Raw genomic sequence first — 144,179 nt, forward strand, 5'->3', positions numbered from 1 at the left:
AAGTAGCTCAGTTCGTCGCCAACGCAAGGTTACTAGCAGGGGGGGGGGGGGGGGGGGGAGGCACGGCCATCCCTCAGCAGTTCAACTATAGCACTGCGGCACCCATTCGACAAGCACTGGATGTGTTTTTATCTGCAGTGGTGCCTTGTGCGGAGCAATTCGCGCTTTCCAGTTTTTCGATTAATGGATTAATCGCAATGAATTGGATGATGTGGCCGGAGTGAAGAATGGTCATCGGCCGAAACGTCAGTGCAATCCTACTATTTTTCCTACGTGCTTCTATTCTTTGACCTGTTTCACTGCCGTATCATGTGACTCAATGCTTCAGTGATATATATATATATATATATATATATATATATATATATATATATATATATGTGTGTGTGTGTGTGTGTGTGCGTGTGTGTGTGTGTGTGTGTGTGGTGTGAACAAGGCTGCCGTAGTGGGGCCGAAACGTCTTTTTTTTTCCTTTTTAAGCGATTTGTCCGCGCTTGGTATTTTCCGCCATGAATTTTCCCGACCGGACGGGTTTCTGTCGAACCCTGGTTTTCATATATATATACTACGTCGAACCTCTGAATTATCAGTTACACTCCGGCTCCGTCCGCTTTGCGCAATCTATGGCGTACGATCGACGCTGCACACAATTACGTTCCCGAAGCGCCTAACAGAGTGGCGTGTGCGTGTTTCGAGAGTCGTGGCCGCCATTACGGTGCCCCGCGCACGCGTATTTATTTCCCGCGAACAGGAGGAGAAGGCGGCCGGCTGGTAGCGGCTGCACAGGGTTGTATGACCGCTGCTCAAGGACTAACGGCGAGCGGGTTTGGCGGCTGCCGCGCGAAGAACGAAACCAACGAGGCGAGAGAGAGTGAAAGACCGCGGTGGTCACAGAGTAGCGGCAGATGGAGGAGACAAAGTCAAGGCCAAAGCCGTCGCCGCGGCTGCGAGCCTATTGACGCACTCTTCTTCTGCTTCTCCTTCATCCTATAACTTCGCCCTCTTTCTCTCTTCACGTTGGTGCTGCCGCGAAAGCCCGCCAGAAACCGGGGGGGGAGGTCACAATAAAGGAAGAGTGTAGCAACACTTGACGTTACGCAACAGGTGTCGAAATATCTCCGCTCGCATTAGCGCGAAGTTGCGCCGCGGATAGATTGCGGGGAATCAACATGCGGACGTAATATATATATAGCATACTGTATACGAAAGTCTGCTGCCGCTGCGCGTAAATTCCTGTGGGATGGAAGCCACGAGGACGTTCGGACTGGCTCCGGGAACCGTCCTTGAAAGCTCTGGCGCACACGTCGTGGAAAAATAAACACTCCCGTGAAACTCTCATGAATGTTGTGATTTGAAAGTTTCCGGCGGCAAACAGACGCCTGTCTTTTTTTTTTTTATCTTGTACCCCCGTCAACGGCTTCCGCCGTCTACGCTTCCTCCGGAAATAAGTGATCCCTTCCTGTTGAAGTAAGACGTACGTAGTGGCGTTTGCGAAAGTTTCCTTCTGAAACTACGTGGGAACGTCGTTACGCAAACAGTGATACGAACGAATATGCAGGCCAAATGGACTCTCAAGAGCAACTTTGAAATGCTTAGTACTCGTAGTAAAGTATTCTTTCAGAAGCACATTTTCATTTCATTCGTATGTGAAAAGGTTTATTATTACTGAAGAAATGACCGACGGGCGGATGGACGGACGGACCGACAGACAGACAGACGGTTAGATAGGTCTGCCTACAGGAACACCAACATCTCTGTTTTCAGTTTGTGGTCGGACCCGCAGCGTCGGTCTGGCGATTTCATGTGAGGGGTTTCAAAGTTTCGTTTTGTATCTGGACTGCTTTGGAGCAAGAGAAGGTTACCAAAGCGCACTTGGTTAACATTTGGCTCCGTTACAACGCAATGTAGTCATTCTTTGCTCATAAACATTTAACTAGACCAAAGCAGACACCGTCTAAATCACATTACGTCACGACGAATGGGAGCGGGAAATTCAAGGCGACGCCGACCCTCTGCCTTTCACCTCAGCACCTTTTCTGACTTGCGAAGCCGCTGCCTACGGTAAGAGTGCTGGTTATGCTCTTTCAAAAGCGTAATATATTGGCGCGGTTTAAAGTCAACATTGCTCTTTAATGCCCCTTGAATGCACGTCTCGATTCCGGTATGTCTCTGAACGTCGTTCGTTCTGAGCCTGGCAACCTGAGACAACTGAATGGCTTACTTCTAAACAACCCCGGGGATTGCGTTTGGCCTTTTCGCCGGTTTCATGTCTTGGTGAAATAACCCGTTTGGGCGCCGTCGGCAACCGAAGGCCGAGTTTTACTCTTGACACCGGTGACGCATAGGGTTTCCTCCGAACGAACCTTTCTGGCATCTCGGCGCTGGCGTGTCAAGACTTAATCTTAGGCGCTCAAATTAAAAAGCAGTGATGAGTGAGGAGGCGGGAGTGGTTGGGACGTCTGGACTTCGATTGCAGTTCCTTGGCTTAATCATGTACTGGATATCGATGTCACATGGGTGCCTTTCCGAGGTCGCTGCAGCGAAATCGTATAGTGGTCACTGTGTCATCGCGAACCGTGACTAACTCGAAGGATGAATCAGCGGTCTGGCTTAGTCGCTGAAGCTATGCGTAGCGTCAGGGTGTAGGAATTTTCATGGCATTCCGTGTATAGCCGTGATTGCGACGCGCTGTAAACCAATGATACTCATTTATGAATTCACAAATTCTGATTTTTTTTTTTCTTCCAGTGCAGCTTCTCTGGGAACAGGTATAAGAAGGCACTTGTCCCCAAGATCAGCTGTATCGCTTTTCCGGGTGACACAGTTTGTTCGTTTCTTTGTTATTCTTTTCTTTATTATTGCGGACTAAGGTGGTTCGCTTCAAGTATAGAAGCGAATGCAATAACTGTTAAATCGATCTTCCTGAACGACATAGGAACTGTATACCATTTTGAAAGCAGTGAAGTTTATCAGCGAAAGAACAAGAGCAAAACAATAAGTAAGTCGTACTGACTGCAAACCGCGACTTCAAATCAGCATAAATGCAGAAGCAGGTTTCGGAAACGGAGGACTAATATCCTGCATTGCAGAAGCCGTGAAAGATGCATCGGCACACGGGTCATAGTACTGAATTTCAGTGATGGTGCAGCCACATTAACTTAAAGGGAGGCTGATAGACTAGCCAAAATAGCCCTTAACGAAAGATATCGTTTTGCTATTTATGTGTTTAAGTCGGATATGCGGAATGTTATAAGGCAAGCGTCAATCCTTTCTGCGGGGAAGTGTTTCGACAGTGATAAAGCGAAACAAGCATTGTTCTAGGAAATTCACCCGCAAAGATAATTCAGCGTGTCAGAAAATCTGCGCTGGCCATCCATCCATCCATCCATCCATCCATCCATCCACCCATCCGTCCGTCCGTCCGTCCGTCCGTCCGTCCGTCCGTCCGTCCGTCCGTCCGCCCATCCATCCATCCATCCATCCATCCATCCATCCATCCATCCATCCATCCATCCATCCATCCATCCATCCATCCATCCATCCACCCATCCGTCCGTCCGTCCGTCCGTCCGTCCGTCCGTCCGTCCGTCCGTCCGTCCGCCCATCCATCCATCCATCCATCCATCCATCCATCCATCCATCCATCCATCCACCCATGATTGAAAGTAGCATATACAAGTAGCTTTTTGGTACAGGATATGCGCCGCTCGACGTGTCTTGCTTGCCGCTGAAGTAATAAAATTGAGCACGTTTGCCACGTTATTTTTTTTTTTTGCTCGCTCAAAATCCGCCTTGTCTGCCTTACAAGGGTGCGCGGGCTCCACAGCTAGCAACCGAACAATGAAAGATGGAAGCAGTGTATCCTTTACAGCATAATTTATTCCTCTGCCTTTCTGCCGACTACAGTGGTTCGTACGGACAGACCCGTCGAAAAAGAAGAAACAAAACGCGATAACAAGTAATGGATCATCTAGCATCATCGGTGGTGGGCAGAAGGTAGCAACAGCTGGTGACGAAATGACCAGCGCGCTGCGTTGTCCGACCTTCACTCACGTCACAGAGAAGCGAGGAGGAGTGAATGGTTGCGTCGAAAGTGAAGCCGGGCATGCACCTTGGGGCGTCACGGACGCCAAGCGCCCTGTCATTCAAAACACGCGCACTCTCCCGTTGGCCCTGCAGGAGGCGTCCGGTGCGGGGGCGCGTGCTCGTTGGTGGCGCTCTCGCGGTGTGCACGAAGACGCACGCGAAAATACGCGTTCGAACAAACACAATCACAAAGAAGCACATGCAAACACATCAGATAGATACGTTCAATATTGTTTTTATTCGAGGTGGACTTCGTCAATGCATAGTTCAAAGAAACTTATGTAAGTGGACGCAACCTCGCACCTTGCACCAAGTCCGGTAATGCTTTGTGATGAAAGTAATCTCGAGTCGAAGTTGCAGCGCACAAGACACAAACAAACGCACTACTAGCACATGCACACAAGAGCCACTTGCACAAGAACGCACGCACGAACGAACGGACGGACGAACGAACGCTCACAGACACACAGACGCAAACCAAATACACGAAGATGCACAAAAGTAGGCTACTGTAAGTACACGCACACGCGAACAGACGCATGCAGAAAATAAACATACGCGTGCGCTCATGTGCACACACACACACACACACACACACACACACACACGCACACGCACACGCACACGCACACGCACACGCACACACGCACGCAGACACGCATGTAAACAGACGCACACGCAACGACAAATGCACGCGCACAGCGTCACACCCGCGCGCTCGACCCGTACGCAAACACATTACACGCGGCTCCCGCACACGCTTACGGGCACACACACACACTAATGTACACGGACACGTGACAGCGGTGGTGGTGTCGCAACGATTTCCTCGCCATGGCCGGGGTCGGTCACCCTTTATTCTGTCCGCGCGCGCTCGCTTCTTGCGCGCGCCAAGTTCGACTTCTTTATTTGGCGCGTTTTCTCCGACAAGGTCCGCTGAGCACGGGGGGGAGGGGGGGGGGGGGCGAGGAGGGAGGGCGCTCGCTGTTGCGTCAGCGCCCGGATCGCTAGCGGCGCTGTCGTCGCGCTGGAGAGCGCGGCACGTCCTTTATTCTACGGGGCAGGGTGGACAACACCGAGCAGCTGTTGTCGTCAACGTGGCGTTGCTCCCCGGCCGCCAAGACGCTTTGTTTTCGCTTGACCTCGACGGCGATGACGCGTGGCCCATCTGCTCTCGACGGAACGGGGCTACCACCCTTTCCTTCCCCCCAGCGCGAATGACTGAGGAACAGCCCGCACCGTAGCGGCGAGAGGTGGCTTTGTTTCGGGTAGGCCGCGAGGTGCGCGCGGTGCTCCTCCTTACCGCTGAGGTCGTGTTTGTCCACACCTGTTGCAGCGACAAGTTCTTTTGCGAGTTCACGCATGCCAAACACTCGCGGACAACCAGAGCAAGTCATGCGTACCCTATACCGGGGTACCGCATTGCGGTACCCCGGTATAGCAGTGACTCAATTTCTGTTCAAATTAGAACAATGACTCTATTTTTGTTCACGAAACACTATACAGTGTTTCATACGCATTCTTAGTTTTTAAAACAGATCACATGTTGGAAGTTTGCGTTCTTGCTTTGCACCTTTGAGTGACGCAAAGACACCTGTGTGGATTAGAGAGCAAACTGTAGCGGCCGCTCTTTCCAGTTTAGATTGAGAGTTGGAAGTGGGAGTCAGGAAGACATGTAACTCGTATTCGGCAGAAAACCGACTGTCTGTTTGGGATGGCGTCCCCGGGGGGCAAGACAGTGGTAATTCAGTAGGAGAGGCCTTCGTCCTGGAGTGGACAGTAAAATATCACAGTTTCGCTGTAAAGGTCAAGCAGTGAATGCGATTGCAACATATTACACGAAGTGTAAGACTCGTAGCTGTAGGTACAGAATGAAGTAAACGTGAGCTAAGTAAAAGCGAGCTGTTGTGCTAGGAGTCCTGTGTTTAAATCCCGCCATCGGACAATTTATTTTTTTGTTTATTAATTAAACCCAACGTCTTTCTTACCAACTTTACCACCACTTTACCGTATCAGGTACGTTTCAACCTCTTTCCTGAGCCAATCCCTGAGGTAGTTAGTGCACAGTCGCACCAATAAATTTACATCATTTTCATGTTTGAGCTCTCTTATTGGTTCGCACTTTTAATATTTATGATTTAGCAGGGAGCTTTAGCTCAGGTGCTCCTATATAAATACATGTAAAAGGAGAACTCGTTTTTCTCGTCAACCACTGCACCAAATTTGACGAGGTTTTCAGCATTTAAAAGAAAAACTTAGAATCCAGTGACTGTTTGTTTACATCTTTAATTTATGTCGTCAATTTGTCATTAAAATTGGCGAAAATTACAAATTTTTAGAAAACTAAACTACCCTGTTTACAACTCTAACTCAGCAATGAAAAATGGTAACACTGTTATGTGTATTGGATCTAATAGTACATCTGAAGCGGACAAAATTGATATGTTACACATGAATCTCAAAAAAATTAGTAATATGGAAATAAAGCTTTTGCAGAACCCGCGTAAGATATAAAATAACATACCAAATTTGTCCACTTTTATGATCTAGTGGATGCCGTTTACAGAACAGTGATATCTGTTCGCGATGCAGAGCTATTAATGCGTAAGCTTCGTGCTCCCATACTTTTTTTTTTCAAGCTTCCAAGTTTCTGAAAATCTTTTTAACAGTGTTCCGGCTCTAAATCGAAACTGCGCTTCCAACAGGTACTAAAATTTAAATTTCTCTTTCAAATACAACAAATTTCATTAAAATCGGTCCTGGGGTTATCTCAGAAAAGCGTTTTTTTTTTCGTTTTACACGTATTTGAACAGGCCGCGTCGGAGTTGGGCCTGAGCTAAAGCTTCTTCTCAAGAGGAAGGTTTAGATGTTGCATAAGCGGGTATTGCTCAGTGCGGGTAAGCTGTACCTCAGATACCTGAGAAACAGAGCCCTGTAGAGTTGTAACATTGCATGTACCGACACACCCCACGTTTTCCCTCCAAGAAATTTGAAAAGGCGTGAAATGGGCCTTGAGGCGTTTCTTCAGGTAGGCCACATGAGGAGTCCAGCTGGGTTCTCTATCAGTGATCACCCCTAAGAATCTGTGCGTCCTGGCGTGACATAGATATTTCCCATTGATAAATATGGCGTAGGAGGTCACTGGCTTCCGCATAAACGTGACCAGCGCACATTTCTCAGGTGATATCTGGAGAGCTTGTTCGCCAAGATAGGCCGATATTTAAGGCGCGGCTCTCTGAAGCCTCTCGCCAACGTGAGGACGTGTTACACCTGACGTCCGCAGGCAGATGTGATCGGCATACGTTGATATCTGGACCGTACTTGGTATGGGTTCCACGAGAGCGACAAGAACAAGGTTGAATAGTGTGGGGCTCAAGACGCCACCTTGGGGAACACCACGGTGTGTGTAGTGCTGAGAGGTCGAACCGTCATCGGTCTGCACATAAAAAGACCTCATGTTTAAGTAGTCGCGGATCCACCGGTACACTCGGCCACCAAGACAAACGGATTCATGGGCGTCAAGTATATCGCCATGAGCAACATTGCTTTAGGCTCCTTTTACGTCCAGAAACATGGCGACAGATAACCGTTTACATATCTTTTGATGTTGGGCGCAAGTGACCAGATCGATGACATTATTAATGTTGAAAACCGGCCATAGCGTTCGGATAAACCTTGTAGCGTTCCAGGTACCACTCCAATCTGGTAAAGATCATGCGTTCCATCACCTTCCGTATACACTCCATCGACAAAGATGCACAAAACTGTATTCTAAAGAAGCCAAGGGCTTCACATAGAAAGTTTGGCTACGTGACAGTGCCCACAGAAACAGTTCGTGTGTATCGTGTGTACGTGTGTGTTTGTATGTTTTCTTTTTTATTCTCTTTTTTTTTCATTTTTTTATCCTTTTCTCTCTCTCACCTATCGCATACCTTTGCCCCTCCCCCAGTATAGGGCAGCCAACCGGAGATAATCTCCGGTTGACCTCCCTGTCTTTCTTTTGCCTTTCTTTCATTCTCTCTCTTTTGGAGAACTTTCACTGAGCCACAGGCGGTGCGAATACGAGAATTATGAAATTCGTGACGTCACATAGCCTCCCGGCGCCGAGGTGTTGGGGTGAAATAAAAAAAAAAGGAAAGTAGGGCTCAATTTCCTTCTTTTTAGTCGACAACCTCCTGCCGCGAAATTACTCACTTTGAACGAACTTTACGCCGACTGGACTCGAGACCGTTCACCGAGTCAAAGATACTCGGACCGTGGCCACGCCCGTCACTGGCTCGAAAAGCGATTCGTGCACTAGTGCAGTACGTGAAGTGCACGACCTTAGGAGACCGTTTATAGTGTCCTTGTTTATGGTGTCCCTCCCACACGTACTCAGTGCTTACTCTCTCCCTTTCTTCCTCTTTCTATTCCCCTTTCCCCCCCAGTGTAGGGTAGCAAACCGGATGCTGTTCTGGTTGACCTCTCTGCCTTTCCTATCCTTGTTTTCTCTCTCTCTCTCTCTATTGAACGAATTTATGGGCAAAAACTCATTTAATGTTTCTCTTCAGTACCCATTTAACGTGTTGTCCCTTCAACACGGGACACCGTGCAGGAGAGGGGTTCGCTTTGCACATGCGGGGTTCCTTTCAGGGGACACAAAGTGAAACATTGAATCTGTTTACACTGATAAAGTATTTTTCTTTCTAAAATACTATCTTTGTTAATTTCGTGGTAGTAGACTGATTACTTGAAAAAGAAGTCGAAGACAAATAATTTTTTTTTTTACGTATCCCTCCAAAACATTAGCGCTGGTACGTCAGGTCAGCCTTATCAACGTATACTCTTGTATTTGGGTTCGCACCCTCTCTCTGTTCTTTCTCTCTCTCTTCATCTCTATACCCTCTTCTCCCAGTGCAGGGTAGCAAACCGGACGTGCGCCTGGTAATGACCGAAATCAGACGTCCAGCGAGGCCTTTCCTCTCTCCTACTTGTCTGCCTCTCTCTCTTCGTCTTTCGACTGTCGTAGCGGCTCCGGAAAAGTAATTAAAACATACTAATTTCAGTATCTGGCTCATTCAAAATACAGATATAGTCGGTTCTTATAGGTAAAAAAGTTGACTGGGCCCGCGCAGATGCCGTTAGAATAGATGATTTCACGGCGAGCTAGTTCGAGGACTTCAAGGTGGCGTGGCCACCCGCTTTTCGTTGTTCTGTTTTTTTTTTCTGTCTTACGAAACCGCTTGTCACGGTAAGATTGACTTTTTTGTTGTCGTGTCAGGCTAATTTACTGACACAACTCAATTTAACTATCTCTTCAGCGCCCCTTTCTCATGCACTTGAAACACGGTACACGAACTCTTTTTTTTTCTTTGTGTTCTGTCATCGTACGAATGAAGAGAATACGACGAGACATCAAGCGTGGCCTTCGAGATCGCAGTCGCGTGCAACTCAGCTCAGGTGCGATCTCGGAGGCCACGTTTCAAGTAACGACCCAAACGTGGTCAGCCTATGTACACAAAAGCCTCAACACACGAAGTGAGCAGCGTGGCGATCTCAGCTGGTCGCGTGCGGCGCGTTGGGGTGTGTGTGACAGAAGACGCACTGCGCTAAACGACGCATAACGCTATTAATGACCGGGAGGGGGTACACGTGCGATTGTGGCGTAATCGTTGCACGGAGGTGGGAGCGGGCGCGCTAATGCGTTGCTGAGAGGCAACGGTCAGTGACACGGTCAACGTAGAGGCCAAGAAACGGTGAAGGTTCTCGGAAGAAGCGATGACCAGCTCGCCCAGCGGAAGCCCTCCAGAGATGCTGGCTTTAACGTACGAAGCGTTTTGACAGACGGCGTGGTGCAGAGCCCCAGTGTAATTTGGGCTACCTTGGTTCTTTAGCGTAGCTTAGTGCGAGTACAGGACCGCTGTTGCATTCAAGCGCCATCGGAATGAGACAGGTGGTTCAAAAGGTGTCCGTGATACCAGGGAAACGTCATTTTGGCCATTACGATTTTGTCTTTAATGAATGAATGAATGAATCAATCAATCAATCAATCAAGCAGTCAGTCACTCATTCATGAGACGATCAATCAGTCAGTGAGGGACACTACCGAGCAGTCGTTCAGCGAGATAGTGAGAGAATTCATATAGTCAGTCTGTCTATCTGCCTTTGTTTATTTGTTTATTTATTCATTTTTCATTAATTTATTTTCGCACAATAGCTTTTTGTTGATCACCTGTCTGCGCCAGCCGGCCAGCCAAGCCAATCCAAACAAAGCCACATCGGTCTATTGGTCGGTCAGTCAAAGAAGATGGCTTTCTTAAGAGGCATCACATAGCGCAAGTGGAACTCTACATGCGTAAGTGTGCAAGCCACTGAAAGCGGTACTTAGTGTTCTAATATTCTAGTAACCTAGTACACTATAATAGTACTCGCCACCTCGAAGGCTAAATGCGTTGGCCCTGCTACGGATACATTTTCATCCTTCCTTTTTCTTTCCTTTCTTTCCTTTACGTTTTTAAACTGTGATTTCTCCGAGCATGACCAATTTCAAGATTTTGGTATCGTCAATGCTACTAAGCGATAGTGCGCAGAATTAGGGCACATGCTTTGCAGTTAGAATGAATAGCTGATCGCAGAAGAGTACGATTCCGCACCAAAGAAAACAAAAAAAAAAACATTATCTCTCTAATACGAGGACGCTCCGAACAAAAAGGACGATCCTTGACTGTAAAGTAAGCCTTATTAGAGAATACCGTTAGAGTCGCAGAAAAAAAAGTTAAGCAAATGCACGCTATTGAGACCGATAAGATCAACTTGGAAAATAAGGAAAGTGAACGAAGCCGAGGCAATCGTGAAACGCCAGTTGCCCCGAAACTTAGCCTTTATTTAATTAAATTCCAAGCGCGCGGCTTCATTATCTCGTAAAGCAATCGAAGATAGAGCTATTCACGTAAAGTTCAGCTTACTTCACATGCTAGAGGCCTCCGAAGCCTCGCACACGTGCTGATGGCTGTGCTGTACATATATATTTAGATCAAGCACTGTCAAGACTCCAGCGCGCTTCAGAAAAACAAAATTAACGAGAGATAAAAAGCAAAAGTGTACTTCCAGCAAGTACCGTCGACACTCTTATCAAGTGCTCTAGGCTCAAGGCGTCCAAGGCTTCCTCCCCTTCACTCATTTCGAACAAATATTCAGTGGTAGCTACACCAGCCGCGGCCGCTGTAGCGGTACAGCCTATTAATTAATTGCCCTCGTGGTTGCCTCAGGGCAACCGGGAATACAAATATATGCTTAAAGAGGCGCTATGTAGGAATGTTAAGCCTGTCATGGGACCGAAAGGCAGTTTCACATCGAGCAACGGTTGAAAACGTGTGTAACTTTTATTCCTGGCCCTGGAGATTACACTTTTCTTTTTTTCACTTGGGTTGCCAGGCGGCACACTTGTGCGAACACAGTGAAAGGCTATTTAAGTTCTAACCTATTTAGCATAGTAATTAAATAATAGTTGATTTGCTGAGTTATTGCTGACTCATTATGGTAAAACAAGTTAGAGCGCCAAAAGCAACCCCGCATACACGCCAACACCCACACACGCAATCACTTCAAAAAATAACTCGCCCCCCCCCCCCCCTTCGAAGACACACATGCTCCAACCTGCCATTTTATTGATCGAAAGTACACCCAAATTCAAAGGAAGTCACGCATGCGCACTTAACGTGGAAGCCACACATATATCCGAATCCCGCCGACGCATACGTTGTTGGAGCCGTGAATATAAAAACAGAAGAGATTACAGCAGGAAACGGCGCCTGGGGATATCTGGGGGGTCACTTTGTAGTGATCGCGTGTGTGCGGCTGTGTGCGTGCATGGGGGTGTGTGTTTTGCGCTCTTGCTTGTTTTTCCGTAATAATTCGCTAAGCTATACCGAACTGAACATTCAGTCCAGCGCATCAAAAACGCTCCTACATGTTATGCGGTAGATGTCCCGCGCTTAAATTGGAATTTGGAGTTATTAGAATAGCGTAGCGTAGAGAATTTGTTGGGTATCGCATGCAGGTTAAGTGGAGTTGAATAGGAGTTAAAGTGGAGTTAAGGTGGAGTTGAAGTGGATGCGGAGTTGAAGTAGAGCTGGAGTGGAGTTGAAGTGGAGTTGAGGTGATGACGTGGAATTGAAGTGGAGTTGAAGTGGAGACCGGCAAATGCCAAAACGCCACCATTACCGCGATCGCAGCATCGGCAAGGCGAGAAATCGTACAAAAATCGAAGATGAGCTGGCGACGTGGAGGCGCCGCCAGTCTCTCGCCATTTCGTCGTTCCCTCGTCGTTTCGCAAATAATCTCATCCAAGGCTCACAGGGGTTGACGTGTATCACAGCGTTTCGAAACCAGTCGTAAAAAGCTGCGGCCACAGACGGCGTGCAAACAACGCCATCCGCATACAATGCTAGGCGCGTGCCGATCCACATTTATGACAATGATACCGGCGACGACGGGGCGTATTCAAAATAGCACTGCGCGATAGCATTACGCGAAAAAAAAACTCTTATCTATTTTCTCGGTTCTTGTGTGTTACTTCTTTTCCAGATCTCTATTCAGGGCTCGCTGCTGTATCTACTTATTTATGCTCGCTGATAACACTTGACGTGAGCTGACGGTTGGGCACGCTATACACTGTCGTTTGCTCCGTGTGCGTGGTCCGTCTGCTTCTTTTTGTGTTGCCGTCTGCAATTAGTGTGTTGCCGTCTGCAGTTAGTGCGTTGCCGTTTGCGGTTTTCGTTATCGGAAAAATACGGCGCAGCAATGCACATCACGCGATTAAATACGCAGGACTTGTGCGCAATGAAGCCAAGCCCCTCGTAATTGTGCAACTATAGCGCTGCCGTGATTACGAACCGTCGGGTGACGGCGTCCGTGTGGACTGATAAAACGGCCGTCGTTTCGGAAGGCACTCGAGTGTGGAAAATTGCAGCACGGAAAGGCGCATCGCCTTTGCTTGTAATTATCGTGTACTTTTCCTCTTATCTTTTCTTTCTTTTTTATTATTATGGTTATCTTTCTCGTTGAAGGCGTTCAATGCCGCTTGATTATCGTCTGTTGCGCCGCGTCTAAATATAGTGCCAATAGATGCGGCATCTGATCGAATAACTTCACCAACGCCTTTGTTTTTGAACTTTGAACTTACATAGATTGGTGCGAATTCCAATTTCCTAATTCGAATTCATAGGAAACGTGGAAGTTATCTCTGCATGCGAATACTAAACGAATTCGAATAAAATTTACAGTGTTTAATAAAGGTATAAGTTAAGTTTTACAAACTTTAGAAGGGGAATTAACTTGCCCGGAAATTTCAATTGCTTTTGGAAAACGGGAAGCATTATACATGGCACACTGTAACGTCGAATTACGAAGAGATACCTAAATTTTGTAAGAGGCAATTGTTCTATCTATCTATCTACATGAAATTCTTATATCGGTTACATAAATTCAGGCGGGTAGCGGTATATTTTAGAAAGGTGTGTAATATTTCGTATTGTCCATTTCGCCTAGGATTTCAGTAGTTTCATAAGTAAAAAGAAAAAAAATAAGGTAGGACTATTTGATCTCTCAACGAAACTACTCTATCGCAGAAGCAACGGCCACTGAGTGCACCAGGGGCATGCAGTGAAAGTAGTCACAAAAATATTTGTAAGAATATAATGTCATACGAAATGGGCATCAAATATAAAAAAAAAAATTGCATTTCGACGCATCTCTACAAGAGCCAAAGGTCGAATTTGTTTTATTGAGGAGATCATGCTCATATATTGTTGCAGCGAGAGTACTTAGCCAGCGGGTTGTTGTTTCGTTGCGTAATTCTGTGACCGACACATCTAGGCTGGTAGTGCACATGGGTGTGCCGACCTCATTAAACGTGTGCCGGCCTCTGTTGAGCCGTTCAGCCACATCGCGCGGTAATGTGTAGTTCCCGTGAGATGGAAGCCTTCGGGATTCGTCGAGAAAAACCGCTTCTCCGCTAAACGCTCGTTCTCGTAAGCATCTCGCTATAAAAATTACCTCATTCCCAATATCAAATAACCCTTATGAAAACTCCGATGTTTTGAAATGTCATATGGGTCATGTCGCATATGAACATATGTGTTCTCATGTGTTCCGATGGGTATCCTATGTGTTAATATAGTCCAATGGAACGTGCCCCACCCATGTGATATGTGTGGAACATGCGGTTTTCATATGAGTCTGTTGAATATGAAGCATACAGTATTCTTTTTCGACATATTTGAAGCGTCACAATGCTTTTGTGCTATTATAGGTATACAACAAAGCATCGTGGTGGCTTAATAAGCAACGAAATCAACCTGATTCACTGCCTCTCTGCGAGTGTCAATGATAATTTGCATAGAACGCTGCTGTCCATTCGATGCTGACACGTCTGTATGCCTTTGTTTGTCATTTCTTGAACTTCGAAGGAAATCCTATTGCACGCTTAAAACGGGACGTCTTCCCTGAGTTCACCCAAACGTTATGCTGGGCCGCGACAATAGGGACTTATTACGCAGTTCCCGCCCGTCCTCACGTGTTGTTCCTCTATTCTTTTCAAGCAGTTCATGAAATTATTACGCAGGCATGTTACTAGGCCCTATTTCGAACAGTCTTTCGGAAGTTTCTCAGCTCTGTCTGCGCTTGGTTACGAACAGCGTCGGTTTAAGAAGTCCGGACAACATCTCTGACTTTGTTAATGGGCGCTTCCGTTATTGCATGCATAGTGGTATTTGGAACACACACCCCTTTTGCTGCTTAGTTCCTCGAATGTTAAGTATCTCAAAACAGATTTATTTCTTCTCTCTAGATCGCCCATGCTTCACACAAATAACAATAGTAAGTGAATAAGCGGGGAATAAAGAAAGTCGTCCTATTGAAAAAAAAATAGAAAAAATAAACATAGATACAACGCACATGTATGCAATCTATATGAATCGGTTAGTTGCCTGAAGCTATAATTTAAATCCTATAAAAGCGTTAATCTTCTACGTCGCGTATTGCAGCCCAACGATTTAGCGCCTATCTGGCAACATGGGCAGCGCGCGGAGACCCTAACCGCGTGCCCCCCTCTCCACTCGACCGTGCATTACACCGACTCCGGGATCCGAGCAATATTCCACGCACCACATCGGGGATCGGCTCAGTTTGCCAGTATAAGGCCTCCGCGATCGGTGCACTTTACTCGGTGAGAAACCGACCAAGCAGAAGCGCCAAACCACTGAAATGAAGGCTTAGTGAGATTGGCTGTAATAAAGGACATATGCACTTGAAGACCTACTTTTGATGCAGTGGATGATATTTAGGTGCCGTTTGTTCTTTCACTGCGTAATTTCATAGAGCACAGAGCCGATCGCCGTCACATACGTGGAAGTAGTTAAAGGGAGTGACAAGCAATTTTTATGATACCGTTTTGTTCTCTCTCTCTCTTTTTTTTTTACTACAATGAAAAACTCACCAGTCAGAGTGTCGAATCATGCAGTGGTAACGCGGAAAACGCAGTGGTAATTTTTTTTATCCAAATTTTTCTATCTGCAATTCGAATCTAGTCGTTCGCAGGAAGCACGCCGGAAACTGTGACAGATGAGCGCGATAGCGATTATACGCCGGCATCGGTGCGAGGCAGACTACTAGCTACAAGTGCTGTCATGGCGGTGAGAAAGAGCTATTTCTTCTTGGTGAAGCTGACTTTCCCGCGATTCGCGTTTTCCGAAGCTGTTAAATTATTTCTACAATTACAGCCACGCACTTCCGTGGTTTCCTGTTCAATGTCTGGGGTCATTAACGAGTCGAGGGTGTGTTTTTTTTTATCCAAGTCAAGCTAATTTCTTTAAAGTGAAGGCGACGCTTTTACACGTGATACGCAGTTCACCGTGTTGCTAGTGCTGCCATATTCACGCGTGCGCATTTGATTACGGAACCATGTCCTCTCTGGGAGACCTAAGCGAGCTGGGAGGAATGATTCTAGCTTGTATGCGCGATCAGAATGTCGTGCGCGTACGACAGTAATCGTGTGCGACGCCGCACATTGAGAGATGTGCGCGCCACTCGTTGTTACGAACAATATTTTACTTAGAAATACGCATGTATATAGAATGAAGCGCAAAAGCCTAATAATATACGAACTGCAATTTTAAGGAAATTTGACAGTCACTTTAGCGTATACGCTAAAGAGTATCAAGGGCCGGCTATGTATGCCAGGCTAACCCCGCCTGCTTCAACATCACCACCACCACCACCACCTATCAAGGCGAAAGCCTGCGCGTTCACGAGACATTCGTTACAATACTTTGACATTCTCATTCGAATGCGCCGTTACTTCCTATTACTTGTGTTCTCTTTACTTGCTCCTCTCTTGTTCTCTTTTTCGCTCTCGCAGGCATGGCCACTGATTCTGCGTGGTTAACGGCACGTTAGATCGGTTCGTGGCAAGTCTATGAAGACCATCAAGACACATACGCAGGTTTGCTGAATTATTTTTTATTTTTGTTTTAACGCTTTAATCGATGAGGGTAGCTACACAGACTTGTATACATGGTGCCGTCTACTTTCTTGTAGCGCAGGAAGAATGAGAGGGACACGAAAAGGCAAATTCGACAAACACACATTTCTTTCAACTTTCAACATTTATTTCCACTTCTCGCACGCATACTTTTGTACTCCTCAAGGCGTCATAAGACACCTGTACATTGCTCGGCAAATATGAACAAAATCGGGAAAACCACACGCAGGCACCTTTGTGGCCACACCGATTATTTTTAAATGTGTCCGTTCGACGCAAACAGAGATAATCGAGCTCTTTAACGATAAGCAAATCGATGGCTCACTGGCGTATGCGCTTGAATTTTGCTGCCATAACGCCGGATGGTCGTCGGATTTCCATCTCCTTTTTCAGTCTAATTTCCCCCTTCCCCAGGGCAGAGTAGCCTACCAGGCTCGAGAAGAACTTCAGTGTGGCCTGGTTGGTGCTTGCTGCATATCACATTGACCGCTAATAAAGTACCGCCCTGTCCTCGTTTTGTGTTTTCTTTCCCTGTCCTCGTCTTTGTTAGTATAGCTACCGCGCTCAGCCTGGTTAACCTCCCTGCCTTTCCCTAATGATCTCTCTCTCTCTCTCTCTCGACCCATGAGCCATCTAAGGCTTTCGCCTTAATAAGTACGCTGTACTTAACGACGGAAAGCAATAAAATCCCAATAAAGAAAGCCGTAAGGCAGGGAGATAGGATCTCTCCAATGCTATTCACAGCGTGTTTACAGGAGGTATTCAGAGACCTGCATTGGGAAGCATTGGGCATAAGAGTTAATGGAGAATACCTTAGTAACTTGCGATTCGCTGATGATATTGTCTTGCTTAGTAACTCAGGAGACCAATTGCAATGCATGCTTACTGACCATGGAGTCGCAAAGCAGAAGGGTGGCTCTAAAAATTAATATGCAGATAACTAAAGTAATCTTTAACTGTCTGGGAAGAGAACAGCAGTTTACGATAGGTGTCGAAGCACTGGAAGGGGTAAGGGAATACATCTACTTAGGGCAGGTAGTGACCGCGGATCCGGATTATGAGACTGAAATAATCAGAAGAATAACAATGGGCTGGGGTGCGTCTGGCAGGCAGTCTCAGATCATGAACAGCAGGTTGCCATTATCCCTCAAGAGAAAAGTGTATAACAGCTGTGTCTTACCAGTACTCACGTACGGGGCAGAAACCTGGAGGCTTACGAAAAGGGTTCTACTTAAATTGAGGACGACGCAGCGAGCTATGGAAAGAATAATCATGAGTGTAACGTTAAGGGATAAGAAAAGAGCAGATTGGGCGAGGGAACAAACGCGAGTTGATGACATCTTAGTTGAAATCAAGAAAAAGAAATGGGCATGGGCAAGACATGTAATGAGGAGGGAAGATAACCGATGGTCATTAAGGGTTACGGATTGGATTCCAAAGGAAGGGAAGCGTAGCAGGGTACGAAATGGTACGAATGCAGAGAAGTCGGCCTGAGGTACAATCCTCTAGCCTGCTATACTGTGGCGCTTGGGGATTAGAGGAAAAGAAAGAGGAATAAGATGGGTGACGATGACGAGAAAAGGAGGATATAAAACATATAACAAGCAATTAGGCTTACTCAAAGCACAGGGTCCAGAGACGTACTTCTTAACAAAGTCAAGTAAACTCTGGTCAAGTGAACCCTGGAAAACTAGACTGGCAGCCACGCCGAGGGCCTAAAATAACGTTATTTTTTATAAAACAAGAACAAAACAAAACAGAAAACAAGCTATTATAGTTTGTTTGTTTTTCCACACTATATGGTTTACAATATGGTTAGAACCTGGAAGCAAGTCTAAAGATAGTGTGAAAAATCTATTGAAATAAGAAATGATGATGAGGGAATGTCTATTGCAGAGTTGGGGTTATCATAATGAAAAGAGAAAGAAAGGGCAATCGCCCACGACATGCTGAGGTCGTCAAGTTCGCTTAACCTCTTCAGTCTTCCGTTACTCAGTCGGGTACCCAGCTTTTCATCATTTTCAGAACTACGTCACTAGCGATTAGGTAACGTATTCGTCTCCGGATGTATAATCAGAATTCATGAGGAGTATGGGAGTAGTTTAAGTCCACTATCCCCGTCAGTTCTCTATTTTTTTTTGGGGGGGGGGGGTGGTAATTCCCACCAATCTGGCTTAGGCTGTCCTGTCATGACAGAGGACGAAATGCACCGGTCAAGTGCCTTGCGAACCCTGCAAGTGCACACAAAAATCCAGGATTCAACACCTTCAAAGTTCTTGCGTGCACTAGCTGATTAACTCTGCCGGACTTCATCTGCTCAGCAACAACATCACACCCCGTAGACGCCATCATAAGTTGAGTATAAATCCTTTTCATCATCGCCACCGAGGCGTTTAAGTAGAGTTTAAATGCCCGGTCACGTCTTGTCCTTATGGCCAGCTCAATTCCTTTTATATGTTGTGAATTATTGATTTTGTATTGCATCTTTCTTTTTCCGTTTTTCAACGAGAAGAAAGGGGGTTAACCGAGGGGCCCGATTTTTATTAGTCATATCATAAGAAGCCAAGAAACACTGACACCAAGGGCAATATAGGGGAAATTACTTGTGCTTAATAAATGAAATAAAGAAACAATAAATTAATGGAAATTAAAGTGGATGAAAAAATAACTTGCCGCAGGTGGGGAACCGAACCCACAACCTTCGCATTTCGCCTCTTTTTTTCATCCACTTTAATTTCTATTAGTTTATCGTTTCTTTATTTCATTTATTAAGCACAAGTAATTTCCCCTATGTTGTCCTTGGTGTCAGCGTTTGTTGGCTTCTTGTGATTTTTCCATTTTTGTATCTTGTACTCAGCCCATCCCTGCGGTTGCCCTTCTGGGCTGCCACGTGTTGAATTAAATAAATTAATAAAAAGCTAAATAAATAAATAAATCACACCTTTTTCTGTGTCGACCAATAAAAACGCTTTTTTTTTTTTTTTTTTAGGAGGAGGATCACGCATATCCAGTTACTCTCTCTACTCAATCGGAGATGCTGACCTTATAATCTAACCGAAGTATTCAAACAAAAAAAAAAAGGAGGGGGGGAGGGCAAGGTCACTAGTAGGAAGCACCGAGTTTAAAAGCGATGCGTTCCTGAGCAGTTTTCAGGCATGAGGAGCTCAAAGGGTTAAAAGGTCGCGTTGAGGACTCCAATGCACGGAAAAAGACGCTCTTGACGAAACTGCAACAAGATGTCGAAAAGCCGGACGAAGCCCGATCTCTCTCTCTCTCTCTCTCTCTCTCCAAGAACTCGTGTCGCGATTTGCACCGCGTTCCTGAGCAGTTTTCAGGCATGAGGAGCTCAAAGGGTTAAAAGGTCGCGTTGAGGACCCAAGGCACGGAAGAAGACGCTCTTGACGAAACTGCAACAAAGTGTCGAAAAGCCGGACGAAGCCCGACCTCTCTCTCTCTCTCTCTCTCTCCAAGAACACGTGTCGCGATTTGCGCCGCAGTATCGGACCCCCGACGCCAGACTGGCGGACTCCCCGACGCCCCCCTAGCCCAGTTTTACACTATCGAGCAATCGTCGCTCAACTCTTTGGCGCGTCTGGCTTACTGCGGAACATCTTATCGGTCGAGGAATGTTTCACCGTGAATAGAGTTATCTCTGCCCAGCCAACGGATCGTGCATTTCTCTCGCCGCTTGTTGCTCGCCTTATTCATTTACACACGTCTTGCATGATACTTTCACTGCTACACTTTCGCTGTCGCGCAATCGGGGAACGATACGGGCGTACCCTCGCGTGTGTGCAGGCGGAACGGAGCTGTCCTTGATGAGTCGAGCATCTCTCGAGGCTCCTCCTTATCTTTAGTGCTGATACAACTGCGGATAGGCGCCGTAGAGACGTACCCGTGCCTTTCTTTTTGGTCAGCCGTCCTACGACACCTTCGTCTATAACGCAACGTCCCGTTCATTGTCCTAACTTTCAAGCCTGAAAGCTTGGCAAAAAGGATTAAACGTAAATGAGAGATCTTGTGACTTTAACCATTTAAGGCACTGTGTACACAATTGTGTTCGCCGAGATTGTGCATCAACGGCGAAATCAGTGATGAAAGTAATGGTATTTAAAATGCGTCACATGCATATTGGAACACTTCTAATTGGAATTGTGCTACAAGCTTGAATAAAATCTTTTAGTAGAATGAGTGGGAAGGTAGACGGTAGGGTACTTTTGCTCGACGCGAGTTTGTCGTACGCAGCGGGTTCACGTCTTTCATTGTTTTTCACGATGTGTTGCACGAGGCATAATTTCAAGCGGCTGGATAGGTAGGTGCTTTTGAAGCCTGCTAGACATGAAATAGTTGATGTTCTCTGTCTGATGTTCCTTTAGTGAGTTTTTCTGTGGAGTCCACATTCTGCACACTTGACAAAGCTCCTGAAAGAATTGAAAATTCTGATGATATTCCGCAACTGTACGTCTTCTTATGATCTTGAAGATTTAGGAAATGGGGTTAAAATAAGTTTTAAATCAACAGAAATAATTGGCACCTGGATGGGTTAATCAGAAACGAGTGGTGTTAGTCTGGCAGAGACATGGCACCTCTAGGTGTCGGGTGGACGGCCGACGTGGCGCACACCGCCAGCGCACAAATACACGCAGCAGACTGACACGCACACAAACAGCTACACCAGCGTGGCATCAAAAATGGAGAACGAGCTTTTGTAGAATGAACCACCGGACGTCAACCATGACGCGGCGCAGAAAATTCGAAGAAAAGATAACAAGAACAAATTAGGCCATGTGCCCTGTTCTCCATTTACGTGTTGCACTATGAAGATCCGAGCGCCTATGGATGCCAGTTTGAAAGAAGATTGTCGAAGCACGCGCACTGAGTAGCTTCTACGAACAAGTGCGGGCGCTTACTTCCGTGCTTATATACCGAGAGGCCCTGACTCTAAAGGCTACCTCGACGGTATGATAATAGTTACGATTGATGATTTCTGACGAGTATTTCCTTTGCAACGAGGTGTCCAGAAATAGTCACCTAACTAGCACGTTTTAGCTAATCGGGCATTACTAGATCGATTGCAGTCTAGCCTATTGCCTATCTCTTCTTCATCGTGTAACTTTACTTATGCCTACAACAACCTCGGCAATATGTCTACTTTTTTTTTTCTGCCGAAACTCTCTAAATGTATTCTCGTTTATCTTGACCGCTGACCCATTGAAGGGACACTAACGAGAAAAAGGATTTCACCTGCCCCATTTGTAACTTACTCTCCTACAATACGAAAAACACCACTCTCACCGCGAGAAGACCTTTGGTAAGCCAGAAAAGACGCAAAAAGAAAGACAACTGATTTCGCGGGGCGACGCTGCTTTGAAGCTCCAGGAGCACCTCATCGTGGCGTCATTTATTTTGATGGCCCCTGTTAGGCCCTAGTGATTTCTTTACAGGTAAAAAAATTAACTACATTCTGTCCTAAAGAAACCAGGGACTCAACATGGCAAGTTTCGGGAACTTCTACTGAGGCCCAACGCGGTCCAAACACGAGAAAGACTTCGAAATCCGTGACGTCAAACTAACGTACCTACGTTGTTGCTGTTGTTCCGAAGCAAAATTTTAAGAACTAATTAAAAAAATCGAACCTTGGGCTTCATTTTCCCGTCTAATAATGAACCTATTATCGCGAAATTACCGACAATATCGTTCTCAAACGATACTTTGTCAGTCCGAACCTACTTAGTGTTTTGCTTTAGTGTCCCTTTAACGCTCCCTCCCATAAATCTTGCACCCCAGCGGTTCTAGATTGTGGACGATCCTTGCGGTTCTGGATCGGTAAATATATTGGCATTCCGTGATCGCAATGCGCTGAGTCCTCTCAGGATTCTTTCTCGTGTACAGCCTCTTTCTTTATATTTTTTTTTGCCCTAATGCAGGTCGTCTCGGGCCTCAAAGACAAAGGCGCACTGTCCTTTGCGTTATACGCGTTTTCTTACCAAATTTCTTGCTCGCCGTCTCTGTAAACCTACACCAACTTTTTTTCTTCTTGACTTCTTTGCATCCAGCTTGTCGTGTCTATCTTAGTGTCTTTTTGAAGTCTCCAAGTTCTCTACACACAATTCTAATTATATTGTACTGCTGGGGAGTACGGCACGGCGCAGCCTCCTGATCGAAGACACTGCGCTTTAATCACGCTTCCCGGAGATTCTTACAACCAGGACTTGCTTGAAAAATCAATAGCTTCATTATTGATTTGAAGAAAAGAAACATTAGCGTTTCTGCTGATTACTTTCGTCTGCACATCACCACCGTTGCAACACTAAGCAGTGTCTTCTTTTAGAATAACCAGCGATTAACCAACGAGAAGGCAAGGGAAAGCGAAGACACCAATTAAGGATGATAGCAATGAATGAATGAATGAATGATCGAGCGAATGAGCGAACTAATTGGACAGAAAAAGCCTTTGCTGAGCAAACATTGGGTATTTACGTATTTGTACATACTGGGCACAGGTACAAATATACACAACAATGTACACGTGGGAGCAGTTGATGCCGTAACACAGTTTGATAGTGCAACTCACGCCTAATTCTGAGGTTGTGGATTCGGATCCCACCGGCGGAGAATTGTCTTGTAGTCCATTTTCGTTTGCCTTTAGCTTGTCAATTATGCACTTCAATTGAAAACGAAGTAATTTCCCCTATGCAGTCCTCCGCTTTCACATGGTTGTGCTTAACACAAAATGCGCACCTCGGTTTCCGATCTTCTCGTTCTACTATCGGTTTTGCTCTTGTGAACTTATCGAACACGAGTAGAGCTTCGAGCTCATTTTAATGCTCGCTCATGACATAGGTAAATTCGAAGGGGTTGCCTTGCAGCGTTATAAGGTTATTTAATGGAAACAGAGTGATGTCTTCTAGAGAGTGTGTGTGATGTCGTTATTTCTTTTTTTTCAAATATAAATAGTTATCCTCACACGTGATTTAATGCACACGATTTTTTAGTCCACCACCAGCTTTCTTTGCAGGGATGTCGCACTATACGGAGTCATCATTTTTAAGTTTTACAAAATATTTAAAGATCGCCTGGGGCAGCTAGCATACTTCTTATCCTTGAGCTGGATTATTCGGACAGGTGGACATTACTAGCAAAATAAATCGAAACACATAATCAACTAAATACAAGAAATTGGCTAATTTACTTATTAATTATTTACCTTACGGCACGAATTGCAATTTACGAATTGTAGCGGGTGAGTACAAACAGATCCACTGGAGTGAATTTCCAGGATGACACCCGCTCCTAAGTAGTGTCTTCTTTTAGAATAGCCAGCGATCGATTTAATCTCTGGTTCTGAGCCAAAGGCTTGACTACGAGAAGGCAAGGGAAAGCCAAGATACCAATTAAGGATGATACGCAAATACCTAATGATTCCACAGCAAAGGCGTTTTTTGTCCAATTAGTTCGCCCATTCGCTCGATCATTCATTCATTCATTCATTGCTCAAAGTGTAGGACGAAATGCATGGGCGTTCCAGTTGCTTTTGTGCTTCAATGCGTAAAAGAGCGTTTTGTTAAAGAAGTAAGTGGACCAACAGGGCATTTTTACGGCGAGTTTGATGGCACATATCTCCAAACTGCATGGTGCTCTTCTGGAAAACCATTCCAAGTAGGTATCTACTTGGAATGGTATCTTCTTGGAACGCACCGGCCACAATTAATAGATTGCAGTTTGTGCCGTTAAGTAATCAATTAGGAACATAATTGGTGAGCTTTTGTTAATTATTTGAATATGTATTTTGACTTTTAGTGCAACTATAATGTCCGTCTTTCTGCATAATCCAGTTAAAGGACTAGAATTATGTTACCTGCAGCAAGCAATTTATATAAAACTGCATAAAACTTAGAAAGGAGCACACCGTATGCTCATTGCTGGCAAATAATGAGAACAATTATATGCGGGACGCAGGCACTTAAATCTGCACATTTGCATGTGAAGCGCGTCGGTTTAATAAGTTGAGTGAGTGAGTAAAGACTTTATTGGAAAAAAAGGTGGTGACGGGTGACCTTGTGGTTGGGCCCACAAGGTCACCACGGGCCCAGGGGCTCGTGGCTTCCTAACCATAAGGTTTCAAGAAAAAAAATATTATGATGTCAGTGATCAGCAACGCGATTTGTTTGTAAAAAGTCTGATTCAGAAGCAGCGCGAAATCACAAAAGAAATAATTCGTGCATGATGCGCCTCTAATTTTGCAGAACTCAGTTTGGTTAAGCGCACTTCGGCAACACCAAAATTAGTATCAACGGCTGATGTATAGCTTAAATCCATTTGCAAATCCCGGCAGATGTTTCATCCGTGGCGGAGAAACCGAAGCCCAAGCTCTCCACCAGCCATTATTTACGCAAAAAAAGAAAGGTTGTCGAAACCTGTTAGGCATAGTCATTGGCGACTTTAAAAAACAGTGTGGCCAATTAACTATGAACAACCAGCAATGAACAGTTAGACTACACCAAAGCACACACATCCTGTCAAAATCTTGGCCATCATTCTAAAGTCGGCACGCGTTCTTCGGTATTTTCTAGCTCGCCAAGCCTTATAATTCACGGTGAAAGTGAGTTTTCTCGTACTTTCGAAAAGCAATTTTGCAACACAAACGTAATTACTATTCCTGTTTAGCGCTATTTTAATACCTTAGCAAACTTCGATGGGCCAAACAGTTCATCATCAGCCGGCCGTTTACCGATAATACGCGGCTTCAGGGTCGCATTTTCTAACGATGTATCTCATTTTTCTATTTTTTTCTTCTTTTTCGTCTTAGGCGTGGTGCCCATAGTTAACAAGCCTAACGACAACCATGGCTTACTAGCGTCCGATCTGATGACGAAGGAAGATAAGAATGGAGGGAACAAATGGAATCGTTACAATAATTTCAGTCCGACGTCCGTGTTTTGCAATGTTTCATTTCATTTTGCATTATTCTTCCGTAATCGTGCGTCGCGACAAGTGACCGCGTTCTAACCAATAACGATCGACGACGTCGTCCGGTGTCCGAAGCAATGGCAGGAAACAATGAAAAAAGAATGGTGGGCGACCCTAATCTTTGACTTAGGTGTCTCTTAGAGGCACTCGCACCCCGGTGTTGGTGTTGTTTAGGTTGACTTTATGTGAACGCAACAGACAAACTTAACTCGGAGGCAACTGTTTTTCATTAATTAGCCGGTTAAATGTCATGCCACCTTCTTGTGCGTGACGTCAGTAGGTACGTCATTACTTACGCTTTCTACTGCCGGGTTTCCAGGAATTTCGCCGAAGTCGTGCTCACGTCGCGGGTCTCTAATATCTACGATTCTGTGCTTTGCTGTGCGGTAATCAGTGATTTCTAAGTAATTATGATTATTTCACACACTTCAGTAACTCAGCTTGTGACTAAAGTTGTGCTCCGATATCATATCTATAATGAAACCCATGGATTTTGTACTGTACTATTTTATCGATTTTTTTTCTTATATATGTTGAATTTTGTCCCCGGTCGTCTCAATGATTTCTAATTAATTCTAATTATTCCAGACACTTCAGTAACTGAACTTGTAACTAAACTTTTGCACTGACAGCGCATGTATAGTGAAACCCACGAATTCTGTACTCTACCATTTCTTTCTAGTTTTCTGATTTATATTGAATTTGCTCCCCGGTCGTCTCAGGAGGTGAACCGGAAGTGCTGTGCAATGAACAAGAGTGTCGCTCGATGCTCGGGCCACACACACAAAGACAAAACGATAATGATAAACAAAGTGAATCGTTACAAAATACAACTGCATGGCAACACTTCTAGCTACGAAAAAAAAAAAAAAAATGTCTTCCGCCCTTGCTCGCTCTCGCGGTCGGTTCCAGCTGTGTATCACCTTTCGCGTCGACAACAAAACGAGTGCCAGCTCCCCGACGCAATTACGTAAAGCGCGAGAACCATCAGAGAAATACGCCGACAGTCAGTTCAGAGACCACGGTCGGGGAGCGCGAACCGCTTCCATCCGGAACACGTATACGAGAGGCTGGCGTTTGTTTGACTTCCATTTGCAGCTCACGTGTAAGTACGTGTATAATACACCTACGAGCCTCTCAGTGTATACTCTCACTACTTCCGCCTGTGTACAGTCCTCGCCGGCTAACCCTATACCGCGCCTGCGTGTTTTTATTGATTCCGTTGCATCAGCCGTCGCCTCGCCGGTCCGTAACGCGAGATTCGGGCCAAGGCCGAGCCGATAACAAAGCCAGCGGCAGTCGATTCGGCACCCGCGCACAAAGGCAAAAAAAGAAAAAAAAAGAAAAAAAAAGACTACGCCTATGGCTCGCTTACGCGTAGAGCCGTCTTTGCAGTCCGTATTAGTCTCACGTCCCCAAGCCATCGATCGGAAGCCGGAAAGGCAGCGCGCATTATGTGTCTCGTTAAGTCATTGCGCTTTATTTATTTTTTTCGGTCGCCTTCGCCGCAAATCCCCAGTTGCGCTGCCAAAGTGTTGCACATTGTTGCCTTCTCTAATCACTTCGCAAATGTTTGTCTCCGCTGTTTCTGTCCCTGTTGTGCTTTCCTTTTTTCTTTTTTTTTTGCGCATTTACTCGCCGCGTTTCCAAGTAAACGAGCGTGGCTCCCAGTTTGAGGAGCCAGTCGCCGGTGGTGCGACTCGGTACTTTCACTGTTCTTTCACCTCGGTTGTTGGTTGAGTTGGTTCCGCATTGTCGCGTTCGTTGTTCATTCCACTGCAATGCTGCGGGCGATGCCCTCTCGTCTTTAGCATCCCGCATCTTGTTCCTTTTTTTTTTTTTCTCCTCTCTGCGTCAAAAGAATTGGACGTGGTGTCCATCTTAAGAATTAGCCGCCAGCTCTCCGACTTTCCTGTACTGAGCATTTCGTTTGTTTTTCCGCTTCGCGCTTGCGTGCTTTCGTGTACATAACGATAACGATAAAAGCTAATGTCGCGCAGACTTATTGGACCTTTCAGGCACTTTTTTTTCTTCTCGCGTGCCAAACGAACAATCGGTGGAGTATAGATGATTTTGTGGATTCAGTGCGGCGCGCCGCCATTGAGGACGTTAGCGCAGGCGTCTCCTCCCTGTCCACAGAGGCGAATCAAAATGTGGGCAGAAGGTTTTTTTTTTTTTTTTTCGGATACACGGCAATGGCGAATTCTAACAGCTCACAGTGGCAGGGTCGTTCCTGCTCCTGTTGTTCGGAACGCTTTGTAGTTCTTGGCGCAGACGTTTTGTAGCCGTCTTGCACAGTCGTTTTGAAATTATGAAGTCCTAGCGATGCCGCCTGGCCACATCAGCCGTACGGATGATTCACTGTACGGTAACACTTCAGCGTAAGCAATTCAAGGATCACTGAACGCAAAAAAAAAAAATGAAGAAAGAAAAAGCGCAATGTGCGCATGCTAATATAGACACTAAATATTTAATGATTTCTCTAATTGCGTAGGTTCGTTTATGACGACGACCAATTTCGACTCCTCTCCTTCAAACAGTGTGCCAACGGCAATAGCTCGCTTGCAGCCATGAGTACGCAATCACAGGCGCAACTGGCTGCTAAAGATAGTGTTTGAGCGTTTTCTAATCACATTCTCGTGCGAGCTAGCTGCGGCGTACTTACGTGGAGAGAGAGAGAGAGAAACTTTATTGAAATTGTAAAGATTTGAAGGAGGGGTGGTCGGAGCCTCTCAGTCCAGGGCCCCACTGGCCTCTGCCGCCTGCCTGACCTGGCTAATTAAGGACTTTTGTCCTGCCAGGTCGGAGCTGGCGAGCTGTGCCTCCCACTGCTCCATTGTCCTACTGGTATTTGGCCTATGAGGGTGCTTAGTGCACTCCCAGGTTATGTGTATTAGGGTAGGTATGCCACCGCACCAAGGACAGTTGGCCCTTATAACGAGTGGGATACGTAGCGTTTAGCAACTTGGATAACTTCCTTCGTTTACTGCGCAGTTGGCGTCCCCTTAATTGCCGTGTATCAATTGTTTTACCGTGTTGAGCTTTCGGCTCGTATCTCCCCGTGGGCGGAACCTCACCCCCTTACTTACGAAACACGTTTGTAGCCTGGACTGAATTCTGGCAGCTAGCGTAAGTGAACGCGATAATACGGTTTGACACAACGGGCAATTAGTTGCAGGTTATCTCAATAGCGGACGCCTGATAAAGCCGATTACTGTACTATACAGAACACGCCGCGCGATAACAACAGCAAATAATAATAATAATTATGATAATAATAATAATAATAATAATAATAATAATAATAATAATAATAATAATAATAATAGTAGTAAATTTGCCCTCGTATGGCTCGGTGTGCGAAATGTCAACGAAATGAAAACCCATCGCGGTATAGCATTAATCGTTCTTTGGTTATTGTGGATGACCAATAAAAAGACAGACTCGCCGTCGTGATACAACCTCACTGGGCCTTTTGATAGATACGGACGCACTGGTTATTACACTTGATGATCCCCCTCGTGCTATCATACTTGCTTGTGCGTAGACAATCTAGAGCATAACGTGTGCACGAGCAGGCCAAATGGTGTATAGAGACGCGATCGGCATTATAGCCCTCAGCGATATATGAAGCCGCTATTCGTCACAGCTGGGTTGAAAACGGGTTCCGAATCAAGCGGGAAAAAAAAAAAAACAGTTCGAGAGGACCGTACAGCAGGCCCGCGAGGCGGCGGCGAGGCAACAAACACCTCGACGTCCCCACGTGGGAGACCTAAGAACCCCGTCGGCGAATGCTCTGCACCACTGTCAATAAAGTTGTTACCAACCAACCAGAGAGAGAGAAAAGACCGAATTGCTTGTCGCGGGTAAACAATATACACGGTGTCCTTTTGGAGAATGTACTGTTGTTTTTTTCTTCACGTACGCCAAAATACAATTACACGAGCGTGAGCGTGCATTCGATTTCACTCCCCCTTCCCCGGTGGATTAAGGCCACCGCACCAGGGAGTCGAACCCACGACCTCCTGTTAAGTATAGCCGAGCGCCAGAGGCACAGAGCCGCCGCGGCGAGCACGTGATTGGTAAACGAAACTAGTCTCTGCTTCAAACTAGTCTGCTTGAATTTTGGGCGCTGTCTCTCTGATGCTCTTATCGCAGTACAAATGCTTCCACCCTTAAGGGTGACGTATGGATAACACACTCAATCTTAAGGGCGTAAATTTTTTTTTCTAGTGCGTGACAGCGACACCATAAGCTGCAGCTGAGATGAGAGAAGCCGTAATGGAAATCTGTGTACTAATGCAAAGCAGGTTTTTTTTTGTTCTTATAAAAACAGAATTCGTGACTAATTGTGACTACCTGGTGCGCAGCGAAATGCCTGACCCGAGAGTTGAGTTTTGTCAACTATAGGTAATAAATCTTATTTCGTTCCGTGCCCGTGTCGTCTGTCGCAACTCTCATCATGCTTACTTGCCAGGAGAGGTATCACACCACCGCCTCCACCACACGAAAAACAAGAATAAAAAGAAAAAAAAAGAAAACTATGCTATTTATCCTCATTAGTGACTCGATCTTATTTCTTAAGGATAACGGATGTCATCCGTTGGACAAACCCAACACTCTTAGGGGTGCATAGTTCCTTTTTCTGTTTACAGCGCACTCGCGGTTTTACGAACTACCCGCCGCCGTAGCTTAGTGGCTATGGCGTTGCGCTGCGGAGCTTCGGGGCCCTAGCTCGATCCCGATCATTTCGTTGTAAACGAAATTCAAAAGCACTCGTATGCTTAGATTTAGGCGCACGCTAAAGAAGCCTAGGTGGTAGGTGGTTCTGGCCCATAAAACCCACGAAATATATGGTATTTTTTTTTATTTATTTCGGACAGCCACTGTCTAGCAATCAAAACTAAAGACATCATACGTGCCTGACGTGGTCTCGGGCACTTGTCAACACTCATGTACTACAGAACAATAAATTGTCAAAGGGACATGCATCAGCACAACATGATTTTGCTATGTAAGAGCATGCAGGTGCACACATAGGCAGAAGCGGCGGTTACAAATCTTAAATAATAAGTAGCAGTTAAAATGACATGCATCAACAGCGACATAAACAGCACGTAAATGTGAGCACGAGAACCAGTACCAGCACAAAACATTTGCAAGTTTGCATGCGTAATAGTAAGTACATTTTCACAGTTGTTTGAACACTTGGCTAGTCTTGATACATTGGCTAGGGGAAAAGCAAATGGTCCCTTAATCGGAAACACCGCGATGGCATTCAGTGTCAGCTGTGATCCATAGTGCGATCTAATACGAAAAGTCCCAAAATCTCAAGTTCTAAAGTTGTAAACGTCTTGTTTTAAAGGCTTGTTAACTGCTACAGGGTTAGAACGATTTTTTTAATTAACAGTTAATGCTAGTGTAAGTTACACAAGATCAATTAATGGTCAGTTCCTTGCTGTCTATAAATGCTTCGAATCTCACGTTTCTGCAGCCTATGTGTTATATGGAGGCTACGCTGTGAAGTAGAACACATACAAGGAGGTAATATTGCAGAAGGGACTCTACAAGGGAATAGCGTTGTCCGAACTTGAGCGGTAGGAGCAGGCAGTGTTTATATTTGGACAAGATGCCTGGTGATCTTGAGATGGATGGGCGTATAGGACCGGCACGCGTGCATTAAAGCTAAGATTTTCGCCAAGAACAACTGCAAGAAACGCCTGAGATCAAACGCGCTCTAGAGTGCTGACATGTTCTAGGTCGACGGACGCATGAATTTCTTTTGTTCTTTGCTGGAAAAACAATATACCTTGTTTTACGAACGTTCAGCTGCACTTTGTTTGCATTTATTCATGCAGACAGATGCGCGAGCGAGGCGTTGAATTCTCTTTCTACGTTAGAGCTATTTTTTCCTGCGAAAAATGCTTGCATCATCTGCATATTGAATGGCTTGTTGTGTTAAAAGAATCTTATTGAACTTATATATATATATATATATATATATATATATATATATATATATATATATATATATATATATATATATATATATATATATATATATATATGTATGTATGTATGTATATATGTATATTGTGTCGCCCATTGCCGTGTGATTTCTAAATTATCTGCCCTTCGATTAGAGTCGCTAACCTTATCTTGGCTCCGTAACTTCATTTCACTCCGCCAGCAGTTCACGGTAATCAACAATTTCCAATCCTCCCTTTCTCAGGTAACTTCGGGTGTACCACAGGGGTGCATCCTCGGCCCCCTATTGTTTTTAATCTACATAAACGACTTGCCAGAAAACATTTCTTCCTGCATGCGAATCTTCGCTGGCGATTGCATCATATATCGTCCAGTAACCTGTGCCGACGACCACTTAACGCTGCAAAACGATATTTACCGCATTAACAACTGGTGTAAAAAAATGACTCATGTCGTTGAATACAGAAAAATGCAAAATCTCATTCACACACAAGCAAAAGATTTCCGACTACTGCTACACCATTAAAGATTACCAACTGTCGCAGCCATCATCTTACAAGTACATTGGTATTCATTTCACACCCAGCCTGTCCTGGTCTGATCATATTACCATCATATGCGCAAAAGCTTCAAAATCTTTAGGATATTTACGTCGAAATTTACATAACTGTCCCACTCACGTTCGTCAACTAGCTTATCAGACCTTCGTTGCCCCAGAGCTTGAATTCGCCGCATCTAAGTGGTCCCCCTACCACAATCATTTAATTAACATGCTTGAAGCGGCTCAGAATAGGGCCGCCCGTTTCATTTCACGCAATTATGACAACCATAACAGCATAACACAAATTAAGCTCAATCTTTCACTTGAACCCCTTAGTGCTCGTCGCGACATTGCCCTTTTATGCCTTTTTCACAAATACGCGTACAGCAACAGACCATGCCCCCTTCACCTTGATGCTCCTTCCATTACATCGCGTCGGTTGCATAATCACTTAAGTTTCACGCGATTATATGGGTCAACTCACGCCTTCAACTCATCTGCTCTTCCTCGCGCCGCACGTTTGTGGAATGGTCTTCCAGACAACATTGCATCCGAACCAGACCACGATAGTTTCAGCCAACTGCTGCACTCTTTCTTTTCGCCATAAAAACTTACCACTAGTTCTTACAATTTTATTTTACTTCCTGTGCCATGTCTTGTATTCCACCCATATATTTATTTATTTGTTATTTTTACAGCTTTAAGACCAAAGACATCCGTCATTTTTTGTACCCCTGCACGCGTTTTTCTGTTGTTGTTGTCGTTGTTTTTTCAGTATCCCACTTTGTGCCCGACTGCATTTTCTATATTGATAAATGTTTTTACTGTGCACGTGATTAGTTCCTGCGTTTTTATCATGCCCTACCGTTGTGCGTCTTTGAAACACTGCAAACTATTCCTGCGCCTAGAATCCGCATGTTTGGCTGTCTATCTTTGGTTGTAGTTTCTCTTCTTTTTACTGTTGTCATTGTGATTTGTATGTTTTATAGTTCTTGTGTGCAGTTTTGCCATATGTATAATGCCAGGCAATATTTATTTTTCATGTTATCTTTTTCCTGCCCCACCTTATATTTGCCGTCATACCACATTATCAGCGATTCCTCTCCATGTCTTTGTGTTAAATTGCAAATTTGAGCCGTATGTTTGTACACTCAAGAGTTACTTTACACTTTTATTACCCCCCTTTCTCAATGTCCTGTCAAGGGGCCTGTAAGGTATCTTCAATATATATATATATATATATATATATATATATATATATATATATATATATATATATATATATATATATATATATATATATAATGTGTGTGTGTGTGTGTGTGTGTGTGTGAGAGAGAGAGAGAGAGAAAGATAGAGGGAGAGGGAGAAGAAAGGGGCTTAACCGAGGGGCCGGATTTTTGTTAATCATATCATACGAAACCAACAAACAGACACCAAGAACAGCACACGTGAAATTACTTGTACTGACGGATTGAAACAAAGAAATTATAAATTAATGGGATTGAAAGTGTATGAAAAAACAACTTGCGCAGCAATTCAATTCCATTAATTTAAAATTTCTTTATTTCAATTAGTTAGTACAAGTAATTTCCCGTGTGTTGTCCTTGGTGTCTTTGTTTGTTGGCTTCTTATGATAAGATTATATATATATATATATATATATATATATATATATATATATATATATATATATATATATATATATAGTGCGTGTTACAGATACGCTTCACGAGGCGTTCTTTCGCTCTTCATTCGACTTCGTTAGACACGTGTAGCAGCATCTCCAACGACTTCACCTGCGACAAGAACGCGAGGACAAATTCCTGCCGCTCACTCGTGCATGTTCCTGAGGCCCTCCCCCAACCCACACACACACTTTTATGACGTCTCCATTCACGATCTCAAAGGGGAGAAACGGCCATATGCTGATCGCCTGCTTCCCAAGCCGCGGTGTGGAGCGGCCATAAACATGTCGGTCGCGCCAGTGCCCCTCCCCCCGCCCCCCCTCGGGCGGCCGACCTTGGCTCTGAAAATTATGGCCGCCACCAGCGCCCGCCGTCTCGTGTGAGCGAGAGCTCAGACAAGCGGAAGTCGCAGATCTCGTGTTTGCTGCCGCTGGTAAACTTTATTGAAAGCGTGAAGGGGAGAGGGGGAACTGTGCAAGCTGTGCCGTATGTGTAGCGCCGAGGCGTACGCCGTCTTCAGCCGCTTGCGCGGTCGAGTTGTCCATCTGGAATAGGGCGAGGCCGTTTCCCGCGCTCGACCGAGGGAGATAACCCTTTGGTGGACGTTATATGCGGAGAGGCTCACGGTGGAAGCAAGAAGCGACGCAGTCACGGCTTCTGATTTCGACGTTCTCGCTGTGGCTGAGGACAAGTGCCGTTGGAATGCAGCGCTGGAAGCTGAAGACCTGTGCAGAATTCAAGGTCACACGTGCCTGGATCTTTATTTGGTTATATATATATATATATATATATATATATATATATATATATATATATATATATATATATATATAAATATATATATATTGTGACGCAGCAGTTATCACGACGTTTATTCCGCGTCAAAGATTGGGCGAACCGACCACGCCCACAGCACGGAGCGCACTCGAGAGCCAGCCCCACAAGCGATGATGAAGAAGAACCCCATGTGAACCCCACATGATGACGATCATGTACAGATGACAAAGAATAGGTTATAAATTCCCACAATATATATATATATATATATATATATATATATATATATATATATATATATATATATATATATATATATATATATATATATATATATATATATATATATATTTCACAGACCGCCCACAGTGGGGGAAAGGTAACGGTCTGTGTCGCTCACGCCTCGCCGTGTCATTGACCGCTGCGTATACTCGTTCATGATTGGAAGTACCGACAACGCTGAATGCGATGCACGTGGTGGCGGCGAACAAACTGTAGAACACCTTCCTCTGAAACTAAAGAAAGGCTTGTCCTGCGCACAGCTCTAGACCAGCTAGACGAGAAGACCCCACTCGTTGGACGAAATCTAGCAACCGTTCGCCTCGTGTAACACGTTTGCAGAAGGCCACAAATGCGCTGTAGCAATTTATGAAGGCCATACCGGAATGGGCTACCGTCTGTGGTATATCGAGCAGAGAACTTCGCTACGTCCGGCCGCATCAGTATTGGACTTCCCTCCTTCCCTTAATCTTCCCATCTTCCTTTCTTTCCCAAGTATAGGGTAGCCAACCGGGCTGAGTCCTGATCGACTTCGCTCCCTTTCATTTTTCTTTAACTCATTCTCTCTTAGTGGGCCGCGTTTGACGCAAGGAGCGTGTGATGAAATGTTTTATCGTTTAGATCTGTGCATACTTCACTTTCGCTGTTGGCACTCGCTAATAGGGGCATTAAAAAGCAGACTGACGCACACGTTCTACGCGCCCGATTTTATAGAGCACGATTGCAACTTGAACATTCTCAACGCCATCTGTAGTATAACCCATAACGTGTCGTAATCACTGCGGTGAGCCGACAGACTCTGCAACGGTGATAAGTGATAATAGTTTTAAAGCGATAGCGTTAAGGAGCCCGTGTCGCGGAAAATCCAGCGTCGGTGCCCCGAGTCGGCGTCGGACGTCGTTTCGACAAAAAGTTTTTGGAACCGCCCATACCCAGCCCCGCCGTGTGACGCAACGAATTTACTGAACTAATTGAATTTCTAAAGGTAAAATACGTGGAAAAATCGCAAACTACGTCTCACACACAACCTACAGACACGATAGCTCTCGGATTATAATTCCACCTATAGGAGAAAACAGTTCTGTTACGCGAAAACTCAAAGAAGCCCTTTCACACACGCAAACCGGCCGCGGCGTTCACAGACCGGCCGCGGCGTCCGCCATTTGCACGCGCCGGCGCGATGGGTGTCTCGGGGGCCACGGAGCGGCGCGCCCGGTTCTTTACAATGCCTCCAGCTCGCGCTCGCCTCCGTCGTATGGCGGCTCACGCAAGAGGCCGCGTTTCTACCACAAAGCCCGTGCATAGCGTGCATAGCGTTCGCGGCCAGCAAAACTGTAAACATTACGGTTACATGGGCTCCAGTTGCCGGGAAGCATGCGAAAGGCAGTCAGGGAACCTTGAAATGCTATCGCGTTCCACTCTTAAAGGCGAAGCTTGAGCGTCCTCCAAATTTTTCACACTTGTTCTTTATCCTCTTGTCCGGGATTAACCGTAGCGTTTAGGCGAGCATTTTGGTCCGCGGATGCGGCCTCACGTGACTAAGTGGCGATTTTCATCGCGTCGTCCCTTTCTCTCTCATCATCTTATGATATTCTTTCTTTTTCTTTTTTCCGTTACTCCAGTGTAGAGCAGTCTGCCAGATGCTTGCCCGATTAAAATATCTGCTCGTTCTCCGTTCTCTCTGCACACATATCTGAAAGTTGGGTGCCCGTCATTAAACTTCGCACTGTGGAAGTCAATGGAGACCGCACCTCTACGACTTGGTGTCAACGAGGCTGAACTTTATAACCACATTAATCGGTCATTAGCAACCACGCCCGGAAAGTGACACAGTTATCTGTCTCAGCCTCCTTGTCCGTCTTAATTTTTCGAGAACGCGTATTTGAGAAGAGCACCCAAGACCTAATAACCCTGCATGAATTCGTTGAGAGTTATGTATAAACTCTCACTCATCGGTCATAGCCACACCGGGTATAACTGACTTTCTCAGCCATCAGAGGTCCACCGCAGCTTATTGAAACCTCTGTTCTTTTGCTGCACTTTTTCTTTTTCTTTTTTTCAAACCAACTCGCACACCTATTCCAAGAATCCCAATGTGCGGTTGTGCTCCGCCCCCTTTTCCGAGGCTATAATTCAGGCCGCCTTTGTGAGAACAGCGAGTAAGGTTCCGGTATGTGCCTTCAATTGGCCTAATGACTTTCCACACGTTTTCGCATCCATTTTTCCTGCCTACGTCCATGGATCGTTCTTGTTCAATTCTTTAAACCTCTCCGTTAAAGGCTCCTCTTTAAAAAGAATCTCCATGTATCTCCAATGTACCTCATTTTCTTCAAGCAACCACGAGCCGCATCCTCGGAACTCTTGCATAAGGATGTGCGGGCCTTCTTTTCCATGTTGCCGTTGTGTTGCCATGGGGAATTTCTAACTGCTTCTTTCTTCTTGTCTGAGCTGCCAGTTTTCCAAGCTGCCACTTCCCACTACGTCCCTTTCTTTCTTTTGCATCATAGAGTCTTTCTTCTGTTCACGCGGACCCGACGACCCCCGTTTTCCGCACCGCTTGCTTGGCCACCGGTCTGCAAGACACCTGGAGAATTGTGTCCCACCTGTAGCGGGCAGTGCCTCCACGGCTACGGGTCTTGTCGGGCAACCTGGAACAATAACCACAAGAAAAAAGTGCCTCCTTCATTATCCACCACTAAACCCTATGTGCTCGGCGCCAGATGCACAAAAGTATCACGGAAGGATTAACGCCGCGTGGTACATAAGCCTTCGCGTTGACTTCAGAGTGTGCCAGGCAGTCTATGTTAAATGGACACTAGAGCAAAACACTAAATCAGTCTGCCCGAATAAAGCGCTCTTTGAAAACGCGGGTTCCGGTTAATTTCGAAATAATGGGTTGATAATTAGGAGAGAAAATGAAGGTCAAAGTTTCAGTTTTCGAACTTCGCGCCGCATCTCCTATGCCGGTACGTCACTGTAACGTCACGGATTCCAAAGCTTCTTTTTTTTTTTCGTATTTAGGCCGCGTTGGCTCAACAAAAGTTCTCGAAGCTCGCTATGTTCACTTTTTTCTCACTTGCAACGTAGTGTAGTAAGGAATTACCTAGCCCCTAGAAGACGCTGTTAAAATCCGTGGCGTCCCAGCAAGTTTATGCGAGAACTTCAAGGAGACGTCACCACCCGTCTTCTGTTTACGCACTTTTTTCCGGCTTACCAAGCATCTTATCGCGGTAAGAGCGGTTGTTTCAATATTGTAGAAGTGTAGTTTACAGATACAGCAGAAATCATGTTTCTCTTTAGTTTCCCTTTAACAGGAGCATGGAATTGGATGCTCCATAATCACGTTTCATCTATTTCTCACTCTCTCTCTCTCTATTTGAACGCTATTAATAACAGTGCCCTTATTGAACCAGGGCAGCCTTATACGCCAATGTTTCGTCAAGGGGACTCTTCTTCGTCAGAGGAACGAGACGTCGCCCTGACAAAGACAATTCCCCCAGTGTAAACATCGGCTCCTAGCTTTAGACATTCTTTGTTCTACCCCTATTGAGCGAGTCCTCATTTCCGTACGAACCTCTGCGTTGTTCGTATCCTAATGATTAGTTTGACGGAACCCACAAGGTAGCTTTTGTTTGACTGCGCGCAAATGTCCAGATGGGGTATTGCGTCTCACTTGCATCCCCGGAGGGAGCAGCGATCGCGTACAACCTAGGTTGCCTACAGACGTGCGCGACTCTTCTCTTAAGAGACGGAGTCGCGCACGTATGTAGGCTTCCCACTATGTATAACGCCCCCTCATCCGCCTCCTCCTCTCCTCCCCCCCACTCTCTATCCCGCTCCTGGAATCTTCGGAAGAACGGCGTCAAAATCGCGCGCCGTCTCCTCTCCGTCGAACAGTCGACGAACCTTCTTCGTCGGGCGCCAACCTAAACGTTCATCTTTCATTCAATTAATTCAGCGGCGATTCTTCGTGGTTACTCGCCCTTGGTTCGCCTCCTCACCTCCTTCTGGGCTCCGCCGTATAAAACTCGATGAAGGTGAAGGCGACTTCGCGCTCCCCTTCCTTCCTCTCCATTCCTCCTACGTGGAGAAGCACGAGACGGGGGATGCCTTTAATTACAAGTGCATGCCGACGTCGATCGTTAGGACTACTACCGTCGTCACCGTGGCCGCGGCAAGGCCCCCTCCGCACACGCAGTTATCAGTTCCTCGGAGCGAAATTGGCCAGCTCCCTGCGAGGCTGAAGGAGAGGGGCGTCTGTGCCCGTTGAACTCGAAGGTATGGGACTTGCATGGGGCGCGTAGTGAGTGGTGGGCGAAGTGCGGATAAGCGTGTGCATGCGTCGAAAAAAAGAAAGAAAACTGTATACCCGCCGTGGTTGTTGAGTGGCTTTGGTGTTGGGCTGCTGAGCACGGAGGTCGCGGGATCGAATCCCGGCCACGGCGGCCGCATATCGATGGGGGCGAAATGCGAAGACGCCCGTGTGCTTAGATTTTCGGTGCACGTACGTTAAAGGAAATCCCCAGGTGGAGGAAATTTCCGGAGCCCTCCACTACGGCGTGCCTCATAATCAGAAAGTGGTTTTGGCACGTAAAACCCCATAACTTAATTTTAAGCAAACTGTATCCAAAGCCGGCTTGTGACGCAAACAACGCGCACTGCCCTGAGTAGATAAAATGACGGCAACCTTACCACGTGCTCCAAATGTGAAGAGCTAAAGTTTTTGCAAAGACAGCGAATCCTAGTACGTGACATTCCTTGTATAATGGGCGACGTGTCGCTACCAACGACGAATGCCAGTAAATGTGTGATAATCACTTGTATGTTAACTAATCTACCAGGTAAAGTTGACACTTTCCAAACAAAAACTCGAGTTGGAATTCATCGGAGGATGTTTTTTTTTTTTTCCAAGTCAAGCGATAGCTTCCTGCGGCACTGACCTGCTGAGATGTGCTGCTTCTTTCAACGCTTATTGGTTAGCTCGGTTAGTTAGTGATTTATGAGACGTGTGATTGTTTTGACGCCTGTAAGTGTCGCAGAACACTGGGAGAGTTGCCGTCAGACTCCTCATTCAACTAGACGAGGTGTACGTGCTGTTGTATTGATTTCTCGGCACCTCTTAACCAATCCCGAAGAATTTTGCACGTCAGCACGGCCTATAGCGTGCTCCTCCAGGTGGGAAAGATGGCAAATGAAATTACGCGAGCAGTGCACGGCTCCAGACACATAACTAACGCAAAACGCCGCCACAACACGTTTTTTTTTTTCTGCCATATAAATCACGAGTATAATGCGTACAAATGAATATTCATTTCTTGTGCGCACTACAGCTCGATGGAATGTAGCCTTGGCCCGGAAGTTCTTCCTGACGCTGACATTTTAACATCTTTTCGAACGAAACTACGAAGTGTATCTTTCGTGAGTTGTATTTTGTTCTTGCGATTTTATTTGTACGCTGACTGATAGTTGAGGGTGTACTGTTGCATCTGTGTGATTCCACCCTGTAACATTCTATAAGGACTTACTGTACTGTAAGTAAATCAATTAATTAATTAATTTCAGTATCCCCTTGAAGCCAGTGTCACTTAGTTCGTCGTGCGGGAAGCAGACGCAGCGCTAGTCCGAGGGCGAAGTTACCTGTCCTGGCCCAAGACATGATAGGCTATATACGTTTACAACTGTTACCTCTGGTGATGTCAAAAAGGAGCCCACATCGAAGGCTATCTTCATCCGAATGCAACCACCCACATTACGAATGTTCCTTGCAACTTTGTAAATAATTCGGGATATATTAGCACTTCACCAGAAACACACTGAAGGAACACTAAAAAGGGAAAAACATTATTTCAGCTGCTTTAGTAAATTGTCATTCTACGATGTTGGCCAACCGGACACTTAATATAGTTAACCTCTCTGCCTTTCACCTCCTGTTGTCCTTCCTTCCTGAGATGCCAGCTTACCACCCCTCCACTACCCCCGCCCCCCCCCCCCCCCAAGAAAAAAAAAATAACGCCACTGTTACCGTGAGAAGTCTCCAGCTTGATCAGTTATAAAAAATGCGACACCGAGAAACGGTAGGCGACGCCGCCTTGACGTTCCGGGTAGAGTACACCATGACGTCATGCATTTTCACGCCGCCTGCTTGCGCTTAGTTAATTTTGTATCGGTGAAAGTGGTCTGTATACATTGTGCTATGAAAAAAAAAATCTAAAGACTGAACTTACCCAAGTTTAAAGGACTTCTACTGACGTACGAAAGCCCCTAACGCGAAAAAATAAATAATTTGAAATGTGTGCCGTCACGCTGGCGTGCCGCTGCTGGGATATGGACGAGAAATATGAAAAATGCCACTACGACCTTCGTTTTCTTTCTTAATAGTCAACCAATTTGTGCAAAATAAGGAAAACATAGTTTCTAAAGGCAGTTTTGTTAGTCTTAACTCTCTTTCGTTCTTCTTAAGCGTCCCCTTAAGGAACGAACAAGTAACTACGGATGTTGAATTCACGATTTTTCAAGCTTCAGTTTGCCACGTAGGGCTATCCGTATGATTGTGCAGGTCCATTTAATTAAACTGGCGGATGCACCAAAGTGTCGCGGAGCCCTGAACAGCTTACAGTGTATAAGTATCAGAAAGTGTATGTGCGACGGCATCTGTAGCTTTAACTACGATAGCGTCCTGGGAAATGGTTCGAAAAAAAAAACAAATACGTGCTAGTTGTCGCTTTCAGCATGTGCGACAGTTCGGTATTCATTTATTGATACTGTCAGCCCAACTTTGGGCTATTACAGGGGTGGTAGGTCACGATACAAGCAAAAATATATTTACACGATAAAGAAAAATAAAGTACATTTTGGGGAATGCACTGATAGTAGCACCATGGCAAATACAGCATGTAATACGATACCCAGGTCTACAGTATAACCATTAGGCCAAGTTATGGTATGCGTACACATGGATTTTTGTACAAGCAGAAAATACGGCTGTAGATATTAGTGGCACAAGACAAAATATTGGACAAATGGCGCAGCGGATACCGTTGCGCGTACCTGCACTTCCGAAAGAAATATATTGAACGAAATCACAAAAAAAAATCTTATGAGCAGCATTAATAGTCATATGCACCATAAAGTAAGAAAAACTCTGAACCTCGGTGGGAAATTGGGCGCGAAGCGCTCAGTCAGCTAACTCACTGCGTTGAAATATTCGTGTATTCGTGTATTGTCCAAAAATTGGACGATCGGCCGCTTTCTGTGCAGGTGCTGCTGGAACACCGCCCCCATCGCCCGTCGGCCCATAAAGCGGTGAAGGCGCTTTTGTGTTTCTTAAAGACGACGGGTTTGTGCGACCATCTGTGACTATTATTGCAATTTCTGTAGAACCACGCGCGTCAGCGAACTTGCCGCAATTTCCTTCTTTCCTTCCCTCCTCTCTCTCCCTGTTATCTTTGTTTTCCCCTTTCCCGTTCTTCCGGTGTAGGGTAGCCAACCGGACGTTATTCTGGTTAACCTCCCTGCCTTCTACTTTTCTCTTTCCTCTCCCTCGTGTATATATGGCCTCGAGATCGGGTTATTATAGGTGACACAAGCGTCGCCGCGTTAAATTGTGGACAGGCAGTGAGCGGCTCGGGTTGAAATGTACACAGCGGCGCTTCGTCGTGATCAGTTTTCGGGCCGATTGTTTGGTATAACGAAACGCGCCGGCTGCAGCCAACTGGTGATACATACTGCCCTCCAATGCCACATTCGTGCACGAAACGCGCCGAACGTTCCCCAAGACTCTTTTCATGCTTATAAACAGAGTTCCCAGAAGACTTCCGGTTAAGCCCTCAGGAGCAACGCAAGTTGCAATAGTCTATAAACTTATAGGACCCTCCAGCTGGCACCAGTTTCGTTCGGGAGTTGGAGTGTTTGACAATGAATTGTATTGTAATGTGCAACAAAAAAAAAGCCCGTACATGAGTTCGACGCATGGTGCACGTTCTTTATATGTTAAAACGTCAAGAATATATGCCTACGTTATACTATGCGGCAAACTACTTCTTCTTTCTTGGCTAATTGGACTCTCGAAAATGGCTGACCGGAAGTTCTCTGGGCTCATGAACGCACTGCTGCCACATCGCAGATGAAGAGGAGCGCAAGACGCAGTCACCGTTCTGGTGCGTCCACGGTGCTTCACGCTCGCGTTCGGCTGGCGTTCTATTGGCGCTGCCTTCGGGCAACACAGCGTTCTGCTGTTCTTACAGCGGTTGCAAAAAAAAAAAAGAGAAGAAAATGCCTGTATTCCTGTAGAATAAGTTTAAAGTAGGCAGTTATCGTGACTCTACTTCACCACTTTTAAGCGCGCAAAACGACATTTTTACTTTTTAGGCTTGTAGCGCAGCTCAGAAAGAGCAAAACGAAAGGTGGAAAGGGTAATGAAAAGGAACGGAGAACAGAGTTAGCGCTCACGCTGTTCTCGGTTCCTTTTCATTACCCCCTTCCACCTTTCTTTTTGCTCTTTCTGAGCTGCGCTTCCAAGGCTAAAAAAGTCATGACATACCAACTTGCCCGAACTGCCACGCTTTTGACATTTTCACTTGTTTTTTTTTTTCAATTCTCTATCAAATACAAGTTGGTTACTAAGTTTAGTCACAAAAGATATGCCACTACAGTGACAGAGCAGTGGTATTGTCACCACGTGGCTTATACGCTTATTTTATTTTTTTCGGTAGCATCAAGAACGTGGCATTTTGGCGCAGGGATTTTTTTGCATGAATATACATGCGTGAGTATGATGCGAGTAACTTTCAATTAACTTAAAAGCCAACCTTATTACGTTCCTTTCTCTATTTGTGAAAAATGGTGGTAGCCACATTCCGTCAAGATGACAACACCACGCTAAAGTGCGCATCGTATTAGCCGCAGCAACTCAGTTTTACGACATCCTGGGTTTATAGCGACTGCAACGTTACACATGGCCCTCTGTAATACTCTGTTTCAGCTTGCCTTGTTGTAGCAGATGATCAAAATAGCAAAGCTAAAAAAAAAAATTCACTTTCGAGGTAAAATTATTTCAGCGCAGTGGGGTATCCACATAATAGAAAGGCACCACAGGGACAGCTAGGAACGGTCGCGTAACCACTTAGCACCAGTCACGCAGTTCTACTCGTGAGATCAATTTCATCCTGCGACATCGTATCAACGCAAAAAAAAAAAAAAACTTCTTTCCTCGCGGTTCAGTGATCTCACGACACCTCGTTCATGTTTCGTAGTATCACAAGGATGGTGGTGTGATCAACACATCGCTACAAGCAATCGTTAAAGCGCCGCATTCATGTCTCACAGCGACCACTTCATTTGTTAGGCGTTATGACTGAGTGCCGCAAATGCGCGTAAATATAAAACTGCGTACCATCTCGACGTTTGTAACTCAAAGCTGTTGAAGTTCGGCCGGTCTTTTGAAACGTCCCATTTAAGAATGCTGTCCATTGAGCTACGTGCGGGTGCATTGCGGAGTAGCCGGCCGCAGGGGCAATGTCTAAAATTCCTGGACACGTCGTCCACCACCTACAGCTGCATCAAACTCCGGTCTGGGAAAGCGGACGCAACAACGCTTTTCGAGAGGTTGCGAGGGAGGGGCCGGATTGAGCCCCGAATTCCTCACTCTCACCGCGCCGCTGTTTGTTCCGGGAAGTTTGGCGGCGGCGCGGGACAAGGGGGTACCCACTGTCTGGGTTACGCACCCGCTGGGGTCTCGCCCGATTACGCAACGACTAGCCTAGTAATTCGTTCACTGTGTAATCAGCGGGAGGGAAGGCGAAGAAGGCGGGATGTTTCTGTGCCTGGGGGGGGGGGGGGGGAGGTGCAGTCGAGGGGGCGGCATTCGCGAAGGGTTGGGTCGGCTTCGCTTGCCTACGGGGAATCCCTGCACGGAAAGGCGATTCCGTCACAACCGCCACCGCAGACTCTTTCTCAGCAGTTCCGTGCAGAACTGTGCAAGCTACGGCCACCCCCCTTGATTCTTCATCCACCTTATCGGCACGATGTCAACTGGATGCAGAGAGGTGATGCAGACGTCTCAAACGCTGGAAAGAACGTTCTCCTCTCTGTGTTACTGAAGTACTATAGCGCCAAACAGACGACACAAGAAGAAGAGACACGGACGACTGTTCGTCTGTTTAGCGCTATAGTACTTCAGTAATATGCACCAACTAGCCCAACAAAAAGTTCTGCTGGAAAATCCTCTCTGTGTACCGTTTAGATTGCGCTTGTTACGTAAACGAAGAATAACCCGTCAACCAGCATCACTTACAGTCATTTCCCGCTCAAGCACCCGCGTTTGCAGACCTCGGAGCCGTGGCTCTGCTGCGCGGAACTGGTGAGACAGCGGCGCGAGCCGGATAGTTCTGTGCCAGGGACCCACTGAACCCGTTTTCCCGCTAAGTCTGGCGGGATGCGCAGACACTCAAGCGTACACGCGCGTAGTGGCCGCTCATGCGCGTTCGCACCCCACCCCACCTACCCCGTCTCTCGCGCTTGTTATTATTTCAAGGTCGCCCTCTCGGTTCCCACACGCCCTCGAGCTCCCGACCCGTATATCAACCGTAGCGACAGGCGAAGAAGACGCGTGATAGCGTCTGGTCTGCAGATTAACCCTGCGTTCCCGTTTCTTCGTATAGTAAGTACTAAAGGGAAAGCCTGTACCGAACGCACAAGCCATTTTAGTTCGGCGCCTTTTACGCGGGCTCTTAAGTGTATGGTAAGTTGGTCAGGCCCGGTGTAAGGACCTCGTGTATAATACGACAATTATCGTTTTGCCAGGCACGGTCGGAAAAGTGCTGCCCTTAGAAAAAGGCCTAACCATTACTGACTGTTTCGATAGCTCCTGGCTGTTTTGCGCTCTAGGTGTTGTCGGGACAGAGGAAACTGAACAAGGCATTGGTATTAATAGGGGAAAAACATACCCTGAACGCGTCTTCTATGGGTACTAGGATGGGTTCACATCTTCGTATTGATTGATTGATTGATTGATTCATTGATTGATTGATTGACTGATTGATTGATTGAAAACTTGATTATTCCACCGAGCTTGGGTGCCCCCCTCTTATCTTACACGCAGGTAGGGGGGGGGGGAACGAAGCAGTCCCCGTGCGTTGAGGACGGTGAGTCTTCACAGCCTCAACAGCCAGGTGGATTGCTCGACGCTGGTCGTCTTCAGCCTCGCTCTGGAGTAAGGCCTCCCAGACTTCTTTACTGTCAATCTTTTTCTTGGCCCCTTGGGAGCCAGCACACTCCCATATTACATGGTCTAGCATACCTTTCTCTTTACAAATTTTGCAGAGGACGTCGTTATAGTCCCTCGTCTGTGTTAAGTAGAGACAATGTGGTGATGTATAATTGGTTCCCTGGAGGCGCTGCGAAATGTGAGCGTCCTCCAGAGAGAGAGAGACCGATGCGGAGGCGGAAAGATTCTTCTTTCGGCTTTGTAATCTACGATTTCCTTGTACATATTCTTTCAATACTTGATGCTACGTCTCAGAGACAATAAGCGGAGTGCGCGCATCCCTGCACGCTCTTCGAGGACACATCAGTCATGTACAGACCGAGAACAACGGCGGATCACTTCGGAGGTTGTAGCCACTGACCCAACGCGGTCTCTGATAAATCAAGTCAAGGACTCTAAACCCACAGCACAGCGAAACAAACCTCAACGAGGCCAGTCACCTGCTTTCCGCTTCTGTGTCTTTTCGGGAATACAATAAAACGCCTCCGCTGGTAGTACGGCTGACGCATTTGTCATATGAGAAATTCCACAAGCTGAACCATATTAGTATAATATTTCTGGCCCTTAAAGTATTAGCATGATATTTCAGCATTCCGAACGTTCGAGATGACGTACAACATCGATCAAGGCACGTACAAACAATTTGCTCGTAATTGTTACGCTAAAGGTTGCCAAATATTTCAAAACTTATGTCAGTAAGGGCTTCAGTTTGCTTTCGACGTGGATCGTCGCTTCGTGGAATAGCTTTCCTTCGCAATCCATTGTGCACGTCGCATATCAACAGCGGCTGCCTTGTAAACATTGCCACGCCACTGATACGACCCCATTGCCAAAGTAGCTTCTGACCTTTAATAGGAGGGGCATGCGCTCGAGCGCCTGTCTGTTTATCGTGTGTTTACATCGCGAGCGGTCACAAGAGAGAGCGATATGCGACGGATGACAGATCATGCCTCTTCGAAGTTTCGGCAATAGTCGAACGAGAAAGCGATTTCTTTAGGCACGTAGAGAATCGATTATTTGCCCGTGAAGGTGCCCTTGATAATTAACGGCCCCTACAAAAAGCTTGCTCTCTCACTCGTAGCACGAAGTAGTGGAAGCGATAGCTGTCAGTGCTTCTTTGTGACGACTGGCACAGCGATAACGGTCACATGACAACTCTCGCTGCGACAGTTGTCCCATACAGCAGCAACTGCCACAGCGACAACAACCACCATCCAGTAAAAGTTTGTTACAGCAACTGCCTTAACAGCAACTGTCGCAGTGGTCGCTGTAACTGCGACAACTACCGCACATGTAGACAACTGTCACAGTAACTACGGCCACAATTGCAACTGGTATATAGAGCAACAGTTGAAAAAGAGATAACTGCCACAACAGCAACTGTCACAGCGATCGCTGTCACTACCACAACTGATATACATAGGGCAACTGCCACGACGACAATTGTCACATAGAGTGACACTTGCCACAGCGACAACTGCCTCAAGAGCGAAATCTAGAGCGACAGCTGGTACAGCAATAACTGTCACAACGATGGCCTCAACAGCGAATGTTACAGCGACAGCTGTCATAGTGATAACTGCCACAGCGACAACTTTAACTACAGCGACTATCGCTCACACCGGCAATCGTCACTGCAACAGCTATCACACACAGGGACAACTACCACAGCGGCAACTGCTAGAGCGACAACTTGATCTTCACGTACAGTGCGAACAAAATACACTGGAATGACACGACACGAGGACGAGACCAAGGTCGACGCGACCACGCGTTCCTGTCGTGTCGTCCTTCCTTAGTCTGTAGTCCATTTTGTTTGCGCTATAGGTAACGATGCCATTGTACCAATTCGCTTAACTAGCTTCGGCTTTACAGTGGCAAACAAGGGCTTCGGAACCAGAGGACCAGTGGTCCTCTGTTTCCTTTACCCTAAGGGCCCAGAATAGGGCATTACATAGAGGGGGATAACAATAAGAAATTTCAAAAGGGGGGTTATAAGAAAGAAAATCAAAACACAAAATAAAGAACATAATTGTTTTCAGCATTAAGAAGGTACAGTGCATCTAGTAGTATCATGGCGCAATGATTCTATAATGCCATAATGGAAGAGCCAATTACAACACTATTTAAATAACGCAACCTACACACGACAGGGATCAAAGGTAGGGCGCTCAAGCAGGATAACATGGTAGTTTAGAAAAGATCAGCTGGGATGGCAGGCTTGCTTATTAAGGTAATTTAGTAAAGCCGTTTGGAAAGAAGATAATTCCTTAATGTTGACAATGAATGGCGAAAGGGCGTTCCACTCATTCAATTACAAGACTGGAGGTGAGTGTAAATATCTTTTAGTCCGCGCGAAGGGTGGGTATACCCTTCGCGCTATACCGTATACGAACTGCCGTATACCCTTCGGCAGTTCGTGGTCAATACGGGCGGAGTTGTGGGCTGAAATGCCGAGAGTTCTTTTTATGGATGACACATTGTGATAATGAGAATATGAGGACGAGATGAATCAGGCGGCGTTACTTTGAATTGATTCCAGCATGTCAATTAGGCGAACTTGATGTGGATGCCATATCTTAGAAGCGTACTCCAATGATGGTTTTGCTAACGAATTGTAATCAACGAAAAGTAATTAACGACGAGCACAGCTCATCCTGGTGTTAACAGCGCAAAACGCGGAAGCGACACGAGACGAGAAGAGGACGCCACAATCACCGTACAGCGCTTGTGGTGTCGTCTTCTTGTCTCGTGTTCATTCTGCGTTTTGCGCTGTTAACACCAGGTGCTTCGAGCTTAGCGTCGCAACACCATACTCACTAAGTCACCGCGGTGGGTACAGATTTAAAAGTACAGCGTCGTCACCTGTCTCGCGTTTTAACGTTTCTCTCTCTTACCATGCCTCGCCTCGCAATCAATGTCGCTGGTTCTTTTTTGTTTATCTTGTTTTCTTTTTCTTGTGACATATTAAAAGCGTAATTAGCTCGCATTGTTATTATTAACAGGTAGACTTAATTGCATGTTCATTGTGTCTTTGTGTTCATGTAGCATTTGTACTTGTTGCATTTAGAGTGCGGCATTCAAGTGCCCAAGATCTTCTGTGTGAATATCTTGGTTTTGTTAACATTTCTGCTGTGTGAACTCATGTGTTGCTTGTGAACATTTCGGTTTTGTGAGTATTTATGCCATGTTAACTCTTCTGTTGCGCGAACATTTATTTACATTGCAGTGCTGAGACTTAGTACGTGAATGTTAGTTCATGCGTTTGTCTGTCCACTTTGGTGACTGCTGACAACTTTCCGACGATAACTATCACGTAAGGGGAGTAGCCGGCGCCACACATAGGCACCGACCTCTCCTCAAATGTGTATAATAAAAAAAAACGTAATTCACAAATGCAGCTGAACTTAATCTTTTGTGTCCCTTTAAAGGCATGAAACTGTTACTAGATTCACTTTCATGTCTTCTTTTTATGTTTTTGCTTTGTTGTGTGCGGAAAAAGAAACAATTTTTGATCGAACACAGCTCAAGCAGCCACGGCGTGACTGCTTTGCAGTGCGCCGTTGTTTTCGCTACGAATGAACTTTTAAGCGAAGCCGAATATTCACCAAAGGAAAAAAAAATCGAGAATTGCGATGACGAAGGTGTCGACATGAACGTCTATATTTACGCTGCGCCGAAAAGCTCGTCAGTCTAATACGTATGCGTGCGCTTCAGCGTAGTCTACGCACGAGGGCATAAAAAAAAAACAGAAAGGAAAAACAGATTGAGACAGCGCTGTGTTTCGTGAGGCTCATCTTACGCTGTTTAGTATGTTTCCGCAGCCCCCGTTCCCCATTAAAAGCTGTTTGACGAGACGTCTGTTTCTATAAAAGGACCTCACTGCTTCGCATTTTGCGGTTAACAACGTGTACGGCTTCTCAACTTTATTCACTCGAAGTTCTATTTCATAAAAAAAAAAGTTCATCACGTACGGTTTCGCATAAAAGGCAACAATTAAGCAACTGCAGTGCGTCAGCCTTCTACAATCGCGGTGTCTGCTGAAGACGTATGCTGGGGGAAAGCTGCCCAGAAAACCCGAAGCACGACCGACTACTGACTCGGTACAAAGGGAGATGAACAAGATTACAGCAACATATTACAAGCCGAGGAACCAGTTAAACGACTGATAGGAAGCAGCCGGTGACGGCGGCTTGTTCTCTGGGAATTAATGCGGAGATAACCACTTGGCAGTTTTCCCCTCGACCGTCTGTGGCGTAGTTATTTTATTATTATTATTAGTATCTTTCTTTTTCCTTTCTTCGCTTCTGTCCCAATGGCGTCACTTGTTGCTCTTGCTGTTGTATCACGGGACGTGCTATTCTACGTTCTGATCTTTTCAGCTCTTATTCATCTTGCAGAGCAGCTACGCAATTTCTCTATATAACGACGTTTAGACGAACGCGACAGCTGGGCGCGTCGCGTCGAATTTCTAGCGCGTCGCATTCATGTAAACGGCCGTAATGCACCAGGAATCCAAATCGCATTGATTTGACAGGATCGACACGGGATAAATCGTCTCGCGCGGCGTATGAAAACGCTGTAGCACAGCAATTATGCAATGATGCGTAAAGAACGCGAAACGCTACTGTCGCATTCAGGTAAACAGCAGCTTGGTTCGAAACGCCACCACGGCAGAAGTTTACAATGCGACACAAAGAGACATGCGCATTCGGAAGGCGAGATTCAACTTGCCGCCCAATTCGGCAAGGAAACAAGTATCTACTATAAACGATACGAGCTCAGAACATATCCGTGGACGAAGTTTGCTGGCCATGTGTAAAAATCGCACCAAATTTTTAACTCTGTACGATTTATTCGACTCCCCATTAATAATTTAGCACAGTCTTATGACGTCATGCAGAGTGTGTACATGTACTCACTTGTGTTCTTGCACAGCAGATGTCACAACTTTGATGTCCTTTCGATGTTTATACACGGTGCCGTTCACAAGCTATGCCGAAATGCAAAACCAGATAAGGAAGATGCACAGTGAGAGACGTCGGTAGACAGTGACGTGTGATGCTCGTGGGGGAAAACGTGGTAATGAGAATCGTGCGCACAGAGAGACATGGCTCATATGTAACTACATTCAAGCATTCTATGTATGCACGTGTGGTTTCACACTGGTACACGCCTATTCTGGAGTACTGGCCAAGAACAGGCACATACAAAAAAAAATTACGGGGTTTTACGCGCCCGAACCACGATCTGATTATGAGGCACGCCGTAGTGGAGTACTCCGGATTAATTTTGAGCGCCTGGGGTTGTTTGATGTGCACGCAAATCGAATTACACCGGTCATATTGCACTTCGCCCCCATCGAAATGCAGCCGCCGTGGCCCGGATTTGATCCCGCGACCTTCTGCTTAGCAGCGCAACACCAGAGCCACTAAGTCATTTCACGGCGGGTAACAGGCACATATACAGGGTACTCCCATGTAACTTGTGCCATTTTTTTTTTATTCGGATGCCACGTAGCTGAACATAACCAAGGTAACGCTGTTTGCCGTCGCTTGGAGCAAGCCACACTATTTCTTGCATTTCGCCAAATTACGGAATTCGCTATTATTAATTAAATTTTGAAATGTTATAGTGAGATAATTGTGAATCAGAAAATTGTTGTAGGCCATCGTGAAAATCTTCCGTCGTATCTTTCTTTCTCTTGCTGTATATGTGTTGCATAAAAGTTTTGTCCAAGCATTAAAGAAAGCCGCAAAAGCATGCGAAAGGTGCAGCGCGACAAGTCACGTGGTACCTTTCGTATTTTGAAGGTTTTATTTAATTAACCGAAACACTTAAAAATTTCTCTGGCTTGCTACAAGCGACGGCAAACAACGTTACTTTAGTTCTATTCAGCTACGTCGTACTCGCATATTTTCAAAATTTTTCATGGGTTATGTGGGGCACCCTGTCTATACTGGCACACAACCATACAAACATATATCCGATGACAGAAGAATGGTACAGCCAAAATACCAGAACCTTTATAAATTCAAAGAAGCATCATATGCGCTATTCGACTACAACGTCTGCGTACTTTGGAGATATTATGAGCCGATATGATACGCAGCGGTTTCGTACCGTGATTTAATAGTTGTTGCGCAGGACAGAGCTGGGCTCACTTTACCGGTCAACATTCCGTTCTATGTAAATAGTGCGCGCACACGGAGAAGGCACGCGAAACCGGGTCAAGCAGGCGACGAAAGTTTCGCTTTAATATGTAAGAAAATAAAATGCACATAAGCCGACAATCGCTTCTCGTACGAGCAATACGTCATAAAGTTGGCGTAATCCACATTGGACGACGTACAGCGCCAGACGTTGTAATCGATAGAATATTTCTGGCTTAGTTTTTTTTTTTTGTCACTCTTTAATAAAACGATGTCATGCAGTTCCCGGAAACCGTACGCTGAATTGAGATTTAGGAGATGATGTGACAGCCCGAGTTAGGGAAAACATAACGACGCCCTGCTCTTGATGCAATGCCTTGGCAACCCCGTATTTTTTTTTGGAAAATAAAGGAAAGCGGCATTTAATCATCCTTTAATTATAATAGCTGACACAAATAATAATAACTACTACTACTGCTACTACTACTACTGCTAATAATAATAATAATAATAATAATAATATTCTGGTATGTAACTTCTGGACGTTTTCTAATGGCCCTTTAATGTTCCTTGTATTTTACTGATCGAACAAAATGGGTCTGTATTCACAAAACGGTCTCACGCAATGATTGTGAGCTTGTGAGCCTGTCTAGACGGCGTAAGTGATAAAAAAAAGAAGGAAAGTAGTTACAGCGCTGCGATCAGTGGATGAGAAAGAGCTGTATGGGAAGCGAGTTAGTCACGCAGGCCCCTTTGCCGCGCTTTCGGAGGTGACGGTTTCTTCCATCCCGATCCGCACTTCCTTCCCGGAGTCGGCAATTATAATACGACGACGCTCACCCGTGGTCTCAAGGGTATAAAGCACGGGCAGAGAGCCGAAGCCGGCAGCGGGAGTCAACAACGATGTTTCCTCTTCTGTGTACTGTGTACCTGGACTCTCCCTTTTCGTCTTTCATTTCTTTTTTTCACGGGCTGTTGGAGCTCGTCGCGGCTTGCTGCGTTTCCGCAGGCCGCCCGCCGAAATGTAGGTGGGCCACCGCCGCTCTCCCATAGCGTCGCGCTCGACCATCACCTACCAGCATCCCCCTCTTCCCCCTTCTCCTTTCCAGCCCTGGTGCATGGCACGTCCCAGCAAAGTCGCGCCGCGTTAGATAACATCAGGTTACCTTACTCTCCTGAACCGTGACATTTCTATTAGGAGAGTGTGAGCGCCCGTTCCGCTAAGCGTGTGCGCGCGTGGGTGAGCTATTATTTTCTGTTTTCGTCCGGCCGTGTCTGTACGTGTGTGTATATGCGTGTTCGCTCCCGTGTGTGTGTGAGGGAGGGGGGGGCAGGAGGGGTTAGCAGTAACCAGTGGACCATGGTAGGTTAAGAAGCGGGATGGAACGGGGAGAGGGGGAGAGATTTGATGCTGCGTGGGAGGGCTATTGCAGTCGCAATGGAAGAACCTCATCATCAGCCACGCCGCTGTGAGCACAAACTCTGTTGGTCTTTTTTTCTTTTTTTTTGGCTTGCGATCCGTAATGACTGACTTCGTGTACACGATTACTCGTCTCAATATACCGTGTTTTTTTTTTGCATTTTGTTTTTGTTGTTTAATCTCGTCTAACGGCAGCCAGGGCTCTTACGCCATTTCCGTCAGTTTCTTCTTGTCTCGTTGCTGTCGATGTAAACTTGTTTCGTTCTCTTTTGGAGCTGAAAGTTGGGCCAGTTGGTTCTGCAATAAGTGCACTATAAGAATTTCCAGCGAAAGAACACTAGGGAATGAAGCAGGTGGACAGAAAGACTCTGGCGTTATAATAATTTCCAGCGAAAACGAGGTAGAGAGGAAAGGCAGGCAGGTTAGCCAGAGGCGAGTTCACGGTTTGGTACCGTGCACTGTGGCGGGGGATATAAAGGTTGGAAAAGAGGGCAAAGAGAGCGAGGGAGAGAGAAATAACCTTTTCTTCCAGCGAAAGCAAACTAAAAAAAAAAGCAGGAAGACAGAAAGACGCTTGCAAGCGTCTTTCTGTCCACCTGCTTTCTTCCTTAGTGTTTTTTTTTTTCGCTGTATATTCTTGTATTGCACTTAACACTTCGTCCTCTATCCTCCACTTTATTTTCTTTCACATAAGCACTGCAAATCGGTGCGCTTCACAGCAGCCGCGCTGTCCTACCGGCGCCAGTTTCTAAAAGCGGCCCTTTACTTCAGAGTGGGCGTCTTAATTTTTTTTTTCTGGGGGCATCCTACGAAGCTGTTGAACGGCGTGGAAACGGACTGATAAGCTCGATCTTACTGTTTAGAGGGTTCGCTTAAAGGAACTTGCTGTCGCACTATTGAACACGAGGCCGCGGGTTCGAGTTCCGATCACGACAACCGCACTCCCATCGGAACGGACATCAAGAGGAAACGCCGGTGTGATTTGGGAGTGCGTCAAGGACCGTTACGAAGGCAAGGGCTGTAGTCGACACGGTGGCTGCGTGTCGAGGGTTCTCCTAGGTGTTCCCCACTGTTGATCGAATCTTCAACTTCCTGTTACCAGAGAGTCCTGATTTGATCGTGCTTTAGGCACCTGAAAAGAAAAAAATATATATATGTTTAGTTCATAGATGCATCACAGAGGCCTTGTGGCTCATTGGGTGAGCACCGAAGTCTCTCAACTTGCGGATCATCGATATTTGGAGTTCTTATCTTCGTACTATGATGCAATATATTTGTCGTATATATTGTGACTTGGACCTTCAGCGCTCATCAAGAGTGGTGTTCGTTATAGTGAGTGCTAGTAGTCAGATTTAGATGACAGGTGATGACAGGCTAGAATTTCTTTCCCAACTACTGCATAACAAACTGGCACTCGACTTCTCAATCTATATGTGTTCACTAACGACGAGACCAACTCGTCAGAATCGTTTAAATGCTTTATCCACCCATTTTGCCCGAACTAACGTGTTTAAATTCTATATTTTTTTCGCGCACCATTGATGACTAGAATCGCTTTGCTGTGTGACAATTGTATTCGTACTTTATACTTTGTGTGTTCACGTGTTTTCTTCACTGATTTCTTTCGTTTATTTTTGCCCTCCCAGCATGGACCTCGTATTTCCAATACGTATAAAAGAAGTAAAATGACCAATTAAAGGCGTTCTCAAATGCCGGTGATTGTTTTAGGACGAACTTTGTGGACGACTTTAGCAGGACTAAAGAGTTTCGGTGATATTGAATTGAAATGAATTTAACTTATTCGACAACATACTTTGTGATCAAAACAAGTTAACAAACTGCCAGTTGCAGCTTGAGTGGTACCTGGCCATCTCATGCACAGGGCAGCTCCATAGCTGCTGAGCGAGATCGCACGTTTTACATCATGCTCAAAGACACAAGAACCACGGACCCTTCATTGACCCTTTATTAAGGGAACTGCGCGAATTGCAGGCAACTGATGGCTCTGGTTTTAGACAAAACGAGATGCTTTACTTTTAATAACCTCTTACACCATCATGCACGTCTTAGATTAAAGAGAGAGAGAGATTGTTTCTCTAAAGCAGTCGTTCACAAAATGGTATTCCCTTATTACATTAGTAAGATCTTGAGGGCAGTACTTGAAGTGCACGGGCTTAAGAGACCGTATATAGTGTCCTTGTGTATGGTGTCCCTCCCACACGTACTCAGTGCTTACTCTCTCCCTTTCTTCCTCTTTCTATTCCCTTTTCCCCCACCCCCAGTGTAGGGTAGCAAACCGGATGCTGTTCTGGTTGAACTCCCTGCCTTTTCCTACCCTTGTTTTCACTCTCTCTCTTGATGAGGGCTAGTTGGTTCATGCTTAGAACTGAGGTGAAACAGCGCGAAAAAGACGAGGACACAAGGAAACAAATACCACAGACAAGCGCTGTGTCTGTAGATTTGCAACTGACCGGCGTAACTTGAATACCGAGGCCGAGAAGCTCTGTACAACTCGTACACGCCATGCAAGGTTTCTTCGCTGCGCAAGTCCAGGGTTGGAAGAGCAATTACAACCCAGATAAGTGGGAATAAACCACGCACATGCGGATACACCAGAGTGCCTGCGTCACACATTCGTTTAAGCGTGCACAGAGCTTCTCACAATCGATCCCTGTGCTATCACGTGGCACTTTTCGCTGGTTATGCTTCGTCGCATCGTCGCAGCAATGACACGCCTCGCCGGGTTCAGATGCTTCGCAATACCCGTCCGCCTGTGGATTTTACAAATTAGCCCTCTCTATACGGACAGCCCCACAGACCCCACCGTCACAGCCGCTCCTCGCACCTCACAGAGATGCCTCTGCTGTAGTGAACGTATCGTAGTAACCGTTTAAATGAGTGGGCGAGCGCCTTCTTTTTTTTTTTTTGGGGGGGGGGGGGGGGGGAACTGGGAACGGGATGCCTCGGCTTCACGTTCGATAATGACGACCAGCTTTCTCTTTTTTTCTTGTTTCCACTTAACTCATCCTCATGCGCTCAATTAGCCGTGCATCCCCGAAGTGCAGACGGAAAATGATATGAAGAAAAAATTTGGGTAGAATTTCGCCACTGCTATTTGTCGAACTGCGCGAAAGCATGTGTATAAATTTGAGAACTATATATTTTTACATAGGTACAGTGGCGTCAGATCGAATGCACATACCAGAATACATGTGAAGTGAAGCTTTCGGGATGCGTTTTTTTTATTTTTCAATGCTGTGAAACTGGTCATTTCATGCGTCCTAGTTAGCAGCATAGTGATTACTGGGGCCCAGCATAAGCATGACAGCGGGCCCTTTTACAATCTCCAGGGTCGGCCCACTCTTTCTGACGATTGGTTCGCGTCTCTACACCTGCTCGGACGTACCCTATGGGCAGCCCTGCACAATAACACTTACCAAAGTGGCGCTACCATAACCTCGTACCCGCCGTGGTTGCTCAGTGGCTATGGTGTTGGGCTGCTGAGCACGAAGTCGCGGGATCGAATCCCGGCCACGGCGGCCGCATTTCGGTGGGGGCGAAATGCGGACCGTGTACTTAGATTTAAGTGCACGTTAAAGAACCCCAGGTGGTCGAAATTTCCGGAGTCCTCCACTACGGCGCGCCTCATTATCAGAAAGTGGTTCTGGCACGTAAAATCCAATAATTTTTAATAACCTCGTATATCTCACAAACTTGTCATTTCACGCGCACTGTGGTGCGTTTGCGTACGCTAAACAAACTTCTGTAAGGGCCGATTTTTATGCTCGAGTCGCACGCGCCGCACCGGCCGACTGCCGCACGCGTGCGGTCGTGCGAAAAAAATAAGAACCGCACATCTCGTGCACAAATTTCGGTTTACACTTGGTGCGCTCGTGCAGTGTAAACCGAAATTTGTACACCAGTCTGCCACATGTGCAGATTTTTTTTTTTGCAGGACCGCACGCGTGCGGGAAGGGCCGATTTACGCTCGAGTCGCCCATTGCCGTAAGCCGCACCGCACGCGTGCGGTCGCGCGAAAGATTGCACGTATCAAACACTTGTGCACAAATTTCGGTTTGCAATGTGTAAGGTATACAATGTGTACACAATGTAAACGGTAATTTGTGCACAAGTGCTGGTACGTGCAATTTTTCACGCAACCGCACGCGTGCAGTGCGGCTTGCGGCGATGGGCGGCTCGAGCGTAAATTGGCCCGAAGCGGGCGGTGCGGCGTGCGGCTCGAGCGTAAAAATTGGCCTTTAGATATACCTTTAAAGTGGGTGATGTCCACCTACGATGCCGTAAATGCCCGACCGGTGGTAGGATCGAACCTCTTTCAAGTATACACCAAGCACGATGCTCAATAACCATTGGGCCACGATGGCACGCACGCTTCTCTGGTGCCAGACATCGTCCTTCGAAACGTCTGGCACGTGCGTCACGTGGCCTCTGGTGACAGTTAGCGCTTTCGGGCGCTCTGTTTAGACTTCACAATTTTCGGGATCAGCCGGAATATCCTGTTAGATGCACGCCACATAATCGGGTGAAGTCAGCCTATAATGCTTTTGCATTAACACAGCTCTAATATGTTGATTATGGCTGACCGTGCATGCCTTCGTGTTTTACTTGCCGCGACGTCAGACCTGGAGACGGAGTAACGTATTGTTATATTCTGTAAATTTTGCTCATTCGGTGCAAAATTTGGGCTTCGCATTAATGAGGCCTTCTACAGCATCATTTAAGACAAATTACCACTGTTTGCGACAGATAACGGTCATTTAGTGCAAAATGTGTCGGTTATTTGTAAAAGCGCGATAATGTGCACTTTGTGTAATATTACCTAGTTGAGAGTGCACTGAAGCAACCGGAAGATGGACTGGCAGATTATACATAACAAGTTTTCCATCCGCCCAAATGTGGGCACGTGGAAAGCCCCGAAGTGCGTGTTTACCTACGATGAAATATGTATATGCACCGGTAATGTCTATGTTCCGGTAATATCGCTGAAATGTTGGACTCTCGATGCATGCGCGAAGTGCACAACGTGAAACATTTAATAAAGTACCTAGGCGCTGTGTAAAATTTCGACAGCTACTACTGTCGTTCCAAGGGCTTCAGTTTAGAGGCTTTTGCTCGCATTTCTGCGTGTTCATAAAGCCGTAGAAATAGTCATCACTACACGGTGCGACGGCGTAATTCTTTGTGTCGTCATGCTCCAACGCATTCGAGAAACCCTTCAATCTTTTTCTTTCTTTTTTCTTTCTTCACACTAGTACAGCATCCAAGCTTTGGAGCTGGAAGCCATAGGTTCACACCTTTCGGATGATGTGACGCACTCCGTGCAAACACGATAAGAAAACAATGCCTGTTTTGCTCGATCAGCCGAGCTGCGATGTGATATTTTGGTATATCTGCTCCTTACGAAGAATACTTGAGTGTATGCAAATGTTCTCAATCTGATTCCTTTTGTGCGATGCCTCTGCCGGGACGCTACAAGAAAATGAATAAAAAGTCAACAAGAACGAGCTTTTGTTGGCTTCTGTTATCCGCTCATCACCTACAGATTCCCCATAAGCATTGACGCATGTCGACAGAACTCCCTGCCCCTCTTGTTTGCTCAAGTCAAGATATGAAAAAGAACTATTTATTTTAATATGTATGTAGGTTAGGGGATCCTGGTGACTTTCAAGTGGCGCTGGCTGCTAACTTTCACAAAATAAAAATATTACGCCAATAAAATGCCACGAAAATTTTCAAAACTCACTTAAAGCACACCTTAGCGTGAGCCAGCATTTGGTTTTAGTGAAGTATTCATTTATTATTTTTTATTCATAAAGTGAAGTACTGATTGGCCGCGAAGCCAGCTGCACCAAACCACTTAATGCTTGCAGAGTGCCGTGATAAGTTGGCAAATGGAAGGTCGCTCATAATCGAAGCGTACTTGGCTTCGCTAATCGACTTTCACTTATCTGCGACACAATCGTCAATAAACAAGCGCCTCTTCAATTCAAAAGTAATCAACTTGGCATTAATACAGCACTGGTACAGTTCTCAGACGCGTTCAGTGGTAAAAAACTGTCTGGACAGACAGTCTCAATAAGAAGATAATTGTGAGGCAGGCAGTTACATTCACAAATGTGTTTAGCAGCATTGCTTTCATTCGCAGACTCTTCTCAATTCTTAGACGATTGACACCAAGAAGAAGTTTGTACGATTGCGCCGCTGATGTACTTCACTGAAACAATGGCCGTTCACAAAGGTTACCCACATTGTGGCCAATGTATATCTAGTTAGCTATCTTACTTCTTAGTAATAATGACTGAATGGACCCACTATAAGCATCTAGCTACAGGTCTGAAGAACGTTTCTATCTTAATACATGATCCTATGAAAGGTAATAAACTGAATTCAAGTCCATTTAGTTCAGTTTACCTGAAAAATGCAACCATACAGCCAACTAATTCCTTTGCGTGGTGTTTTGTTTTCATAGCTGAATAAGATTTTGTTACTGTGAGGGGTGAATCTGGTTACTCATTTGCGCGTGAGAAACGTTGGAATATATCGGCAGTCACAGCACATAACAAAGGGAACAGACACGCTTCTTAAAAAGACGCGAACACAAGTGCCCGAAATGTCACATAATAGAGAAAGAGAACCCAGCGTTAAGTTTTCTCAAACGCGATACGGATAACTTAAGGCCAAACATTTTACGCGAGAAGGTATACTGACCCACATCGGTGCTTGAAAATTGAAATGCAATACACTCTCACTTTCAAACGATAACAACGTTGCATTGACTTCTGACCCTACATGGCACACGTCTCCTTTTACCTTGCGTTCTTGGCATTATCAGCTCCGACGTAACGCGTAAGTGCTTTCTTAACTCTCTCGAGCAACGAAACAACTCTCGCCCGCAAGTACAGCGCTTTCCTCAGTAATTAACCGAGCGAGAGCACCGCATCGGCTTTTAACTAAGCTACAATTTGTTTGCATTACTGTATATATCCACTCGCACGTATAACTGTCTCCAGGAACGACGCCGTAACGTATTGTAGCATCGTATCTTGGCAGCCGGCAATAAATACCCTTCCGTTCTGTACGCAGCTTTTACTTCGTTGCGTAAGTACGCTACACGACTCTCTTTAAATCTTATTACCGCGTAGCCATACTCGCTCTCTCTATCTCTCTCGTTCAATCTATCATGCAACAGTCCTACCGCTAGCCTTGAAGCGTTTGCCACGAACTTCGAAGGCCACTGGGTCGTTCACATCACTCCGGCAGTGGTGGGTTCTTATGGCGCAGATGGCAAGGCTGCACAAAAAAAGAAAAATAATAATAATAATAGTAAAAAGAAGAAAGAACGAAACAACAACGATCGAAAACTGTGGCTTCGAGCCAACTCCTTTGCGATCCCGTCCGAGTGTACACGCGAGTGTATGTCGGTTACGCGTTGTCGCCAATCTGTGCTCCTCGGCGTTGTTTATTTATTATTTTTTGAAGCACCCCCCCCCCCCCCCCGCCTCTCCGTCTTCTAGCGACGGGGAATCAATTTCCCCAAAGCAGCCCCAGCTGCAGTATACGTCTATCTTCTTTGTTCTATTCTCTTTGCTTATTCTTTAGCGCTGCAAACAAGCGTGCACGCTCACTTAATCGCGGGTAAGTACATCCGCCTGAAGAACATTGCTACGAGGCCCCGAGAAAGAGGAAGAGATTGTCCGTTTCGGCGACCTTGGTCGGCAGTTTGTAGGTTTTAGACGCAGTAATGTGTTTGATGCCTTAGGTGATTTCGTTCAAGCTACGAAACGCATGCCTCGTTAATTCCTCAGTTATTGTTTTCTTCTTCTTGACTGTCAAGAATGACAGTGCGTAGCTGCGTAATCAATGAACAGATAAAAAGAAAAAAGACTTTGCGTAGCTGCGTAATCAATGAACAGATAAAAACAAAACGACTGAAAGGAACGGGAAGCGTTGTCCGTTCAAATTATAGTTATCTTTTGGAAGCGAGGAATAATCTTCCGAATTTTTCATGGTGTTGCTCGTTGAACGAGCCTTCCGTTTCTTTAAATCTCGTAATTCTTCGCTGATTACTCACTTACTTTCCTTTTCACTCTTGCACTTTTCCTTTATATTTCTGTATTCATTATTGTGCGTGCTTCTTTTTCATTTATTTCTTTTACTACAGCCACCCGATCCTTAGGCCATCACCCACTGTGGGTACGTGCCATGTTTTATGATGATGATGATGATGATGATGATGATGATGATAAGCTTTGTATTTTAAGTCTGGCTCTCTTCTTACGCTGCTTCGTTCGTCTTTTCTTTTTTTTTTGTGCAATAAGGAACATTGGTTTTACTGACTTCCTTTCTCCCCCCTTATGTAATATTCCGAAAGGGCTTCTTAACGGTCAATAACTGAATGCTCTGATGATGATAGTCATCATCATCCGGAGTAAAAGTATCTTGCTACTACCGGACAAGGTTCAAAGCAAGGTGTAAGATCGGGCTAGTTCGTAATACACGATGTGAACGCCGCGACAGCGGGCAATCGACGGAAAGGCACAACGGAATGCAAGCGCTGACTTCCAAGTAAACTTTATCTTCGTGAAACACGCACATACGCGTATACATTGGCTCACATGATCACAATCGCAGTCGTGTTTAGAAAGCGAAAAAAAAGCATCTCTAATCTCTACGTAGATTAAACACAGCGTACCACCTCTTCCGCACTCCAAGGATAAGGCGACAGAAGGTTTTTCTGACACAACTGCCCTTTGGCAATTGTCGGTGCTTCAGTGATCAACCTGGTGCTATCCCTTGCGTGCTTAGCAACTACTGAGGATTTTTTTTCCAACAGTGGAGCGCAGCCACATTAGAGAGCTTTAGTTTAGGGGACGCAAGCGGCTTGCGTACGCAAGAACTAGGGGCGACGGTACTGCGCATGCGCAGAACCGTCTGCGCATGAGCAGTGCCGTCGCCCCTAGTTGCGTACGCAAGCCGTTTGCGTCCCCTAAACTAAAACTCTATATTGGCTACAATGTAAAGCCAGGAATCCCTCTCTCTCTCTCTCTCTCTTTCTGCACTTTTGGAATGTGCTCCAGTGATGTTATCTTAAGGCATCTGTGCGTCTGTCCCACATCATCATCGTCATCATCAGCCTGGCTACGCCCACTGCAGGGCAAAGGCCTCTCCCATATTTCTCCAACTACCCCGGTCATGCACTAATTGTGGCCACGTCGTCCCTGCAAACTCCTTAATCCCATCCACCCACCTAACTTTCTGCCGCCCCCTGTTACGCTTCCCTTCCCTTGGAATCCAGTCCGTAACCCTTAATGACCATCGGTTATCTTCCCTCCTCATTACATGTCCTGCCCATGTCCATTTCTTTTTCTTGATTTCAACTAGGATGTCATTAACTCGCATTTGTTCCCTCAACCGATCTTTTCTTATCCCTTAACGTTACACCCATCATTCTTCTTTCCATAGCTCATTGCGACGTCCTCAATTTAAGTAGAACCCTTTTCGTAAGCCTCCAGGTTTCTGCCCCGTACGTGAGTACTGGTAAGACACAGCTGTCCCACATATATTAGGCTATAGGAGAGGGAGATATCATCCCCCCCCCCCGCGCCGTTATGCAATCTTCAAACCTATTTCAGTGCTTACTATTACACGTGTGCGACTCCTTATTAACATGGCATGTCCTGACACACAAGTGAGACAGTTTATGCGGAGCTGAAAGAGGAACTACAGACACCCCTGCGCGCTGTCCAATATTCTTAAATTGATGCGAGATACGATATTTGTAGGGAATAACTGCCACTTTCTTTCGTGCTATGTCGTGCGCCTTTCCGCGGGTTTTCGCGCACGAGCAACAAAATATGCAAATGACACGACGGTGCAAGTTTTTCTATAAGACGACAGGCTGGCCTCAAACAATTTACACGCTGCGGAATGTAGCAAAATCCAAGTGTCACTGACGCACACGATGTATTTATTTTGTCATAAATAAAGTTCCTGCTTGCGTCAGTGACACTGCGCTTGCCTTACACTCCGCAGAGACGCACTCGTTTGAGGCCAACTTATTGCATCATAGAGATAAACTTGCACTGTCACGGCACTGTAACGACAGAGCCATGCGACGTGTCTGTCGTTCGGATCGTTGCTTAAATTGAGGGGTCTCGCGTGCAAAAACCACGATCTGATTATGAGGCACGCCGCATAGTGGGGGACTCCGGATTCATTTTTGGCCACCTAAAGCTCATTAACGTGCACCTAAATATAAGTACACGAGCTTTTTGCATTCCGGCACCATCGGAACTAAGACGGCCGCCGCGGCCTGGATCGAACCCGCGACCTCCTTCGAACCATTAAAGCAATTGTTAGTTGGCGCTTTCTGTGTGCGTCCTTCGGACGTATGGCTCATTTCGCGCCCGAAAATCATGTTTAATCCTTTCGTGGTGTTTTTTTTTTCTCTGTCTGCGAAATAAACAGGATAGAAGAACGGAACACGAGTCGAAAGAAAGTATTTATCGCTCCTAAGTTTCCTCCCTATTTCTGCACTGCAGCAAGACACATTCCAACAAATTTCAAAGACGTATTTGAATTAATTCAGGGAAGATGGCACATCCACCCAATCGTAGCAATTGCTACAAAGAAAACCCATGCGGGTTCTTCGAAAGAAAAGCCCCGCAGTTGAAAAATTCGTCCTGGTCCGGGACTCGAACTAGGGTCCACCGCTTTTCCGGGGCAGCCGCTCTACCATTTGAATAGAGCCCGCCCAGGACAAGCACAAATTTTTCTCCAACTGCGCGGCTTTTCTTTCGAGCAACCCGTATGGGTTTCCTTTGTAGCAATTGCTACGATTGGGTGGATGTCTCATTTTCTCTTAATTAATTACTTATCTCCACCTTGCGGGTTTCTGCATAAACATTACGTCAGACCTATTTGAAATATAACCATGGATATGTATACCGTGCGTTCTAAGCACGACGGCCGCGAAGCAGCCGTGTAGGCACGATTCATTAATTATCGCTTCCGTTGACTCCGCGAAATCGGAGAACCTATCTTTTGACGATCCATCTTTTTTTTTTTTTTCAATTTCTGCTATTTCGGCTTTTTGTAATTGGCTCGGACGCCGCCGAACTCTCGATGATGTAAGAACACATCTCTCGGCGATGATACAAGGCCATTTAGGAAGCGTTTTCTGTCCTTTCAGTTTAGCGGTGATATCGCCGGTGTCTCTCGCTATAAAAATGGCAGATTATCAAAATATTCATCCAACAAACGTGTAAGAGAGGTACCTGCATTCAGTTTTGTTAAACGTGCGCAAACACAGTATGCTGGGCCGCGGTATCTTTCTGTCATCATCATCATCATCATCATCATCAGCCTGGTTACGCCCACTGCAGGGCAAAGGCCTCTCCTATACTTCTCCAACTACCCCGGTCATGTACTAATTGTGGCCATGCCGTCCCTGCAAACTTCTTAATCTCATCCGCCCACCTAACTTTCTGCCGCCCCCTGCTACGCTTCCCTTCCCTTGGGATCCAGTCCGTAACCCTTAATGACCATCGGTTATCTTCCCTCCTCATTACATGTCCTGCCCATGCCCATTTCTTTTTCTTGATTTCAACTAAGATGTCATTTACTCGCGTTTGTTCCCTCACCCAATCTGCTCTTTTCTTATCCCTTAACGTTACACCTATCATTCTTCTTTCCATAGCTCGTTACGTCGTCCTCACTTTGAGTAGAACCCTTTCTTATCTTTCTGTGTCGAACGATAAATGAGTGAAAGATAGCGAGCAGGAACACAGAGATAACAACAGGGACGCGTGCGTGATGCCTGTGCGCGTGCTTGGAGTCTCTGTGTGTATGTGTTTGCGCCTGCGTGTGTTTGAGTATGTGTCTGCGCGTATTCATGTGTTCGTGTCGTTTGTGCGTTGGCGTTGGTTTGTGTGTGTCTGTGCGTGTGTTCGGCTTGCGCACTTTTATTCGGCGCCAGTTGTAAGTGGATGCGGCAGCTTCACACTACGTCTGCGTGGATACCGCCGGCCACCTTAGACACCACGACAGCAGTGACCTTGAAGGCGCCGCAGGCCTACGCCGCATACCAAACCAAAAACCTATAAATGCTTCAAAGAAGCCGCGCGAAACTCGAAACAAGAAATCATTAAAAATGGCGGTGCACCCATCTCTCTACAATATAACAGCCCCTCCTCCCCCTCTCCCTCTCCCCCCTGCACACACTCCGCTCCCGCAGGCGGCGCGCCTTCTTCTTTCTAGAAATAGAAGGAGCGTTACCAAGTTTTCTTGTTACTCGGTGTTACGCGGGGCCTCTTCCGAGGCACTCCTTCTCTCTGACATTATATAAGAGTCGAACCGCCTGTTGTCTGTCCGACCACAGATGAAACGGCTTTGAAAAGTGAGAGATTGCGGGCTTCCAGTGACGAAGGCACGGGGGACTCTTGCCGACAAAACTTGTTTGAGGGAATCTCTGAAGTATATACGGCGGTTCGGCGAGCACGGGAATCACATCTGTCGCACGTGGCTTTCCCTAATTTTCAAGTCCACTTGGCTTCAGGGGACATTTGTGACTTTTCAAATTGGTCATATTCAGTGATATTTGTTGCGTTACAAGTGCAACGATTCACAATAATTAAAAGTGTAGGCAAAGACCTATTGTCTTCGTCAGTTGAGAAAAAAAAAGGTAAGGTTACTTGACATTTTGAAAAGTAAAGCGCAGTAATTAGCACCACAAAAGCGGCTGAAGCCACAAGCACGAAGATTAGAGAAATCCGCGTAAAGTGGACTTCGCATAAATGTAACCCGCTTAAAATGAAATTCCCGATAAACGAAACAATTTTATCAACTTTGGTCGGCACGCCATAGACGCAATGTTATCAAAATCCGATTCGACGGGAAAGTCCGCCAACCAGCTCAAATTGTGATGGTATGTATGAATAATGAAGAAAACCCAATCCACCGGGCAGTTGCTGTTCAAGTTATTGCAAATAAAAGATGTCAAAGTTTCAACGGTGTCTCGATCATGAGTACTGCGCTGCGCAAGTTGTGATTGAAATAAGTACTGAGTTTTGGACCAAACGGCAATAGATGCAGTTCAAAGACCGCAACGCCATTTTCAACGCGAAGCCTGCGTGGTATCATTGGGAACTCTTTGATGCATGAAATACAACTTTGGCACAAAAGATGTTACAGTATGAAGCTGCGCGCACTGAAGGTCTTTCTTCTTTCTTCACCGTGCACAATAATGTCAAAACACTCGGACACTTTTGGCATCAAACGAGTAAATTTTACGTCCTTCGTTAAATTAAACTTCGACTAAACGGGACACATTTTTCTTCGCCTTTGAACGGATTTTACTGTATTACCCATCGTAGCTATATGTTCGCTAAGTGATCACAGCTCAAGATAAATCCTCGACGGTAATGTTTGTGTAGGTTGGGGGGAAGTGCTTGCTGCAGATAGAGGGTTGCCTTCGTCGACGAGCAAGCCTTCTAAGTCTCTGCATCAAGCGCGCGATTAGGCGGTGAAAGTGATTCCATTTAAAGAAGTCCCTCTCGCTTGCTTGCCTGCTTGTTGAAGCGGCGGCAGTGAGTTCGAAGACCAGCAGGTATCAGACACCGCGCAACGATCTCCGAAACCACAAGCGTGTATTTTAGAAGGTGGGAGACGGGAAGTCTGTTGGGGGCTAGTATACCCTTCTAGGAAAGGTGGTGTAAGCTACGACGCCGGCGGCTCTTCAACTGAAAAAAGAGGCCGCACCCGTTCTCGTGATTGCTATGATTGTTATTCTTTGTTTCGCTTTTTTCTATATATTGCTTTCTTTCTCAGTTCCTTTTATTTTTTTCGTCGTCTGTCTGCAGGGCGGTGTTCTTCTCCTTCACAAAGCCTTCCGCTCTCGCATTCCACCAGACGCTCTTTCTTCCGAAAGGCTTCTGGTTCGTCTGTTCTACGCCGTAGCAGACGACGGCAGCCCGACCATTGTGCTGCTCGCTTAGCCGTCTCCTCGCAGACGATACGGAAGATTGGGAATAAGTAGCAGACGAAAAGAAACAAACAAAAAATAAAAAGAAGAGTATGAGAAACGCTTTTACAAGCACCGCTGAAGACACAGGGACAGCCGCGGAGAAACAGATGCCCAAATATAAGCAAGTGCAAAGCAAGATGAAGCTATTCGGCCGCGGCTGTGCGCAAAGCGGATGTGAATCCACTCGCCAATTCTTCACCGCGGAAGACTTCGTATATGCAACTGCCCATCGAGATCCCAGACCACGTTCGAGAACGAAATATTCACGTGCACCCAGAAAGGAGAAAAACAATTTTACACCCGTCAACCAGCGAAGCTAGATGTGTTCAGTGCAGCGAACAAGAAGTTCAGCAACTCCTGGAGCAGCGATGAAACGGAATCCCTTGAAAACGAGCTCCCGGGTCAGTTCTCAGAGCTGTAGAGAAACGTCCACTGCAGCGAACAAGATCGCAGAGAGGTTTCGGAGGCGCGATGATACGGAATCCCTGTGAAATGAGCTTCGATTGGCCGGATCGACTTCAAAAGTGGTATAAAGCGGCCGCGTGGGTGTCTCTCGTCTTCCTCGGGAGCCGTTCCGCCTAGCGAAACTTTAGAAAGCAAAGCTACCGAAAGAATGGCTTGAACTTGCAGAGAACTGAGGTCTGAGAACGATGCGGTTCTTGTCTGGGGAGTGTTGAGACGGTGGGGAGGTTGTGTCCCAAGGTAGTCACGTATCCGGCCCACTGCGAGCGTCTGGTTCGCGCGCTGCAGGGCGGCTCTAGCTTTTAAAGAAAGCCGAAGCGTGACGCGCCCTCTTTGCGTGCGTATGTGAAACCGCGAAGGGCTAAAGGAGCAAGTAGCTGAGAGCAAGCAAAAGGAGGAGTGCAGGTTTATAATTCTTTCTTTTTTTATATTTCTGTTGTTTTTGTTGTTGTCAGACGCGTCTAGTTGTGGCTCGCCCTCAGGAGAGGTTGCACGGGAGAAGTGTGCTCAATCTCTCGAACTTTTTTTTTCTCGTTTGTTTCTCGACATTTGTTTTCTCACCGTCTGGGGGTTGCATCCAGGTTTTTTTCGGGCCATCGCGTGACCGCATCAACAGGTGCTGAGTGGGAGCAAATGGGCAGGTCAAGGCTCGTTAGCTACGCGATGACTCCAGAGCTGCTGGCTTTGCTTCAGTCGTGTGTTTTAATATTACTTTTCGTCTTTTTTTTTTAGAAACGGTGAAACAAAACTATGAAACCATAGAAACTGAGTCTGATACAACTTTTGTTTTTTCCTCTGTCGCTTCCGTGTAGGTGCCAAAATGCTGCGCAAAGCGTCTTCCTTTACTTTCTTATTTCTTGCGTTAGCACTTCTTTTTACAAGTTCCTAGATATCACGAAAACTAACATAGCACGAAATCATGTCGCAGTTATGCGTGAAGTAAAAGTGGTTTATGTACGACATCTACGGTTCACTTATCAGTCGTCGCTAACACTTATCTCTGCATTGTTTCATCGTTGTTCACGTTCTTTCGCTTCGCAGCCATAAACAGAGTTAACATTTATATTTTCAAAGAGAAAATTACATCTGAGATTACCTAGTGGTACACATGGTTTAATCACATACATATTACTGGCCTTCGCTTCTTAACTTTTAATATTTTGCATTCATTTGCCATCTGGCCTAAAATGTAGATATTTGAAATGTGCGAATATCCATTTTTACATTGACTTTGTTAGAGTCCGTAGCATTGTATTTAATTTCAAGGCAGTTGCGAATGTAATACAAGTTGCCGAATCATGCAGCTTCGTGCATGGACAAAACTTATTGCAACATGCAGTTGAGGCTAGCTTTTTCTTTGTTATTCAAAGAAAAAGACAGCAATGCAGTTCAACATAACGGAAAACTACACCTGCGAAATCCCACAAGCATACCGCTCATAAAAAACCCGCACACAAAACGCAAGAAATACTTCCGAATCCGTGTCGCCATTGTCGCTTCACAATTAAAAAAAAAGGAGGTTATTGCATCGTTTACTCGAGTGATGAACAAATACCTCATGGTATGAAACTGCCGAAATGAAACTGCCGAAATGACCTCGGGGATTAACAGCCAGTATGCATTATATCAATTTACCGGAATGTCTTGCCTAGTAAAAGAGAGCCTGTATTCACAATATGTTATTACGCTAGAAAAAGTTATGGTAACAGAGAAATGCCTGCCAATCGCGACGCTGAATGTAATGTTTTCAAAGACAACCGACTAATGGGAAAGACCACTTACGAGTTGGAAGCTTTCTGAATTCGCTCCCAAGTTCCTGTCCCTCTGACGTCACAAGTTCCTTCGCTCGCCGCGGTGACGTCGGTGGCTATGGAATTTTGTTGCTGACAACGAGGCCGCGGTATCGACACCCGGTCGCATTTTGATTCAGGCGAAACGCCACAAAAAAAAATGCTTGTCTACTTGGGTTTACGTCCACGTTAAAGAATCCCAGATAGTCAACACTAATCTGGTGCTCTCAATTACGCAAGTGTTGCTTTGTGGCGTTATTCGCCTAGACAAAATACTTCTTTTGAAAAATAAGGCGAGTGGAATCGCCACAGTTCCCAGCGTTCAATGTACTAGAAGACATAGCACACTTAATCTGCGATTGCAACATCAGGTAAATTCATTGTATCCTCCCAATGGTAGGAATAAAATACACTTCAGGGTTCACACCTTGAGCTACAGCATGTGCGTGGTCAGTGGACAGGCGCCGCCTTTGCGTTCCGCACTAAGAAGGTGCTCTTGGTTCTCCTGGGAAGCACTGCGTCTCAACGAGATGCTCTAAAATTGCGTGTTGTGGTATGCGTGTGCTTAGTGTCACGTGTTCTCTGTGTTTAATTTAATCACTGAATTTGTCTTTGCATTCACGTACAGTAGTATGACAGGCGTACCGCCTTGCAAACACTCCCCAGTTTTTATTAAAAACACCTCTCTGTAAGCTAAATGAATGAATGAATTAAAAATTTTGCTTTTGGTCGAAGGACACTTGACTCAAAATAAAAGGACATTTCAAAACTTGGGCATCGATGCGGCTACAACCAGTGCTAACTCTACGACATCCTTTGGTTTACTGCGTTGCTAGCACTAAAAACAAGGACGGGGCCAAACCTGCACAGCCGTGCAGGCTTGAATGTAGATTCCATGATTACTCAGCAGAACCTCTCCCTACAATTCGATTTAGTCCTTGATGGCGGCGGTCAAGGACTCAGTCCTTTACCGCCGCTTGCCAATAGTTATACATCTCCGCCTGTTTGAGGTTGGCTTCCGGGCACATTCAAGGGCGAAACGACACCCCACGTCAAAAAAGGACGCTCAACATCAGGTGGCGAGAACGGAAAAGTACCGGACAGATTAACGGTGAAGGTCCGGACGATAAATCAAAGTCCGATGCATGCATTAGAGGAAGGGAAGACGTCCCTCTCTCACACGCACAGGATCGCACGCGCCATGTTGGTGCGTATGAAGGTGCCAATCCCTCCCGCACATCCACAGCGCGGCCACCGCAGCAGCTGCCCATATAAGCATGCTGTTTTTCGGGTGCCCCGCCTTGATACAAGAACAGCACTCCGAAGGCACCGAGCGCTAAATGGAGCTGCGTGACTACCGCAGTCTTCACCCGCTGCTCCGGAGACGAAACACGTCGGAGAAAGTCAGGCTCATCAAGCGAGCAAGGAGTTGGGCCGATGCGGTCACGTGACCGGAAGCACCGTTTCGAGGCAGTGATTAAGGGTTCCGGTTGACCTTCCACGTGGAACGAAGAACGGATGTCTGTGCGTGCGTGTGTCCACCCTCGGAGGCCTCCCCCCTTTCTAGCGCACGCCCAGAAAAAGCTTTAAACGAAGAACCAAGCTCCGCTTATCGGGTGGGGGCGCACATCGGGATATTGCTGACCGCTACGCTTCCTCGGTGTGGCCACCGACGCACGCAAATGGGAGTGCGTGGAGCGGCTAATGATTGAGTTGCACGACCCTTCACCCCCTCGTCCCCTTTTCCTCTCCGCCACCCCAGACCACCTCTTACCTGCAAAACCACCTGTCGCCTGTCGTCATGGCGTCGAAAGAAGTGCGCCCGTGACCGAGCGACTGTATTAAGCTAGCACAGCGTTACGTATATGAAGGATTAGAAAGAGGGATATGCACCTATTTTTGTGTATATTTTTGGATTTATTTTGTACGGAATACTTGTAATTCAAGCATTCTGCAGAGCCGGACTCACTTGGACTACAGTCACAAGAATGCTGCACATTTAGGCTCACTTGGACTCAAACTCACAAGAATTCTGCACAGCCGGGCTCATTTGGACTCAAACTCACAAGAATTCGGCACAGCCGGGCTCACTTTGACTCAAATTCACGAGAATTTTGCTCAGCAAGGCTCGCTTGACTCAAACTCACAAGAATTCTGCACATCTAGGCCCACTTGGACTCAAACTCACAATAATTTTGCTCAGCAAGTCTCGCTTGACTGAAACTCACAAGATTTCTGCTCAGCAAGCCTCACTTGGACTCAAACTCACAAGAATTCTGCACAGCCGGGCTCACTTGACTCAAACTCACAAGAATTTTGCTCCGCAAGGCTCGCTTGACTGAAAATCACAAGAATTCTGCTCAGCAAGGCTCACTTGGATTCAAACTTACAGCAATTCTGCACATCTAGGCTCACTTGGACTCAAACTCACAAGAATTCTGCGCAGCCGGGCTCACTTGGACTCAACCTCACAAGAATTCTGCACAGCCGGGCTCACTTGGGCTCAAACTCACAAGAATTTTGCTCCGCAAGGCTCGCTTGACTGGGAATCACAAAAATTCTGCTCAGCAAGGCTCACTTGGATTCAATCTCACAAGAATTCTGCACATCTAGGCCCACTTGGACTCAAACTCACAAGAATTCTGCGCAGCCGGGCTCACTTGGACTCAACCTCACAAGAATTCTGCACATCTAGGCCCACTTGGACTCAAACTCACAAGCATTCTGCTCAGCCGGGCTCACTTGGATTCAAACTCACAAGAATTCTGCACAGCCGGGCTCACTTGGTCTCAAACTCCCAAGAATTCTGCACATCTAGGCCCACTTGGACTCAAACTCACAAGAATTCTGCACAGCCGGGCTCACTTGGACTCAAACTCACAAGAATTCTGCACAGCCGGGCTCACTTTGACTGAAACTCACAAGAATTCTGCTCAGCAAGGCTCACTTGGATTCAAACTCACAACAATTCTGCACATCTAGGCTCACTTGGACTCAAACTCACAACAATTCTGCACAGCCGGGCTAACTTGGACTCTAGCTCACAAGAATTCTGCACAGCCGGGCTCAATTGGACTCAAACTCACAATAATTTTGCTCCGCAAGGCTCGCTTGACTGAAAATCACAAGAATTCTACTCAGCAAGGCTCACTTGGATTCAAACTCACAAGAATTCTGCACAGCCGGCCTCACTTGGAGTCAAACTCAGAAGAATTTTGCTCAGCAAGGCTCGCTTGACTGAAACTCACAAGATTTCTGCTCAGCAAGGCTCACTTGGACTAAAACTCACAAGAATTCTGCACAGCCGGGCTCACTTGACTCAAACTCACAAGAATTTTGCTCCGCAAGGCTGGCTTGACTGAAAGTCACAAGAATTCTGCTCAGAAGGCTCACTTGGATTCAAACTTACAACAATTCTGCACATCTAGGCTCACTTGGACTCAAACTTACAAGAATTCTGCACAGCCGGGCTCACTTGGACTCTAGCTCACAAGAATTCTGCACAGCCGGGCTCACTTGGACTCTAGTTCACAAGAATTCTGCACAGCCGGGCTCACTTGGACTAAAACTCACAAGAATTTTGCTCTGCAAGGCTCGCTTGACTGGAAATCACAAGAATTCTGCTCAGCAAGGCTCACTTGGATTCAAACTCACAAGAATTCTGCACATCTAGGCCCACTTGGACTCAAACTCACAAGAATTCTGCACAGCCGGGCTCACTTGGACTCAACCGCACAAGAATTCTGCACATCTAGGCCCACTTGGACTCAAACTCACAAGAATTCTGCACAGCCGGGCTCACTTTGACTCAAATTCACGAGAATTTTGCTCAGCAAGGCTCGCTTGACTGAAACTCACAAGAATTCTGCACATCTAGACCCATTTAGACTCAAACTCACAAGAATTCTGCACAGCCGGGCTCACTTGGGCTCAAACTCACAAGAATTCTGCACATCTAGGCCCACTTGGACTCAAACTCACAATAATTTTGCTCAGCAAGGCTCGCTTGACTGAAACTCACAAGATTTCTGCTCAGCAAGGCTCACTTGGACTCAAACTCACAAGAATTCTGCACAGCCGGGCTCACTTGACTCAAACTCACAAGAATTCTGCACAGCCGGGCTCACTTGGACTCAAACTCACAAGAATTCTGCACAGCCGGGCTCACTTTGACTGAAACTCACAAGAATTCTGCTCAGCAAGGCTCACTTGGATTCAAACTCACAACAATTCTGCACATCTAGGCTCACTTGGACTCAAACTCACAAGAATTCTGCACCGCCGGGCTAACTTGGACTCTAGCTCACAAGAATTCTGCACAGCCGGGCTCAATTGGACTCAAACTCACAATAATTTTGCTCCGCAAGGCTCGCTTGACTGAAAATCACAAGAATTCTACTCAGCAAGGCTCACTTGGATTCAAACTCACAAGAATTCTGCACAGCCGGCCTCACTTGGAGTCAAACTCACAAGAATTTTGCTCAGCAAGGCTCGCTTGACTGAAACTCACAAGATTTCTGCTCAGCAAGGCTCACTTGGACTCAAACTCACAAGAATTCTGCACAGCCGGGCTCACTTGACTCAAACTCACAAGAATTTTGCTCCGCAAGGCTCACTTGACTGAAAATCACAAGAATTCTGCTCAGGAAGGCTGACTTGGATTCAAACTCACAAGAATTGTGCACATCTAGGCCCACTTGGACTCAAACTCACAAGAATTCTGCACAGCCGGGCTCACTTGGACTCAACCTCACAAGAATTCTGCACATCTAGGCCCACTTGGACTCAAACTCACAAAAATTCTGCGCATCTAGGCCAACTTGGACTCAAACTCACAAGAATTCTGCACAGCCGGGCTCACTTGGACTCAAACTCACAAGAATCCTGCACATCTAGGCCCACTTGGATTCAAACTCACAAGAATTCTGCACAGCCGGGCTCACTTGGATTCAAACTCACAAGAATTCTGCACATCTAGGCCCACTTGGACTCAAACTCACAAGAATTCTGCACAACCGGGCTCACTTGGACTCAAACTCACAAGAATTCTGCTCAACTGGGCTCACTTGAAATCGAACTCACAAGAATTCTGCACAGCCTGACTCAACTGTGCTAAAGCACACAAGAATTCTACTCAGGCATGCTCACTCTGACTCAAGCCCGCAACAATTCTAATCAGCCGGGCTCACCAAGACTCCCAAGAATTCTACAATACATAGGCTAACTTGGCCTAAAGCTCTCAAGTATTCTGCACAGCCAGGCTCCCTTGTAATAAATTCATAAGAATCCTTCTCAGCCAGGCGCACTGGGACGCAGACTCACAAGAATTCTGCTTAGTCGAGCTCACTTGGACTCAAACTCACAAGAATTCTACAACGCAAGGCTCACTTGGACTGACGCTCACAAGAATTTGGAAAGCCGGGCTCACTTAGACTAAAGCTCTCAAGAATTCTACTCAGCCTGGCTCACTGGGACGCAGACTTACATGAAGTCTGCCCAGCGAGGCTCACTTGGAATAAAGCTCACAAGTATTTTGCTCAGCAAGGCTCAGTAAGTCGTAAACTCACAAGAATTTTGTTCTACCGGGCTCACTTAGACTAACACTCGCAAGAATTCTGCTGTGGCAGGCTCATTTGGCTCACCGGGCTCACTCGCAATCAGACTGCCAAAAATTCTACTCAGTCGGCTTCACTCGGACTGAGATTCATAAGAATGCTACTCAGGTGGTTTGACTGGGACTCAACTCATGGGCTTGCCTGAGCCTGAGTGAGTCGAAAAATGAGTGAATTTCCATACTTATTAGTCCTGGTACCTCAAGGTGTTGGTTATGATGACGTCATGCAAACCTTCTATAGCCCTTGTCAAGCGGCGATAGGCTAAAATAAAAATAATAAATAAACACTAACACTGTGGCACCTGACAGCAGATAAAGTTGTGTCGTTTCGTCTTGTGAATTTTTTTTCGTATTTGACTTCTTGGCACTCTTCCATCTTCTCACTTCTTTGTTTTGTTGCGTGCGTCTGTCTCGGCGAGGGAATGGATCGAGCACCGTCTGCGGCGTTTCCGGTCCATAATGCACCGCTCGTGCTCCGTACTGTACAACGACTCGCTCTCTCTGTGTGCGTGCATATGGCGGCAGGCACAGCCCGCGTGCGTGCGGTACTAAAGTTCAACCGGAGACTGCAACATGGCGTAAACAAACGGCCGGGCCTGCGGCTGACCCTCATGCCAACCGAGGAGCGGCGAATGATGACGTAACGCTTGAAACTTCCCCTACAAAAGTGAACATTGGCGCGCGGGAGTACATAATGAACCCAATATTTGGAGCTAGTGTGTTATTTTTTAATGTGAGGCATTTTTCACTTTTTATTTCGTTTCAGTTATGTTCCAGCTGAAAGCGGCAAATTATTTCAAATATTTTCCACTGACCTAAATAGAACGGTGTTCGACATAACATCGCAAAACCCACGAAACGGCGTTTTACACATGTGGATAGTGAAATAGCCCCTGTTATGCGGAACGTTCCACTTACTTCTAGATATTATCTGGAACATTCTTCCACACGTCGGTACCTGGAACCTAACGTCACCTGAAACATACCTGTAGCTGCAACCATCTTTAATTATGCCATATCGTCCCACGTACTAAGACATGGTTTCAGTCACATGTCTGTGGAAGAAAGTTCCGGTTGATAAGTACAGGTAACTAACACACTGTTCTGGCTATTTTACTGAAACATAGTTTCATGCATTTGTTGGTATGGGAATTTAAAGAGTAAGAAGTTCAAATAAGGTGGGATCGTCATTCCATATATTTGTTGATGTTATGTGAAACTGAAAAACTGTGAAACTACCGTTCCCTTTAAATAAGTGCAAAATGTGTGCAAAAATTTCCTTTTATCGCTGTAATCTAAGTGGAACGAGATTAAGAGTGTGGGCTGGGTCTCTGGCTTTCTTCATGTACCGAGCAGAGTATTGCGGTTTAGTTTCGGCCAGCAAGGTTGCTAGTCAGTGCAATCATAATTATTTGGTTTCGAAAACGTATATACACTTGAAAGATAGGGAAAGAAGGCAAGGAGCAGGCTGGCAGCAGCCATACTAAGGGGCACAACGCCTGCGTACTCTTAGGAAGGAGGCAACAGAAACATAAAAAATTCATTATTATCATCATCATCATCTTCTTCTTCTTCTTCATAATCCTTTATTCCAAAAAAAGGATTTTCCAAAACTGTATGGAAACATCAGAAGACAGGAAAAAAGGAAGCAAAAAAAAGAATGAGAACAAGATGACATATATAAGACTAAAGTGGAGCGTCACACTGTTCCTGGCAGTCAAACAAAAATTGGGTCAGAAAGCTTGTTGCAGAATTCATCCCCTCATGACTATTTATAGGAATGCGATATCCTTCATAGTCTTTTTCGTAGTTTCCATGCAACGAAATGTGACTGTTTAGTAGCCTATTTGCGACGAAAAGTGACTCTTCACAATGTGTCATAAGAACAATTAAGTGAGAAAAGAAATGTGGCAGAATTCATCTGAGATGTCTGTCTCTGAGAATGCATTAGCATTTCGTTTATTTCATAGCGTATACTGTATTCGCGACGGAGTGGGTCTCTTCAGATTGTATAAGAATACTTGATATTGAGAAAAATAAGAAAGGATAAAGGAGTTCGTTGGAGAATTAACTTGTAATGACCATCTGTGAAAATTTGGTAGCATTCGTAATTTATACACGTCAATACTCTTGTACAAATACTTGCTTTTCTAATGAGTCTTCTTTTTGTACTATGGCCTTGTAAGTTACGTAGAATTCTGGTGACTTATCATAGTAATGTTGAAGTTCGAACTCTTGCTTTGAGAGTTTGTTATGTGATCTGTTTTTTCGTTTGGTTTCGTTTTTTCTCTTCTGTAAAAAGTTAGTGAGCCGTTGTGCGCACATTAACTACTGCAAACTCGTTCTTCTACGCAAAAAAAAATAATCACATAAATGCGCTACATTACTTGTTCGTGAGACGAAAACAGTCGGCGTCTACATCTCCTTTTTAGCATGTCAGTAAATAAGTAAAAATAAAGAATAGAATTCACGCATGCGTCGAGTCTGCAGCTGCAGCAGCTGTCATAGAGCACACCCCCTGCCAAGTCACGTGAATAGGCGTCAGCGTCCGCGACTTAACTTTTTTCCAAGCATCCAAACAAATGAGAACGGGCGCAACGCAACGCGTATCGGGCTCTCAAATCTCTGCAATGTCTCTTTTCCCGCTCTCCAGTGCAGGTCCAGACGTGTTTCGACAGGTCGATGCATGGCAAGACCCCGAGAACGAAACAAAACACCGATCGATAAATGCAGGCCGTAAACAAATATACGGGAGGTATCGCTGTTATCTTCCGCAAGACCGTTGCGCAGGCGTGCAAGATGGAAGGTAACTGAACATAAAAGAATGTAAACTGAAAAAAAATCGGGGACACCTGAGTTCACGCGGCGCAAGACAAATTTTCGAAATTGCGAGTCGGGCAGCCGGGCCTGCAATTTTACTGGGGCAGGCGAGGCACACCTTGAAGCGGATGCGGCGCGCGTTTAAAAATGGCCTCCCTCGAACGGCCGAAGGCAAGCTGAGGAGGAGGGGTAGCTTTGACTCTGAGGAAAGAAAAAAACACCTGTCCCCGTTGGGCTCTCGGACAGTTGTGTTTATTTTGTTTCGAGGCGCTGGTATATAGGCGGTGTTCAGTGCGCCAACGCGGGGCCATATAAAAACAGAGGAATGGTTTGGCGGCATAGCAGGGGATGGCTTCCAGCAGACGGCAGTACAGCGGCGGCATGCAGGCAGACGATAGAAACCCCGCGTCGGGCCTGGCGGCCTCGTCTGCTGAAGCGGACGCACGCGTCGTCTGCTGCCACTACTGCGGCAGCTAGCAGACGACGACCGACGCGCGTGGAAGCTGTAGTACCACCTGCCTCCGGTGGCCCCCGTAGCTTTCGGTTTCGTTCTGCGCCATTTTGCTTTCTTCTTTTGCTTTCTTGGACCCGAAACGATGTTAAGCAGGTTGCGAAAGTGTGTTGAGAAGGTGGAGGGGGACGCAAAGAATGGTGGGGGTTGGCTCTTCGCAGGTGCAGTGGGTCCTGGGGGTCAACGGCGAGGGGGGCAGGGGGATTGGGAGGGGAGGGGGGTCTGCTTTATGAAAGGGGGCCGATGCATAAGCGATTCAACTAGTGGAAGCAACGCCACTGTGAACAGAGACCGTTCCAGCTGCCTCCGTCAGGAGACGCGTGCAACTGAAACTGCGTCGTGTGACCGACACGTGCTACCGCTGCTGGAGTCGTGTGTTGTGTTAGCTTTTGTTGCGAGGGAAATATAGGTATGACAAATAAAGAGGGGGAAGCATGTTGAGGTTTGGGGGTTGATTGGGGGGAGGGGGCGCTCTGAAATAGGAGAGGGGGTGCTGGGCCGGGCTTCCCTAGGAGTAGGCATGGGTGTGACGCAGTGGGGCACAAAAACTTAACAATGGGATCTGACACGAGCCAACGACCTCTTGTACGTTGTGCTCCTTCTCTCCAGTGGGAGCGCTTTAATTTCCGTCGTTTTGTTTTGCGTTTCTCTTTTTCGTCCTTTGTTCCTCGCTCCTACTGCACCTTGACCATCCTTCTCAGAAAGCTTGGTTTTGTAATTCTTGTCCTCCTTCTGGGAATGACAACCGTCGCGATTGTTATGGCTGCCGGAGGTTACGTAACGCCTCTTCTTCGTCGTGGTATTCGCTTCATCTGGAAGCTTTCGCTGAATTCGTCACGCCGTATATTCCCAATGCTTCTTCCACAAGAAGCTGCTCAGTAGAGACAGCCATATGAAGAGCTTGAATAAGGCTTCCGTGGATAGCATAGAAATTTGAAAAGATGCTCAGTTTGCGCGAGCCTGTTCATTAGAATGCTACATATTCCGATTTTACAGCGTCTATAGGCGGCGCGATCAGAGACAATTAAATGCGGCCGTTTTTTTTACGGTCAATATACAACATTTAGGTTCATCTTGTAAACAGCCGAATACGCGTCTTGCGCCGGTCAGAGGGCGCTACAACGTTTTCATTTACCACCCCAGCGTGGCCGACACCAGCCACTGTGGGATGCGAAAAAAATCACATGACATTCGCATGAAAATCACATGACGCAGCAATGCGGCTGCCGCTGTCTGCAGTTGAACCTACGACATCGTGCTCATTGGCCAGCCATTCAGTTACTCACTCAGCCAGTCAGTAAGTGTATAGATCCATATTGTTTACGCGAAAACTCGGTCAATCGTTCTCTAGTTTGTCGTTGAGCCTATGACGTAGTAGGTCAATCGATGATTGCTAAATCAGCGAAGCAATCAGTTGATGAACCAAACAACCAACAAGTCATTCTACACTCTAGATCATACAGCTTCGACGTTGCCAGCCGTGATCGTAGCAGTGTGCATTCTTTCTACCTGAATCTGCACCGTTTTTCTTCCACTTGTTCCGCATGTTTAGAAATACTCAGCTGCAGGTATCCATATGAGGAGCAGTGATCGCTGTTATTTCTATAGACATCTCCAACACAGTTATTTCTACATTAGGGATAGATATTTGTGTTCCAGGTGGAATACGGGCACTAAATGGACTAAGAATATTGTTTATGTACAAAGAACATATCATCATCAGCAGCAGCTTTTTTATGTCCACAGTAGGACGAAGGCCTCTCCCTGCGATCTCCAATTAATCGTGTCTTACACTGGCTGGTGCCAACTTGCGGCTGCGAATTTCCTAATTTCATGACCCGAACTAATTTGCTGCCATCCTCGACTGCGCTTCCCTTCCCTTACCGCCCATTCTGTAACTCTAACGGTCCACAGGTTATCCACCCTCCGCATGGTCTGCCCAGCTCCATTTCTTCCCTTTTAATGTCAACCAGAATATTGGCTATCCTCATTCGCTCTCTGATCCACACCGCTCTCTTCCTGTCTCTCAACGTTACACCTAACGTTTCTCGTTCCATCGCTCTTTGTGCGGTCCTTTACTTCTCGAGCCTCTCTGTTAACTTCCAAGTTTCTGCCCCGTATGTTAGCACCGATAGCAGAAACAACATATATTGCTACATTTCTGCCAGGATCGCAGCACTCGTGCGCTTGAGCGACGTCAGCAAAGAGGCCTGTGATTTTTTACAGCGGTTGTCTTGCTCTGAAGTCTTCCTGCGAGGACAACGTAGCAGCAATAAAAGCAGGAAACACTTCCAAAGTATAAAGGTTTAATGGAAAACGTGCAAGGGCGTGAGGGATTCGTTCCAGCGACCGTGCCGGAATCGCTCATTACGAAGGTCACGCCGCTAACTTATCTCTCGAACAATGCGGTTTATCTTGGAGTGGCTCATTGTCTCAGGTGAGGGGCGTATCTCGCGTGAGCAGGACCCCTTTTTGACACCTCCTATCTTTTCGCGATTTCGCCTAGAAACTGGAGGGCTGGCAATCACTGGCTAAGCGCCACGAAAAGCGTACGAAGAAGGTATTTGACTAAAGTTGCCTATTGGGCCTATTGCTGTGCCATTATTACAGATGTAGAACTGTTTTTGTGTTACATACAACGTGCTTTGTTTTCAACCTGTTCTGGTTCACGCTCCCCCTCCTATGTAATGCCAATTTGGGTCTTTATGCTCCGTAAATGCCAATAAAATAGTGCGCATCTCACAAGATGTCACAAGTGCAGTATTAAGCTTGTGAAATGCTTACGTCACATTATTTACCATATACCCGTGACGTGCGCTTGGTTTTTTTGTTCACTTTCATTTCCTTTATTATTTCTGTATTGCAATTAAACATAACAAATAAGTTCCCCTATAACTTTTTTGCTTCTTTGTCTGCTTTCTTCGTGCGGTAGTCATTAGCAGAAAATCGAGTCTCTAGAATCCCCTTATGCTTTTCTCTCGCTTTTACGTGGGACAGTAGGGGCGATGCTTAAGTGATAGGCTGCGCGAGCATGCTTACAGTGCAAAGAAACAAAACACGAGGATAGATAGCCATCCTGCTGTTTGCAGCCCGGAACGTTTATAGCACAGAACGTTCACTGCACGGAACGTTTACGGCGCGGAGCGTTCACCAGCATGGAATGTTCATAACACGGGACATTCAAACAACAGTACCTTCACAGCACGGAACATTCAAACAACAGTACCTTCACAGCAAGGAACGTTTACCGCACAGAACGTTCACAGGGCGGAACGTTCTCAATTCCAAAGGCTTACAGCATGTAAACTTCAAAGCACAGTACGCTTACAGCACAGATGGTTTACAGCACAGATGATTTACAGCGCGGAACGTTCACAGCACGGAGCATTCATAGCACAGTCCGTTCACAACAAGGAACGTTTACCGCACAGAATGTTCACAGCACAGAACGTTCCCAATACGGAAGGCTTACAGCATGCAACGTTCTTGGAACGGTACGTTCACAGTACGGAAGGTTTGCACCATGGATCGTTCACAACATGGTACGTCCGCAATACGGATGGCTTACAGCATGCAACGTTCAGAGCGCGTTACGTTCGCAGTACGGAAGGTTTACCGCACGGAACGTTCACAGCACAGTACGTTCACAATATGAAGTGCTTACAGCATGGAACGTTCGCAGCACGATATGTTCCGTACGGAAGGCTTACAGCACGGAACGTTCGAAGTACGGAGCGTTATTCACGATATTGAATCAAACCAGGGAACGTTTGCTTCGGGAAAATCCCCATGGGACAAGCGTTGGCCGCTGCCGGTGCTCCTCATCACGCCAGCGTTACGACAGAGCGATTGCACGCAGTCACCCAGTGAACTCCCTTCATGTGCGTCTTTGGGCTGCGTGACACGAGACGGTTAAGTTACCAAACGAATGTATACTGCATTCTATACTGCCCAAAAGTCCTATACCATTGTCACACGGGCACTTTCGAACGATATCGGGCCCAATCGGGATCAAGTTTTTCTGTCACTATTGGCTCCCACCGTCTAGCTTGAGCGAATGAGCCAGTTGCAATCGAAAGTCTAATAGTCTAATACTTTGCTATCGCTGTCAATACTTGGCCCTTCGAACAGAACTGATACTCAGGGTGTGTTCCGATTCTGGCCAGCTAAGTAGACAGCCGAGACAGCTTAGTGGTCACGTAATGGAGCGCGTTTCGAGCCGTCTGGAAGACGTATGGAAGACGCTTCTGCGACGTGACGCCTCCTCGCGGCCACAAGAAAAATTTGATAAAAGCACACGTTATTTCTGTACTTTAAGTTCTTGCGCCTGCAAACCTATGAAAAACACGAAGTATCTTACATTAAACGTGTATAGGATAGCGTGTCTACGTTTTATTGTCGGCAGACACCCTTCCTGTCGGCTTTCCAAGCGTCCTGCTCAGCCGCCATCTTGGTTGGACAGGAAAGTAGCCTGCATCGTTTTCGACTTCGATGCTCTCTTCACGAAGCTATCTACTTTGGCGTCTTCATGGGAATTGGAACGGGACTTAAGATGGCCGCTGTCCGCTTAGCCATCTACTTAGCCGTATACTGCGAGTATCGCAACACAGCCTTAGTTTTCCCACTTCCACGTTTTCTGTACTAAGAATATACACATATCGTAAATGAAACCATCTTCTCTTATAATACATATTAACACAGTTTATGCTTTGCTGGTTCGATTGTCTGCAGGCTTCTTAGGATTATCGTACCACACTGTAATGGAAGACATAAACCGTTGGCATTAAACGCACCGTCTGCAACCACCTGCGCACGGCAAACGTGTAGACGCAAAACGGTGTGCGAAAAAAGCAAGTACGAATGACAGTGTAGCATAGACACACTGTCGCGACCGACCTCGTCGGCACAAAAGGCGACCGCCGTCGACGCTAATCGTTCACTCCCCGTATTTACAAGCGTCGCGCGCATCGCAGACCGATCCGTCATCTCTGGCCGTAGCTCTCGGGTGTTTGACGTATACGTGCATATCCAAGCGCAGTGGATCCTGCGCGTCGGCCTAATCCGTGCGCCGTATTGGCGCTTCTCCCACGAAGCTCGCGGCGCGCATTACAATAATACGCCCGCTTGTCTGCGCGCGCCCGGATCGGCGATTGCGGCGGAGAGCTGCGCCGCGCGTGATTACCGTATGTCCTCGAACGTAACGCCGGCTGAATGATGGCGTTATGCAGCGCCTGTTTTTAACCTTTGTCTCCCCGCCGTTGCATTGGCTGCATGTTAAAGAACCCAGGGGGTCAAAAATTCGTCCTGAGCGCCGTCCCCCAACGGTGTGCCTCATAATCAGACGGTGGTTCTGGCTGCTAGAAAGGCAGAATTTAATGTTAATTTGATACCGTTCTCTAAAAAGGGGATAGATCAACTCCTAGCGAGTGCCGTTACCTGGCACCCTCGGCGTTCAACGCGGTGCGAATGCGGAGCATCAAAGCGGTCCCATTTGTAATATCGACCCAATATGCTACTCCCCATGCCGAGCGGTCTTACAAGAGGTGACTGCGCCTCTTTACGCCGCATTCACACAAACGTTGCTTATACCAACAACTTATTGCACGAACTGTAACTGACACGTTCACCCTGTGCAACGCGTGCAGAGTGTGTGATGACTTGACTCACGATTGAGCTCGTGCTTTATGTCTGTACGCATTAGCGACGTCCAGCGCTGCTATGTAAAATGTGCCTTAAACTTACATGGCAGCATTTTAGAGTTCCACCATATATGTACTAGTACTAACTCCTTGGAGCAGCGCTAGTATGGCTTGCGCGCAACGAAAGTGCTATAGTCTTCCTCCGAGAACAGTGGCCTAAACCATACTCTTGCAGAATATTATGTATGACACTCAATAGTATTTCAATAGAAAGTACATTAGAAGCAGCGTGAAGTCAATGATAATGCAACAGAGTTTCAATAATGACTTTTGTAAGGGGTATGCACTGTACTAGTTGATTGTTACCGTGTGCGCTTGCGCTAGGTATACTTGTTCATGTCTTGGACTTGCGTACTATGTATGTGAGCGTGACTTTTCATGTAGCACCTGTGTGAGTCACACAAACCACTCCGGCGCACGTTAAAGAATGTCTCTCTCTCTCTCTGTCGCCCTTCAACCACGAATTATAATGGACTGTCAATCGATGTGTCAAATGTAAGTTATTTGCAGGTGCTGCAGGCTCTGTTGAATGAAACTCAAGGTGTTAGGATGATCCTGTGTCCGCTTTCTAGCAAGCCTTCGTAGTTACAGACTAATTAAATTTCGATTTAGTGTACAGTCGGCCACGTCGCGTGTCTTTTTTTCATAAAAAAGACAAATTATCGGCTATAAAATACATGCACCGGTTAATTATTGGTTGCAGGCATTAACAGAGAGGAACAAAACAAAACAAAAACATGCAGATCGCATGGACGGTAGAAATGATTCATTGTAAGCGAAGTTTTGATCCGCCGCCATTGCAAACATCAGTGGTAAATCAATGGGAAAGGAGAAAGAAATTCGTTTTTTTTTCACATGTCTTTCTCGCTTAGAAGAGCGTTATATATATATATATATATATATATATATATATATATATATATATATATATATATATATATATATATATATAACGCTTTTCTATGCGCTTCTTTCCCCTCTACCACGTGGCCTGCATCCCACACATCACTCACACTTTTTTTCGACTTCGACAATCCTAATGCTAATGCATTATAATGTCGCCTCACTGTGAAGAAAGCAACGAATGCGTCCCTTAAAGCTGGATTCACACAAAGTACCAAGTTGTACGGAACAGCATGACGTGACTATAAGCCGCAGCGAATTGAGCCGCAGCAGTGACTATGCAGACTCAAGTGAAATCGGGTCACACTTGGTAAGCAGTCGGTTCTATTGATCCGCTTCTCAATGTCCGTGATGTTTTACAGCGAAGCCGTTTATGCGGACCCTATGGCGTCGTTGCCGGACTTCGCTAAAACTATCATCATCAGCAATCGCTCCAGCGCCGTCGTCTCCTGCCACAGCTGGCTCCGTTTCCGGTCGTCATTCCAGCGTAGAATTTCACTTCTCTCTTGTCGTGATGCCGAGGCCACGTTTACAAGGGTGTGAGCCATTGCTTAAGGGGGTAGAGCCGCTCAGTGTCTAGAGTGACGGGCAGATCGAATTTTGATGCGATTAAACTTTGAAGAGTTGCAAATGGAGTGCCGGTCGGGGGCTGACAACCACGCCACCGAGGAAACTCGAGACATCGAACGCAACCGACAACGGCGGGCTGCAGCGGGCATACCGTCACTGACGTGGTTCTCTCCGTCGCAGCCGAACGTGCGTGTAACCTCATTAAGGAACACAAAGCCGTCAATCGTCAAAACGATTGCAGCGCCCACATCTCCAGTGGTGGGCCTCGCGCGCAATATACGGAACATTGGATTAGTGGTTCGGCACATTCCATCCCAAAGAGCGATGGAACGAAGAATGCTAGACATAACTTTAAGAGACAGAAAGTGAGCCGTTTGGATCAGAGGGCAAACGGGTATAGACGATATTCTAATAGACATTAAGAGAAAAAAATGGCGCTGGGCAGGTCACGTAATGCGCAGATTAGATAACCGTTGGACCACTAGGGTGACAGCATGGGTACCAAGAGAAGAGAGGCGCAGTGGAGGACGGCAGAAGATAGGTGGTGCGACGAAATTAGGAAATCTGCGGATGCTAGTTGGAATCGGTTGGCGCCGGACAAGGGTAATTGGAGATCGCAGGGAGACGCCTTCGTCCTGCAGTGGACATAAAGATGATGACGATGATGATGATGATGATGATGATGATGACGACGACGACGCTGTTGATGATGATGATGACATTCCATCCCAGCTACAACTATGAGAAGACCACGAGTAGTACTTACTCCTGACGAAGAAGCTGCCTACCGTGAGCGTCAACGAGATTTGGCTCGTGAATGGGATCGTCGTTGTAAGGCCTACCTCACGCGCAAAAAAAGAAAGAAACACTGGGAGAACCGCAAAAAAGAAAGCACTCCTACAGCATGCTCACCACGCGAATCTCGCAAAAGCGAGAATGAGGTGAAAGAATGTTGAAGGAAGAAATTTACTATATAGACTGCTTGCGAAGTTTGGCTTGCATGGTGTAACACTCGGTGTAACTAACACAGCCTCGATGTGAACAGCTTCGCCGTTCGACCATCTTCACGGATTGGAAGGGGCGGTAATCCCACTTTTTTTTCTCTAGCCATTATTTAACAGAACTGAAACACGATTCGCCTTAACAAATGTCCACACCATCTCTGACTAGCATTCAACAAGCACTACCTTGTTTTTTTCGAAGGCGCGGACTTTATCTCTAACGCGATCGGATTAAAATGATCAAATATGTGCCCTCTCTTCCATTCTATTTCATCTTTCGTTAATAAAGAAAGGTTTTATGACATTATAAGTTAACCAGGGACTCGACCTCAAGAAATTTTAAGAACGCTTACTTGTGGAAACGCTTTTATGGTGAAAACCCATGCAATTGCTTTTCAATCCACGACGCTTCAATGACGTGCCGGTGCAGCAATATGAGTGCGCGATTCGCGAAAGCCCCGGAACTATGGGCCTTCGTTCCGTGGGCTAGTGTAATCAACCCTTTGCCGCCGAACGAACAAGAAATTGAGTTTTTCGCCATTTAATATAGCATTCATTTACTCTTTCACCTCAGCTTTCGTTTAATAGGCACATAAATAACATAAACTTGGGAAAGAAAGAAAAAAAGCAACACCAGCACCGTATTCGAAAGAAAATGCGGTATACTTCTTCGCGCGGAAAAAGAACCTGGCTCACTCTTTGTTTATTCTTGACGCTTCGCCTGTAGGTGTAGCGTAGACAGCGAGAAGCGCTTACGGGCGAGACCGTCGATCGCTTGATATAGGCGCTCCATAGACGGGCATCCGATAGGCGTCGGCTTTAATCCCGAGGCTGGTGTCTAATCACCGCCGCGCGACGCACAGGCGTGTGCGGTGCTACTGTGGGGCTCGGCGACGCCTATAGCGCGCAGTTGTGCATCTCCAGCAGCGCCGGGAACGTGGGAACAAAAGAGAAGACACGCACAGAGCCAGGCTTGTTTCCTTGCTCGCGAACGAGGAAATTAGCACCGTCTGAACCCACGCAAGCGTTGGTCTATTGATTGATTTCGGGGGTTTAAACGTCATCCCGAAGCAAGACTGCAGGGGCTCCGAAATCATTTTAGCGACTCCCGGTTCTCCTTCTTCATCATCATCATCAGCAGCAGCAGCAGCCTGTTTACGCCCACTGCAGGGCATAGGCCTCTCCCATACTTCTGCCACTACCCCGGTCCTGTGCTTATTGTGGCCATGTTGTCCCTGCAAATTTCTTAATCTCATCCGCCCACCTAACTTTCTGCCGCCCCCTGCTACGCTTCCCATCCCTTGGAATCCAGTCCGTAACCCTTAATGAACATCGGTTATCTTCCCTCCTCATTACATATCCTGCCCATGCCCATTTCATTTTCATGATTTCAACTAAGATGTCATTAACTCGCGTTTGTTCCCTCACCCAATCTGCTCTTTATTATCCCTTAACGTTACACCTACCATTCTTCTTTCCATAGCTCGTTGCGTCGTCCTCAATTTAGGTAGAACCCTTTTCGTAAGCCTCCAGGTTTCTGCCCCGTACGTGAGTTCTGGTAAACACAGCTGTTACACACTTTTCTCTTGAGGGATAATGGCAACCTGCTGTTCATGATCTGAGACTGCCTGCCAAACGCACCCCAGCCCATTCTTATTCTTCTGATTATTTCAGTCTCATGATCCGGATCCGCAGTCACTACCTGTCCTAAGTAGATGTATTCCTTTACCACTTTCAGTGCCTCGCTACCTATCGTAAACTGCTGTTATTTTCCGAGACTGTTAAACATTACTTTAGTTTTTTGGAGATTAATTTTTAGACCCACCCTTCTGCTTTGCCTCTCCAGGTCAGTGAGCGTGCATTGCAGTTGGTCCCCTGAGTTATAAGCAAGGCAATATCATCAGCGAATCGCAAGTTACTAAGGTATTCTCCATTAACTCTTATCCCCAATTCTTCCCAATGCAGGTCTCTGAATACCTCCTGTAAACACTCTGTGAATAGCATTGGGTAGATCGTATCTCCCTGCCTGACGGCTTTCTTTATTTGGATTTTGTTGCTTTCCTTATGGAGGACTACGGTGGCTGTGGAGCCGCTATAGATATCTTTAGTATATTTACATACGGCTCGGCTACACCCTGATTCTATAATGCCTCCATGACTGCGGAGGTTTCGACTGAATCAAACGCTTTCTCGTAATCAATGAAAGCTATATATAAGGGTTGATTATACTCAGCACATTTCTCTATCACATGATTGATAGTGTGAATATGGTCTATTGTTGAGTAGCCCTTACGGAATCCTGCCTGCTCGTTTGGCTGACAGAAGTCTAAGGTGTTCCTGATTCTATTTGGGATTACCTTAGTAAATACTTTGTAGGCGACGGACAGTAAGCTGATCGGTCTATAATTTTTCAAGTCTTTGGCGTCCCCTTTCTTATGCATTAGGATTATGTTAGCGTTCTTCCAAGATTCCGGTACGCTCAAGGTGATGAGGCATTGCGTATACAGGGTGGCCAGTTTTTCTATAACAATCTGCCCACCATCCTTCAACAAATTTGCTGTTACCTGATCCTCCCCAGCTGCCTTCCCGCTTTGGATAGCTCCCAAGGCTGTCTTTACTTCTTCCGGCGTTAGTTGTGGGATTTCAAATTCATCCAAACTATTCTCTCTACCATTATCGTCATGGGTGCCACTCGTACTGTATAAATCTCTATAGAACTCCTCAGCCACTTGAACTATCTCATCCATATTAGTAATGATATCGCCGGCTTTGTCTCTTAACGCATACATGTGATTCTTGCCTATTCCTAGTTTATTTTTCACTGCTTTTGGGCTTCCTCCGTTCCTGAGAGCTTGTTCTATTCTATGCATATTATACATTCTTATGTCAGCTGTCTTACGCTTGTTGATTAACTTGGAAAGTTCTGCCAGTTCTATCCTAGCTGTAGGGTTAGAGGCTTTCACATGTTGGCGTTTCTTGATCAGATCTTTCGCCTCCTGCGATAGCTTACTGGTATCCTGTCTTACGGAGTTACCACCGACTTCTACTGCACACTCCTTAATGATGCCCATAAGATTGTCGTTCATTGCTTCAACACTAAGGTCCTCTTCCTGAGTTAAAGCCGAATACCTGTTGCGTAGCCTGATCTGGAATTCCTCTATTTTCCCTCTTACCGCTGACTCATTGATCGGCTTCTTATGTAACAATTTCTTCCGTTCCCTCCTCAAGTGTAAGCTTATTCGAGTTCTAACCATCCTATGGTAACTGCAGCGCACCTTGCCGAGCACGTCCACATCTTGTATGATGCCAGGGTTAGCGCAGAGTATGAAGTCTATTTCATTTCTACTCTCGCCATTCGGGCTCCTCCACGTCCACTTTCGCCTATCTCTCTTGCGGAAGAATGTATTAATTATCCGCATATTATTCTGTTCTGCAAACTCCACTAATAATTTTCGCCTGCTATTCCTAGAACCTACGCCATATTCCCCCACTGACTTGTCTCCAGCCTGGTTCTTGCTTACCCTGGCATTGAAGTCGCCCATCAGTATAGTGTATTTTGTCTTGACTTTACCCATCGCTGATTCCACGTCTTCATAGAAGCTTTCAACTTCCTGGTCATCATGACTGCATTTAGGGGCGTAGACCGGTACGACCTTCAATTTGTAGCTCTTATTAAGTTTCACAACAAGACCTGCCACCCTCTCGTTCATGCTATAGAATTCCTGTATGTTACCAGCTACACCCTTATTAATCAGGAATCCGACTCCTAGTTCTCGTCTCTCCGCTAAGCGCCGGTAGCACAGGACGTGCCCGCTTTTTAGCGCTGTATATGCTTTTTTGGTCCTCCTCACCTCACTGAGCCCTATTATATCCCATTTACTGCCCTCTAATTCCTCCAATAGCACTGCTAGACTCGCCTCAGTAGATAATGTTCTATAGCCTTAAACGTTGCCAGGTTCAGATTTCAATGGCGGCCTGTCCGGTTCTTCAATGTGCACCTAAATCTAAGCATACACAAGCGCGGTTGTATTTCACCCGCCCCCCCTCCCAACCAAATTCATTTCCCACAGTTCCCACCTCCTGCTTAGCAGCAGAATGTCACAGCCACTCAGTCAGCGCGGTGGGTCGTGAAAAGGCGGTGTAATACTGCCGAGTGATAGGCTCGCTTATTGATTATGATATTTGTAAACGTTGCCCACAAACCGCGCTGCCGACAAGTCGTTGCTTTAATGAAATGATAATGTTTGAACAATTGAATCGTCGCACGTATTAATGGCCAACTGCACCAAAATTTTACTCCGGGTAAGTTGGTCATAGAAGAGTAGCGAACGCTATTAAAAAAAAACGTTGGAAATTTACTGCAGGGCTAGTAATTGTCGAACGGCGGACGGAGAGTGCACCTTGTGGTTAGCGCGCACGATGCGAGTCCCAGAGCCTGGCCTCCGAGATCTTGAGCGCGCCTCGGCCGCCCGCGCAATCTCGAAGCAATCCAGTGCTTCCACAGCACACCCGCGCAATCAGCCACGGCTGCCCGTTCTGTCACGTGCCTGTCTAGGCCGCACCACTCCGTTGCTCCTCTCTCCCCCGCTCCGTTGCTCTCGCCCCACCAGTTGCTCCACCATTTGCTCCACCATGGACGCGTACCTCCCGGCATCGCCGAAGCCCGAGATTTGATACGTGTGATGCTACCGCGCCGCGGGTCCTTACCGGCCACAGGTATCAGAATTGAACCACTGAAGCTTTTGAGTGTATACACTGCCAACCACATATGGCTTGTGCAAGCAAGCGGCTGTGACGGCTTGCAGTCGGCTCGTAGTTCAGGCAGTCGACGCGTGTTTGTTTCCTCTTCGTTTCTCACCTTTCCAGCACTCATTTCCCTTCCGCTACCATAATGTAGCCATGAACAGACTCTTCTCTGGTTATCATCTCTATCTGCTCTGTCTCCTTCCTCACTCTCTCCGCCTCCGGGATCGGTCCCTATACTCACCTCCGAACATCGCCGAAGGCCGAGTTTTGATCTTTTTAATGCCATCGCATGAAACCCTACATATTCTGCATTTGAATGAGGGTCGGTCCACTCTAGACTACCTGGATTTCGTTGATGCGCTGCCTCCGGTATCGGTTTACTCACTCCTCTTAAGGAGGCAGGACATAGCTCCGTATGGAGCCGAACACCGCGTTTTGATCTTTTTAACGCCACCGATTTCATGCAATAGCATTGGATGAAATCCTTGCTAGGACACGTCTTCTGCATTACAATGGCGACCGGTCCATCCTAGAGCATTCATTCTCGACCACCCAGATTTCGTTAATGCACTGCCTCCGGTATCAGTCCACTCTCTCCTCTTAGGGAGCGAGGCCACAGCACCGCATGGAGCCGAGGGGCGAGTTTTGATCTGCGTAAATGCTGGCGCGTTAAAGTCGTCTGCAGTGCCGAGTTCTGGAGAGCTAACGGAAACGGAAACGCTTGCGGAAACGCTAAACTAATTCTCGCGGCACTATACGTGCAGCTTTCGTATACCGCTGCCTCGCTCGACAAAGAGATGCGAAAAAGAAAAAAAGAAAGCATGCAGAAGTGCTTGAGAGCGCGCCCACTCTCATCGTTAGCCGACCGCGCCCACCCGTCATCGGTGCTGTCACGCTGCCGGGCGTTTAAAACGCGAACCGTGCGTACACACGCTTGCTCGGAGAGAACTCGACGAGAGGAGAACATTGCGCGCGGTTCGCGGGGCCTTCTTCAGATTTACGCAACCAACACGCCATCGCACAGCGCTTGTTTTACGTCCGAAGTTCAAGGTCGCCGGGTTGTAATGCATACCCGTGGGCTCGCTCGTTTGCCGGCTGCCAGATTATTCGTGCAGCGGTCGTCTTGTCTATAAACAAGCAGACGCCGTGTATGCGTTCCCGCGCGGGCGCTCTACCGCACGCTCCTAATCGCGTTCCACTTAAAAAGTCCCAGCCGTAAAACGAATCTTTTTTCTTTTACGTAATTTCCGATTACGTAATAAGAAGGGCGTTGGATGCCAGGTTCACTTGTGCACAGCATTATTATTATTATTTTTAAATCTTAACTCTGTCCACGTTTCCCAATTCTCACCAACCATAAATCATCGAGTCCCACTGGGCCCCTTTTGCTTGAGTGCGCTGCTCTCATTGTCGTAAGAATCGACGCCGCTTCACCCTTATAGTCCTTAACTGTGCTGCACGCTTTTATGCAAGCGACTGAGTTCGAGCTTGACTGCCGGGCTTTCCTATTACTAGGCACTTGGTTCGGTCCCCAGTCTCGAGTGCCGTAGATGATTGGCGCAGTCTGAGTGGGCGCGTGCGGCGGCTTCTCGTCAAGTGACGTGCGCATCACTACGTACACCGTGATGGGGGGGCGGGAGGCGAGGGGGGGGGGGCGAGGCGCGAGGTGAGTGACGTCATGACCGCAAGTGGTCCGAGTGGGTGAGTCACACGTTTGGCCGTGACGAGGGCATTCCCGTCCCCGTTACGGGGTGGCTGGAATTGGGCGGTGTGAAAAACCGTCCGCTCAAAAGCTTGCCGGGAGATGCGATGCCGCCGCAGTGGCGCGCAGCTGCCGCCGGGGTGCGGCGTCTGCTTGCTCTGTGGCATTGCACTCGCGTCGGTCGTTCCTTCTTTCTCGCTGGTGCAAGTGTTTTTCACGAATGTGAACACTAAACATCGATGTTTGCCGTTTGACGATGTGCATCGCCGAGGCTCGACAAGTGTACACCACGGCACCAGCGTTAAACTTACGCCAGTAAGCAGGCCAAAATAGCCCAGGTATAATGCAACAGTTATTCGATAAAGTGTTTTGAAAGTATCGAAATTGTTTTAGTAGTTTTGTGAAGCCGAGATGATCTCATCTTTGGTGTATTGATCGTTCTACTTACGGAGAAGGATCAAAAAGGAGTCTGTTCCAGTGGAAGGGGGGCCCCGGCCTTTTCTCCATAAACGTCGCTCATTTGCCAGTACTGTATTGTTTGATTGCTCTGAAATTAGCGTGCCCTAATATGCGAAACATTCTAATGGCTCTTACTGCGGCATTTATCGGAATAGTGCGAGTGGCCGTGTCCATTTATACCTTAATTTTAGTTTACCCAACATCACCTTTGCATTGAACTTAAATAAGGTGATGCCATCCCGGATACAGTATGGTCAAAGTAGTACGGAAATTACAGCACTTAGTTTCATGGCTTTAACATGTAACTTTACTTTCAACAATTTAATTATCATTGAGTCACTGGTGGGTGTTGCTTTAATCTAGACAATGCTTCAGTCTCTTGATTTTCTTCTAGCTCACTTTCTTCTTGGCTTAACCCCTTGAAAAGGAAAATCCTTGCAATGCAAAAAAGAAACATGATTACTGACTTTTGTTAGTGGTACACGTGCGTGTAGATGATGTCCCTGATTCCGACACACCTTTTCTTTTCTTCTTTTTCTTTTTGTGGCGTCAGAAATCAGTCGTACTTTTGCGAAACACAAATCGCGTACATGAAACGTGCCGCAAATTCGTCGGCGAAAACTTGAAATCGCAGCCTTGAATCCTCGTCTCGCAGCTTCCATTGCTGTGTTGCCGAACGCAGTCATCACTTCTGACCCGTGATGAAGTTCAGCACATCCCGCGAAAGAACGCCCCCTCCCCCCCTCCGCTAGGTTTGCAGTACAATAACTCGGTCCTCTATTCTATCGATGGGTCCGCCTAGCAAGGTTGGTTGACGCAGTGGAACGGGCGCGCTGTCCTAGCCAGAAAACGAGCAAGGTGTTTCCATCTGAAGGCTAGTGCCGTACGCTGTAAAATAATTTACACCCTTAAAACTGAAGGAGGGATTAAATGTGTCTAGAACTCCCATTCTTAGGATGTCAGTGACATAAATCACACCCTAAGGGTGGGAGTTATAGACACATTTACACCCTTTTTTACTTTTAGGGGTGTAAATTATTTTACAGTGTAAGCGCGGTACTGCGCTTACGAATGTGCGCGTGCTCACACTTCTATAGTTAAGCGGCTCGCTTTTCCTAAAGTTACCGCAAGTGCCGCGTGTTATTAAACGCATCGATGTTATTAAAATCTGCAGAGGCAATATAACGCCCAATTTCAACGCCATCGTATACATTCTGGAACGTGACGCCTAGCGCCACCGTTACATTTGCTCGGTTCGTGTAGACTTAACATCAAGTTGACTTAAACTTTAGCGCTCACATCAGCACTGTTTGGCTGTAATCAGCGTTATTTCGGGCACATTTATCATTTCTCAGGTTAAATAGGGCTGGTTACCTATAAAGATGTTACCCGCCGCGGTTGCTTAGTGGCTACGGTGTTGGGCCGCTAAGCACGAGGTCGCGGGATTGAATCCCAGCCACGGCGGCCGCATTTCGACGGGGGCGAAATGAGAAAGCACCCATGTATTTACATTTAGATGCACATTAAAGAAACCCAGGTGGTCCAAATTTCCGGAGTCCCCCACTACGGCGTGCCTCATAATCAGTAAGTGGTCTTGGCGCGTAAACCCCCACGATTTAAATTTTCTTATAAAAATGTTCATATCTGCTCTTTTTTTCGAAATTTACAATATTTGACTGCCTGGATCTGTGGCGGCCGAGTGTACAGACCGTGCAAAACTAGCAAAATTAAACAGCCTAGCCAAACGATACGTCTTTGGAACGTATTGGACAAGGCGCTTGCGCGAGATGAAGTTGACAGCGCGAGCGGCTACGCGGCGATTCCGTTCTCGGAAACTCTACGACTACATTTTAATTCAGAGGCATTAATAGAAACGAAAGTAAGACCACGCCGTCCCGACACGTTTCTACATCAAGTTGCGACAGCGCCACGTACGACCCACGTGGTGAAACCGTTATTTCACGTAGACCTTCAGACCTCATACGGATCGGCCGGCACACTCAGTCGCGTACCAAGAACTACGTGTCGTCCTTGGACGGTTGTGTCCTGTGCAGCTTTCTTCGACTTCATTTAGGCTCTTCTACACCCGGCGTACGTTCTTCGCCTAACTGCGTCACTTGTACTCAGCGCACTGGGTAATCAGGAAAACTTTCTTGCCCGGAATCAATTGAGCGAGAAACTTTGAATTTCAGTGCCAGGCGCGGAAACAGCACCGATGGAGCTCCGTTTGCGTAAGCGCTTTTGCATAACTTGTTTGTCACGACACTGTAAGTATTACGTCGCACAGTGCATAAGTAATAGATTAAAGCAGCGAGCCTTAATTGAAAACCACCGTGGCACATCACGTATGGGTATTAATACACTCGGATTTCTTTAATTCAGCAGTTGTCCAACAGAATTTGTTCTTTCCCTTGACGCTGTTAAAAAAGTGTGGAGGCACACCCTTTATTTATTTATTTATTTATTGTCTAGAAAGGAGCCTCGCTATTTTTATCTCGAAGCACGACATTTATGATAATTCGAATCGGTGTACGTGTCACTTCATGGGTCTGGTTACAAGCGATCACGGAAGTGATGGCGTCTGGACTTTCTCTCTCTTATCATTATTATTTTTTTTTGTCATTATGTTGCCGGAAGGCTCGGCTGAAGCGCTGTTCCCTTTCGAACAGTCGCGGAAACGTTATCAAGTCGCAATCAATTAATCAGGATGGCAAAATACGTAGTTGGTATCGATCTACGGTCGACCATGCCACTATCACCACAAGTCTTGAAACACCCACGAGTATTAAAACGAGAAAAAAAAAAGATGACCTGCCAAGGATTCATCCTGGAACAAAGGCACAAAAGAAGCCGACCCAAAAGACTTGACAGACACCTGCCCTGTCGGTTGTGTCACATGTCGTCCTTATTGGCGCCATTTCTTTCAAGCAGAACGCGTAGTAACCAGACCGACAAGTTCTATGCCCATCAAACAAAGACACATCTACAACTTCTCCACAGCGACAGCGATAACAGCGGTATAGCCATTGCCGTTTCTCCACCGATTCAAAAATTACGTCTTGTTCAAATATAGGAAAGGTCTGCACGACAACGCAAACTTATTGTACCTGCTTTTTTATTTTCAAAGGTGGTTGAAAAGCTCGCAATGTAAGGGGTTAACCACTGTTGCACTTACTCCTGTGAAGGCAGAACGGTGGGCAGCTTTCACAATTTGCGAAGCGGGCTATCGACATCGCTCTCACTTCTCAGCGTTGCCGGAGGAGGGACTCTTACTTTTTTAGAGGCTGCTCATATCGGAAAAGAAATATGCTTACAAGATATCCACGCGCGTTTGGAAGTGACCGCTGCAGGTGTAAACGCTACCGAGTGGCTGCTCTGCGTTGCGCCATAAAGGACTAGATCCTTAAATATCGCTTGTCAATCCATTTAACAGTTCCTTTAAGCTATAGAAAACTAGTCTCGAAGGCAAGGCTTTCTGCGATTACAGACACCGGAAACGGCGTTATGGCCGCCTTGTTGCGAACACCATCGTCTGGGCGGCGCGCAGGCGGTACAGATGATCCACAGGGGATCATGGAGGCCATGTCCGGCAGTGGAGTAACGTAATAAGTTCACCGGAGGGAAGCAGCCAGCGTGAAATTATGCGATACCACGCAGACATATCTGCGATTTAGTAAAGCAATGAACGGGGGGCTAGTTGGTGGACGTTCATGATTATATTGCGCTTAGTGTTACACTGACGAACGTGAAGGGACAGGAGGCGGACGTACGTTGCGCTACGTACGTCCGCGTCCTGTCCCTTCACGTTCGTCAGCGTAACACTGCATGAATATCTGCGATCTGACACGTGTCTTCGTGTGGTAGGCGTACTGCAGCTTCTACATTCCTTGTTTAAAAATGTTTATGGCCACTGCTAATCAATTTCATGACGTCGTTATAAGTGTACAGATAAATCATAACGTCGTCATGAATGTGTGCCGCTAAAATCTAAATCACGTCCCCCCCCCCCCCCCGTACCTAGAAGAGGATGACAAGCTAGCCAAGTTCGCACGATGAGCTGCGTCTTGAATTGCGACAACCCTAGCAACGCGTGACACATGGACAAAGGAGAGAGCAGGTTGGGTCGGACAGTTGCAACGGGTCGCGTACGTTATATCATTGTGACAAACTAGCGCGAGCGCAGTCACTAAATGCACCTTTCCCTGTTAAGTACAAGTGGTTCAGAGCAGTTCGCGCAATACTTACGGCGTTGTTCACTTCGTCAGAAAAATGCTATTTATCTCGTGGAAAAAAAAAATTTCGCCAGGCAGTCCACGCGACGCTGAGTATCTTTTCTTGTTCCTTTTTTTTTCTCCGGACGTTTGTTCAGGGATAAGCGACGAAGAGAATTGGTAGTTTTAACATTTCGAAACAACGTCTTCGGCCGCAATTTCAGTCTCTTCGTCCGGACGTGAGGTATTTGTGCGATTCAAAAAAAAAGAAGAAGAAAACCAGTTTCCCCGTACAATGTGAAGGACGTGTTCCACGAGTCGCTCGGAATATGGTAAAACGTTAACGCCGTCAGCGCATACCGTTTGTATGTACTTTGCGCCCGACATTTGCCGACTGCAAAGTGCCGCCGTTTATATGTCTGAATCGACTGTGCCGGGACAGCTCAGGATGCGCTCCTTGAATGGCAATAGCGCGCCGAACGGCTGGCATTTCGATGCATCTGGGTCATTTCGCAGTCGCGTTCCCACTGCGACTGGGCCACACGCCAAGTTAACGCAGCCGCAGCGGCAACTTAAAGTCCGGGTTGACCGTCGGAGAAGCGAGTGCAGCCTCTGTCGAAAGTTTCGCAGCCACTGCCAGCCCGCCTGTCGGCAGTTAACGTCCGGAGGGGTACAGACTTTCACTTTCGGGGGCTCGCTGTCTAAGCACGTGGCAGCGGGGAAATCGATTTCCTCGGAAACCGGTGCACGCCGACTTTGATTGTGGTAATTGCGTTTGAAACAAAAGGGTAAAGAGACCCGCTGACTGTGAGAAGCGGATGTTTCGTTTTATTCAGACCACCGATGTCCTCGCAAAAATTCTTGAAAATTGCGAAATTAAAAGAAAAACGAGATACCCAGGAATCTACAACTCTGTAACTCAGCATTGAAAAAAGATGTTAAAATTCTGTGGACAGCACCTATTTAGACAATTATCGCGTACAAGACTGATGTAAACTGATGCAACCAAAATATACAACTATAATTTAGGAACAGGACCTTTCCAAAATCCTGGTATGGATTTGTGACAATGTGGCGTAAACTGTAAACTGGCATGCCACATTTGTGCATTTTAGATGCTCTAACAGATACATTTTACAGGAGCACGATATCCGGTTTTGCTAGAGAGTTACGGATTTGTAAACGTTTCGCTCGACTATTTGTTTTTACCTCCCGATTTCTGGGCAATTTCTCAATAGAATATGTGAGGCCTTAAACCAGAATTCTGCTTACTACGGTCTGTAGAAATCAGCATTTTCTCGTAAATGCAACAACGGTCCTTCGAATTTATTGGATCCAACGGTCGTCTAACGAGAGCATTTCTTCGTTTTACATGTGCTTATAATCAACCAATCAATGAATAAATAAATAAATTATTCAATCAATCAATCCGTTTTATTAACGTGCTCAAGAACAGCCTGGCGGTCTTGGTACTGGCGCGTGAGAAATGACATATAACATACACACACAGACATATATACATCAACAAAAAAAAATTATGCTCACATTCTATAATATGGCCGTTTACAATATACCATACATAATATAACGCAACATAACATAACATAGCATAGCGTAGCATAACGTACCGTAACATAGCATAACATACCATAACATAAAGAATAACACATAACATAAAAAAAACATTGATTTACATTTCTGGAAGTCTGCACACCAGGCACTCAGTAACGGTCACGTGGAACAAGGCGGACACATACGTACCAACAAACAAGAATCACAAAGCTATAAACTGAGGACACATATATTTCCAGACAAAAAAAAAATGGGGGATCGAAGTTGTCCCCGAGCTAATGCTTCCTCTAAACAGCGGTCAGTGCACGGTAGGCTCAAAACGTCGACGCGGAGAGGTTAATCACCGAAGTTGAAGTTACTCTGCATGCTGCAGTCACGCATCGCAGAGCCACCACCGGCCGACCGACCAACCAACCAACCAACCAACTTCGTTCAACGTGCAGCAGTCTTGCGCCAAGGGCGACATTAGCGCGGGCTGTTATTTGCATAGAGCCGAGACACACACGCACAGCGGCACGGCAAGGGGTACAGCGCGAGCACTCGCCACTAGTCTTCCTCAAAGCGCGTGGTTTTATCGACAGATAATCTCCGTATAGACGGGAAAAAAAGCCACCTGTGGAGCACTTCCGCTAGCGCGTATCTATCTGCAGGCGGACACGACAAACATTCCCACGGTTCGTCGCGAACACGTTCAGCAGGCTGGGCAACTGTTAAGCACGCACAGCAATGCCCACTGCTAGAGGTAACGCGTAACCAGTAATAGCGCCAATGTAACTCGAACGTTTATTCGCCTTTTATCAGAAGTAAGTTACCGATACGACCAATTGAACTTGCATTAATACATGTGAAAAAAAAACAAGCCTGTGGGCCTTTATGCCTAATCGCGTAGGTCGGATACTGATTGCCTGTTCTTCCCGTCCTCGACACCGCACTGCTGTCCACATTGCCGATGAAGCTGCTCGATCTGCTCATGAAGACGACGTGCAGGCACCAATCCCGTTGTCAAGAACAGATGCAGCGGCGCAACTTGGAGTGCTTGCATACGATGCCTCACAATCGTTGTGGAACGCACCTAGTTTCCAGCACACACGTCAACATCGACTGGACCCCTGTCTGCAACTTCAGGCTCCGCCGGGACTGCCCCGGCCCGAGACAACCGACTGTGGCTTGGCGTCGAATTTACGAAGTCGTTTGCTTTCCGCATCGGATGGGAGGATAGTGCTGCGTGTGACCACTGCGACAACGAGCAAAGCATCGAACATGTTCTTTGTCATTGTCGCCGATACAGCGCACACGGGCGGTCACTCGCGACTGTGCTGACGCGTCTTACAGACCGGCCGTTTTCGGAGTAGACAGTCCTGGAACGCCGTCCTACAATGTCGTCGCACTGCAAGACAGTGAAGGCACTCTTGAAATTTCTACGTTCGAGTGGTCTATTGGAGGGACTGTAATTCTCATGGACGTTTGTGACCTTCCCGACATTTCTTTTTTTCGTTTCTTTGATTTTTCTGTTTGCTGTTATTTCAGTCTTTCATTTTCCCTTACCCTTACCCCAGTGCAGTGTAGCAAACCAGAATATCATCCGGTTAACCCCCCTGCCTTTCTTATACCGTTTATATATATATATATATATATATATATATATGGGTCATTCCATCTCAAGTGTACTCGGTGTTTTATCGACCATCTGCGATTCTGCTGAAAAAAATCATGGTGTTTTACCTCAATGTGGGAAGTAATTATTCAAGCGATTTTTCAGAAAAAAAATTTTCTAATGCCGTGAGGACGCTTTGAAGGTTGCGCACACAAGTGAAACTATGCCAGGCAGGAAAATTTCTACAAAGTTATTGCTTTGACCTGCTACTGCGAATATTTTTTTAAATTGTCGTCAGATGGTACTCTTTCGTGACTATTGTCGTTTATTACTTTCTATATTAATTTACATAATTTTTCGCCCTAAGAAAAAGTCGACCATTGCCCCTTTTTTAATATTTTTTATAAAAAAAAGTAAGATTTACATGAGGAATATATTAACAATAGGGGCTTGGTATGTGTGTATACTAGATGATAAAAATATTCTGATGAGAAATAAAACCTAAACTTTCGCTTAATGTCATGCTAAAAATGAAAAAAATTACGTTCTGACTCAAATTGTGGCTTCATTTTCGCAATGTAGCGTTCCAAGTAAAAATATGGCATAGTCGGCATTGCATAGTATGCTTTGCTGTCTATCTATGTACATAGATTTAAAAGATTAAATTTTGTTTTAAGCGAGAAAAAAATTTTTGAACTGCACAATCACAACGTTGCGCGGAGCATCTCTTCGCTTCGCCTTCACTGCATAGCACGTCGGTCGGCGTTTCAGTCTGGCTCATTTTACGTGTTTCTTCTTTTTCTTCTTGAAGACGAGGTCTTCTTTGCGACTTCAGGTTGATTTGCGGTTCGTGGGGACTGAGTTTCGGGCCATTGTCATTTTGTAAAATTAGATAATTGGAGGCCTTCTAGTGCACGTAGGACAAGAAATAGGCCTGCAATTATCTAATTTTACAAGGTGACAATGGCCCGAAACTCAGTCCCCACGAACCGCAAATCAACCTGAAGTCGCAAAGAAGACCTCGTCTTCAAGAAGAAAAAGAAGAAACACGTAAAATGAGCCAGACTGAAACGCCGACCGACGTGCTATGCAGTGAAGGCGAAGCGAAGAGATGCTCCGCGCAACGTTGTGATTGTGCAGTTCAAAAATTTTTTTCTCGCTTAAAACAAAATTTAATCTTTTAAATCTTTGTACATAGATAGACAGCAAAGCATACTATGCAATGCCGACTATGCCATATTTTTACTTGGAACGCTACATTGCGAAAATGAAGCCACAAATTGAGTCAGAACGTAATTTTTTACATTTTTAGCATGACATTAAGCGAAAGTTTAGGTTTCATTTCTCATCAGAATATTTTTATCATCTAGTATACGCACATACCAAGCCCCTATTGTTAATATATTCCTCATGTAAATCTTACTTTTTTTTATAAAAAATATTAAAAAAGGGGCAATGGTCGACTTTTTCTTACGGCGAAAAATTATGTAAATTAAAATAGAAAGTAATAAACGACAATAGACACGAAAGAGTACCATCTGACGACAATTTAAAAAAATATTCGCAGTAGCAGGTCAAAGCAATAACTTTGTAGAAATTTTTCTGCCTGGCATAGTTTCACTTGTGTGCGCAACCTTCAAAGCGTCCTCACGGCATTAGAAAATTTTTTTTTCTGAAAAATCGCTTAAATAATTACTTCCCACATTGAGGTAAAGCACCATGATTTTTTTCAGCAGAATCGCAGATGGTCGATAAAACACCGAGTACACTTGAGATGGAATGACCCATATATATATATATCTGTCTGCAATAAACCCCGAGCGTTGTTCATGCTAATTCGCGAAACAATGCGCAATGTTTGTTCATCTCCAAAGTGCGCCCCACAAAAGCAGTGCAATTCGACTGAAACTGCAACAATGCCAGCATACACCCCTGCCCAGTTGCCTCATACAGTTGAAAGTTTATTCCCGTAAAACTACTTGGGAACTTCCATGAATCCCGTATCAGTTCTACGTCATTTCTCAGCTAGCCGGACGAGAAACGTTTAGATTTGCGTTTTCTTTCTTTTTTTTGAATATATGGTAGAGGCAGATACGGGTGGCACCTTGCGGCGTACGTGAGGCAAACGTAGGGGGCTGAATCCGTTTTCAGGACCGCGATGCACGTGTGATAGCAGGAATTCCCGAGAAATATTCAAGCCGCACCGCTTTAAATTGATTCTGTGTACTACACCGGCATATTAATCTGCTGTTCGCAAAATACGAAAGCTTTATGAGCACCGAGTCAAATGTGTTTTTATAAGTGACTGCTTTTCAGGTAAGAGAGATTAGCCGTCGACCTGCGATAGAACTTATTTAGCCTGTTATTTTGCTCAGAGAAGAGGGGAGAGACGGAGTGATATAAGGGATGATTGTGCGAACAGGCAACAGGGGGTATGCATATAGTGAACCTTCGTTATAACGAAATCATCTGGACGTAAAACTGACTTCGATATAGGCGGGATTTCATTAAAAGCGGAGAAGCTATAAAATACAATAATGCGGTACGTAAACTCCGACAACGTGGGAGCTCGTCAAACGTAGAATGAAACAAAGAAGCACTCGACAGTGGCCACATTGAATTGAATTGAACTGACAGAAGCGAAATTCTGCTGACTTCCATTAAAAGCTGCCTCGTATGTAACTTGTCATCACGGGATACATTTAGTATCAAGGACTTGCAACCTCGGGAAGGGGTTACCTCTGAGACGCCCTCTGCCTCGGAAGGTTGGTCCGCAGAAGTGCAAACTGTCGTCGTGTGTCCTGCACTGTCAGTAACACTGAAAGCTTCGAATAAAGCGATATTTCGGATAAAGCTACATTGTTATAACGAGGGCTTTCGGCATTACAAATTCGTGTTCCGAGGGCCTCCTTAAGGATCTCGCTGGCAAACTTGTGTTCCTCGCTGATGCTTATAGTAGGACACATGCCCTGGAAACGCAGCTTAAACTCAGCGCTGTTTTTTTTGCCATGGACCATTAGACAATTTTAGTTAAGCGTTTGCAACCGAACGTAAACGCATCACGCACGTAAAGAAATGGCGCTGCCCTCAATGCGCATGCTCCGAACGTTATTGAGTTTCTGCGGTTTACGTCCGCTATGATAACGTACGTTATTTGGTGAGTTTAACGTTCGTAATGTTTACTGAAGCTAAGAAATGGCACTGTCGAACATGGCGGCACTCATGGCTCCCGCTTCACCGTGAATTCTCGTGACTTGTTCATCGCCAGTAACTATTAAAATGAACTTTCGCTTCCTCTAAACTCACCTGAAACGCTAGTTATGAATGCATAGTGTCTCCAATTTTTGAGATCGTTCGGCGATTCCGGCGTCCGTAAGCCTAAACAAGACGCGTCCCCATAGCAACAACAGTACGGTTGCTAATGAATTGCCTTGCCTTGGATACGTTTGGCACGAGGCACCAGACGGCGCCCTGTCTTCTAACGTACTCTTTGAGTTTGCGCTACTACCGCACGTTAAACTAAAAGTCTTGAAGGGACGCGCACCGTAATGTCCTGCAATGATGCTTGCGTTTAACATGCATAAGGAGACAAACGCTATTCTAAACTGTCTATTACAGCCAGCTCGTCGCAGCATTTAGTTTGACTAACGCTGCGTGCGATTACAGATTCGAAGCGTTTCGCATTTGCATATCTCCACGCTGCGTCGCGCAGCTCTGCTCGTGCTTGGTGGTAGAATTGCCTCTTACCTTTGTACGCTTTCCCGTGATCTTAAGTTGTTTATTGCTTATATTATTCAATGTTCGCTAGAGGAGCGAAGTCCCACATAGTGTATTTTTCTTTTTTTTAATTTAACAAGAAGAAAGATGCGCAGTAAGCGAATAACGTGCAACGTAAGCTTAAGATCGGGTTTCACGGTGCACGTACGTGCGTGGAAAGGCTCGCAAAACTCGGTATACGTATGTGTGTGTCTCAATACTTCGGCCAATAAACAAGAGCGCACGCAGGTTGGTTTGCCGGCGAGAAATGCAAATCGCCTCCTCCTTGGAAGCAACGCCGTGCACTTGATCTGCTCGCCACTGGCGTAACCAAGCGCGATCAAGAAGGGCGTAGTATTTGCACATTCGGTGATAAGGCTGGAAGCATCCTTGCGCGTCGTAGTATCCATTCTTCCTTTTTCCTGCTCAAGGGCGCATATATACACGGGAACCGGATTAGTTAGCGAACTGACAACATGTCCTACCTGTATCGACCCGCCAGATAAGTTCGCCCATTCTAGGCCTCATTATAGAAAGCTGACTTGCCGCTTACTTAACCCGTCCTTATCTTGTCTGGATTATTGCAGTCGTGTCTTGTTAAGATTGCGGCAGCAAAGAAGCGATATAATGCGTTTTTTTTAATTTATTTTTTTACCGATGTGCTGTCTATATACAATGGAGATGGTCGTTCGCGACCCTGCCAGCAAAGCTGGTCCAGACGAACGGCCGTGTTCGGAGCAGACGACGCTGGAATGCCGTTCTTATACACGGTCACCGCACCAAAATGCGATAAGGTGCTGTTAAGCTTTTTGCGTTGATGTCATTTATTTGGACGACTTCGACATTTCCCCGTTTTCTTTCGTGCGTGTGCTTTCTTTGCTTTTCATTCCATTTTGCTGTCCGCCCGTACCCTCCTTCCTTAGTCTAGGGTAGCAAACGGGATATATCTCTTTGAGTTTACCTCCCTGCACGATGAGGCTTCTTTTGCTCCATCATATGCAGAAGTGGCAATAGTGCGGAAAAATGCAGACGACAATCTTCTGAACTAATATAGATAACTTCGCGGTTATATTTTGCTTATTTACCCAACAGTTTCGGTCGGTGGACCGATGACATCCACTTGGGACTAATTTTAGAACTTTCCTCACTTCTGAAATAAGTGCCGTCAAACTTGCTGTAAAACTCGCTGTTAATCGTTCAGCTTAATTTTTTTTACAAGATTTCTTTCTATCCATTTCAGGAGAAAAATAACTGGAACACCAGTGCATTTCGTCGCACATTCTGGGAGCGCTTGTCTTCAAACTGCCGGACAAGTAAGTTGCGGAATTGTAAGTTGCAATATTTGCAGTAAAATAATTAGTGTAAAGGCTTGCCAGTTAATTTTTATTAGTTAGTCTATCAGGCGTGTCTGTCTGTTTCTTCTGCAAGCGATGTCGGCCTCTTCGAGCAAGAGAGCTCAGCAATTAAAATTGTGCCATCTTCCATATATACATATATATATCTATGTATATATATATATATATATATATATATATATATATATATATATATTGAAGTGAAAGCAAGCACGTCTTTAGGTTTGCGCAGTTTATCGTGCTAAGCATTCCTTTTTGCTTTTTTCTATTTCGCAACTCCGAACATTAATGCTGCGCCGTAATACTCATAAACAACCTTCATCGTTATCAGCATATCTCCGGCGTCTTTGTCAGACCTGTTGCAGCAGGCAAGAGTAGATCACTCGAAAAAGAAAAAAGACGACAAACCAAAGTCAAGTATAAGAGTCACAAGGGATGTATATATCTTTTCATCATTCTGCCCGCTGCGAACACGATTACGTGGTTATAAATGACTTACGTTTGCCTTCTGGAGGCTTTCCTGAGCTTTGAATTTGTCTATATATGTACACGAACAGAAACAATATTATGAAAGGCCTCGACATTTTTTTTTTCCTGAAGGCAATATATGCGCAGTGTAATGACCCGCAGAAGGCGGTACAACAAATTAAAAGAAAAAAGATGTGTAACGCTTTAAAATGCACATGTTATGACTAAGCAATTTTGCGAGCGTTCAAGATATACTAACTAAATGAAAAAGGCCACTAAAAAAATGCACATGCAAAAACCTGAATGCTCTGTAAGCGCGGTTTGTTTCTGTAGCCACGCCTATACCAGGTGAATGAAATGAGGTGCGATTGTGAGGGTTGTTCTTCTGAAGCGTTCACATCAACCCGACGAAGTCGGGTCGGGTCGGCTTTCAGGCCGAAAACTGGTCGTCGGGTTGGTGTAAACGCTACCACGGTTAGGGCTGAACGGGCATCGAGGCGAGTTATAGGAGTCGAACGAGAGTCCCGTAACTGATCCTTTTAAATATGAAATCGCATCGTGTACAGAGTTTAATATGGTGTGCGTGCTACGCATTGCCGCAGCTTATCAACTGTATTCGCGTCGTTCTCCACGAGACTGCCAAGAGTATAACCCTCGTATTCAGAAATGCATCTGAACTTAAAGCCCATGCCTGACTTGGTTTAAATGATACCTGTCGTGAACGCACCGAAAGAAACGCAATGAGCATCTTGTGCGCGTTCGCACCATGACGTCATTTATATAAAGTCAAGCATGAGCTTCAAGACACATTTCTGAATACGGGGGTATAAGTGTCGTAAAAGAAAAGCATTCTCTCTTAGCACAGCCGCACCTGGAATTCCGTACGGCGAGCCGTACGACGTTCGAGAGGCCTCGAAGTCACTTCTGCGCAGCCGCTTTAAAACAACAAAAAATCTAAAATCGACTCATCGACGTCTTTCAAAACGCGTTCACGTCGGTCTCACGCGCTTGTCATCGCTGCAGAATTTCTCCAGCCCTCCCTTCTTTTTCATTGCCTGCAACGACAAAGAGACGTCGTAGTACACAGTCGACCCAGAAGGGAGGCTCGTTTCTATCGTACCTCGCGTCGCAAACTCTCGCAACGACTTTCCACGCCGTGAAGCGGCGGGTGCCCGTTTTGGCACAGGTCGTACAAGCCGTGCGGAGGGCACACCGCTGCGCGATGGCTGCCTCAGGGGGCACTTAGCCCGCTCCTGTGGCGTGTCGTCCATTGAAGACGAGCAGCTTGTGCGCACGGCACCTTTTTTCTTCCTTTTACGACTCAGACATCACCATCTTCTCTTCGTTCTACAACGCTCTCAGACTTTTCATCTTGTACCCTACAACGATTACCACATCAACTTCTAGCTGTGCGCGTGTCGCCGTATACGCCAAGTATTCCGGCAGCGTTCGACAGCGCTTTTGGTTTCTTGGGACAAATACGGGAGTGGAATCGCAGCGCGGCTTTTCCACGTGTGACGGTTTCGTATTTGCGCAAATGCGGAAGGAATACAAGGCCGAAAAAAAAGAAAGTGCAATTCAACATTTATTGGTTCATTTTGTCTTATTTTTGCTGTTGTAAATAAGTTGTTTATGTCCTCTCTTCTCCAGCTTAAACCAGCGCGCATGAGAACGTGGCAATTCCTTTTTGGTTTTTTTCAGGAGCACCCTTACTTACGCGTGCTTTCCCTCCGGACCTTTCGCTTCATCGCTAAAGAAAGTTGTCATTGTTCCCTCGAAACATGTCCGCGAGTAGAGCCCATTCTTTCATTTCTCTTTTAAAGCCCTGTCTTCGACTAATTTCTTCATTTGCAGTTCTATTGTTTTTTTACGTGTTAAATACGGAGATTTCGGCGTACAAATTCGCCGCTGGCTATTCTTTCCCTCATGAAAAATTGGTATATAGTTACTCTCCTTTCAGCACCTATAGGTAGATAGTTTCCGCAGTAGAATAATCAATGCACATACACAACACCATTGCTACCAACCATCAAAACAACACGGCGACCTTACCAAGAAACGCTCAAACCTATAACGAAAAAAAAAAAAATACGCAGCACCATCGACGATGATTGTAAATGCAAGCGAACAGCTGATGTCTCCGAGAATGCTATTCGCTTTCTTATTGAAGGAACTTGGCGCTTGAAAGTGCTTTTTTTTTTTGTCGCAATGTAGATATCAAGGTTGTTTAGTTGTGAAATTCCCTAGACAACAGCGCCGTTAACTAGCACGTATGTACAGCGGTATAGTATAGCTGGCTATACGTGTAAGCCTATTCGTCTGACGTGTGTTGTCGCCAGCGGCTCGAGCGCCGGTGAGCAAGCCGACTGCCGTCCTCCTCTCCCGCTGCTCCACAGGGAGAGAGAGAGAGAGAGAGAGAGAGAGAGAGAGAGAGAGAGAGAGAGATAGGAGTGTTGTTCTTCCGGAGCGCTCCACCACAGCATCTGGACCTTCGGGCGCACACAACGCCCTCACGCGGCAGCGGGTGCATCTCCCAGAGAGAGAGAGAGATAGATAAGGAAGGCAGGGATGTTAACCAGTCAAGAGCATGGTTAGCTACCCTACACTGGGGGAAGGGAGAAGGGCTATAATATAGTCTGCGTTCAGCGCTCGGCGGGGTAACGCGCACCTCTCGAAGTTAACGGTTTTTCGCGAGAGCAGGCAACCTTACTCAAAGCATCGGCGCCTTTCTCGCAGCGGCTGTGGGTGTCCGACGACCCACCGCCAACCACTGACCACCATGAAAAAAGGCCGAAAGAGCAAAAGAAAGCTATTCTCTTTAAAAAAAAATTAAGGAAAAAGAATGTCACGTAACATACGCGCACGACAGTACAAATAAAGAACACCCTCGTACGAACAGTTTCGGCGTTTGTTAATAGGGCCAAACAAAGCAGCTGCCCTTGGGAAGCCTTAGAAATTTAAATTCTAGCGACTGTATAGGAAGTAGACTTTTGACTTGGCAAGCAAATTTTAGCGCCAGCGGACAAGGACAGAAGGGAGACGACACCACAATGCGCACTGTGGTGTCGTCTTCCTTGAGTCCTTGTCCGCTGGCGCTAAATTATGCTTTCCAAGTCAGTTTACCAATACGCCCAACAAATGGCAATGCTAGACTTTTGAGTTGGGACTTGATACGTTTAAAATTAAAAAAAAAAAGAAATTGTCCGAAATCGGCACGCTACAAAAGAATTGAAGCACGAAGTTTACAATTTCGAAAATCTGCATCAACAAAACAGATATTTCGGTTTTGTAAATCGTACCTCTTAGAACATCTGACGCAGACAAATGTGATAGTTTACAGCTTATGTGAACTTGTTACAATATTTTACAGGACTTTCGCTGGAGACTCACTCTGGAACTTGATGTGTATTTCCGAGCAGTCTGTAATTTCTTGGAGCCCAAACTTCAACACCCGATTATCGAATATTTCAGTGCAGCGTGATTTCAGAGCTCAAATACGATAAAATTGGAATACTTTCGATCGTTCGAATTCCTTGTCACTCTGCAGCCAATCACTAATCGTAAGCTACAATCTGCGATCCACTAAATTGCAATCTGCAAGCACGAACTATGAGGCGCAGTCTACTTCGAGGAATGTCATGTACGCCGCCTCGGTACCCTTGGCTCCGTAAGACACATACTTAAAGTGCATTCCAGTGTCGGAATTAATTTCTCGGTCTGCAAAAGCAACCGCCTACGCTATTTGTGTCCCGAGGTGTTCGTCCCGTAAAGCACTCATGTACACGCTCGTGGGCTTTCATCTCGCAGTTGCCTGTCGATTGCACTCGTAAAAAACAAACAAAAAAAAACACACTCTTGCACAAGTGGATCGCGCCGAACGTAAAGTATTCACGTTACCTTGGTGTTTTCTATACCGGTCGCTGAACGTAGGGGCGTCCTTGTCAGATTGAGGATGAGAGAGCCAGACAGGACTCTGTTCCTGGTACGCAAAAAGGAAAGAAAGAAGTAAAACAGGGCACGGTGTGTCAGAACTTGGCGCAAGCGCACTGACGAATACTTTTTTTTTTTTTTTAGTTTTACGGGAACTTCAGAAATATATTAAGAGTAGGAGGATGTTGTTAGCTACAGACGGATCCTTTAGCCACGCAAGGCATGTCTGCAATGCCGGTAACGGCAAGGTCGTCGCGATAACGGCATGCCGTAACGTACATGCATGCCACAAAGGCATGCCGGTAATGAGCAGGGGGCTAGACACGCCAGGATCAAAGTGTGGCTTGAGTCGACTGCGATCAACGATGCCCGCATCTTGTAATGATCCATTTCAATTTTCATCTGTCCATCGCTCCGAGTATAGTGGTTGATCCCGGGCCGACAGTGGCAGTGCGTTGACGTCCGGGCCAGACGGCGAAAGAATGGCGGACTAAATGGATCGTTACAAACTATTGATTCGGGGGTCGCGTCTTGTAGCGACCCGCGGCAATTTTCGTGCTTCTTTTCTTAACGTCTGTCGCGCTGTGTGCTCGATGCAGTCAATAACGGCGCGTGGCGGCGTTCAAGCCGGTGAGCAAAAAATAGGAGAAAGAATCGAATATGACAGTGATGATGACAACTACAATGATGTTAAAATGACAATAAAATAGACCGTGACAAAAAATGCGCGCCCAAGTGGCAAAAACTGGTACGTCACACACAATGGGGTGCTGGTTATATAGCCTGCGTGTTTCTTGGGGTAAGTGTAAGTTCCGCCATTTCACCATTCATAGTACGGTAGTAGATCTCGGGATACGGAAGTCTACACTTCGTGTGTCGAAGCTGGAGCTGCGGCTTATTTCGCCAACACAAACTCTTTTTTTTATCTCTCGCTCGTTGTTAAACCGAGGCTTAATCACTGTAGTAGAGGGGACATTGGGTCTCATGGCTTGGGGTGAGCAATGAGGGGGGGACAGTGCCTTCTTGCAACAGAACCTGCGAAGGCTCCCGCCTCCACCGCCTCCGGTATCGGAACTCCAGGTTCAGATAACTTCAATTTGCGCGGCAAGTAAAAACAAGAAAGAAAAGAAGCATAGTAATCGCTGCAAATAATAACCAGCTTTTGAATTAGATGTTGCGTACTGCGTCGCAAGGGACCACGGCGCCGTGTCGGCAGACCGTTTCAGCTTGGTTGAGGCCACGTCATGCCGACCTTCCGCATCGACTGCAACCACCCAGCCGTTGTAAAGAGTCGGTGTCGAAACGAAGAACCTTCTTGGGTTGCAAATGAAGCGCACAGTTGTGCATTTCGTCATGTGGCACGCTTTCCAGTGTGTGCGCGCTCGTGCAGGAAGTTGGACGGATAGCTCTCCCACGGCCATGTCCTTACTTTTCGTGTTTGTTCTTTTATAATTCTTTAGTCGTTTCATCGCATAACGGAGCTGCTCTGCGGTGCGTATTTCCTGGCTCCGTATGAAGGAAAAAGGCCTGACCGTCACATTTCAGTTCACCGAGACTTCTCGGTGTAGGAGAAGCCTGGGGCAGATAAAAATGTCGTGTCATTTTTTTTTCCACCGCCAGTGTTTTGCTTTATGACATTTAGACGGCTATACGATTGTCCTTCGGAGTGTCGTGGTCCATACTCGCTCCGTAACGCGCATACTTAAAGGTAATAAAGTGAAATCAAATATCAGTGATAAATGAAATCAAATCGAACTGCAGCAGCAGTTTTCGAAATATACTTACACTATCCTAAGGGTCCCAATGAAATGGCGTATGAAACTGTGACACCGTACGATTTCTAATTCGTTGACCTCGCTGCCGCACAAATTCAAAGCAGCTCGTCGTTCTGTCGCAATTCGCATTTGGGCTACGGCGATTGTCGCTCAGGTGCCGCGGACCGTGCGGTTTGAAAACCCCGGACCGATCCTTCGGAACGGTACTTCCAATTTCCAAAGGAGTTACAGTAACATCACGCGGCACCTCAGAACGCCTGTCAAACCGCCGAACTGCATTCCTGCGAGCTTTTAACGAAACGAATTATAAGCGCCTGACCTCGAGACCTTTACAGTGCGCATGCGCATACTCTCCTGTTCGTGTGCCTGCCAATGCGCCTACGCTTCTGGCCAAGCTTCTGTCGGAACCGCGAGGAGTGCAAAAGACATATACACGCCAGGACGGCGACGGCTGTCATGGCCGGCGGACTGCTCGATGTGTCGTCACACGTCACAAACGGCTCCTATTGTAACATCTTGCGCACATCGCGATTCCGACAGCAGGCTGCCACATGTGGACCTATTGGCAGGCACACGAACATGGAAGGATACGCGCATGCGCACTGTAAAGGTCTCGACGTCAGGCGCCAATCGCCTCGACAGAGGGCGCGCAAGAATGCGGCTTGGCATAGAGTTGACTGCATGCAGCTCTGCCTCAAAGGCAGCCACATACATTGACTCAAGCTTGGCAGGCACTCGCCAGATCCCGCAGAATGTTATCCAGTCGACTCGATGGCATCGCTACACTACGTTTCTCTACCTATAGTTTATCGTTCCCCGGCCCTGGCATTCCTTGGAGCGCCGTATTTGTTTTAGTTATGCCACGATTTCATGTGCCTGGCGTCACAAAAAGCAAACTACGAAGGACTTGTCCAACTGCAGCAAAGAACCACGTTTCGTAGTATAGTAATAGTGAAAATCTTAACATTGCACATAGAATGCAGAAGAACGTTTTCTGGATTCTTCTGCTAATTTTACAGCTTTCTATTGCTGTGGGACACTACCGGTCGGTGTGGCTGCGCTGATGTCAAAAAGAGTTAAGCAATGTACAGTTGGGTACAAAAGTTTGCAGTCCGCGGGAACAGCGAGAAGCGCTCGATTTCTCGGTGGCCTATGTATGCAAGGCGCGAACTTAGAAGAGTCATTTGGAGCTACGCGCGGAAGAACAGTAAGGTATCAGTCAACTTATTGCTGTGCGCTATGGTGCGACAGTTTTCGATGTTCTCGTGGCCCTCGCTGACCACAAATTTCGGTCGTCGACTGTGACAGCACTGCACCTTGAAACGATGTTCCTGTGGCCCCCGTGTTCCTCTTCGGAGTTCCATCTTTTCAGTCAATTATACCTCATACATCGAAAGATTGGCTAATGCTGCATAAATAGGAACTGTGTTGCTTGTACGAACAACTCCTGGTATTTTTGCCAACAACCCTCTACAATGCACACGGCGCTGAAACGGGGGAATAAAAGGAAAAGAAAATTAGATAAGTAAATTGCCCAGTTGGACAAGCCTTTTGGACAGTAAATAGGCACGCCATAATTTAGGCAACGCTCCAGAATTACGCATTCTTTCTGAAGAGGTTCTTATCATGTTCTTGAGTTATTGCGCAAGAAAACAGAAAAAGAAAAGGCCGACATTCATTGAAACGATGCGTTCTACGAGGTCGCTCGTTCGTATATTGCCTTACTAGCAAAAAAAAAAAAAAAAAAAGAAATCACACCAGAAGAATAACGACTCAAGGGCACCAGTCTTTCTGTGAACCGCATGCGTGCGGGCGGAGACAGTTTTACGACCGTGCTCATAACGGGAACCATTCGTGGGGACGCGCAACTCTACGAGGGGGCGCAGCGGACGCCAAAAGACGCATACCCGTACGTGCTTCCGTGAAAACGATCCCATGCGGCAATGAATTCGACGCCAGATTATAGAGCTCGCCTAAAACGGTGCAGCATAGAGGAGGGCACGGGACCCACACGTTGAGAAGACGGTCAGCTTTAGCACGCGGCAGAAAACGGCGCCATGTTTGGGCTGCGGTTGCACACAATTTCAACGACAACATGTTACACCTTTTCGGTGTGCTGTCGTAGAAACTTTCTCGTATTTTACAACGTTCTAGCAACCAAATCTGATGCTAAAGACGCGGAAATAGTCGCTCAGCAATGTGTGACTCAGGACGCGTGCTCCAGGTCGCAAAGCCTCGCGAAACGCCGTGCCAGTGATTGAGTCAACAGAGCAGCCTTTTCAATGTTACTGTTCGCTACTGACGAAACTAAACTCCTTTAGGCACACACAAATTGAGCAGCGTAGTTCTTTTTTTTTTCCCTAACATGCACACAGACCTTTTCGCAGACCTGTAAAGATAACGTTGAAGCGTGTATTGTACGCTTCCATGGGGCGTCGTCTGCAGAGCTCGGCATTCTAGTCTGCCCTATTCGAGCGTAGTCGTCTGCTTCCCGTTCTTAATAACAGACGACGTTTTGGATGCGGATGCGCGTGAGCAGTGGCATTAACACAGTGCACAGACGTTCGTCCCACTGGTTGCAGATTGAATGATTCCTGCAGTGGCATTTAGTGCACTGCACGGATTTTGTGCGACGCAGTAGTGGACGCGTTCTGTTCTGTCGCAACACGTAACGCCTCCGCGCTACGCACGTCCAGACGTCGTTTTATACGAGCGACGTCGGAAGAGTAAACAACATTCGTTTTGAAACAATGTATCGCAGTCGTCTATGGCGCGGAAGCGTGATTTGTAAGGCGGAAAATGGTGCGCCGTCCTTGGAAGGAGATAGACATTATTTGCCGTTATATCGCATGCGGATGGCGTATACATGGTTTTGCTTCCTTCTCGCGGTTGTGGGCTCTTGCGCACCAATACGGTTTCCCAGTCTTCCACGACGACGATGACCTTGATTAAGGCTGCAGTGCCTGAAAAAGGACGCAATCGATGAGGATCATTATAATGGCAGGAAAGACAAACATCGTCTGGCTACTTACTCTGTAGCCTAGGCTGTTTGTATGAAGCGAGCACTCGTTAACCCAAATTTACTCGACCGTTCCGCAAGAAAAACGGCCACTCGCCTGGCCAGTTCAGGGTTTTATGCGCCCTTTTACTCGGGGCGTCGTTCTCGATTCAGACGCGGGTCTGGCGTCGTTCGCGATTCTTTCATTTCCTTTATCCGTGACCCTTTATCACTGCTCTGTCCCTGCAACGACGATCCCATACTCTTGCAAATTATATTTTAGCTATCACTTGTTACCGTTTCTGTCACAAGCCGCACATCGTCACTGGATCTTTCTTTTTCACTTCCCGATTTTGTCAGGCCTCAAGGTCAAAATGGGTCGCTCTCTTGCTAGCATATATCTTTATACATATATAACTCAGAAAGATACAAGAAATGGCATGCAATTACACTATACATCTCGTCGCGCCGACGTTCCCGATGACGTAGACGCCGAAACTGCGGCGAAGGAGGCACTGCGTCGGTGGCATTGCGCAAAGGGCGGCAGGGAGCTTCGCCTTTCGTAACCCAGGAAGCTCGTTTCGGCTTTTGTCGCGGAGGAATGCGAAGAGCAGACGTTCTTCAGTGGCAGTGAAATGTGGCGCGCGCGAATAATTTACGACGGGCAAACTGGGTGGCGCACTTACCACCGATTTCGTCAGTACAATATTTAGTGTCGACGGTTTCGAAACTATAGCGTTTTCCAAGCGAACCCAAATGCATTTCGTACGCGAAGAAATGGCGTTGTTCTCACTGCGCATGTTACGTACGTTATCTGGTTTCTGTGGCCCTACGCACGGCTGTATGTTGCTTCACGTTATCTGGCGAGTTTAGCGTACGCAATGTTTATACGTACGGTTAAAACTGCGTTGTCGAACGTGGCCGCACCCGTGGCTTCCGCTTCAGCGCAAATTCTCGTAAAGGCTATGCTCTCGCTTAGCTTTGATCATTAGGAACTGTTGAAATGAGCTTTCGCTTCCTCTAAACTTAACCGAGACGCTAGTTACAAGCGCACATTTGGCGTCCTATGTCTGAGATCATTCGGCCATTCAGGCGAACCTAGGCCGGTTCAGACGCGTCGGCAAAGAAACTACAGAGTGGTTGCTAATCCACACACACACACACACACACACACACACACACACACATATATATATATATATATATATATATATATATATATATATATATATATATATATATATAGTTTTCTTTTGCTTGGAAATAACTGGCACGAGGCACCAGGTGGGCGTACTCTCTATCAATGGTTTTACGCTTACATAAAGGTACGATGGGAAATGCACCGTAAAGTCCGTCAAGGGTATTTTCGTTAGACCTACGTGGAGCGCCAAATACTATTCTTAACCTAACTTTTGCTCCTTTATATATTGCACAGAGAAATGCGCCAAACTTCCCCCCCCCCTTTTCCCCGCAGACACACATTCAGTTTCAATAAAGCAGGGAGACTCCAGGTTAACTTCTTCCAAATGCCCACAGGAACAAAAAAATTTTTTTTTTACTTTGAATCTTCGATTCACATTAGTAGCAGGTACACTATTATGACAACCGCTCTTAAATAGCTTGCGCAGCCTGTAATTACGGGATGGCGTAAATGCACTTGTCATTCCATCTTACCATCGGCTAGTCATCGTCATTTTCATCGTACCATCGTAGTTTTTGCCATCGCCGTCGTAGTTTTTGCCATTGGCATCGCTATACCATCGTCATTTCGCCATTGACCTTAGATCGCGCAGACTCAAACTCGTTGTGGCGTTGTCGCCTTCGCCATTGCCTTTTCTTTCATAAACTAAAGTGATAAAAATGACACTTCTGATACGCGAACAAAGTGTCTGATGCTCCTTGTCTCATGAACAGACAGCCTCGTAAATCTAGCTCAATCCGGGGCATTCGCCTGAACCAGACGCTCTAGAGGCGTGTTACAATGCGTGGTTGTACTTGTGACGTGCGTATTTGCGTGTGTCATTTCACACGTCACCTTTGTCGTCCGGTGTAGCATATGTGGGCGCATGGCCAAACAAACATTTCCAGCACCCAGTATAATATATTGTTTATTTATTTAAAGATACCTTACAGACCCCTAGAGGAATTGTATAATGGGGGAGAGCACACTCAAAGATTATATTTAACATACAATAATTAGAATACATATGCGAATACATATACAAAAGATACAGGGTAAGAAATCCGCTAACATACATTAATGTGGTGTTACAATTGTGCGATGGACAAGCCGAATGCTTTTGAATGCGACAGGTCACTGAACAATAAAACTTCACACAGTAAAATATAATCAATACAACTACAGACCGAGCTGGACATTATTAGGCTTTCACAAAACAGCACTTAACGGATAGTTGCGCGTTAATAACGGGAAGGTAAATGACAAGAATAGTACCTTAGGTTACGTAGAGTTTGAAAAATCCGTTGTTAGAAGCAGGAAATTTTCTTGGTCACTCCCATAAGCTATGGCGTTAGAAAGGTCGTTCCTTATTATATATATATATATATGCGCGTGTGTGTGTGGCACACACTTATGTGCGTAGTTGCGTACAAGAAGCGAGTCTCTCAGTCTCAAACACGCGCGCAGATTGCTACACACACGGCTTGCTGCTGCACGCGTAATTTGCGTAGAAGAACCAAGGCCGTAGCATTAAGCACAGGCAAGTCGTCAATCGTCACTCCATCTCCCAGCTGCTTTTGGATGGCATCAGAGGCTTTCGTCCGAGTGACTCTTTGTGCAACCTTGCTCTTTTCTCGATTTTACGGCGTTGTTTCCAGCTGTTGCTATGCCCCCTCCACGAGCAGCGGCAACCGGGTTTATTTCTCCGTCTTTCGCTTCTTTATTCCTCGTTTGTTTCTTTCTTCGTACTCCTTTCCGCACGCGGCTTTCGCTAGTGACAACATGACCCTGGCAGCGGGCTGCCGGCAGATACAGCGCCGCTGTAAAAGAGTACCGTATAGGAGCGCCACCTAGCATGTAGGGAGGGGGATGGTGAGGAGGCATGGCGGTGAGCGATCCATTTCTGCTTTCCGATGCGCCACCTAGCGTGGAGGGAGTAGAATGAGGCGCGTTACGTTTTCTGCTTTCCGATGCCGCCCTCGCGGCGTTCTGCCGCCCGCCCTCCCCTCTGTCACGGTCAAGGCAGCGCAACGTTCACCTCGCCCTTTCCCGCCACGCGCACACACACGCACACACACACACGCGCGCGCGCGGATACGCTTGGCGCCTCCCGGTCCGCAATCCGCCCGCAGGTTTGATGATATACGTACTATGTAACTCCTGCTGCGCAACACATCACGCTGCGCCTGACCCTGACTCGGGCGCGAGCGCTTTTTTCAGCCCGCGTACGGGAGTCCGTTGGCGCGGTATGTTCTGGCGCACAGGTAATAGAGTGAGTATTGTGTACCGTGCGGGCAGATTAGGTAGGTCGATGCACGCGGAAACGCTGTCGGAAGTGAGCGCCGCGTTTGTGTTAATTTGCCCGAACGGAAAGCTGGGTCAGTTCCGTTGACCGAAATAGACACTCAGAAGAAAAGAATAATTTGAGATACGTCAGCAATTTCGAGCAACGTTTGCTCAATAATTTGAGCAAATTACCCTTCTAAAAGACAAAAAGAAAGGAAAGCCAGTTTTACCGTGCTAACAGGCTTGGTAAGCCAGAAGACGCGCGAGAAACGAAAGACTGGCGTCGACGACACCTTGAAGTTCCCGGACCAGCTTCCCGCGACGTCACAGATATCGACGACGTCTGCGCGCTAGGGCCTAGCTAGCTCTTTATCGGTAATAAAGGACCAGATTCGGTCCTAACGGATTCAAAGTTTTCGACAACATTCACTGGGCCAACGGCAGCATTATTACGAAACAATGCACATTTCATACGTGACGTCACGCTGACGAAGCGGCGTAGCTGGTTCGGCGCGCAATCAAGAACATGAAACTTTGACCTTCATTTCCTATTTTTAATAATAGACCCATCATCGCAAAATTAACGAAAGTAGAGTTTTTCAAAGAATGCGTTCCTCCTCCTCGCTACCCCTAAAGAAAGAAAGAAAGAAAGAAAAGGAACGAAAATAATTTGTACTGATCAACATTGCGACCTTACTCCTAAGGAGTGAGGGTGTCAGCCAAGTGACAATCCGAGCACTCTTTATACACCCAAAAAGATGTTAACGCGCTTAGTGTGTGCGACGCCGTGCGCTAGCTGACCTGTCCATTTGCACAACCTAACCCAGCATGAGCACCGAGCTACAGAAAGTGCGATCCCGTTCTCGAACAAGTGAGTGAGTGAGTGCCAAATTTATTTAGGTTCCGAGGAGAAAGAAGTCAATCCGGCCGCTCCACCCAGGCAGGGGCCGGCACACAGAGTCCTTCGGCGACGGTCCGGGCCCTCTGGACAGCCAACCACGCGTTCACGCTGTCTGTCGCCACGCTGTCACGGCCAAGGCTACGGTCGCTTCCCTCCGTCGCACACACGCATAATACCCTCAGCGCCGCACGCCCTGGCGGCCATGCGTAGGTTTCATATACTATGTAACTCGCACGCTGCCTGTGCGACATGTCACGCGGCGGGCCCGCCCACAAGCGGCTCGGCGTCGCCACGGAAGTCTTTTCGCGCAGATAGCAGGGAGAGCGCGCTGCAGGCAGATTAGGTATAAATGACTGCGGAGCAGCATTAGGTACACCGGAGCGGCGTCGCTTCTGTATACACACGCGAGGTTGTAACGCGGTCGTGTTAGGCGTGTCAGTGGTGGTGGTGATGAAAAGCCTTTATTACAGTACTGAGGGGCGCGAGCCCCGTAGTGGGGCTCTACATGCTAGTTGGAGTCCCTAGTCCTGGACTCCCATTGGTCCAAGCCGCCATCCTGGCTTTTTGGACCAAGCTTGCCTTCTGGTCCTGAATGTCTGAGCAAACAAGGAGAGCCGCCTCTCAGTTCCCTCGGGTAGAGTTGGGGTTGGAGGTAAGGGCTGGATTACATTGGCAGGCCCGGCCATGTGGTAGGTATTGGCTACCTCCCCACAGTGGTGGCACTTTCCATTGACCACGAGGTTAAAATGTTTCCAATCCAATCCAATCATGGTGGCGGGGCAGAGCATCGTGTACTTATCGGAGCGTCGTCCTCCGGCGAATGCAGCTAGCCTCACTCGGTTTCCTCGGCACGTTTGCTGAAGCCGAAAGAGCAAAAGGTGGCGTTCTGGATGCCGTCGAATTCGACCGGATTGTCAAATTCCGCGACTTCGCCACTTTGGGCCGATCAGAAGGTGCGTTCCAATTCCGACCAGCATTGGAGACGGTCTTAGGTTGACAGCTAGGTTGACAGCTTCGAGTTCAACTAATGTAACTGATCTGGAAGCGTCTGAAAGATGTACTCTGCGATGTGACGCACACCTAGCGCCGACGAGGGAGAAGTTAATAAAAGCGCATATTATTGCTGAACAAGAAGAAGGGAAAGCGGGGACTCCGACTTGTGTTAGCCACAATCGCGAACCAATGAAACCAAGGAACGCTTAGGGCAAATTACGTGTTTTAATGAAAATTTAGAAACGATAACTTAAAAGCGAAGTGAAACTGGACGACAAAACTTGCCGCTGGTGGAATCCGAATGCACATCTTCGCATTGCGTGCGAAGATGTGCATTCGATGTCCACGTGCATGCGTGCATGTGCATGCGATGTCCGCGTGTTCTGGTATCCCCCCTCCCCCCCCCCCCCCCCCCCCCCTGAACAGCCCAAATTGCGCCACTTGCTCCATGCGATTTTGTTTAATTAAAAAAAATTAAGCCAGAATCCGGCATATGCATAATGGGTGACGACGAGTGTTTTGCATTCAGCCTTTGTCTCGCAGCATGTAGGCGCACATATGCCTAAAATAACTGGGTTCAATACTGATTTCCACTTGTTTTACATATACGGTGCCGCAGAATTAATGTGCGTTGATAGCTAATAGCTGAACGCCTCCGGCATTCCAAGAATTAGCGATCACTTATGGACCTCTGAATAGCCGCACTTTCACTATCTAGTGCAGCTTCCGTATACTTCCGGCGCATCTGGGTCAGCTATGTAGGATGAAATATTTCGCGCTTGCCCATTTGAAAAATCATGAGCCATTCCACTCTGTCAAGGTGGATGACCAGCGAAGCTGTTTAGTACACGACACAGAGGTCACACATAACTTTGAACAAAGGTAGGAACACGCCTATTTTCGTGATTGGTTGTCATTGTGACGATAGTTACGCAGGCACATTCTCGTATCACCTCTGTTATTAAATGCGCAAGCATTTCTATGCCTACCCGACGAGAAATTTGTCCACGTAAGACAACGACTGGCTCATACCCCCTTAAGCAAGCAAAAAAATAAATATATCTACCTGAGAGTCTACTGATATTGAATTTGGTTCTTATAGATAACTAATCTGCTGAAAAAGCATATCCAAGTGATGAGACGTATAAACTTTTGTATTGAATGATGCGATTTTGCATCAAATTCGGGAGCTGAGCTTTCGCGCACGCAGATTTGTTGACGGACACAAAAAATCCACGGAACGCTATAGCCACAAACAGCTTCGCTGTAAAAACCAGCAATACACGCTCTTACAGGAGTCTTTTTGCAAACTCTGTTCTGGTTTTGTTTACTTTTTGGTGCCTTCATGGGCAGGCTGGATTCAAAATCTGCGGCAATATCACGATCTGGTGAAAGATCTGGTGCATGGTCTGGTGCAAGACCAATCTGGTGAAGATGTAACTGGGTTCACAATCTCGTGCGAGGGTAGGTTGAGTCTGCAGAAGGTGCATAAAATGTTAAAGTGACACTAGAGAGAAAAATTCTTTAAACTGCGCTAGTCAATTACCCTTCACAGTAACAACAACAACAACAACATGCAAGAAACGCCCGTGTGGTCAAAATTAACCCGGAGTACTTCACTGCATCGCGCCTCATAACCATATCCTGGTTTCGGCACGTAAAGCCCTAGAATTTAATTAATTATGGCTGTTCAGTCTCATCACCAGCAGATAGACCATGAGGCAAAGCGTTTGTGAGAGTAAAGCTCAACACATATATTTCTGATTATTCTTTTTTAATCTTTACGCCTGACTAGACGCTTTGAAAATTCTTGGCCTCGCAGCGAGATTTCGCATGAACTTCAATATGGGCATTGCCACCCGCCAGTCTTAATTTCTGTTCCGCGCTTCTTTTGACTTACCCAAACCGTCATTCGTGGCGCGTGCGGTAGTTTTACTGTTTCACAAACATGCTAATGCAGCTTGAACTTTAGCGTTTTCTCTTAAGCGCCCCTTTCAATCCATTAGGACAACTAGTGTACAGGCTGGATGCGTACAATGTACGCTGCATTCTGCTGTTAAAGAGAACTCTAACGCGTGGTTCTCACTACGCTGGCGCCCTGTAGCTACAGGTGCCAGTCCACGCTGTGTCAAAGCACTGCACAGCTTTATGCTAAAAAACGTACCAGCGCTATGCCAATCACAAGTCGCTTTTCTGCAAAGCCGAGTACTTGCCTGAAGTAAAAACATCCCCCTGTGCTTCTTTTAGCAGTGCACCTCGCCTTACGCGCGGCGTTTGTCGGGCACTCACTGTAAATGTAATTCAAATCGATTTCTTGCGAGTGGAACGATTGAGTTTGGGCGTTTCGAGTGTCCTTGGATCGCAGTTTCTGTCGTTCTTACGTATATGTTCTCGCGAATAAATTCGCCACTTGTGTTCACGCAGTCGCAGGTCGTCAGTGGGTTCACATTATAGTATATGTGGTTTCGTCTGACGATAAAACAGTTGATCGTTTCAGCTTGAGCGTCAGTTTGTGTTTTATTTTCCTGTTTGCGGTTGTTCCTCTTGCGTCACTGTTAGTGCGTGCGGCACATAAGGTACACCAACAATAGCCAACTTCGTTTCTCTGTCGAATCAATCAATCAATCAATCAATCAATCAATCAATCAATCAATCAATCAATCAATCCTTGTTAGAGAAACAACAGGACTGATAGACAGGGAACTATGCAGAAGGACATCCCAAGGTTACAAACAGCAGGAAGGATCCCCTGTGGTAATAGCGTAAAAAAGTATTCTAGCGAACATATAAGAAAGACCAAAATCAGTATACATCATACTAAGTTCATTGGAGAGCTAACCATGGAGTGCCGATACACGCTTTGTAAAATGAGACATTCACCCAATCATAGCAATTGCTACAAAGGAAACCCTACAAACGAAAATTCGTCCCGCACCAGGAGAATTTTTTTTTTTTAACTGGGAGGCTTTTCTTTCGAGGAACCCGTATGCGTTTCCTTTGTAGCAATTGCTACAATTGGGCGATGTTTACTTTTCCCTTTATTAATTACTTCTCTCCACCTTGCGAGCTTCCGCAGAGCTATTACGCCAAACGCTTCGTACAAGCACGGGACAATGCCATACACTGCCGCTCTACTATAGAACATCCGGATGTGACCGCACTACTACGCCGTCCGTAAAACAACAAAGGTGTCCTCGCATCTGCCATGATGACCATCACGTATTTAGGTCAACGGCTGTAAGCCCCTCGCATGGTTTGCTTCTTGGTTGCTCATCTGCCTGTCTCTTTCTTGTTATTTTTTGTCCCCCAAAGTGGTCCTCGCGCCAGTTCGGCGCCCTGCCCGCGGCTTATCAGATGCGCGGGGCGTGTGCAAAGCTAGATAAGGCGTGCGCGGAGCGGTATCAAATTTCGCCGCCCCCCCCCCCCCCTTCCTGCAGAAGAGTGCGGCGCGTGCGATAAACCCTGTGGAGTACGCGAGCTCGCGCACTCCTTTACCTCCGCGCTTGTTTCATTGAAGCCTAGGCGTTCATTTTACATACGCGCGTGCGCTTGCACGCTCGGCTTGCTGCGCAAGCGAGCGAGCGAGGAAACGAATGAAAGGAAAGAGTGATAAGGAAGAGGGCAGATAACGAGGCTTTTGTCGTTGAGGGGTGCTACAAATGTCATGTCAAGTAGCCTCTTTAAACGTAGAATCGAGGTATGCTGTATGATTGTTCATGTTGAATGTTTTTATAACAGAAGGTGGGGGAGGGGGCGGCTTCACGGCGTGCCTGTGTGAATGGGCGCGCGTACGTATGTGTGCGTGCATTGTGTACGTGTGTTTTTGCTGACTTATGTGTGCCTGAGTTTGTGTGCGTGTGTTTACGCGTTCGTTCGTTCGGACTTGCGTACATTTGTGTGTGTGTGTGTGTGTGTGTGTGTGAGTGTGTGTGTGTGTGTGTGTGTGTGTGTGTGTGTGTGTGTGTGTGTGTGTGTGTGTGTGTGTGTGTGTGTGTGTGTGTGTGTGTGTGTGTGTGTGTGTGTGTGTGTGTGTGTGTGTGTGTGTGTGTGTGTTGCATTTGCTTGCGCTTGCGTGTGTTTGTAAACTTGTGCGGGCGAATGAGACGCCGGGAAAGCGCCTCGAATTACGTGCGGGTGTTTGCGGTCGAAGTGCCTTTGGTCCTTCTACTACAGTCTTCAATGGCCTTTGGTGATTGAGCGATTGACACGGGCGCCGTCTCATACGCGAGTTGTATCTTTGCTCCAAAGAAATTCGAAAGCCACCAGACAAGGCTGAATAAAACTTTAAAACCAACGTCATCGATACTTTTCAGTCTGTCTTATCTATTTCCACGTGCCTTGAGCACGTCTGTGGTTCGAAAGTGAGTCAAGTAGCATTGCAGTATCACGACCTCCATTATTTTATTGCAAGAAATTTTATGCTAATCACTTACGATGTTGTCTTACGAATGCGTTTCCGCCTATCGCATGCGTTTTTACGGGGGACAAAGTCCGAACTAAAGCGTACATCTTAATCCGTGCCATCACGCCCTTATACGAACACAGAGTACCATGAGGCAACTGCACCGAATGAGAACGCCCAACAAAAAGATAAGCTAAGGATTACTTCATGAAGTGCTCTTAATCGCCTCTGGCTATTTTGCGGCGCTTTACTACGCACAGCGATGCAAGCTTCGATGTCGACAAAAGATTGGAGCGCAGACAGCGCTGCAACGAAAGGAGAAGTCGATTAATCGATCAGATAGGTTCACCGGGTGAGCGGCTAAGGATCAGGGTTGCGATAATGAAGGAGGGGGATGGGAGGAGGGGAGGCTGGCAATCTGGGAGACGGCGAGATGCATTGGCATGTACGATAGTTCCTTTATGAGGGCTTGGAACGGCGTCGTTTACGTTGCGAATGAAACACACGTCGGCTTCTGCTGATTCGACGTCGGTGAAATCGACCCGCATTTTAAATAGTCCACATTCGAAAGTGCCGAAAGAAGTCCACTTATGAAGGTTTAAACACAGCTTTAGCAGGCACCTTGGATAACTTGATCGAATGTTGCATGTTGCGCAAGCGTCGAATTTGCAGAAGCCAACTGTAATGTACTTGGATACATATTTTGGAAACTATGGTGTCCACGTGCAAGTGCTGAAAGAAGGCTCTCCATTGCAAGCGAGCAACCTCTGCCGATTGCGACTGGTAAACAGGACATGAAAAGCCTGTTTATTTTTCTCTCGGATATGCTAATGATGGTGTCAATTATATGAAACCGTATTCTATGCAAGGCGCATGAAGCGGTGCAAGTTTTCGCGTCCGAATTTTTGATGTCCGAACGCGCGCGACTTTTGAGCAGTGCGAGCGTTTGCGTATTAAAGTCAAATGTCATCGCGGAAAAAACAAATCTGAGAGAAAAAAATAAGTATTTACGGCACGAAGTGGAATGAGGAAATGCCTCCATATAGTACTCACATATTCGCATTTTATTTTGTTGAAGACGAGGTTCCTGAAAGCAAGAATTACCTCCATGCAGAGACCGCCGTTTTAAACGTCCACGCTAGTTATACTAACGATGTCACGCAGGAGCAGAAGTTGTTGAAAGGTCCTTGCGAGCGTGCAATTCGATTGCGAATTAGTTGCGCCCGTCCATGTCATTACTCGTCCGTGTCTTTTTTAGCGCAGTTCCCTTCCTTAAATAAATGCAACTTGCGAATAACGCTGTCATAAAATCCTGAGAGAAGAATTCGTTTCACGCTATCGGAAATAACGAGGCCTGTCTTGTTCGGAAAAAAGTAATGCGTGCGTGCGTGCGCGTGCGTGCGTGCATGTGTATGTGTGCGTGTGTGTGTGTGCGTGTGTGCGTGGGCGTGTGTGTGTGTGTGTGTGTGTGTGTGCGCGCGCGTGTGTGTGTGTGTGTGTACGAGTGTGTGTTTGTGTGTTTTGCCAATGGTTGAGCAATGCTACCGTCTTTTATCAATATCTTGGCGTGCCACACGGACTGCCTAACGCACGATTCATATACGCCAGTTTCCGGAAATATGCGCTGTTGCGACAACGTAGAGGAACGCCAACGGAATGGCGCCGAGGACAGGAAGTAATCTACATACAACGTAGGCGTGGTCTCTGCAACCTGCATGGCCTCTCGCTTGTCCGAAAGCAAACGGGGCTCCACATTGCTTTCAACGTTTCAAGGACATCTCCAACTTCGCCCATTTGAATAGCGCGACAAGCGCCGGCGCCGCTGACGTCACTGTAACGTCTAGAACTTCGTGCTACGTTGTAGCTTCTGGTTCCCCTCGAGTTTATTTCTTGCGCGCAATAGTTATAGAGGCATATGCAGCGGCGATTTCGGGGTAAATGCGACAAAATAGGCGTGAGCATCATGTCGCACCTCCTTGAGCTCCTGTGTCCGTGATTTAAACCGCGTCCACCGCATTGCTAAGTGTTCTTCAAGAGCCCACTCGACACAAGTCCGGCCTCTTCGAGGAGCGAGGTTCAACTGACGGTGGTGACAGTGTTCTGGAGCACGCCGCAGTCACTTGCACTCTACACACACAAACACATACGCACACACACACGCATATATATATGTAGTTGAAAAAGAAACAACTGGCCGCAAATGGAATAGAATACGAATCCACGTCTTCGCTTTACGTTTTCCATTTCTTTATTACTTCTTTATTTCAATTGAGTACTGTGGTTTATTTCCGCCATGTTGTCCATGGTGTCATTGTTTGTCGGCTTCTTATGATATGACTATTAAAAATCGCCTCCCCCCAGTTTCCCTTCTTCTCATTCATATATATATATATATATATATATATATATATATATATATATATATATATATATATATATATATATATAAACGTGCCCCCTCTCTACCACGTGACTTGCTTTTCGCACCACACACATACATTTTTTACCCTTTAGCACTCCTCATAATAACGTATTAAAAGCTGTTGAATTCCTTTCCATCGACTTTCCGAGAGCTTCCATAGTTCACGAATAATTCGACTTCGTGAATCTGATATACGCCTCTGGTTCACTTCAGATGCTAGATGGAATAAAGCGCGAACTTATCGCTTCAAGGTTCGATTTGCTCTACATTGGAACTACGAATCTTTATTCAGCTGAAAAGTTAGTTTTGCATGGACACCTGAACTCAGTATCTTTTATGGCGCATCTTGAGTAGGTGTACGGTAGCCCGATTAAGAGACAGGACAAAACAAGACACACAGGGGCACACATGATGTGTTTGTACCTGTGCGTCTTCTTTTGTCCTGTCTTTTGATCACGCTACCTGCACCTATTCAAGATGCGTTATCAACAAGCCCTCATTGCAACCCTCGTGAACTCAGGTGCCCATTCCTGCGACGAGCGTCGGCGTCGCCGTTGTACCTCGTAACGGAGCGAACGAGCACAGGGAAGGACGAAAGCGAACGCGGAGAGCCGCGGCAGATGAAAGACGGCGATAGCGAAGAGAGCGCGAAGAGGAAAGCGGAGGAGGAGGAGGAGGCTATGGCGAAAGCGTGAGAAGAAAAGCGTAGTGCCACGCAAGGCGGTCTCTGCGGCGACGATGGCTACGAGATGGCGCCCGAGTAGAGCGCGTCCTCTGTATGGAAACGAAAGCGCTACCTGAGTGGAGGTCTGTCTGCGGCGACTCCTGCGAATCACGCCCACGCGTCACCCCACGCGCTGCCTCTGGTGATCCCCCGATTAGCGAGGCAGTCGCGCCAAACTTCGCACCGTTTGCAACTTGCCGCACGAGACAGACTGCCCGCGCCAGCCAATATGTCGCGAAATGAAAACACGTATGGAGTTACACTCAAATTTGGCATTAGGGAGTATCGTAATCGTCGGTGAATTTTTTTTAGAATTCTCCTACGAACAATGGATGACCTTTTACGTCAGTGAAAAACTTTGTCCAGTTAACGACATTTTCTGATAAATTTTATTCAGCCTCCTTATTCTAAATAACGCCGTTTTCATTCCGATGTGACCGGCTACACGGTGAAATCTTGTACTCTAATACACGATTCTTAAATGAGCTTCCCTTAAGTGACACTGCACATATTACCACACCAAATCAACGTATACTATTACCATTAACTCTGTTTTCGTTAACTTTGTGTGAAATGTCGGTTGCCCCCCACACTCCGCAACTCGTCCTAACTTTTTTTTTTATTATTCGTGCGTCCACCCTCACTCCGTTACGTCAGCCTGACGTCAGGAATGTCAGTCCATTTTCTCGTACTTGGACCTATAGGACGCGGAGAAAACTTCTCAAATGTCGGTAAGTTGAATATTTGGTTCCTGCACAGTGCGATGAAATTCTTCTTGTCACTAAGCAGTCGATGGCGAGACCCGCACTGAAACTGTCGATATAACCATAGCGTCATCGGGAGCTAGTGCAGCAACTCTACGGTGACGTCGCCACTGGTCTTTCCTTTTCGCGTATATTGTGGCTAACCAACCCGCATTTCATGCTAAGAGTCTGTGTTTTCGCATAAGGAATTTTTACTAACACAGCTCAGGTTAAATAAGGTTCATCTTTGGTACCTCTTTAGGGTCTCAATATTTTGTTAGTTGCTACCAGGTTATGCCAACTGACAATGAAGCCTGAAAAAGTACGGGGTAAATCAGCCTCAATTTTAAACCAAATGTCGAAGTAATAAGGACAGGGCGAGTAATGATGCGAAGCTTTGCCATTCAACTATCGCGGTGGGCATTCTTCCTCCCTGTTACTTTGTTATTCGTGTAGGTGTACTATATCTAGCGCTAGGAGTGTTAGCCAGCGCCGCCCGCGACAGTGTCTGTGAAACAACGTTCTGCTTCACATCGGAATTTGCTGATTGTGCGCACCGCTTTTTTAGCTTATTCTGAAACAAGCACGTCGAGAATCACAGCGGCAACGTGGACTACGACAAAGATTTCCGCAAATATACAGAGTTGCGTAAGCAGGCGCGTCCTGTTAGCCGAACGACTGCCAAACGAACAAAAGGTAATCTACATATGTAGGTGTGGTTCTCCAAGACGGCTAATACACCTACAACTGTCTGTGCGGTATCTATACGGAAGCGAAGACTTGCCGCCCTTTCTATTTTTTTTAGTTTTGTTATTTTTTATTTTTATTTTTTTACGATTTCAAAGGCGTGTCGGTGCATGCTTTTCTCGAAGCAGGAAAACAGACGACCCAAAAAGAAAGAAAAGCAGACGAAACCCACGCGAGACAGACGACTAGAGAAAAAGCAGCAGACGTGGGCGACGAAACGTGTCGCACGAAGTGCGGAAACGCGTCTGTGTGCCGTTCGGACTTTTTGCAGCTTCTGTTACTTTCTCTATGCGATGTAGCTCTTACTTATTTATTTGGCGTTTTTCTATTTGTGTGCTTGATACCCTTTTTTTCGCTAGAAGCCGATAGCGCAACTCCGCTTCATTCTTCTTGTCTCTTTCTTTCTTTTTTCGCAAGTTCTTAACCCAAGCCAGTCGACAAATCCGTGCATGCAAGGAGTGCTTAGACACCGGTTATATTCTCTTATTTCTGTTTGGTCGTTGCTATTTTGTCTGTTGCGTCTGTGCCTGCTACAACCAAAGGCTTCCTTTTCTGGTTTCTTCCGCTCGACTCGCCTTTCGCACTTAAATGGATTGCACAACATTCTTTCGTTTTCATTGTATCTTAACTTTCTTTTCCCTTTTTCTCTTTTCTCTATATTTTTTTCTCACGCGGAATCCTAGTGCATGTCATGTACCTCTGCAGGCTAAGCCGTACGCTCACTGAAACGCTCGAGTGCTTCTGTTATACATTGTTTCAGGGTGCAGCCGCTTGCTTAGATACACTGTATTCTTCCGTCTGTGAGTGACCTTTTCCTATCTCCTTTTTATGCTTGTTTAATTTTATTTCACGAGCTTCGCAACGTACGCCTCTCACCTTCCTTTCGTGACGCAGTTTCTTTCTACGAGCTCGTGTTGTCCCTTCTGTTTTTTCACACCTTGTGTTTCTGTTCTTATTTATCGAGCAGGCGGTGTAGGCGCACGGTCGGTCACACCATTTTCTACGCTACTGCGGCCCCTTTTCCGACAGGCGGTGCTTAAAAAAAATGGCGGCCACGACGTCACCGGGCGCTTCCAACGCCCGTAAAACCGGCAAATGCGTGACCATCGATATTGGTTTTCATTATTCCGTGGGGCTCATTGCAAGAACGGGAGAGCAGAGGAGGGCGAGGGTAGAGCGTGCGATGACGACGTGAACTATTTGCAACATTTTTTCCCCTTTTTTACGTTTGCGTTGCTAATCTTTTCTGCAATTTCCCAGCACAGATGAGACAAGCGGACGGATTCACTACTTGGTCGCTGGGCTAATTGGTTCATGCACACAACGGTGTAAGACGACGCGAAGCAATCTGAACTAAGATCAGGAAAGGATATAGGGTGTAACAACGAAATACCTCTTTCCGGTTCTGGTCTCACTTTACACTGATTCGCCTCCCAAAACACCGTAATGATCGGACAGGCACTCTCGTTAATCTCAGCCGTTCTTATTCCATCTCTCTTTCTTTTATTTTGTTGACTTCGCTATTGTTTTTTTACTTATGCTTCGGCTCACCATATTTCTATAAGTGCGACTTCTGCGCCACTGTCTGGTTTGTGTGTGTGCGCTCATCCGTGTGTATGTGTGGTTTCCGATATTGAAGCCACGTCGAGAGCGCGCTGGAGCAACCGAACGCCAGACGCAGGTCACGTGAGCGTGGGGAGGCCCACACATTGACGGGGCATGTATTCTCGACACCCCATTCTTCTAGAGCACACGCCCGCCCGCGCGGATTTCCTTATGTAAATGAAGGGACCACGCAAGATGCCCACGGTCAGTGATGTAACATGCGGAAAAAGGGCAAGGCGAACCAGAAAAGGAAAACACGAAAGAAACGAAGGAAAGAAAGTATGAAAAGAAGGAATAGAATGAATGAATGAATGAATGAATGAATGAATGAATGAATGAATGAATGAATGAATGAATGAATGAATGATGGGAGAAAGAGAAGGAAGGAAGGAAAGTCTGACAGATAGAGAATGAACGAATTAATAAATGAATGCATGATGGCAGGAAATCGGAAAGACAGGAGGGTATGAAAAATAAGGAATGAACGAATAAATTATTAATTAATTAATAATGGAAGGAAATAACGAAGAAAAGAAAGTATTAAAGATAAGTAATGAACGAATGAATGAATGCATAATGAAAGGGAGGAAGAAAATAAAGTACGAAAGATAAGGAATGAATGCATAATTGAAGGAAAGAAAAAAGAAAGCAAAGTACGAAACAAAGAATGAAGGAAACTGAGGAGAGCTACGAACGGAAGGAATGAATAAGTCAAAGAATGTGGATTAAAAGAAGTAGTATTAAAGAAAAAAGAAAGGATGAGGAAGGAACTGAAGCATATGTAAGGAAGAAATGAAGGAGTACGAAGGGAAGAAACGACAGACTGAAATAGAGCGTGCAATTTGGAATTCGTTACAAAGTCAGTGCACAGGGCTTTCTGTGTCATGGGCTGCTTCTTTCTACCTTTCTTTTCTCTTTCTCTCTTCCTTTCTTTCTTTGCTCTCCTTTTCTAGGCGATACATTTTCAGTTCGCCGCTTCCGCAACTCTGCGCCTCTACTTTCATCTTTTCTTTTTTTCATCAATTTCTTCCTGTCTACCTCGTTTCCTGCTTTGTGAAGCATTCTACGATGTGAGCCTTTCTCTTTCCTCTTAGCAACGGCACGTCACCTTTTTCTTCGTTTTTTTTTTTTCTGACACATTGCCGCTCGCTGCTAACAGTTATCGTTATTTGAATAGTTTCTCGGCTTTTCTTTTTCTTCTTTTTGGGGGGAGGGGCGGGGGAGGGGGAACTTTTTACCTTGTAACCGAACTTTCATACCTACTTTCTTGCTTAGTTTTCTCCTATACACAAAGCCCGTCTTCTATCGAGAGGTATTACCTCGGTCAAGGCAACGCCAAAGAGCAAGTGCGTTTGAAGAATCATTCGATGCTCGATTTTGTTGTCTTGAAACCGCCCCTCTGATGTTTCCCTTACGAAAGGCATCATTGGAATTGCACGGACCCTGTATACGCAGCCGATGTTTGTTCTTTTATACAAAACGAAAACTGCGTAGAATGTCAACTATTTCTCTGTAACTAACTGGTTTGTCGCTGTCCTCTACTATTCTGGAGCTGTGCCTCTTGTTGAGTGGACAAATAATAGAACATAGGCATTTTTAGTGTCCCTCTAGGCTACACCACAAGCGCGGTACGAATACTGCCACATTCCATCCTCGTCGACATGCCGACGCCATGACTCATCAAATCTGCGACCTCATGGTCTGCAGCACATTGCCATAGTGAACGAGCCACCTCGTCTGATGCCGCTCTTCCTCGAATAAGTTCAAGCGAAGACCAATCTTAAGCGTTGCTTCAGTAAACATTCGTTCGGTCGTATGACAGAGGTCATTAGGCCATGCGAAAGGGTGCATTCCATCGGAACTGCTTAGCGCAGTTCTTCACTTGGGGCAGCACAATCCGTGCGTCTTTCTCTTTTTCTTTAGGTTGTCTTTTTCTCTACGGAAAATTTGGTTGCATAGGCATTCTTTATTCAGATCGCAATCACGGGACCGCAGTGCCTCAACATCCATCACCAGCAGCTTATGCATGTACATTTCAGGACGAACGCCTCTCCTAGCGATCTCCAATTACTACTGTCGTGCGTTCCAGTCGACCCCGTAACTCTAATAAACCACCGGTTATCCGCCCGACGCATTACATGCACGGCCTGCCCAACTCCTTGTTTCCCTATAGATGTCAAACAGGAAAATCAGCTACCACCGTTTTGCTCACTGATCGACACCGCTGTCTTCCTGTCCCCTTAACTATGCGCCTATCATTTTTCGTTCCATCGATCGTTGCTTGGACCTCAACCTCTTCACCAGAGTCTTTCTTAAACCCCCATGTTTCAGCCCCGTGTGTTAGTACTTGTCTCAACATTACGCATCCTCGAACAATTTTAAAAGCCTCGACGCACGGAAACGGGCAGTTTGTAACGGAGCAGTGGCAAGGTACAGTCCGTGAACGCGTAAATGCGCAACAAACGTCAGATTTTTCTCTTTGTGTCGACAACTCGGGGCCCTGTGAAGCGTGCTTCCACAATGCGCTACAACACGTGCCGTGGAGTAATCGTTGCGTAACGAAACGGTCTTTCCTCGTCAGCACCGCCATTCAGTCATTGGTGCCATTCGGCATCACAAAGCGAAATGGCTGAGCGATGACACGCTTAGCGAAGCGGTCCCACTTTACAACCCCCCATACCCCCACCCACACGCTTAACGCCAAAATATGAATGAAAAGTACACGCAAGAGGCTTGACAGGGCTTCCCTCCGGCCGCACAAGCTTACCTTTTTTTTCGCTTCTGCCTCGAGTTCTTGAGTGATTAGAGACAGGCAATTAGACAATGGCGTCACGCCAGCACTGAGAAAACAAGAAACTACGCATGTCCCGTCTTCGGGTGACAGAAACGGAGGACTACGTCAACTGCAGCTCGCGGATTTCTACCCCTGCTGAATTGCCTCTCCTCCTTAGGAACTTTAGACCTGTTAATAGACTGTTCTCGACGTTGTACGTTTCTTTTTTTATGTCATTATTACGCGAATGCGGTAATCATCTGACTTGCTCTGATATTCTGGGAGGAAAGGTTTATCGCACAGCCACGATCTCTATACGGCAATGCGGTGTGCCTGAAACCTTCAAATGAGCAAGAAAGCGGGGCTCCGTTTCCATATCAGTAGCACTGCAATGCGACAATCACGTGAATCGTAGCTACTCCAATTTTCCAGAAGGAAAACTTTACCTCACAGCCGGGCGGCTTTCTTTACGGTAAGGTGGTATGACTAGAGCTTCCTATCGAGAGTCTTAGTACGCGTAATAATTCGAACAGCATTGTTGGCATTCTCAGACCAGCATTTATTTTCCGGCTCCCTATTTAACTAAAAAACGTGGGCCGATCCCGAAGATTGCGCAGTCCGAAAATGAGAACGTTGATCCCAAAGGTAGGGTAGTAAAAAAAAAAAATGTGGGCCATTCCCGCGGGTAATGTGACACTGGTGCCGCTCTTCGATGAACCGCTTTGACGCCAACTTGTGCCGCCGGGTATGGGCGGACTTCACGGCGGCACCACCAGATGGAATAGCTTGTCCAGAGAGAAGCGAGAGAGAGCAGCTCGGACTTCAGTGCACGCCCTATACGTGACGTTTTCCAACTATTTTCGTACTTCGATAGTCATCGTAGATGAGTTCCGGCCGAATTTTCAGTACGTGTGCTCGAATAGTGACATTGTCGAATCCAGGACCGAGTAAGAATATTTGCGAAAAGCGGCCTCGGGATATCAGATCTCTAATACCGAATATCTTGTTTGTGATCACAGTGAAATACGAACTTTCCTCGCGATCTTTTTGGCAAATAAATGAAAAGAAAGAGAAAGAGGAAACGTGGCTTAGGAAAATGGTTACGTGACTTATTTACAAGCACATTTAAATGCATCTGATGGAATGAACATCGGGTCAAATTGGGAAACTTAGACACAGCAGCTTTCAATTAATCTTGTGCAAACAAAAAAACGGTGTTATTTGAGAATTTGAGCACTCGCGCAACACCTCGCGCCCCCCCCCCCCCTTTTTTTTTAAAGAATCCCGTGTGTTGTTTCCCAGGAATTTCCTGTTCTTTTTACGCTTACGCTACGACCTCTGCGCGTCGTCACTGCGACCTCCGAAGGACCATAATGGCGCCGGAGCGGCTGTGGCTGCCAAACGCGGCGTGAAGGCGACGTGGCCTTCGCAATTCAAGCGGTCGCGTTGTAACAGCACGTCGTACACGTCGTTTGTCGTCGTCACACGGCGACGAGTGAATGGGTTGCGCGGGCGCCGTTAGTCGGCAGCGCGTCGTCGCGCTGTAGCATTGTCGCGCGGAGCTCTTCGAAACCGGCAGCTCGCGTCACGCCCCACTTGGGTTCTGTCGAACGGGTAAGGGGAAACGAGATCCGCTGCTCCCGCACGATCGAGTCGCACAAAGTTGTTCACAACGTGGTAGGTGCGTGCAGTGGTGCAGAAGTTGGGTCATCTTCGGGCGGGCCATTCGATCAAAATCGGGTCCTCCCCTGATTTTCCTTCTTTACTTCCCTCCTCTCTCTCTCTCCCTGTCATCTTTGTTTTCCCCTTTCTCATTCCCCCGGTGTAGGGTAGCCAACCGGTCTTATTCTGGTTAACCTCCCTGCCTTCCTGCTTTTCTGTTTCCGTCCTTCCTTGCATGGCGAGGGCCTCGAAACTTGAACCTTCGATGTCGTGAGGTAACGGGCACGAGGGTTTGTTGGCCAGAGGCGTGTCTCTAAGTTAACGTACTACGCGACTCCCACGGTAAACAAAAAAAAGAGAAATGTATGGTGTTTTACGTGCCAAAACCACGATTTTACTATGAGGCCCACCGTAGTGAGGGGGGGGGGAGGGGAAGGGCACCGTAATAATTTGGACCACCTCGGGTTCGTTAACGTGCACCTACATCTAAGTGCGCAGGTGTTTTCGCAGTTCGCCCCCATCGAAATGCGGCCGCCGGGGCCGGGAATCGATCCCGCCACCTCGTGCTTAGCACACCAACAACATGGCCACTAATCAAACACGGCGGGTCATTCCTACGGCACACTCTTAACCAAGTTACGGATAGCTTACAGCTGGTAAACCAACTTTTATATTTTTGTGTGTGAAATAGTCTACTCGAAGAGGCGGACATTACTTGCACCAAACATCCACTAATTATGTTTTTAACTAATCACCTTTCGGAAGTTTGCGGAGAAGTGCATTGTCGTTCCACTTAAAGAAAATGTCGTTTTATGCACTGACACACAAAAGTAACTGGAGCGCCAATGCATTTCTCTGCAAAGTTCGGGAATTAATATCTCGAAACTGGCCTCATCCTGAGAATTCGTTCCAAGTGGATCCATCTTGCGAACTATACGACTATAATTTGTAAATTGCAATATCGGCCATAAGGTAATTAGTTAAACGCTGGTACACGATACCGCTGGTACACGTACCTGGTACACGATACCGCTAGGCGAGGACTACAGGACAATTTAATGTCATGAGGCCGCGGGCCTGCTACTGCGAAAAAAATACTTGAACCATGGCCCACCATACAACTACCAAAAAAAATTTCTTGTGGCTTTGAAGAAAGTTTTGGAAAAATAAACAAAGCTATTAGGTCATTACTAAGTGCATCGTAAGCCCACTATTGCGTTTTCTTTGAATACCAGGGATTGTATAGTGTATTTTATGTGTGGAGCTCCCGCGGCGCTCTGTTTTATGTTTTTATATGTCTTGCTACGCAGATACGAACTGACCTTATATACGTGTTTTCAGACTATCTCGCGCACTTTCATTCGTTTACAGAACGGTGCGCGTATTTTGTTGTCCTTTCTACTTCCTTCAGTGGGTGTAACTTCGCAAATGTGAGCTTTATTTGGCGGTCGCCAGTGCGTGTCACTTTTTCGCGCTTTTGTTTTGCTTGCCCTGCGAAGAAAGTAGTAGCCGGCACCAATAATGGTGCCAAAGCGCTCCTTTCAGTTCATATTAATAATATTTAAAAAAGTGGATGACGAGACATTCATCGCCATAGCTCAGTCAGTGGTGCACGGCGAGCGAATGCAGAAGTCGTGGGTTCAGCTCCCACCTAAGAATAGTTGTCTTCCACTTTTACTTCCCTTTCCGTTCTTATTTATTCATTTTAATTAAGGATTTGCCTGGCATCAGTTTCAATTGGCTTCGTTTGGTTGGTAGCTGACAAAGAAACCGCGCAAAAGCCATCGACGATGACTCTGAATGTAGGCGAATAGCCGAACGATCTTAGGAAGTTGTTCGCCTTATTAAAGGAATGGTGCGTTTGTGGGGTCATATTCGTTGCTGTGAGAACATTTAAGTAGAGTTTGTCTCACTGCGTGATTTCGTGGAGAAGTGAGTTGTTAACCGGTACATCTGTAACGGTGCCGGAGCCCTCACCTTCAGCCGCCATGGACAGGTAAAAAAAATTAAATTATGGGGTTTTACGTGCCAAAACCACTTTCTGATTATGAGGCACGCCGTAGTGGGGGACTCCGGAAATTTCGACCACCTGGGGTTCTTTAACGTGCACCTAAATCTAAGTACACGGGTGTTTTCGCATTTCGCCCCCATCGAAATGCGGCCGCCGTGGCCGGGATTCAATCCCGCGACCTCGTGCTCAGCAGCCTAACACCATAGCCACTGAGCAACCACGGTGGGTTGGACAGGTAGGGCAGCTGGAGGATAGAAGGGCAATCCTTCCCAAGCACTCTCTACCACAGCATCTCCACATCTAGGCCTTCAGAACAGAAGTCATGTGAGAATTTACGTTCACCTCGGCGATGTTACGAAAGGCTGTCTTCAACGGAAACGAATCCTACATTCGCATTGTCCCTCAATGCCTACATTAGCAACCATCGTAACAGCCCTGGATGTTTAATGAAATTCGATGAAATACTTATGTTATCGTTGCGTATCGTCATATCTATCACTCTAAAAGAAGGTTAGAAGGTTAGACCCCTTGGGGGCCATATCTTGTTCCCAAACGATATGATCGCCATCTGTCTTTCTGACGTTTTCTTCAAAACTCGGCGCTCGCTACTTCGCGCTGCTTTCTGAACAATGTGCTGGCTACAAAGGCAGCTCCAGCTTCTGCAACTCAGGCTGCGCGGCTTCTTTTTTTCTTTCTTTCCCCCCCCCCCCCCCCCCCCGAGGTCTGTTATACAATGCAGTCAAACGCAGCCACCGTGAGTGAGTGACGTTAGCAGGCTTCGACAGCTCGAATGTCACTGTAACAAGGCGACCCTGTCACAGTAACAGCTTCGATCTGCGTTCCGCAAGCGTGAAGTGGGGGGGGGGCTTCCCCTTTCGCCGAGCTGCGCGTACGCCGTGAACGGGATCGCCAACCGTTAACTGTGTGTGTCGGCCACTGGCGCAGGTGTGGCGCACTGGAAGGCCGTTGCCACAGGACGGGGCTCCGTCAGTCATTCCTCGCGGATCATTCGAGCTATCGCTTTGCGAAAGTGACATCTGGCATCGCGCGTCGGGAACACGGGACGAGCGCAGCCACCAAATATATATATATATATATATATATATATATGCGCAGTGTCGCACGAGCGATCAGTCGAGCCGTTTTGCACGTGCGTTTGTCTGCCGCGGCTAAATTGACGTTGAACGCCGACAGCAGTGAACTCTAAAGGGACTGACAAAACTGGCCACAATGTGTTGCGATACGTTGACGGGAATGAAACGACCACGATTTGTAGCGATGGAATCCAGCACGCTGTTCGCGATTTAAGTAGGAATTATAATGTTAAATTGCCAAATAAGGGCTCAAAAACCAGTAAGTGGCGCCGCCTGGCGTTGAAATCTTGGTACTCCGGATGTAGTACGCGTGACTATACTGTACGTAAGTCGGCTGTTATTAAGCACGGGACACTTGCTGCTTAAAATTGCCGTTCGCACATTATTAGACGTTTGATCTTTATTCTATGCGTATTACGAAGGAAAGAAAGTCCACGCTAAAGAGCGGCACACACGTCCCACAATGCATTGCGGCGCATGTATGCTGTTGGAAGCTCAAGTTTGCGGGTATGCAAGTACCCACGGTTGTGGTGTCCCTGTGAGATGCAAAACGCCATCGACTAGTTGTGCCGTAAACGGGTGCCAGCACTGCAATATTAGCGCACGTGTGGTTACGGTAACACGCCGAACTGCGTATGACGTGTGATAGTGTGGTTTCGCTTTCGAGAACTTAGCTTGGCTAAAAAAAACGCTCTCGACTGGTTCATGAGCGGAGCAGTTGGACAGGAAACCACGGAAACAGGTAGCTGTTGCTGTAGAAACAATTTAACACTTCGAAAAAAAAAAACACGAATCGCAGGAACATCGGCTTGATAAACTATATAATACTTTCTCATGGCTACTGCCGCACTTGTCTTTGCCTCCGACCAATGCTGGCGTATAGTCACTATCGCGCCTGCCTATCACAGTTTTCAGCGTGCTTCCATTGAACGACCACACCCTCACTGCGAATCGAAAAATTCTGACAGAAATTGTTCCACGGTGTTTTCCGCGTTACCATTTCACGATTAGACACTCTGACCGGTAAGTTTTCCATTTCACTAAAAGAATGAGTGGCATGAAAATTGGTTGTCAGACTTTTTAGTGGACCTCTCAAGATGCCTGGCCTATAATTTTGTCGGACATAAGACTTCCGGGGTCAGGCTGCGCGTGGTCTCGTGCCGACTAATCTCGGCGGCTATGGGTCCTGAAATGCAAGTACTCAAGCGTCCTCCAGGGAGGTCCAAATGAAACGATGCGAAGCCCTGATGAGAAGTGGCAAGCCTCTCATCCACGCTGCAGAGTACCTGCCTCTAGTTACCTCAACCAGCGCTTTCGAATGATTTCACTCTCCTATATTTTCCCCCTTAGCAAAGCAAAACCCCTTAAACTTCGTAAAGTAGCGGCACTCTCCTCCTCCGCCTTCACTCCTCCTCGTTTCTCCTCTCTTTCACGCTCCCTCCTGACCGGGGCGCCGCCTACAGCGCTCAAGCGTTGCAACGGCGCCAACATACGCTCCTCGCCATTCCGTAAACGCTTCCCGAGCGAAAATGGCGCTGCAGCACTGCGCGAGGGCCCACGTGATGCTATTAGGCCAATAGCGACGCGACGTCGGCCTCGGCCAGAGCGCGCGAGGAGGAGGCGGCATTATTCAAAGCGTGGCGCTACTTTACGAAGTTTAAGGGGTTTTATAGCAAAGACGAGCGCCGTGCCCTCTCGTGTGCGTTCTAGCAAGGCGCTGTTGCGGCTTCCGGAGTGGCGCGCCCCGTGCTGATCCCTCTGCTCACCCATCATCCCCTCTTTAGCTCCCCCTACCCCGGTGCAGTGCGGCCGAGGCGTCCTCTATTGGGAGACAGTTACTGCACTGCACATACCCCCACTTCTCCCTCCTCACCCTTTGCAGCTATCTGTACCCCAACCCCCCGCTCCGCGACGTTTACGTCTTTACCCCGGCTTCCTTTGCGCACTGAAACGAGGACAATCGCACTGGAGCTGCGCAGTCATCGCTTCGCGACCACTGACTTCAGCGTTGTCGAAAGATCAGCATGCTGCCTTCTCGCACTCACTACTTCGCTCTCTTTTCTGAAAACTGCGCTCGCTACTAAGGCAGTTCCGCCTCCTGAAACTCAGACTGCGCGGTTTTCGGCCTATTATTTATTTATTTATCATTGTTTAAAAAACGGTATACAATGCAGTTAAACACGGCCAGCGGGAGTGAGCGACATTCCCAGGATTTCACAGCTTGGCTGTCACCGTAACAAGACGATTGCCACAGTAACATCTCCAATGTTTGTTTCGTAACCGTAACAGTATACCGAGGTCTTACGTCCTTCGAGAAAAGATTCTATTACGAAATTAATATATATATATATATATATATATATATATATATATATATATATATATATATATATGTGTGTGTGTGTGTGTGTGTGTGCGTGTGCGTGCGCGTGCGTGCGTGCGTGTGTGCGTGTGTGTGTGCGTGTGCGTGTGCGTGCGTGTGCGTGCGTGTGTGTGTGTGTGTGTGCGCGTGCGTGCGTGCACCGACCCGCCTTCTGCAGCCGTTCTCAGTAGAAACTCTGAACGGGTCTTTGCTCAGAGCTGTGCGAAGTCCTCGTGGCTTCTTATCATGCTGACAAACATTGCGACTCGTACACGATAGCGGTGAGTGGCGACATTACAACACAATGCATATACATAACAAGCCTTGCTCCGGCGTACAGGTGTCTGGGCCGATAGCAACGCCGGCGTTCTCGATGGCTACGTTGCGGCCAGATAAGGAGCATATACGCATGTGCCTGTAACGCTCGCCGTGCGATACACTACGGTACAGATACAAGTAGATATCATTCAAGGCTAGCATAGATGCCACGATGCCTGGCGATTTCCGAACAGATCCGGCTCGTCTTAAGAGGAAGCTTTAGCTCGGGGCCAACTCCGACGCGGCCTATTCGAATACATGTAAAACGCAAAAACGTTTTTGCGAGATAACCCCTGGACCGATTTTAATGAAATTTGTTGTATTTGAGAGAGAAAGTTAAATTCTAGTGACTGTTGGAAGTGGAATTTTGATTTAGGGCTTAAATTTTGTTAAAGAGATTTTCAAAAATTTGACAGTTCGAAAAAAATAGAAGCACAAAGTTTACAAATTCATAGCTCTGCATCAAGAACAGATATCGCGGTTCTGTAAACGGCATCCATTAGATCGTTCAAAGCGGACAAATTCGATATGTCATTTTACATCTTACGTGAATTTGTTACGTTGGCTACGAGGATTCTGCAAAGACTGTATTTCCATACTACTAAATTTTTTTTTTATTCATGTGTAACATACCAATTTTGTCCGCTTTAGATGTACTATTAGTTGCAAATCACAGTATTGTGATATCGTTTTTCGTTGTTGAGTTACAGAGTTGTAAACTTGATAGTTGCGTTTATTGAAAATTTTCGAATTTTGCTAATTTTTAATAAAAAGTTGGAGACCTAACTCAAAAATTCGAAACCAACAGTCACTAGATTTTAAGTTTTTCTTTTAAATGCAACAAACCTTGTCAAATTTGGTGCAGTGGTTGCCGAGAAAAACGAATTCTGCTTTTACATGTATTTAGATAGGAGCACCCGAGCTAAAGCTTCCTCTTAACGGCGATCCTCCGAGATCGCAACTGCGCGCCTTGCGATCGTGTGATCTCGGAGGCCACATCTCGTAATAAGTCGAACTTCCCTCGTGGTACATCTCCAATTTTAACGTTTTCGCGCATAAAAGAAAGGTAACGAAGAAAACGATAAAGTATGTGTTCAACTGGCCCAGAACCAGTGTAGATTGTTTCTCGTTCCTTCGATAAGGTCAGCGATCCCGATTTGGCCTTAACGTTCCATATCATTCAGTCAATTGCTTGTTGGATAAGTAACAAGTAAATCTCTTCTATTTTACACTGTTAAAAAGGGGAAATAAAGAAAGCTGGGCCGAAGCTAACCCACTTAAACCGCACGGAATTTACTGAACATTTTAACAACACATCCTCAGATCAGTGCTAATGACTTCGTAATAATTGTTTATGGTGAGTCTTACATCTAAATTAGTCTGCCTCTTGCACGTGCTTTTGTATAGCGATTAACTATCGTGATGGACGCATTAACTAATAACCGCACCCGAGCACGCGTCGTCATCCTGGTCGTGGAAGACGGAGAAAGATGTGAATCCGAAACGTCGCCACGCCCAGACATGCCCATGAATGCGATGACACCGCAGCGCTGCCTTTTCGCACTAGGTATAACAGAAACTGCATCTTCTCAACCGTAGGAGACATGACGGGCTGCGCGGCGCATAGAGAGAAAAATACGGCATAATTGTACGCTTGAGCATAGCACCCTTTTATTGGGGGAATAGTGAAGGATAGAAACATTGATGGAAATAAACGATGATTTGAAAGAATGAATTCTTTTAGAAAACGTGGTGAGGCTCCTGGCGGTGCTCGTCGTTTGTCGCATGGTCCAGTTCGTTTCCGAGAACGCACAATTGCTTTCAAAACCACTTGGCTAAATACTGTAAATATTTATCGGGAAAAATTCAAGAAAGGTGTCGTTTACTATAAGAGTCCTTGTATTGCCACCGCTTCGTAGCACGCCCTTGAAGGTCAGTGTCTGGTACTGGGTTAAACGCGTAAAAGTTTCTAACAGGAAAAACAACATTGTAGGAGTAATGGAGTAATGCCCCCCTCCCCTCCCCCATTGAAGCACAAACTTCAAATGCAGGTTATCAGCCAAAGTCGTGATGGGGGGGGGGGGGAGGGGAGCTGAAATGTCGACCACGGCAGTGACATTTTGATATATCTCAATCATTTGATAACATTTCAGATCTTACGAGATTTACCCTTAACAGTTATCTCTGTATGAGAAGCAATCTCTTCAATTCTTGCATAACACGCATTACGTCCATATAAACGTGCTATCTATCTATCTATCTATCTATCTATCTATCTATCTATCTATCTAT

General features: G+C 46.4%; 1 long non-coding RNA gene across 1 annotated transcript; it reads left to right on the forward strand.

Annotated features, from left to right (window-relative positions):
- Positions 1 to 15,910: 15,910 nt before the first annotated feature.
- LOC140213293 (uncharacterized) lies at positions 15,911 to 106,606 on the forward strand. The gene is made up of 3 exons (XR_011890288.1): positions 15,911 to 16,567; positions 42,107 to 42,151; positions 106,379 to 106,606. It is a non-coding gene; the product is annotated as an uncharacterized lncRNA (long non-coding RNA).
- Positions 106,607 to 144,179: the final 37,573 nt, after the last annotated feature.

Source organism: Dermacentor andersoni, chromosome 9 (assembly GCF_023375885.2).
Source record: "Dermacentor andersoni chromosome 9, qqDerAnde1_hic_scaffold, whole genome shotgun sequence".
Lineage (NCBI taxonomy): Eukaryota > Metazoa > Arthropoda > Arachnida > Ixodida > Ixodidae > Dermacentor > Dermacentor andersoni.